General features: G+C 35.2%; 5 protein-coding genes and 1 pseudogene across 10 annotated transcripts; 3 read left to right on the top strand and 3 right to left on the bottom strand.

Moving 5' to 3' along the window:
* Window positions 1-4,638: 4,638 nt before the first annotated feature.
* Window positions 4,639-8,022, bottom strand: LOC127788209 (probable mediator of RNA polymerase II transcription subunit 26a). The gene is made up of 9 exons (XM_052316320.1): window positions 7,456-8,022; window positions 7,279-7,347; window positions 6,636-6,718; window positions 6,220-6,275; window positions 6,003-6,127; window positions 5,859-5,886; window positions 5,633-5,814; window positions 5,452-5,527; window positions 4,639-4,763 (listed from the first exon to the last, which is right to left on the bottom strand). The coding sequence occupies exons 1-9, from the start codon at window positions 8,020-8,022 to the stop codon at window positions 4,639-4,641; spliced, it is 1,311 nt and encodes a 436-aa protein (XP_052172280.1).
* Window positions 8,023-33,913: 25,891 nt separating this feature from the next.
* LOC127788208 (uncharacterized) lies at window positions 33,914-34,306 on the top strand. Its single transcript, XM_052316319.1, has one exon. The coding sequence runs from the start codon at window positions 33,914-33,916 to the stop codon at window positions 34,304-34,306; it is 393 nt and encodes a 130-aa protein (XP_052172279.1).
* Window positions 34,307-48,243: 13,937 nt separating this feature from the next.
* LOC127789021 (alpha-glucan phosphorylase, H isozyme-like) lies at window positions 48,244-51,284 on the top strand. Of its 2 annotated transcripts, none has more exons than XM_052317759.1 (3): window positions 48,244-48,566; window positions 48,858-49,112; window positions 50,642-51,284. In XM_052317759.1, exons 2-3 carry the CDS (start codon window positions 48,882-48,884, stop codon window positions 50,750-50,752), a joined length of 342 nt encoding a protein of 113 aa, XP_052173719.1. In that variant the 5' UTR covers window positions 48,244-48,566; window positions 48,858-48,881; the 3' UTR covers window positions 50,753-51,284. The 2 variants fall into 2 exon arrangements, with proteins under 2 accessions (XP_052173719.1, XP_052173718.1); XM_052317758.1 differs by having other exon boundaries at window positions 48,244-48,590.
* A 10,033-nt stretch (window positions 51,285-61,317) lies between these two features.
* On the bottom strand, window positions 61,318-83,602 carry LOC127788822 (putative SWI/SNF-related matrix-associated actin-dependent regulator of chromatin subfamily A member 3-like 1). 4 transcript variants are annotated; one of them, XM_052317452.1, is made up of 4 exons: window positions 81,847-83,602; window positions 80,808-81,099; window positions 79,211-80,009; window positions 61,318-63,230 (listed from the first exon to the last, which is right to left on the bottom strand). In XM_052317452.1, exons 1-4 carry the CDS (start codon window positions 83,434-83,436, stop codon window positions 63,200-63,202), a joined length of 2,712 nt encoding a protein of 903 aa, XP_052173412.1. In that variant the 5' UTR covers window positions 83,437-83,602; the 3' UTR covers window positions 61,318-63,199. The 4 variants fall into 4 exon arrangements, with proteins under 4 accessions (XP_052173412.1, XP_052173413.1, XP_052173415.1 ...); XM_052317453.1 differs by lacking the exon at window positions 61,318-63,230 and adding an exon at window positions 65,527-66,136; XM_052317455.1 differs by lacking the exon at window positions 61,318-63,230 and adding an exon at window positions 78,163-78,699.
* A 5,732-nt stretch (window positions 83,603-89,334) lies between these two features.
* Window positions 89,335-128,381, bottom strand: LOC127788288 (putative SWI/SNF-related matrix-associated actin-dependent regulator of chromatin subfamily A member 3-like 1; annotated as a pseudogene).
* LOC127788289 (serine carboxypeptidase-like 45) lies at window positions 111,153-123,670 on the top strand. Of its 2 annotated transcripts, none has more exons than XM_052316412.1 (10): window positions 111,153-111,494; window positions 111,581-111,682; window positions 111,820-111,915; window positions 115,522-115,614; window positions 115,725-115,795; window positions 115,883-116,167; window positions 117,156-117,280; window positions 117,423-117,515; window positions 117,599-117,716; window positions 123,274-123,670. In XM_052316412.1, the coding sequence occupies exons 1-10, from the start codon at window positions 111,248-111,250 to the stop codon at window positions 123,454-123,456; spliced, it is 1,413 nt and encodes a 470-aa protein (XP_052172372.1). In that variant the 5' UTR covers window positions 111,153-111,247; the 3' UTR covers window positions 123,457-123,670. The 2 variants fall into 2 exon arrangements, with proteins under 2 accessions (XP_052172372.1, XP_052172373.1); XM_052316413.1 differs by having other exon boundaries at window positions 111,154-111,494; window positions 123,280-123,670.
* Window positions 128,382-144,179: the final 15,798 nt, after the last annotated feature.

Raw genomic sequence — 144,179 nt, 5'->3', positions numbered from 1 at the left:
GAAACACTCATTGACATATGTGGACATATATATATTATATACATTAGCAAAATTATATTTTATATATTTTAAAAACAAATATATAAAAGAATAGTAGAATAAATTAAAAATTGATTTTTAATTTATTAAAAATCTATATTAAAATTTCATAATTCTGAAAATAAGTTTCTAACAACTAATTTTATATTTATTAAAATAAGTTTATTTAAATTTCAGAATTATATTTTAGAATTATATTTATAAATAGATTTTTAACATTTAATAAGTTTATTTATAAATAAATTTCAGAATTATATTTATATTCATTGATTTTAGAATATAGATTTTTATATTTTAGAATATAGATTTTTATATTCATTGATTGACACTTGGTAAAATACTTTATTTGACTATCATATTTTAATATTATATAAATATATATAGAATAAAGATATAAAAATAATATTTTAAATAAATGAATAATTTTCTATGACTTAATTAATAGTTTAAGTTGTCTATTAATATTTCTCATAAAACTCATGCAAATTTAATACAAAACAACTAGCATTGAAAAACTCGTATATTTAAAATTTATTATTAATTTTACAATAATTAGTACGTATTATTTCAAAACAATTGAAAGATTTAAATTATTAATACAAATTACAAAATGTAAATTATTAATGCAATAAGTAGTAAACGCAAATCATTAATGCAAGTTTTGAGGGAAAATTTTATTACTAATTATTTCAAAGTAATTGAAAATTTTAAATTATTAATGCAAATTACAAAATATAAATTATTAATACAATAAGTATTAATTACAAATCATTGATTAATGCAAGTTTTGGGAGGAAATTTCTTTTTTCAAGACTATCCTACTTTTATATATATAAAGATGTAAATTACAAAATGTAAATTATTAATGCAACAAGTACTAAATGTAAATCATTAATGCAAGTTTTGGGAGAAAATTTTATTACTACTTATTACTTCAAAGCAATTGAAAATTTTAAATTATTAATGCAAATTACAAAATGTAAATTATTAATACAATAAGTATTAATTGCAAATCATTAATTAATGCAAGTTTTAGGAGAAAATTTCTTTTTTCAAGACTATCCTACTTTTATATATATAAAGATGCAAATTATAAAATATAAATTATTAATGCAATAAGTACTAAATGTAAATCATTAATGCAAGTTTTGGGAGAAAATTTTATTACTACTTATTACTTCAAAGCAATTGAAAATTTTAAATTATTAATGCAAATTATAAAATGTAAATTATTAATATAATAAGTATTAATTGCAAATCAATAATTAATGCAAGTTTTAGGAGGAAATTTCTTTTTTCAAGACTATCCTAGTTTTATATATATAAAGATGCAAATTACAAAATATAAATTATTAATGCAATAAGTACTAAATGTAAATCATTAATGCAAGTTTTGGGAGAAAATTTTATTACTACTTATTACTTCAAAGCAATTGAAAATTTTAAATTATTAATGCAAATTACAAAATGTAAATTATTAATATAATAAGTATTAATTGCAAATCAATAATTAATGCAAGTTTTAAGAGGAAATTTCTTTTTTCAAGACTATTCTACTTTTATATATATAAAGATGCAAATTACAAAATATAAATTATTAATACAATAAATACTAAATGCAAATCATTAATGCAAGTTTTGGGAGAAAATTTTATTACTACTTATTACTTCAAAGAAATTGAAAATTTTAAATTATTAATGCAAATTACAAAATATAAATTATTAATACAATAAGTATTAATTGCAAATCATTAATTAATGCAAATTTTAGGAGGAAATTTCTTTTTTCTAGACTATCCTACTTTTATATATATAAAGATTTTTTAATTAATTTAAATTAAAATTTTAATTTCTTTTTAAGATTTTATATTTCTTTTTATTAATTTAATTCAATTTAATTTTAATTTTAAATTATTTAATTATTTTTAAATTTAGCTTCGGTTAAAAACCGCCGGTAAATTAAAATTTTTAATGAATTTTGTGGTGGTTTTTAAAAACCGTCGTTAAATTAAATTATTTAATGAATTTATAATTTAATTTTAATTTTAAATTATTTAATTATTTTTGAATTTAGCGACGATTTTTAAAAATCGTCGTTAAATTAAATTATTTAATAAATTTATAATTTAATTTTAATTTTAAATTATTTAATTATTTTTGAATTTAGCGGCGATTTTTCAAAATCGCTGCTAAATTAAAATTTTTAATGAATTTTGCCGCAGTTTTTAAAAATCGTCGTTAAATTAAATTATTTAATGAATTTATAATTTAATTTTAATTTTAAATTATTTAATTATTTTTAAATTTAGCGGTGGTTTCTCAAAAACCGCCGCTAAATTAAATTTTTTAATGAATTTTGCCACGGTTTTGAAAATCGCCGCAAATATTAATTTAATTTTAAATTTTAAATTATTTAATTATTTTTAATTTAGCGACGGTTTCTCAAAAACAGCTGCTAAATTTTATTTTATTTTTTAATTATTTAATTATTTTCTAAATTTAGCGGCAGTTTTTTAAAAATCGCCGCAAAATTGAATGTTTTAATGAATTTTGCGACGGTTTTTCAAAACTGCCGCGAAATGTTAAAAAAACCACTGCTAAAATAGTATTTTGCGGCGGTTTACAAACCGCCACAAAATTTCATTTTTTGCGACAGTTTTAGAAACTGTCGCAAAAAAATCGCCGCTAAAAATCAATTTTTTTGTAGTGGGCCCTTTTCCCATTGAGGCTAACTTAGGTAAGGTGGCATATTGATCACTTGCGGCTATTGGAGAATTCCCATATTCATCGGGTATTCCATGCGTCGCTATTGAAGAGAAGCATTAGAGAACAATAGGTGAGTGCAAGTCTGCATTAGGGTACAAGCAGTAGTATGCCTCAAGAAGAACCCGCAGTTGTTCTACATAGAAGTGTCATTTATAGGCATGGAGCCCCCATAACCCAGGTGCTGGTGAAGTGGTCTCATCTTCATAAGAACCACAACACATGGGAATATCTCCCTGATTTGCTCAAACACTTCCCTAGGGTAGCTAGTCTACTTTGTATTTCTTGAGGACAAGAAATGTTTCATATATGGGGTGGGTAAACTGTCATGTGCTTACTAAATAAAGAGAGGCAGGAAGGTAGTAGTAGCTGCAGCACATGGTAGTTAGCGGTTATATAGAATTGTGGCAGGAACTATTTAAATTATCCGCTTGATTGTCCACTTGGCTGGTGAGATCAGTATAAATTCAAATTGATCTCACTCGAAGAGGATATGAAAGAATTGAAACTTGAATTTCCCTCTTAATTCTATCTCTCTCTCTCTCTCTCTCTCTCTCTCTTCTTCTTCTTCTTCTTCTTCTTCTTCTCTCTCTTTACTATCAAGTCTTTTCTACACAACTCTCCAGAATTCCTTGCGAAATTCTTGAGATATACTTGTTATCAGATCCATTGGACTTGAGAGCAAATTGCACTCTAAAGCGGTCCTCAGTCGTGAGATCAGCATGCATAGGATGCATACTTACTAAAATGGCAATACCCTATTCATTCCATCCTTTGAAAGGAATATTAAATAATTTAACCCATATAGGAAAAGATGAATGGGCTTCCTTGGACAAATCCATACCCACCTCCCAAATTTTTAACAACAACGAACGCATCACGAAATGCCAAGGCCCACCATCAAAGACTTTCAACATGTTCGATCATCTCATTATCAAAACAAAATAAAAAACACCTAGAATTTTTAGATAATACCTCAATCAAGCCAAATCGTTGCCACATTCTCCTAGCAATTGCTTGTACCACTTGGAATAGAAGACACTTTTCCACGAAGTATCCAATTAAAGTATACTGCCAATACTTCAATCCTCATTAATGACCTCCTTAGAAAACTTCACTATATGACCCTTTACTGAGGAATTAAGTACCAATCTTTCAAAAGCATCTTATGGACAATGTCACAAAAGCCATCTTATGTCGTCGTGCCCAAATTTTTGTGGGTTAGGCCAACACAACCCATATTGAACTCTCCTAGACAAACCTTCACAAGCTAATCTACTAGGCTAGCATTTTTATATTATTTTTTATTTAAAAATGAAAATTGAAAAATTATGACCTTATAGTTTTGAATATGCAAAGATCCAAATAATGCACTAAAGTAATGTTTATATATACTAACAAGTTGTCATTACCAATTTATACTTTTACGTAAATTAGACTTTTATTGAACAAAAAAAAAAGAGGAAACAACAGCTATGCTAGGGCATGTCTTGAACAACACAAGGCGAAAAAAATCTACCAACATGAAGAGACTACAATAGAAACTAAGGCATACCCCGAGCCTCGCAAAGAAAAATAAGCTTAAACACAAAACACCATGAAACAAGCAACAAAAACAAAGGGAGATATTTCTCACAACATTATCAATTCATAGTTAAGGCCAGCTAATGACATTGTTCATCCTTTAATAGGAAATGAAAATTAGATTTATACCCACTACCATGCTATTCTTAGGGTGAAGCTACGGAGTAAGCAAGAAGAAAATTATCAATGTTCTTCCATGGCTTTCTTGATCTCTAAAATGAAGAAACTGGAGATGTTAGCATCTTTGGCACATCAATGATTTGTGGAGGGCCTCTGGCGCTTTTTGAGTTTTATATCTGTATTTCCACGTGCATGGCCAAGCTCCTGCTTGGGAAGATCACGCGCGTCCACAACTTGGATGGATCTTCGCCTCATGGCTGTCAAATAAATTTTAGATAAATTAAAACCCCAAAACTAAAGTTATCAACTATAGGCTCATTTGTTTTCAATGTAATGATAATGTTTAGTCTAAAGTGGGAGGCTGAAATTATGAGTCGAACAACTGAAATTCCCACAATGCCCAATGCTTCGACCCACCATTTTTGCCTCCAATTTAGGATTTATATCGTTGTTCTTGTTTTTGAAGCTTACTAGTTCCAACATATAAGTTGAATCTTGGTTGAGAAAAAGTTTTTTTTTTTAAATAAAAACAAAGAAAAGTTTAAAAAAAAGTAGAATATAATAGATGAAATCCTACTAGATTTTTTCGGTGCATTACAATTAAGCCCAACTCAAAACTATAAAAAAAAAAAAATAAGAAGATTTAGGACAAATTGTATACTGAAACCCATCCTCTAGGTTTTAAAAATATCTTTTAAAATATTTGTGAAGAGATGATCCTCTAGGGTTTAAAATATCTGTTAAAATACCCATGGTTTGCCTTTTTCTAATTAAACAAAAGAAAAAGATACTTTTAAACCGCTTGGAGTCTATAAATGCAAAATAAATTATGTATATAACCATGGTTTGCCCGAACCACAGATGATGATATATAAAAGCAATTAAAATAAATTATGAAAGACATAAACTAAGCAAGTAGTTTGAAGCACGAATGATGTATATTACCATTTTGTTTATAACCCGCGCGGACCGTCCTCCTTGCAATTTCAAGTTTTCCACTTTCATCTAAGCACTTGAGCTTCTAATTGAACCAAAAACAGAAAAAGAGTTAAACAACACAAAGTTCAGATAAATAGAAGAATATCATAAGCAAGCTAAGCAGTGATGAGCAGGAAGAAATATTCACATCTTGTCGAGCAGCCTGCAGTGGTTTCTTTTGTATTTCGGCGGCATCTGATTTCTCCTGGAATATCGTATCATTGCCACCATTTACTGCCATTTTGTTCATTATAATTTCTTGTTTATGTGTTTCCTCTTCCTTTCTGTCCAAAAGGTCTGCAACAAAATCCTTATTAAAATTATGTATCTCTGAGAAATAGGCCATTCAAATATAGATGTTGAGTTCAACTTACTTTCAACTTCATCCATGCCATCAAAGAACTTCAGCAAGTGCAGTTAAAAGAAAAGAAAATTGTCAATCTCTGATCATAGAAAAAAGATAAGAAAAGCCCACAACACAAATAAAAACTTATATATATATATATATATGCACACACATTGGACAGGTCTACTGGAGCAGTTTGAAAAGTAAAGAAAGCTTCTTCTTCCAATGGAGGTACGGGCAGCCCTTCATCTTCATATGGTGCAATAGGTTTATCAGATTCTGGTGCAACTTTTGAATCTGATGAGTAAAATATAAAAATTAGAACTCAAGTTCATATATATCCATCAACAACTGAGTCTCAAAACTAAAACAAGAAACGAAAACCCTGCCTGCGATAACCATTTTAATACTATCGAACCACTCATCCATCATATCCTTCCAAAGTCTGCAATCCAGAGAATTTGAATTAGGGTTGTGCCGATTCAAATTGGTAGCAAATGCTAGATGACTAGGAGCTTAATTATGAACAAGAAGATTCTGATAGCGACATGGTTTCAACTAAATGGAAGGATGAACAAATCAGTCGGATCAGGCAACAATCATCATCAACAGCATCATCAAAGCTATAGAAATCAGCAATCTTGACTGGAAATAAAAGAAGATCTGATTGAGTTAAACACAGTGACTATCTTGGCATGCAATTATTCCATTACCAAGCAATTGAAACGCGGAAGAAATTAAGCAGCCATATGAAAACATTAACACACATCAATACTTCAGCCTAGCTAGAGGTAAGACTGCATACACTATCATCTGGCCTGCCAGTTCACTAATATTCTTCGCCCCGTGTTCTGTGAGAGCCTTAACAGACTTCCCAATATCTGTAGCCTGCAGTATAAAGACTTGTCTGAGTTGCCACACTTGGCGAAGTTTTAAGCATAAGGGGGTGTTTAATTACTACATGGAAAACAGTCTCAGTTTCTTAAAAAATTACTTCATAGAAAGTGAAAAAAATACAAAAAAAATACGAAACCTTAAAATAAAAAATGGTCATTTGGAAAGCTTGGTTTTCTAAAATTGAACTAAACTTGTAAAACGCGGGAAATAAACTTTTTGAAAATTATTTATTAATTTTGAGGTTTGAAAGACATGATTTTTAAAATTTGTTGACAAATTATCTCCCTCTTCTTCTCTAACACAAGTTATAAAAAAAATTAAAAAAGGTAAAATATTTCTCCCTTTTCTGAGCATATTTTCTAATATTTTAGATCAGAAATTAATTTTCTGTACTTCAAATGCTTGAACAGTTGCCTCACTTTTTTATGAAAATGAAAACTAAAAACTTTATAAAAAAAAAATCATTTTCCACGACTAAACAACCCCAACATTTCCGATTGCACAAAACACTTATGCACTGATGACTAATACATAGAAGAGAGTAGTCATACCTTCAAAATATCCACAGACAAATGCATCAGTTGGAGTTTCCTTAATGATGCAAATAATTCTGAATTAGACTGCAACAAATAATGAATGATTTGTAGTGAACTCAATGATTTGATCAAGAACCGTAAGCATAGAAGCTGGAAATGTCACAAAATGTGAACCCAATTATGGGGATATACCTGATCCTGGCTGTTGTCAAGGATCTGTTTAATCCTCAAGACTTCGTCTACAGTTAGAAGCTCGCCTTCAATCTCCTTAGCCAGTAACTCATCTGCGTCATGGTTATCAATTCCCAGTTGGTTCGAGTTCATCTCCAACTGTTCATTTCTACTCCTGTTCATGATCTTGTTCTCGTTAATACCACAGGCACCTCTGTGAAATCCAGAACTCTTGCAGCATTTTTCCTTTTCGCGTTGGTTCAAGTTCATCTCCAACTGTTCATCTCCTCTGCCGTTCATGATCTGGTTCTCATTAATACCACAGGCATCTTTGTGAAATCCAGTACTCTTGCAGCCTCCTTCCTCGTCGCCATGGGCCACCCCCAACTCAACACTATCGCACCCTTTACACTGAACAAATTTGCAAGAAAATAAGGTCTGGGCAATTTGATCCCTCCTTGATATGAACTCCTGGGGCGAATCAGAGGCCGCCACCATGATAGCATACTGAATGACATCGAAGATGTCAAAGTTGGAGCGCCGAAAATAGTTCCTCCATTCATCCAAAGTTCCAGAGTTGCCAGACATGGCTCGAAATTCCAAAAAACCTACATGAAAAAAATCAGGTCCAGCCAATATATATCCAGAAACCAGAATTTGGCTACTATCTGATTTACATATGAAAGCTTGAATTTGATACACAAGATAAGCAAGAAATAAGGCTTGAGAACTTTAGTTCTTACCAGTTTTGGTACTCTTAAGAGCCAATCGGTTTCGAAAATCCAATACTGAAGATCAGTGTGGGAAGTCTTATGCCTTGCAGACGCGAGGGAAACCGAAAGATTTTCCCAAAAGATCGATTAAATTTTGTTTGCAGACTTTTTGTGGTGGTGTTTCCAAGAATATCGATTGTCTGAAGTGTAACCTCAATATGAAGGAATTATGGTAACCTCAACCAGGCAGGCGAGAGGCACAAAGAACTGGGTTCAACTAAAGAGGGGTTCTTAAAAGCCAAACGATAGAGATATAATTTACTGCAAGATTAATTGTATCAATCTGATATAAAAGATCAAAATCAATGAATGATGATTTTCTTCAAGTTGTTCAAGATTATGTTGCCATCTTTAGAGAGATTTTTCTGGGGAAAAAGTTGAGTAACGCATTGGGGGCATGTCTACATTTAAAAGTCTCAACCATAAAGATTCTCTGTTTACAAGGTGATAAGATTTTCTTTTATTCCCACATATGTCTAACTTTTATTGATCTTATACATTAATATATATCCCATCTCCTAACACATATGTGAAAAATAATGAAACAAATATAATAAATATGCATAAATCAATAAAATAGTTGTGTTTTCCTCTATTGCTATTCTGTTAAAATATATAGTTGTTAGAATTGCGTTTTATATAAGAAATTCTCATATATAAAATTATTTACATAATTTGCTAAAACGGTTATTCGTACTTAAAACCGTAAACAACCAACGATCAAACTTGTCTACTAATACTTTTGTAAGGATGTACGACGAAATTTTATTTATGTAAAATGTTGCGAAATGATCTACCAAATACGTCAAAATTGTTACTTGTACGAGACAAGAGAATATGATTGAACTTGTCGTTTTTACTCAAATAAAGACAAAACAACAAGATTTTATTTATTATTAAATTACATACTCTTCCTACATATGTTTTAAAACAAGAAACATGACAAAAAAAAAAAAGGTGAACTGTCAAATAAGACGTTTTGTTTTGTCTTAGGGTCCAATAGATTATTATATTTTGAAAAAAGTCAAATAAAAGAATTGTTGTTGCTGAGATACAATAATGCATTTATTTAATCGGAAACATTGTCATTAAGCTATCTAAGCCTGTAAGGAAGAAAATAGTTAGAGGATGTAGGGAGGTCCCCATGCAAATACTCCAATACTTAAGTCAGATGATGAAGATCGTATTAAAACCAGTATTAGAAATGTATCTTTTCTGGAATGAGTGCCTACCTATTTATAAAGGGATATAGAGTAATCCTAAATAGTCCAAGATTAGCGTTCTTGTAAATAACGTCTATTTTGATGTTTCCTAACTTTACTAAGATTGGGATTCTTACATATAACATCTATCTCTTATAGATGACATTTATCTTCCCAGTAAAATTTTTGGATGTTAAAGTTATCTATTTTGTGTATTGCATGGGACCCTCATTCGCTTATAGGAAAATTTACACCTTTTAGCCCAAAAAGTTATTTTGGGCTTTTTTGGTTTTTTAATGAGCTTTTGCCCATGACATAACAAATATTATGATTAATGTCATTTTATTGCCACGAATGGAGTTTTGATTTCATTAATGATGTCAAATCCTTCCCTAAACAAACTGTGATTTGAAAAGTAGACCTAAAATCAAATTCCATACACATTGGACATGAGAGTGATATTTTACTCATGTTTTTGGTTTTGATGATGAAAAACATTGGTTTTATATATATATCCTAAACCCAATTATAAAATGTTTTTGGTCTCAAATGAAAAATCAATTTCAACATTTCTTTAAATTCAAATCATTTCTTGATGAAGATTGGAAAAACAAAGTTTTTTTATTCAAAAGAATCTCCTAATATGTGTTTCAAAATCAGATTTAAAATACTATTAGAGAAAATGGAGCAAAATGTTTTAAAAAGAAAATGAATAACTGTCGACATGTTCTAAGGAACTGTCGACTGCTTTTATCCTTGTTGTCAATCGGCTTCTATAGCCTGTTGATAGGTTAAAATTTGGTTCTCGGCCTTGAGCGGTCAATAACCACTGCATCAAGACTGGTCGACTATTTTTCAAGAATGTCGACCTTTTTTTTGCTCCAATGTCGATCGTTTTTCAAATTTTTTAACTAACCAGTCGACTGATTCTGTAAATCTGTCGACCATTTTTGTCACAGAAATCTCCAACAGCTAGTTCAGGCTAGTCATTAAATGTTCTAACTACCCACCAACGTCTAAATTTTCAAATGGCTTGTCTTGCTTTATAAATTCAAACTTGATGGAGCATTTATGGGGTTAGAAAATTAATTGCAAGCTTTAAGTGTTCCAAGTGCTCTTAAGTGCTCAAGTGTTGTAAAAATTTTCTCAAAGGCTTTGATCCTCATTTGTATTTACTCATTCAAGTCTTGTATTTATTTGTTTGAGAGATCTTGTAACTAAGAGATTAATCTCTTAGACTCTCTCTTTAGTAAAATCTTTTGTAATTTCTAGCAAAATTGCTAAAGGGTCTACATTGTTTGTAAGATGTTGTAATTCTTAGTCTTAGGGAGCAGAGGGCCTACTTGTGATCAAGTACGAGACTATAGTAAAGTGTTTAAAATCATTAGTGATGAGTTAAGTAGACTAGGCCATTTGGCTGAACTACTATAAATCTCGTGTGTTATTCTATTGCCTTTATTCTTTATTTCATTTATTGTGCAAAGAAATTCCCCAATCACCCTTATTTGCATTAAATTCTCATTTTTTAGCAAAAAGATTTCAAAATCAATCAATTTTTTAAAATAAGCCAAATCATTTTTTAAACAATTATATCAATTGGTATCAGAGTCAAATTCTAACTCTTTTCAAAGGTCTAACAACCTAGGGTTGGTTAAAGATCCTCAATGTCACACATTTTTCGTCTCAAATTCCCTCTCAAAATCCATTTCAAATTAAAAGTGGACAATTTTCGTCTCCAAATCTGTCTCAAAATTCGTCTCAAACTGAAATCTATCCCAAAATCCATCTCAAAACGCTTGTTTTCTCATAGTGAAGTAGGTAAGAATTTTTTTCAATTCATACAAACGTCTAACTTTTAGTAATTTTATACATTAATATATATATTACATCTCATAACACATTAAAAATAATGGAACTAATATAATATATATATGTATGTGTGTGTGTGCATGACTCATAAAAATATATATAGTTGTTAATACTACAAAATATACATATAAGAACATGTCATCTTCCTAATAACTTCAAGAATTTATTTACATAATTTGTTATAACAATTATTGCTATTCCATGAAAGAGTAAACGACCAAAGATCTAACTTATCAACTACTATTTCTGTAAGGATATAGGACAAAATCTTATTAACGTAATGATGTCATGAAATTATCTTACTGAATACAATAAAATTGTTATTTGTGTTGAGAATAAACAACTTTGGGAGAAAAAACTAGAGGGAGGACACAAGAGATTTCTCCAAATGATACTTTATTTCTTTGCTTGGCTTGCCCAAATTACTCAAGCACAAGGCTTTTTATAGGTGCAAGAGAATCCCACTATATTGTGCAAATTCAAAACAATTCAAAGAACTAATTAATAATACCACCTACATACTATATAAATAATAATTAAGATGCAATTAACTATGTAGGTACTTGAACCATGTAAATGTATGATTTCAAAATAAATATTTAATGTATCACACTTAAGGTTTCAATGTATCAAGTTTAATCTTTCAACACCCCTCCTTAAACTTGATTACCTCGAGTGACTCCAATCCAAGCACGCAATCTTGCAAAATCTTCAAACTTCAATGTCTTATTTAAGTTCAGAATTAAAGTTAATAAAATATTATTTACATTGAGAAAATTTAAGTAATTTTGCTATATTGTCAATTGAAAAAGATTTTCTTTCTAAACTTGAATACAAAAATTTAATTAGTGATTTTACATTTCAAAAAGAAAGAAAAATATTTTTTAAATAATTTTTATTATTTATTTATATTAGTAAAGGACCACTAAAATAATTGTCGCCTAGGGCCCCACCTAGTCTAAAGCCAGCCCTGGTCCTTCGGAGGAGCTACCATGAGGGGTAAGAGAATGAGGCGAAGTAGCAACATCTTGCCTTGCTTTTTGGCTAGATTCATTTTCTTACAAAGGAAAAACAACATATTCTTCACATTGAGGGACTTTCCAATCCCATGAGTTTCCTTCATCAAACTATACATCTCTACTTATGACAATTTTTCCATTGGAGGGATTGTAGAACTTGTATCATTTGGAGCTTGAATCATAGCCAACGAAGATAACTTATTACTTTCATCGTCAAGCTTCGATCTCTTCTCATCTAGAACATGAATATAAGCAATACTCCCAAATATACGTAAGTAAGAAACACTAGGTTTCTTATCTCCACACTTCTTGTGGTGTCATATCATGAACACTCCTTGAGGAAGAAAGATTAGACAAATACATGGCACATGTAATTGCTTTCACCCAAAACTCTTTTGGCATACTTTTGTTCTTAAGCATGCTTTGAACTATGTTGAGAATGGTTTTATTCTTCTACTCCACAACACTATTCTGTCGTGGGGACCTTGGAATAATAAGGAAACGACGAATTCCATTAGCCTCACAAAAAGTTTCAAACTCTTTGGAAATGCATTCTCCACCTTAATCAGACATCAAAGCTGTGTTGGAATAGCCACTTTTCTTATCAACAAGTGCTTTAAATTTTTGAAATGCTCCAAAAACTTCACTTTTTGCCTTTAAAAAATAAACCCAAGTCTTTTGAGAAAAATCAATAAATAACAAGAAATAATTAGCTTTTTCCATCATTATTGGTGGAGTTTCTACACTAAGAAGAATAGTGGCCATATTTATAACAATTATAACATTGAATATTGGATTTGTTATACCTTCTTCCACCATCTCTCTTGGAGCCATAATTTCCATACCCTGTTGATTGATTGTTTGATACTTCATTGTAGGAATTTAGTCTTCCTTCATTTCTACCATGACCTCAACCAAAATTTCCTTCATGATGACAACCATGGCCACAACATTGACCTCTTCCTTGAGATTGTCCTTGGACTTTCTCTTAATCTCTCAAAGAGACCTCGATTTGAGAACTCGGGCCACGAGTTCTCCCTTTCTCTTTATCTTTCTTCATATGCTTGCAAAGACCCCATAAAGTGATCAAGATGTTGGAAATGTATGCCCTAAAGACACGTTTTGTTTAATTTATGGTAATGATGTTTCTTTTATTCAGTTTATGGCACATATATTATTTGCATTTAATTGTTGGAAAGGTGTCCATGCTATTAAGTAAGTGATTCATGTGATGGGTCGTTCTTCACAGTTAGGCATGAATCATGGGTACTTAATAAGCAAGAAAATATTACTCTTGATCTTTTGATAGAACTGGGCATTCTATCATGATAAGATCATTGTGCAATATATCCTAATGGAGGATGGCTTGCCTTAGCCAGTAAACAGTCCGTTTACTCTAATTGTACAAGCGCATTTGAAATGCGTAGAGTGGACCTGTGATAGAAGCTAATGACAAAGTACTAATTATCATGGAGCTAGTCTATCACTGCTACTACGTGGACGAGTACTCTAATACTTGAGTATTAGTTGGTGGTCTAGTGAACCTAGAGCTATATTCTTAGATTCATTGTAGGTGAGGTCTATCAAAGATCAATATCCTTTTGAGTTGGGAGTATGGTTTCTAATTAGCTAAGACAGACTAATACAAGATAGTTTCTGTGATTCACCCCCTTGTGATTGTCCAAGAATAATCAAATAATCCAGGGCCCTGGGAATGTGACTTAAGAGTGTGTGCTTCTGGGTAGCTCCCAGTGATAAGCAAGTACATTCGAGTAGTCACGGATTATTGGACTAGTGATCTAAGGATGGTAGAAATCATTTAGAAAGGTGTTAGTACATTATTCCTTTCTAAATGATGGGTGTTACGCAGAGGGGTATTTTCGTCATTACACTAGTAGGTCAAAGACATGGCATATGCAAAATTATTCGTGGGGTCAGTGTTACCATATGGTGATAGTTGGAACATTTAGAATGACAAAATATAGCTACTAGGTAGCAGGGATATTTTGGTCATTTTAGTAGCCGTGAATATTTTGTCTTTTGGTCCCCGGGGTAGCTCGATGTAACTCATGTATTTTTTAATACATTTGGCTTGTTGGATGAATTACATTGAGAGAGAATTATTTTATTCAGAATGGTCCATAATTAATTGGGCTAGAATAAAATAATAGTTCATTAGGGTTTTTAATTAATTAATTAGGCTAACCCAATTAGAAAATTAATTAAATGATCTTGGCCCATTAGGGTTTGGCCCACTAGGGTTTTAACCCTAGGGTTCTCTCTATATATTCTCTCTATATATTCTCTCATTATTTGTTTTTTCATCCAAGTCGTTTTTCATTCTTCTTCACCGAAGAGAGGCCACGAGTTCGAGTCATATTTCGGAAGATCGAAAGAGAGCCTCAAAGCTCTGATGCGAAGGAGCCGAAGGATAACAGGACAGCCGTCGTCTCCACCACGCGAAGAAGCTACCGCGCATCCTGCCCCTATCGCCCCATTCCGACCGGTAATCCGCCGTAAAAGTAAGTCTCTTAGATTCTAATCAATACAAGGATCGTTTTTTGATTAAAATGCTTCCGTTGCATGCTTTTGTATCCTCGTTTTTTATCCTTCACAAGAGTCATGAAATCCAAGTCTTTTAACTCTTATTAGATGGTAACACTAACAAATTCCAGCTTTAAGTAAACTGATATGAGAATATTTTCTTTAAAATGAACATATTCAATCTTCTGACTATACTGCTTCATTTGATTGGCAATGGAGGACACTCTAGTAAAGTATTCGAAAATAGATTCATATTCCTTCATGTGAAAAGACTCAAACTCATTGTGAAGAGTTTGAAGACGAACCTTGTAACACCTCGCTTTCCAAAATACACAACAATGCAAAATATAAAATGGCATCACCTAGGGCGTTATGGAAACCCTTAATCAATGAAAGCATTAGATCGAACCTGAAAGCTTAATCAAAGCTAAACAAAGGGGTTTCCACTAGATTTCCTTTATATGTACAGAAAATGCTCACAACTTCCAATAAACCCAAAAGACGCAACTCACTACTTGTAGTTACAACTGCAACACATGCCCAAGCTAACGAATAAACCCTAAGTACAACTATAGGACACTCACATACTTATTACAAGCTGAAACATCCTAACTACTATTACAATACATCACTCGGATTACATGGGTACATAATGAAATAAAAATCCAGAGCTATCCAAGTACCACCTCTTTACCCTTACTCGCACTAGAACCTGTATCACCTGGTACATCTCATATATTTGAAATGGTGAATGTTCCAGGGGTATAAAACACCCGGGTTAGATAATAATATCTAAGTAAGTGATACAAGAAAGGAAACAGTGAATGTAGGTGCAATATATAGATATGCCACGAAATCTTCCCAACGGTAGCCATGCTAGGGTGCTACCATAAACCTCTTGGCCCACTTACACGAGCACGAGATAGACATGCTAGAACGTAGCCATGGTCAACTCACTCGGCTCTCTTACACAAGCACGAGATAGTCTCCTATGATAGCAGATGCCAGGGTGTTGCCATGTCTGAACCTCTCAGCCCTCTTACACAAGCACGAGATAACCCTATTACCCGAGCCCACATGGTAAGCCCTCTTACACGGTTCCCCGTGGTAGTTCACATATGATAGACTACCAATAAGCCACAGTCATCAAACAACATGATGTAAGACAAAGTAGAAGGAATATGCATAAACCAAGGGGAAAATGATATGCATGCCACGACCTAGTCCTATTGCACGGACACGATTTCCCACGATGACCCATCAACAAACCACAAACACAAACTTCGTGATGTGTGCAAAAATAGGGAAGATATGCTTGAAACAAAGGAAACATGAGACGTAACCCACAACCCATCCACAAATGAAACCGAGAATGATCAAGAGGAAGCATGCATAAGAACCACTCACCTTGACTATTTACCCAAGAAAACACTATTTATAACAAGGGGGAATGGTTTTCTCATGGTTTTCTTATTGATTTGTTAGACTGGGAAGTGCTATGGCACACACCAAGAGGGGGAGTGAATTGGATGATTTAAAAACTTAAATGAACTTGAAAAACTTTTTTTATACAAATTGAGGTTTTAGTGATTTAAAAACGTAAAGCATATAAAATTACAAATATAAGTTTGCAAAGATAAATAAGTGAACTAAGTGAGGAATAATAAAATGCTTGGAAAGATAAATAAACAAAGGGTGCAAGCGAGAGATGGACACAAGGATTTATAGTGGTTCGGCTTAACCCAAGCCTAATCCACTATCTTAGCTCCTCACTAAGGATTTTGCAAACAATCCACTAAAACCTCCTATCACTTCGGATAGGCCCTCTAGCACCAAGCTAGGAAATACAACCTCTTGCTTTCAAGCAAGCCCTCTAGCAATACAAGCTAGGAAAAACAATCTCTTGCTTTCAAGCAAGCACTCTAGCAATACAAGCTAGGAAAAACAAGAAAGATACAAAAAAGAGTTTCTAAGAGTATATCCTATTAGTTATAATGACTCTCAATAAATATACAAGGCTTGAATCAAATGAAACAAATTTAGTACAAAGCCTTTTGAGAGAAAAGTTGAAGCACAAATGTAAATTGAGAAGTATGAAATAATTCTTAAGCTCACTTCACTTCATTCCCATCCATTAGCCTCTTCTTGGTCATCAAAGAGTTGTATATATAGGCATCCCACAAGATCTAAAAGAAAACTAGCCATTTGTAACCATTGGGTTTTGAAAAACTAGCCGTTGTGCTTTCTGCGAAAGAAACTTAGTCGACAGATGAAAATGGTTTGTCGACAGAATCAAGCAAAAATAACAAGCTTAGTCAACAAAGAAAATAGGTTGGTTGACCAAGTCATAAAGACAACAAGGCACTTAGTCGACCAAGACAAAAATAGGCATGGCAGTTAATTGACCAAGGGTACCCATCTGTTGACAAACTCAAAGAGTTAGTCGACCAAGTCATATCAAAAGCACTATTAGTCGACCAAGACCATAACATATATACTGTTAGTCGACCAATGCTTATAGTTAGTCGACCAAGGCACAAATAAACACACTGTTAGTCGACAGATCCCATAGCTTTAGTCGATCAAGCAAGAGCAAATTCAATCCAATAAATGTAAAAATATTTTACATTTCTTTAGTTTAAGTAAATGTCCTCATTTTCCTTAATTTATATTTTACCTTCTATTTACTTTAATACATAAATGTAAATAACAAAGTACCCCCCATTTGGATTCAGTAAAAATATCTAAAAAATCAAAATCTATAAGAATAAGAAAGTAGAATTTGGGTTTTAGTACAAACTTAGGATTTTGCGATTTTACCACCTCCAAGATATACACTTTCTATTTCTTGAAAAATTCATTAAAAATAGTTTTAACAAGAATGAATACTATATATCAAAATATCAGGAGATAGTTTTCTAAAAAGAAAACATTTTCTTATAGGTCTCCTTATAAGGTGCTAACCTTCTAGACTTAGAAAAAATATGACTTTGAAATCTCGATACTTGAAATTCATTTGGTTTTCATTCTCTCAAAGTAATACTTGATATTGAAATTGATTTATGTTGAAAACCACAACCTTGACTCATGACTTAGGGATTAAACAAAACATGTTTTTCATCATCAAAACTAATATACAAAAAGTACAACAACATGATTGGCATGAACTTCGAGAAAGACTCAAAAACTCCGTCGAGGCTCATTCTCCCTCGATTCTCCCACGATTTTCTCCCTTCTTTTTGGCAGCATTTCCTTCTCTCAAACTCTCTTCCTTTTTCTCCTTACTTGGTGCCCAAAATCAATAACCCCAAAGCTCTTATTTATAGGAAACTCCAGAGAACCAAATTGCACTACGTGTCGCTTCATCGTTCCATCCATGAGCATCCAATCAAAATGTGCCACATGTCCCTAGAAATTTGTGCCTCCACATGTTTAATTAGATTTTCAACATTCCCATCATTACATCCCACATGGTTAATTGAATTTTCTACATTTCCCATCATAAGACTTCAAATCCTATCTCTAAGTGGATAATGAATGCTTGCCACATGTCTTTAAGGATAAGGTTTGGAGACTTTAGCAAACTTAGAGGCTAAGTAAGCTTTTCTTGGCCAATCACGCGATGCCACCTCAGGGGGTCATTATGAGCCATCATGTGACTTTATCTTATCTTCCAAGTGGCTAATGGTTGATTGCCATGTGTCTTTGAGGATAAGGTTTGGAGATTTTTGGAGGCTAAGTCTTGGATTTCAAAATGATCCAATGATGGATTAAATGTTATTTGAGATCCGCAATTATGACTTAACTATATTAGAATAAGTTTGGAATCCGCAATCATTACTCCCAAATGGTTTAGTTGGCCTAGTTCATTATTCCAATGATCTAGCTATAGGTTTCAAGAACTACACCTTGGCCGGAACTTTTTGAATAATTTGCACTTAGCCCTTGCAACTTGGTCCCCGGGCCATTTTTAATTGCACTTTTTGGTCCCAAAAAATTGATAAATTATGCTAATACCCCAAGATTTTAGGTAAATTATACTTTTACCCGAACATCAATATTAACAATTTTGCCACTGGGTCAGAAACTGAACCTTTGTCTCAAGGTTTCTATAATCCCTTGAAAGGACCTATTTCCTCAAGTATTAGAACCTAATAACCTCAGGTATTACATCATATCTGATTTTGAAAATCTGGGATGTTACAAACCTTCTTTACTTTGTCAATTCATTTGAAAATGTTCTCGAGAATCTCCCAACCTTCCTTAGCCTTTGTTGCAAAAGCAATTTTCTAGAACATGGCTTCATCCAAGCCCATGTGAGTAATTGAAAGGGCAACTTGATCTAACTTGCAAGGCATTCTTCTAATTTTGACTCAAGGCTTCTTCATTCTCTAGTTCATCATAGCCTTTCTCTACAACCTCCCATGCTTCTTGTAAGCCAAGCGATGTCCTAATGTGAATGCACCAATGCCCATAGTTCTCATTCGTAAGTTTGGGAACAATAGAGGGGAAATAACTATTCATCTATAAAAATGGCTTTAATACCACTTTGTTGAGGATAAACAAACTTCGAGAGAAAAAAACTAGAGAGGTAACACGAGATTTCTCCAAATGGCACTTTATTTCTTGGCTTGGATTGCCCAAATGACTCAAGTATTAGAGCCATTTGGGATGCTCCATGGTTTTTTCCCTAGTGGTCGGGGCCTTAGGCAAGGGGGATCCTCTTTCCCCTTATCTCTTTGTCATAATCATGCAAGTTCTCCATGGTATTGTCACCTATCACACACACAGATGATTTCCATTTCCATTGGAAGTGTGATGAGTTAGACATTGCCATGCTCATGTTTGTTGATGACCTCATGATTTTTTCCAATGGTGACCTGGCTTCTGTCCGCATCCTTAAGCAATGCCTTGATCGCTTTGCTATGATGTCTGGGTTAGAGGCGAATCCTACTAAAAGTGATTACTTTGTTTGTTGTGTTGACCTTGATCTTTGTGCTTATCTAGTGCAGGAATCAGGTTTTAGGCAAGGCTCTCTTCCTATTTGTTATCTTGGGATTCCCTATATCTCGAAGCAGCTTACTTATAATGACTGTCGTCCTATCTTGGACCATGTTTGTTCCAAAGTTGCTTCTTGGAGGGGTCGCCTCCTTTCTTTTACGGGTCGCCTCCAGCTTGTCCAATCAGTCTTATCTACCATTCATGTTTTTTAGGCATCGATTTTTGTGCTCCCCAAGAAGGTTCTTAAGGAAGTGGAGAAAGTCATTTGAGCTTTCTTATGGGATGGTCTGGACTTTTCTCCTTATAAAGCTAAGGTTGCTTGGTCTGATATTTGATTCCCGAAAGATCAGGGAGGCCTTGGTTTGCGACCCTTTATATCTGGAACCAAGCTCTTGTAACCAAATTGATTCGGCGCTTGCATGTTTCTTCTGAATCCCTTCGAATTCGATGGATCCACTCGTACCATATTAAGGACTCTTGTTTCTGGCTTCTTACGCCTCCTTACTCTTGTCCATGGTATTGGCGTAGGATCCTTAACCTTAGGGACGTTGTTCGTCCGCTTCTTAGTTGGAAAATTGGCAATGGTCATCGTGTTTTTCTCTAGCATGACCAATGGCATCCCTTCGGTGTGCTGGTCAATTACTTCTCCCGTTCCCTGCCTAGGAGGACGGGTTTCTCTTCTATAGCTAAGGTCTTCTCCATTATCTCTCAGGGAACCTGGTCGTGGCCCCTTGTGGAGTTCTTGAGGGAAGCTTAGTTGATTGTGGAGTTGTTGTTGAGTCCTCCTCATATTCTTGCCCTTGACCTCCCTTGGTGGATTCCTGCGCCTGATGGTTGTTTCTCGGTCCTCTTTGCTATGAGTATGTTAAGATGTAGGAGAGCTCGGGTCCCTTGGTTTCATTTGGTCTAGCACTTCTCTAGGGTCCCAGCCTATGTTTTTATCCTTTGGCTTGCCATTAAGGAGCATCTTTCTACTTTGGATTGATTAAACCTATATTTGGCTTTTCCTAACAGGTGTTTCTTGTGCAGGTGTGCAATGGAGAGCCATAGCCACTTATTGTTTAACTATGTTTATTCTATACAGGTTTTGCAGCACCTTAGACGTTGTAATATCCCAAAAATAATAGGGATAAAATAATAATAAAATAATAATTTAAATTAATTTAAATTAATTAAATTAATGTTTTAAATTTGAGGCGGTGTGCGTGTGTTGGAAAATAACTATCAAAATATATATATATTTGTCTCTCATTGAAGCTTCTTGAAGCTTCTGGCGAAATAGAGAAACAGAGAGCTCGAGTTGGAGAGCTTAAGGCCGAGAGCTCATGTGAAGGAGAGAGAGATAGGGAGATGGAGAGATCGGGTGAGGGAGAGAGCTCAGCCGCGAGAGAGAGAGAGAGAAAGAGAAGGCCAATCGGCCATGGCAGCCGCTGCCATGGCCGACGAAGAGCAGCTGCGGCTTGAAGAAGCCGCGGCCATGGTTGATGCTGGAGCAAGGCGAGGTTGCGGCGAACGGCCATGGGCGATGCGAAGAAGCAGCGGCGGCGACGGCCCAAAGCGTTGGTGATGCGATGATCAGCGGCGGCGGTGGCCGCTGGTTCGGGCGAGGAAGAAGGTGCAGGGGAGGCAGCGCGGGGAAGAAGAAGAAGGAGAGGAAGAAAGGAAGAAGAAGAAGAAGAAGAAGAAGAAGAAGAAGAAGAAGAAGAAGAAGAGAAAGGAAGAAGAGAAGCAGCGCGCAAGAGCAGGGGCGCGGGAAGGAGAAGAAGAAGAAGAAGAAGAAGAGGAGGAGGAAGAAGAAAAGGAGAAGAAAAAAAAGAAGAAATGGAAGAAAAGGAAAATAAGGAAAAATAATAGGATTTTGGGATTTTTCGGCATAGGAAGTGATCAGGTACGTGAGTAAAAATTAATAGGAGCATGTTATGTTTAAATTATAAATTTTATGCGATTAAAATTAATTAATTTGAGTCCCGATTGTGTTATTTTCTAGGAAATGATTTAATTTGCCTCGGGAGCTCGAGTGAGGTCAGAATCAGCTAATTTCAGGCAAGTTCCTAATACTTTCCTCGTATTCTTTAATTCCCGTGAGAAACCCTGTGATTTCTCGTATTTTATACCCTTCCTTCGTCTGTTTCGATTCGTTTATTAATAATGGAAATTTTGAGTCGTTTGATTTAACTGTAATTTAGTAAGCTGGCTTCGAGGATTTTATTAGCATGATTTAATTTAAAATAAATATGAGGCTCGTTGAGATTTTATTTGCGGTGTGCTTATGTGGGATTTTAGACGGCTAAATTAATTATATTACACGGTAGATTTATTTAATTAAAGTCGCGATTTTATTTATTGTCAGCGAACGTTTTACTTCGTAGCGGGTGTGCAAGAAAAGCAAGGAACGGCCGTGTAAAGGCAAGCTCCTAACCCTCTCCTCGTGCTTTTCAATTCCCGTGAAAGACCCCGTGATTTCTCGTATTTAGTCTTCTCCCTTACTTTATTTTGGCACTTAGCCTTATTTGTTGAATTATTATTCATTTGTTTTAATTTAAATTAAATCCAAGACTTCTAGCATTTTATTTGTTGTGAGCCTATGGGGGTTTGTACCGCCCCCACTCCTTTTGGGAATGATGTCGGACCCAGCTTGGGAACTAGGTTCCTAGACGGGCGAGTTTATTTATGATTTTATCGGGCTTATTTACAGTTTTTCTCGGATTTATTTATGGTTCGGTTAGAGCTATCGAGCAGTGGGGCAAGGGTTGGTTGTTGGTGACGTTGGGGTAGACTATGGTACGGCCCTGAAGTGGATCGTCGGGTGGACACCCCTAGTCACTGGTCATTGACCGGTGCCGGGCATTGCTGACTAGCTCTGCCGGTATGTGATTTACTGCATGATTAGATACCTTGTATTACTGTTCATGATTTGATATGCACATGGGTACGGGATGCATATTGGGATATCCATTTATTGAGTATGCTTGGACACGGACATTCTAGTTTGGTTAGGTTGCATCCAGCGCGAGCATATGCATGGCGTGTGGTTTACTATGTGGCCGGAGCATGGCCTGATGCCTGGATGTATGGGCGCCTTGTATCACGTTGATGCTCACTATGCTATTGCATTTCTATGTGCATTGCATGGATACTGGTAGTATTTAGTTCTCGGACGGGAGTACTGTTCCGAGGGCACCTATGGCTCGGTTGTCGGGAGTACCGACGGATACGGGTGATGGGCGTACCAACCCGGGATCGCGCGCACAGGTTTGTGGAGATATTTCTTGCCTTTCAGGGTAGCGGCAGGTTGGTATGGGACTTGGGTGCCATGTGTCTTATGTGGGCCCCAAGGACCGGTATGTGTTTTTATTATGCTCTACTATTGTATTGTAGCGTCTCATGACTTGTGTGTACCTGGGGGTTTATTTTGGGGAGAGTTTTCTAGTTATGTTCAGCCTTCAGCCTTTCTTTTCTTTATGCTTGCTGAGTCTCTAGACTCACTTTGCTTTCCATCATTCCAGGTAGTCGCAGCGTGGGCCATGACAAGAGAGTCAGCTTTAGCGGCAGAGTCAGTGTGGTGTACAGGCAGTCCCATCAATCCTTGTCAACTCTGATGTCTGAGTAAGGTTTACTCTATCATTTCATACTGTGCCAAGTCTTTCCTCGAGTCTCATGTATGCCGGCACAGGAGTTTGAGTTTATTTATTTATCTTGTGACCACTGTGTTAGCGGGGTACCCGTAGTGCATGCATGTCTTGAGCTTTGCTTCCACTGTTCTTATTTTTTTGTGTATGCATGCCGGGGTGGTCTTTGTCTCGTGTTTCATTCTCTCTCCTCCCGTAGGCTCTCCCGTTCGGGTAGTCCGGGTGGTTGGGGATATCCGGGCGGGGGTGCTTACAGACGTCATGTGAAATTTGCTTGGCCTTGGAGGAGTTGGGAGCACGGTGTTTATTGGGCAGCTCATCGGTTGCGAGGTAAATCTCCGTGGATGGTGGCTCACCATCTTACTCTTTAGGTGGCAATCTATTTTATTTGGAGTGAGCGTAACAAGTGATGCTTTCGAGATAGTAAACGGCCTTCGACCCAGCTTGCGTACCGAATCTAGCAGGTGGTTTGGGTGAGGTTGGCCTCTATGCAGTTTCTCGATCCTTGCAGAGCAGTGCCCTAGTTCATTTCTGGCATCTCCCTCATACCTGCTTCCGCTCATGTCCAGGTGCTTGATTTTTCTCATTTAGAGGTCTCGTTATAGGTCTTCAGTTGCTTTGATGGTTCACTTGTCTATAGCTTTACACAAATTAAAAAAAAAAACTTTAATAAATAAAATATTAGTAGTCATTATTATAAATTAAATGGTAATTAATTATTATTAGCTATGAATTAATAAGGTAATTGTTTTTAATAATTTAATTTTGAAGTTAATATAATAGTCAAAAATTATTTATTTAGTTATTACTCATTAGAGCATTATGTAATGGTCTCATTAGTAGTATCACCATTAATTACAGTAAATTTAAGTTATATTTTTGAAATTATATTTAAAATAAAATCTTTCTTTATGTGTAAATGAAATTCATTATAAGACATTTAGTTGTATAAAATTAAATTTCTAATCATAGAAAAATATTTTATATTTCCTAAAATTTTAACATCAAAAATTCTTTTCATGTATTTTACATAAGATATAATATAATATAATTGTATTATTAATATATTATAAGATATAATATGTATTATATATATTTTCATTTATTATGTGTAATTTAATCAAATACAAAACCTTTTTAAAATAAGAAATGGAGATTTGGAAAGCTTGGTTGTCTAAAATTGAACTAAACTTGTAAAACTCTGGAAATGAGCTTTTTGGAATTTTGTTATTAATTTTGAGGTTTGGAAAACATGATTTTAAATATTTTTTTTTGACAAATTATCTCCCTCTTCTCTAACACAAGTTATAAAAAAAATAAAAAAAAAAGGTAAAACATCTCCCTTTTCGAGCATATTTTCTAATATTTTAGATCATAAATTAATTTTCTCTACTTCCAATGCTTGAACACGTTGTCTAATTTTTTTTATGAAAATGAAAACTAAAACCCTATTCTCTTTACTGTTTTCAGCCCGTTTTGAGTTTTCAATTTTTCAAAATACTAAAAACGTGTTTACTATTTTCAAAAACGTGTTTTCGAAAATAAGAAAAAAATTTGTAAACAAATCCAAAACAACATTTGTTGTTTTGGGTATTTTCAGCCAAAACTAATTGAAAACAAAAAACGCAGAAAACACCACCCCCACCCCCAAACCCAATCTTGCAGAACCCATTCTCTCTCTCTCTCTCTCTCTCTCTCATTTCACATATGTTCTCACTGTCGTTGACCTCACCTACCACCGTCGCTGCCAGCTCCTCTTCTTTTCTCCTTCATCCTCCATCGTCGGCGGCCACATGAAGCCAATGACGATGGCTTGATGATTGTTGACCAGCCAAGCAATATCCAAATGACGGCTGACGACCATGAAACCATCGGCCAAGGTGGCCGATGGCGACTGACTACATTTTTTAGGTTTGAACAAAATTTAAAAATCAGATCTATCAAAATTTAGCCGTTAAATTTGCCCCATTTTTGTGTATGTTAACCCTCTTGGCTTAGCTTTTTTAATGGTAGGCTCTGATAGTGTGAATCTCCGATTGGTGGTGGTTGTCGAGAATGGAGAAGAAGCAAGCGATGGAGAGAATAAAAAAAGAAAAAGAAAAAAAAGAAAATGAGAAAAAGAAAAGAATAAAAAAATATTCTTAAATTTAGAAAATAAAAGTATATATTTATTTAAAATTTTAAAAATGTAGTATATATATTATAATTAAAAGTATATATTCAGTATAGTATATTATTAAGTGTATTACACATATTATGTACAATAATATTTAATATAAAATGTTATATTAAAAATAGTTAATTTTATTATTTAATAATCAAATTTCTTAAATAAAATATCATAAAATAATTTTTTTCAAAATTTCAAAGTAAACGCGCTTTCCAATTTTCTGTTTTAAGAAATAATTTTTCAAAATGACAAAAAGAATGGATATTTAAAAATCTCAAAATAGGTACTCAAAATAAAAAACTAAAAATGAATTCAAAACTGAAAACTAAAACAAATTTGCAATAAAATAAGGCCTGGGCAATTTGATCCCTCCTTGATATGAACTCCTTGGGCAAATCAGGGGCCACCACCATGATAGCATACTGGATGACATCAAAGATGTCAAAGTTGGAGTGTTGAAAATAGTTCCTCCATTCATCCAAAGTTCCAGAGTTGTTAGACATGGTTTGAAATTCCAAAAAACCTACATGAAAAAAATTAGGTCCAGTCAATATACATCCAAAAACCAGAATTTGTCTACTATCTGATTTACTATGAAAGCTTGAATTTGATACACAAGATAAGCAAGAAATAAAGCTTGAGAACTTTAGTTCTTACCAATTTTGGTACTCTTAACAGCCAATTGATTACTACAATCCAACATTGAAGATCAGTGTGGTAAGTCTTTTGCCTTGCAGACGTGAGGGAAACCAAAGATTTTCCCAAAAGATCGATTAAATTTTGTTTGCAAACTTTTTGTGGTGGTGTTTCCAAGAATATAGATTGTCTGAAGTGTAACCTCAATATGAAGGAGTCATCGTAACCTCAACCAGGCAAGCGAGGGGCATAAAGAACTAGGTTCAACTAAAGAGGGGTTCTTAAAAGCCAAACATAGAGATATAATTTACTACAGGATTAATTGTATCAATCTGATATAAAAGATCAAAATCAATGAATGATGATATTCTTCTAGTTCAAGATTATGTTGCCATCTTTAGAGAGATTTTTCTGGGATAAATGTTGAGTAACGAATTGGAGGCAAGTCTACATTTAAGAGTCTCAACCATAAAGATTCTTTGTTTACAAGGTGATAAGATTTTCTTTTACTCCCACATATATCTAACTTTTATTGATCTTATACATTAATATATATCCCATCTCCTAACACATATATGAAAAATAATGAAACAAATATAATAAATATGCATAAATCATGAAAGTAGTTGTGTTTTCTTCTATTGCTATTCTATTAAAATATAAGAAATTCTCATATATAAAATTATTTACATAATTTGCTAAAACGGTTATTTATACTTAAAACTGTAAATGACCAATGATCAAACTTGTCGATTACTACTTTTGTAAGGATGTATGATGAAATTTGATTTATGTAAAATGTTGCGAAATGATCTTCCAAATATGTTACAATTGTTATTTGTATGAGAAAAGAGAATATGATCAAACTTGTCTCTTTTACTCAAATAACGACAAACAACAAGATTTTATTTATTTTTAAATTGCATACTCTTCATACATATGCTTTAAGACAAGAAACATGACCCAAAAAAATGGGTGAAATGTTAAATAAGACATTTTCATTTGTCTTAGGGCCCAATTGACTTATATTTTGGAGAAAGTCAAATAAACTTTTGTAACTTTCATACTTGAAACCAAAATAATATTGTTATTGTTGAGATACAATAATAAATTTATTTGATTGGAAACGTCGTCATCAAATCGCCTAAGCTTGCAAGGAAGAAAATAGTCAGAGGGCATAGAAAGGTTCACACACAAACACTCCAATACTTAAGGTAAACACTGAAGATGATGAAGATCGTATTAAAACCAATATTAGAGATGTATCTTTTCTTGAATGAGTGTCTACATGGAGTAATCCTAAATAGTCTAGAATTAGCATTCTTACAAATAACATTTATCTTGACTTTTCCTAACTTTGTTAAGATTAGAATTGTTACAGATAACATTTATCTCTTATAAATGACGTTTATCTTCCCTAAACATTTTCGAATGTTGGAGTTATCTAGTTTGCGTGGGACCCCCCTCCCCCGCTTACAAGGAAATTTACACCTTTTAGCCCAAAAAAGTTATTTTGGGCTTTTGGTGTTTTTTCTTTTTTTTTTTTAATGAGTTTTTACCTTTAACACAACAAATATTATGATAGATGTCATTTTAATGCCACAAATGGTGTTTTGATTTCATTAACGATGTCAACTCCTTCCCTAAACAAACTTTGATCTGAAAAGTAGGCCAAAAATCAAATTCCAAATGCATTGGACATGAAAGTGTTCATGATTGCGATATAGGGTTCTTAAACTGTGAGGCGTTGAGCAAGGCTAGTGTTTTTACAATAAATTTCTAGCCAACCTTCATGCAAGAGATCTTTTCTTAACATGAAGTATGTTGGTATTAGGTATAAATAAATGATAACTCTAACAATTTCTTTATTTTCAATGCCTTCTCATTTTTAGGAATTAGTCACTTCAACAGCCTTATATGGTTATATAGGTATTCAAAATACGAATGAGATAGATTTTTGTTGTCCCAACCATTCTTCTTAGTCTTGAGTCAATAAGAAAAGGGATAATTTAATATGTAGGGATCTTCAAATCTAAATTTGGGCATTTGCAACTATTCTTCAAATTATGATCTTGCAATTGAGGTTAATGAAATTAGAATGTCATTGATGTTAAAACTACATCTACTATAATGAATAATAATTGAATGTGACCCTAGTTCCAAAAGTATAATGTCTTAATTGACATTTTTAAAAAAAAAATACAATTGCTTATATAGCCATTTAAAAATAGAGCAACTTATTTGACAATTCATCCATAAAAAAATTGTCATTTTGAAGTGTAAGGGAATGAATCATAGGTGAGATTATTTGAATTGTATAAAAAATCTACAAAGAACTCTTTAACCCATATTAAAATCATGCCAATAAATACATGAAGGAATTATGTTGGCCTCAATTAAACAAGCAAGGAGCATAAAGAACCAAGTTTTGGAAAAAAGATAAATAATGTACTATAGAACTATATCAATCTAATATAAAAAGATAAAAATCAATGTACGATGGTTTTTTTCTTTATTCAAATAAACAAGTGCATTTTATGCTCCATTTCGTTCATATTCCCCTTATTTATTTAAACCTTATTTAGGACTAGAAGTACAGGGAACAATCTCAAGAATGGTACGTACAACATTCACCACTCATGCCAATCACATCATCCACAAAAATTTTTAAGACATATGTACTTCAATGTTACCATGATACAAATGTACATAATCCAATTTAATGAGATATTGCTCAACTTTAACTCAAGAATCACGTTGAAAGATAAATCACACAAGAGTTCATCATGTTTCCATAAAAACAACAAAATTGAACGTACCAAATTTGCATACTCACTCTCAAACTCGGTCAACCATGATAAAATCTGCTTATGCAACAAGTTATCTCAACTAAAACATGCTTGAATCCTCATTCTTAATCAATCACAACTTATAGAAAATATGACCTCCAAAATTCTCAGGAGAAAGAATTATCCAAGACACACAAAACACACTAAAAATGATACATGAAAATTAAAAGGAACACCCATGAAAACAAAACCTAAGTCTCCCCCCCCCCCCCCCCCCCACACACACACACACACCAAAACCTTACATTGTCCCCAATGTAAGCATGTCATGCAAAGAAGCAAAGAAGAGTAAATTAAACACACATGGGTTAAAAACACACAAAAAAGAAAGGAAAAAGATAGAGAACAAATTTGATCATGGTTCTTAAACCACACTTGGGTTGCCTCCTAAGAAGCACATTTAGTTAACGTCGGTTGCTTGACATCCAGCCACTTTAATCCATGTAAACTATGTCAGTCAATACCACCACCTCCACGTCCTAAACCTGGAATGACTCATAATAGTGCTTAAGTCGATGGCCATTCACCTTGAACGCTATATTTTTCTTGAGGCTCTTTATCTCCACTACACCATGAGGAAACACATTAGTAACAAGAAAAGGTCCTATCCAACTAGAACGCAACTTACCCGGCATTAATTTGAGTCTCGAATTGTAAAGTAAAACTTTTCGTCCAAACACAAATTGCTTTCTAACAATCATTCTGTCTTAAAATGCCTTTGTCTTGTCCTTTTCCTTATCCTTTGTCTTTACCTTTGTCTTGCCCTCATGTCTCAATTAAAAAATTGCTTATGCAAAAACATTAACCATATCAATAGAAAATACATATTGAATATCATTAGGGTACCTCGCGTCCTCAAATATATTAAATTTCACAATCTCCCCATCAAACTCCATAGTAAGGGTACCATTATGAACGTCAATCTTTGTCCTTGTTGTTTTTAGAAAGGGTCTTCTTAATAACATTGGTGCTAGATTAGATGAGTCATCTTCTTCCATGTTAAGCACATAAAAATCAGCAGGAAAAACCAATTCATTAACTTGCACTAAAACATCCTCAAAAACTCCCTTAAGATACACATTAGATCTATCAGCAAGTTGAATAATCACACCCGTTTCTTTCAATGGACTGATATTCAAAGATGAATAAACAGAAAGAGGCATGACATTTATTGAAGCTCCTAGATCTAACATTGCTTTCTCGATCTTGACATTACCTACTTTGTAAAGGATAATGAGCATACCTAGGTCCTTGCATTTGGGAGGTAATTTCTTTTAAAGGACGGTTGAAACATTATCTCCCATACTTACCTTCTCATTACCTTTTAACTTTGTCTTGTTGGTGGTGCACAATTCCTTCAGAAACTTAGCATATCGAGGCACTTGTTTAATTGCATCAAGTAATGGAATATTTACCTCAATTTTGCGAAAGGTTTCTAGGATTTCCTTCTCCTCCTCCTATTTCTTGGATTTATTTAATCTAGTAGGAAAAGAGGATTTTTCACCAACGCCTTGGGTTGTTAACTATTAAGTCCTTTAGGCTTGTCAATTTGAGGTTGAGAAACAACTTCTTTTTCAGCTTCTTCTCCTAAAATTCTTTGCTTCATCTTGCTAGGTTCTTCCAACTCCTTCCCACTCCTCAAGGTGATTGCACTAGCATTTTGTTTTAGGTTAACAACGGTTTGTGAAGGCAATTTACCTTGATATTCCAACTTGCTCATTAAAGATGCCGGTTGACTTATTTGATTCTCCAATTACTTGATGCTTGTTCTTGTCTCCTGTTGAAATTGCCGTGTGTTAGTTGCAAGTGATTTAACAATTTTTTTCTAAAGGCATACCTAAACTTGAAGAAGGCTATTATTGTGGAATATGTGGTCGAGGCTGATAATGTTGGGATGATTCCTCCACCCTGGATTGTAGGTATTTGAATAAAGATCGTACTTCCTTTATGGTGGGTCTAGGAATCCTCCAACTACATTGGCATGCTCTAAAGAATCTTCTTGAAGTGTAGGACACATATCCGTTGGATGTCCAATAGCAGCACAAATACCACAAGCTTTCACTTGTTGCAATTTTCCTACAGCCAATTATTCAACAAGAGAAGTTAGATTGGAGATTTGATTTTCAAGGGAAGATATACTTACCTCATTCACCCTTCTCAAAGGGGTGTCTTATCTGAATCCAAATTGCTGTGAGTTAGCAGCCATGATGGAGATCAAATCTCTAGCGACACTAGGGGTTTTATTCACTATAGCACCTCCACTAGCTGCATCCATCATTTTCCTCTCTCCATAGGTAGTAGCCCTTCATAGAAATACTGAATGAGGAGTTGTTCAAAAACTCCATGTTAAGGACAACTGGCACATAATTGTTCAAATCTTTCCCAATACTCGTGAAGGGTTTATGTATCTTTCTACTTTATTCCTCATATCTCCCTTCTGATGCTAGCAACTCATGAAGCAGGGAAAAACTTATCAAGAAACAATCTGACCATCCCTGTCTATGTAGTTACAGAACCTAGAGGTAAGTAAAATAGCCAATCCTTTGCTATATTGGCTAGCGAAAATGGAAAAACAAGCAATTTGATCTGTTTTTCAATCATTCCTTGTGGTTTCAGGCTTGAACACACCACATGAAATTCCTTCAAATGCTTGTGGGGATCTTCATTCTCACGGCTATGGAATTTAGGGAGCAAATGGATTAAGCCAGATTTTAATTCAAAATCCACCGCTAAAGCTGGATACTAAATGTAGAATGGCTATTAGTTTTCATTTGGTGTAGCTAATTCCCTTAAGATTCTTTCTTCGTTGGCCATCTTTTGTTTTGTTTTAGTATCGCTGGATGAATCAATCGAGTCCCCTACTAAATCCAATCTGGGGGATGAAGATGAAGATACTTGTTTGCACAATTTAGCTTCCTTCCTCAACCTTTGAGCTTTCTTCTCAACGTTAGGATCATATTGGAGTTCACCTGTACGAGAAGAACGAGGCATAAAATAAAATAAAAAGAATAAAAAGAATAAATCTAATTTACACCAATCCCTGGCAACGACGCCAAAAATTTGATGGGTGTTGAATCCAACAAATAATAAATTCTTGCTCTTAAAAATGTAAATTGTGATATTGATAAGCAAGGTCATATCCACAAGGATTTGTTAGATCTATTCCTTTGAAAAATTAAAATAAATAGAAGAAACGATTGGGGGGTTTAGAACGTAGATTTAAACATCTAAAAATAAAATATTATTCTAAATTAATAAGGCAAATCAGAATGTAAGAAGATTAAAGTAATCAATATAAACGCTTCTGGTAGAAGGGATTTATCTACCAATGGTTATGACACTGATCATTGATACCAAAGTCACTAATTTTTCTTGAATACTTGGCCTCAGAAAGAACAGCAAGCTTTGTTCATTCAATGTTTCCCTTACTTCTAAGTTAATTAAAACAAGCTCTTCAATTAACCCTTACCTTCAAACAACCCTAAAATAAGCTTTCTAGAATTTAATTCAAATGCAGCATTAAACTTTATGGAAACAAGACCAAATCTAAATAATAAATACACAAGTTCAATTTATTTAATTCAGCGTATGTACTCCCTAGGAATTGAACAAAAAGTTGTCCATAATCATCAACCCTAGTTGCTACTTATGAAAGAAAGACCAAATAATAACAGATTTGGTATTCAAGCTAGCAATTGATCATGCGTCAAGAATTGAATGGCAGTCGTCTAAGCAATCAAAACACACAATCATAAACATTAAAATCATAAGATATATGAATATTCAAGAGAAAATCATATTACAAATAAACTTAAAAAGGTCTCACAGTGTTCTTCACCATGGCTTCAAAATATCATTTTACCTAAAAACTAAAGTTTAGCCACACATAATGAGAGAAAGAACATAAAAAGAAAGGAAACTATGAAAATGATGCTTCTTCTTCCTCTTGGATGTGCTTCTTTGCCTCTTTTTCTTCTTGGACATTCTCTTTTCTCGAGCTTGGATGAAGACCGTAAATAGCCCCCAACAAAGAATCCAAATCAGGAAATGAATTAGGGCTTCCTAAACTCCCATAAATTATGAGCCCATTTTGGGTTATAAAATAAGCTTTTTGGGCTTCCTCCTCGTCTTACGAATTGTATTTCAGAATGTGTAAATGAATTTAGGCTTTTTAATCACTCGATTTGGACATCAGAAGCTCAAGTTATGTCCTTTTAAAGATTCAGTGTTTATGCAAAATTCTAATCTGATTAGGATTTGGTCAAGCTTTTCGACCCTAATGTTGAAGCAATGTTTGGAGGTCCAAATGAACTTGGATTTTAACAAATAATACCATTCTGGAAAGCCCAAGAAGTCATCTACAAAATCTCTAAAGACCTCATTCATGTTCTTGAAATCTAACATGGTTAAAAATCTGCAAGAAGCCTAAAAGGTCAAAATATTAAAAAGCTAAAATTTTCTAAGTAAAAGCCCAAATTATTCTAATCTATCAACAATTGCCTTAACCATAAAAATAAGCATAAATCAACACAATAAGTCACAAAGCTCACCCAGGAGACCATATCTAAGGGAAATAAATATATGAAATTATGCACTCATCACCTATATGTTGGGAAGAGGCAGAAGATAGAGCATTATAGGGTCTAGAGATAATTGAGAAAATTTCAGAGAAAATTAAGACTATTAAGGCACTAATGAAAGCAGCCCAAGATCGAAAAAAAGAGTTACACAGACAAGAGAAGGCGTGACTTAGAGTTTTTTGTAGGAGATCATGTTAACTGAGAGTAATGCCTATGAAGGGTGTGCACCAATTTGAGATTTTAGGGAAACTCAGTCTCAGGTATGTTGGGCCTTTTGAGATTCTAAAGCGAGTTGGCTCTTTGGCATACAAGTTGGCCTTGCCACCTCAGTTAGCCGGCGTTCATAACGTCTTCCATGTATCCATGTTGAGGAAGTACGTGTCAGATCCCCAACACATCATCAATTATCAAACCATTGGGATAGGCGAGGATGTTGCTTGTGAGGAGTTTCCAGTTAGCATTTTGGAGCAAAAAGAAAAAGTGTTGAGGAACCAGACGATTCCTTTTGTGAAGGTCCAGTGGCAGCGTCACCCTCCGGATGAAGCTATTTGGGACCATGAGGATGAGATGCAGCATCTCTTCCCCCAACTATTTGCTTAACCAGGTATGAATTTGGAGGAGCAAATTCTTTTAAGGGGGGAGAAACTGTAATACCCGGTATTACATGGTATTGAAAATAAATAATTTTTGATTATTTTAAAAGGATCTCGGGTGATCTGGGAAGCCCAAGAGTTGGTTTTGAGAAATTAATTAATAAAATTACCGAATTGACGGCAGGGAATGCCCTGGGACTTGGATGTCCAGGGAAGAGTGCAAGATATTGGTGAGCGTCTCGAGATCAGGATAATGATGCTAGAAGTAGTCTGAGCGGGAATAATTTTTGGAATAAATTTTGTATAAGCCCGAATGGGTGCCAGTACCGAATGGTCGCAGGGGACCTCCGGGAAGCTGAGGGGACCCTAGGGGTAGCCCGATTTTGCAAATAAAGCAACCCTTAAGTATTTTTGGATAGAATAAAGGTCCCATGCAGGCGCAAGGATGAAATCGTCATTTTCAAGTAAAAGTCAATTATTAATTTTGGAGAATTAAGGTTTGGGTGGCTTGTGGGAAATTAATTAAAATCTTGGGAGGGTCCAAGCATAATTATTAGAATCCCCAAATGCAATTAATGTTTTCTTAAGTGAAATTATGAGAAAATAGGTTTGGGTGGCGTGAGGAAGCTCAGTCTCCCCTCTGATAAGTCTCCCCTCTGATATTTTGAAATGAGAGAGTAGAGCCGAGAGAGAGAGCTCAGGAAGCAGAGGATAGTGAGACCGAGCAAGGAAGAGAAAACGCGAGGGAGAGAGAGAGAGAGCTTGGAGCGGTTGATGGCTGGCCAGATGTGCTAACCGAAGGCAGCAGCCATGGCTACCGTTTGATGGCCGAATCAGAGAAGAGAGAGGCAGAGCTGGGCCGAGGCATTGCGAGAGAGATGGAGCGAGATCGTGAGCGAGAGATGGCCGGTTGGAAGCGACCTGAGGCGGTGGCATTGTTGGCCAATTGCAGTGGCGTCAATGGAGACAGCAGCGAGCCGAGCCGAGCGGCTATGGCTATAGCTTCGCTGCTATTGCAGCAACTAGGCAACGGTAGGGAATGCACACAGGAAGATGACAGCAGGCGTAGTGGCGTGAGGAACTATCGGAGATGGTCGGGGGCGCGGCCATGGTAACTGTGAAGCTGCCGTTGCAGCAGCCAAGGGCGGCCATGGCTACGCGCAACAACTGCAACAGCGAAGCGGGCGATGGGCAGCAGTTGCTCGGTGGCCGGATGAGACGAGCTAGCAGGTGGCGGCCGGTGGTCCAAGCAGTGGAGGTGGCTGGCGGTCGGCGGGGGCTGCGCGCGATGAAGAAGAAGGAGGAATAGTGCCGCGCGGGAAGAAGAAAACAGGGAAGAAGAAGAAGTGAAGGAAAATAAAGAAAAAAAAGAAAAAATAAAAGAAAAGGAAATAAAGGAGAAAATAGGGAAAAATTATTAAAAATTCTGGAAAAATAGGGGAAAGTTTTGGAAATTAAATTGGGGCTTGAGGAGCATGTCAGAAGCTCGAAAATGAGATTTTTGGCGCAAATGGCAGCTCGGGAGGCAACATCGGTGTGGACGTTTTTCAAATTTTTCTCCAGATGAGTCGAGGTAGATTAATTTTTTATTCCCAAATTATTTTCATGAAGCAAGTTAATGTAGAATAATTATTTGTTGGATTAAACCCTATGTCGGGGTTGTTTGGAAAGTTGTTGATGGCTGGTTTATGCCGTGGTTGGTGTTGTTTTTGTTGAGTTGTTGATGGATGGTTCTGATGGTGTGTGGCGAAATTGAGGGCATTGGTTTAATGCCGGATGCTAATAGAGTTGGGTTTGTGTGTTTGCATCTAGGTTCGACCAGGGAGGCGGTAATCCTAGAAGAGCTTGAGGTTCAGGCTGGAGTACGTGCCGAGGCAGAGATGAGGCTTCAAGCCAGGTAAGGGATGGCCCCACGTGGAGGTGGCCTTGCAAGTTGGTAAATATGTTTGATAATATTTTTATGAAGCATTTTCATGTAGTGGTTATCTTGCGTGATGTGAGATCTAGTGAACCTATGGCCATATGGAGGACTAATGTTGTAGGGGCTGATAGGTTGATGCCTCAAACCTCAATGGGTTGTGAGAATGAAGGGGCCTAGCCTTATTTGCATGCATTTGGCATACGTAAACATGGTTAAATTCATATTTACATGCATTGCACCCTTACTGAGTCTTTATGACTCATGAGGTTTTACCTTATGTTGTAGATGATGCAAGACCAAAAGCAAGCAGGGATGGTGCCGGGAGACTGTTATGGCAACTAGCATCGTTGCCCGAGATGTGTGGATGTGCATTCTCCTGTATTTTCTTATATGTATTCATGTGTTTGAATGTAAACGTTATTGAGCCCTAGAGGTATCTAGTTGTTATAATCATAACAGTGTGATAAATGATTGTGAGTCTGCGTGATTTATATATGGCTTGAGTTGTTGGAGCCAAGTTTGGACCAAGTAAAGATCAACGAGGTATGTTCTCATAAATCTCCAATACTCAGCGAAGTGTTTGTTATGCTAGCTTTGTGTCTGGGTGATCGAGGCTGTCGAACCGACCAGATTAGTGTGTGTATGTATTAGGACTGGTTTGCAACTAGGATGCTCCCCAGGTCGTCTCCCAACGAACTCCCAACGAACTATCAAAACAAGATTAAACGAGAGGGGGTTGTGATGAAAATCGAACTTAAAAACGCTCAAGAATGAAACAAATATGAATTCTCGACCAACTAAAACGTAACCCGCTATAAACCCTACCTTCTCACCACGATAATCCCCGTCTCACTTATGAAAATAATCTGTTTGGTTTGATTTTATTCTTCTACAACCGTAAAAGATTAAATCAAAACGAGCAATCGCTCATACAATTTATAATATACTGTTTCTTTCTAATCAAAGCCTCAACCGAGCACGTCAATTAAACTCATCCAAATATCATGCATGCATTCACACAACCGCGTAAAAGAAACATACATAAACTTAGAGAAGGAAAAGAAATGAAATCATCAATAAAAACATGAGAATCGAGTTCCAAACCGGATTCGACTACATGAACGAGACTCAAATCGGGCAAGGGGTACGGGAATGTAGCAGATTACAAGCGAATTAGCCTTTCATAGCTTCTAGGTTGAAAACGTGAGAATCCTCCCAAAATCGGCCACCCTTAATGCCTCTTTGCTAGCTTTTATTTATAGGGTTTTGGAAAAGAAAAACCTAGGTTAAATGGGCTTAGGGTTTTTAATACAAATGGCCCATAATTTAATTAATTAAAAAGGGCCCAATGGATTCTAAATTTTCCCATAACCCATAATGAAGTATGGTTGCCTCTTGCAAACTCGATGTCCATCCACCTTGCGAAGCCCACTTGCGCCTCTATCGAAATAGCTCAAATCTGCAGCCCAAATCTGCCAAATAAGAATAAAAATAGTGTGAAGCCCAATAAAATAAAATAAACACAAGACAAATGAAATAACATAAATAGAGTGCAATGAAGATGGAATAAGATGGATAAATAATATAAAATATGCGCGCCATCACTGGGTCACCTTTGGCTTGCTATGAGGCGAGCTGAAGAGAGGTGAAGCTCACTCGGGTTTCGAGTTTCGGGTCTCGATCTGTTGAGTTTTCTTGTTGAGTTGGGACCAATTCCTGAGTGGAGCGAAGGGAAGGACGAAGCCTAGTTCCCACCTAGGGCGTCCCTGTTGAAACATAGTCCAATCCTTCAGTTGTGGTTCGTCGGGTGAGTAATCCAGTCGATTATTTACCAGTGGCGCCCGTAAGTGGGAGCGAGTCGTTACAGAAACTATAACGACTCATTTAATGGGTCTTAGATGATAATTATATTTTTTAGTGTAGTGCATTTCATGTGGGCCTTAATTGTTAGATGCTAAGAATAATCTATGGGTGATTAAGAGGTTAAATGGTGCAAAATATTTCCTTGTGGTTAAAAGGTAATTAATTAAAAATAATATCTTTGGGAAAAATTTACTTGAAAGTAAATTAATGTGTGTGTGTAATATTTAAGGCATGAATGGTGTTATAAAGTAAACTTGGGCCAAGTGCTTAAAACCCAATGAAAGTGGTGGGATAAATAATTCCATGGGCCTAATATGAAATGGACTTTTGAATGGGCTTAGGCCATAAGTAAAAGTGGGTCTTGGCAAATAAATTATATATGTATATTGTGTGCATAATTATTGATTAAAGAGAGATAAGAAAATAAAAATGAAGCCAAAAGACCAAAAGAAAGTAAGTGTTGTGTGTGTGTGTAAGGGGCAAATGTGGAAAAACGGGGCAAGGTTGGTGGGTTAGGTGGCTGGCGAGAGGGGCATGCCATGCCCTCTTGCTTCTTCTCCAATTCTCATTCTTTTTCTTCTCTCTCTCTCTCTTTCCCTTAGTTCTCTCGACAGCCCCCCCCCCTTCTTCTTCTTCTTCTTCTTCTTCTTCTTCTTCTTCTTTTTCTTCATCATCATCTATTCTCCTCTTCTCTTGGTGAAGAATCAAGCTTTAAGTGGTGGGTCTTCAACCTTGGGCAAGTTCTTCATCTTCTTGGTCTCTCCATTTAAAGGCAAGCATCCATATTAATTTCTCCTATCTATTAATGCAATTTAAATCCTTATGTTTAATCAAAGTTCATATTTCCCATACCTTCAATGGTGTTTTGAAAGCTTGAGTTAGATGAGTTATTCTTCATGTTTCCTAAGAATTGTGGGTCTCCTTCAATGGCTTCATTGAGTCTTGTTTTTGGTTTCTATGGGGCTTGTTTTTCGCCATCTTTTCTTCAAGGAATGGCAACTTGGGGGTTAGGGGTTTAGCCATGGGTGATTTTGGGTGATATGTGTCCATTTCGTGCATTTTTGCTACGTCGAGTCGATTTGTAGTGGGTTAAGTCAACTTGATAGAGGCCAGTTTTTTTGGCCATTTCTCCCTATTCTCAGCCAAGTCGACTCGTTCAAGAGCTCAAGTCGACTTGCCCTAAGTCAACTTGGTTTCTGGTAAATCGACTTAACAGCTCTTGACAACACTGCGTATGCTGCATTGTTTTAGCCATAATTTTTTATGTAGAAGTCCAAATTGAGATCTGTTTTTTTTTTTTTTTTTTTTTTGTTATAACCCTAACTCGATAAGCTTCGATTTGGTATATTATGGGAAAAATTTGGATAATATTTGACCCTATTAGTGTCTTGTGAACATGTCTCGATTATTGTAATAGGATGTTAAATTCCTAAACAAGCCATATATTGATGTGAATGAAGTCATATGCATGATCATGATGTAGTGTGGCCTAGAATCCTAGTGGGTGAGTGTAGGCATGTTGTGAAGTTGTGAAGATGCTTGAATGTGTGTGCATATGTATATATATATATATATATTGCCTTAACACACCTATTATTTTGCATGGAAGAAAGTAAGTAGATATCCCAGGGCATGCTATGACAAAAATGGCGGTTTGTCCACAAAGAAAGAAATGACAAAAAGGGCAATTCGTCCGCAAGAAAGAAAGAAGGAAAGAAATGGGGATATCCTACCAAGATCGCTCGTCCGCATTTTCTTTTGCATGTGTATCATGTATTTTCTTATGTTATATATGTTAATAAAGTGAATTGCACCATGGTATCAAGTGTGTGAATGTTATCTTCCATGGTGAAGTTTCTGAATTGTTAATAAGGAAATCATGATATATTGACACATTGTTTAATGAAGAAGGCATGATCTAAAGTGACTCTATATGTTGGGTAGAGGCTCTTCTCTTGACTCTTATATTATGCATGCCTTCATATAGTGATCATATCATTATTTCCTCTTGCGATTCATATGCTTGCCGAGCCTTGTGGCTCACTTGTTGCTTTTTGTCATTCCAGGTAAGGGAAAATCTATAGCAGAAAGGGAGCCTAGTGGGGCTTGAAGTTGAGTTTAGGCGTGTATAAAGATCTCCCCCGACCTAAAGATTTTGGGATTTGTGTGGAGGGCCGGTGTCAATGGTTATTTCTTTTTGTATGTTATTAGCGCCTTTTGTTTATTTTGAGAAGTGTATGGCTTTTAAAGCCTAAAGAAATGATGTAAGAATGATTATCGCTCCTATTAGAAATGAGCCCATCTATTATATGAAGTTTTTGTTATGTTTGTTCTTGTATCCCATTTGGAAAGACCTTCTTTCGGATGTTCCTATGCTAGCGGGCATATCCGAAAGTGGGCCCTGACACCATAAATCTACATTTATATTCTTTGTTAATACTACAAAATATATAAGAACATGTCATCTTCCTAATGACTTCAAAAATTTATTTACATAATTTGTTATAACAATTATTGTTCTTCCATGAAAGAGTAAAAGACCAAAGATTAAACTTATCAACTACTATTTCTATAAGGATATAGGACAAAATCTTGTTAATGTAATGATGTCACGAAATTATCTTACTGAATACCATCAAATCGTTATTTGTGTTGAGACCAAATGAGAGAAAAAACTAGAGGGAGGACACAAGAGATTTCTCCAAATGATACTTTATTAATTTCTTAGCTTGGCTTGCTCAAATGACTCAAGCACAAGGCTTTTTATATGTGCAAGAGAATCTCACTATATTATGCAAATTTAAAACAATTCAAAGAACTAATTAATAATATTACCTACATACTATATAAATAATAAGATGCAATTAACTATGTGGGTACACGAACCATGTAAATGTATGATTTCAAAATAAATGTTTAATGTATCACACTTAATCTTCCAATGTATCAAGTTTAATCTTCCAACACCCCTCCTTAAACTTGATTACCTCGGGTGACTCCAATCCAATCATGCAATCTTGTAAAATCTTCAAACTTTAGTGTCTTAGTGAAACTATCTGCAACTTGATTATGGGTCTTTACATAAGTAAGCTCCAAGACCTCCTTTTCAATGCACTCTTTTATAAAGTGAAACTTGGTGTCTATATGCTTGCTTCACTCATGGAATATTGGATTCTTTCCCAATGCAATAGATGACTTGTTATCGATATAAATTGTTGAAGCTTTATCATGTGGCATGTGAAACATCTCCAACAACCTCCTTAGCCAAATTGGATCACAAACACATGATGTAGTTAAAACATACTTATAGTCACAAATAGAAAGAGTCATAATAGGCTACTTCTTTAAACACCAAGTAAATGCGGTATTACTTGTGAAAAATAGAAAACTAGTGGTTTTTTTTAATCATCGACATCACCAGCCCAATCATTATTGTTATAGCCATAAAGTTTGAAATTTGTACAAGAAGAATAAGGTAAGTTATAATCAGGAATACCTTTGATGTACTAAAGTATATCCTCTTGGCCATCTTCATATGTGTTAAAGTAGGTGTCTCAATATAATAGCTAACAAGACCAATACCATAGAGAATATCAAGTACAAGTCAAATATCTCAAACTTCAAATAAGACTCCTATAAAGTGATGGTTCCATCTTCGTACTTTCATAAAACTTTGACAATATTACTCAACATTCAATGAGGGTGATTACAAGTTTACAACTTTCCATCTTGAACTTTTCAAGAATTTTTTTTGCATAAGCTTCTTGAGAAATGAAAACGCCACCTTCACTTTGCTTCACTTCAATTCCAAGATAATAGGACATGAGCCCAATGCCATTCATCTCAAACTCTTGAGCCATCGCCTTCTTAAATTCTTCAAACATTTTTGCATTGTTATCGGTGATGATCAAGTCATCAATGCACAAGCATAAAACCTCTATCTTTATCCTCCTTGAAATAAAGAGCATAGGAAATACTTGTCAAAGTGACTATACCAAACCTCGATGCTTACTTTAAGCAATACAACACGTTCTTCAACTTCAAGACTTTATCCCCATGCCCCTTCACAACATATCCAAAAGGTTGTTGAATATACTTTTTTTTCTTCAAGATAGTCATTTAATAAAGCAAAATTAACGTCCATTTAATAAATCTTCTACGTATTTTGAGTTGTCACGGACATAATCAACTAAATAGTTCCAAGTAGTGTGCAACAAGAGCAAAGACCTCATCATAGTCAATGCCTTGTTTTTAGCTATAAGCTTTTGTGATAAGCCTCACCTTGTATATCTCTACTTCTTCTTAATCATTTTTCTTCACTTTATATGCCCATTTCACTCCAATTGCTTTTTGCTTTATAGAAAGGTTCACTAGCTCCCATGTTCCATTCTTTTCAATTGCTTGAATCTCCTCTTCCATTGCATCAAGAAATTTGGATTAGTGTTAGCAAAGAGAAAAAATAAATTTGGATTATCAACCTCCTCTATTTCTTCATATATTTCATTAAGATGATGTTCCTATGCCTTCTTGTCATCATAGCTTATTGACTGCTACGCTACCCTGCACATTTATTTATCAAAACAACAACCAAATTTATCAAACATTAATCCTTTTGTCAAAGCAGGTATAGGGCGATTATACTCACCAGTGTGCGAGTGTGCGTGTAGTACAATTTTAAATTTATAATTCGGTGAGTCCGAGTCGGTTCACAAGGAGATTATTTTGGATGAAAACAGAAATCACTGAATATTTGATTTTAAGAGGTGATTAAGATAATCTAAAGGAAATGATTAAAACTAAATTAACAATGAGTTTAAGTAGCTTGGGTCAAGACAATTTCAGTGTCAAAACCAATTAATTCCCAACTTAATAGAAAAGATCAATAATATTCATCTGAATTAAGTTTTGCAGATCTATGAGTAATTTTAGTTCAAGATAATGATAATTCTTGTTTAAGCAATCTCCATACATGGCATGGAAATTCTAAGTCAAGCAATTATCATAAATTGAATTATATCCCACAGATAGAATTTATAGGTACAGATTAATCATTTGGGCTTGGGTATGAAAACATTTCCAGGTCTAGCAATCTCCATACGTGGCATGGAAACTCTAAGTTAGGCTTATGCTCCAATCCAAACTCAAAGATACACTATACGCACACTGCTCAAATTAAATCAGATTAATATTACACAATTGAAGCGCAGCTTTCTTTGGGAATCATTGGCGTTGGACACTGTCCTTGCCTTAACCCAAGATCGGATTTAGCTACTCATCTTCATTTTTAAAATAAATTGGCAGGAATTTAAATGACGGGAATTAAAAGACAATATTTAAAAGACTATTTTTTAACCGACCATATAGGCGGTATATAATGAAAAGACAAGAATTGAAAGACTATTTTTTAACCGACCATATAGGCGGTTTATAATGAAAAGACAAGAATTGAAAGACTATTTTTTTAACCGACCATATAGGCGGTTTATAATGAAAAGACAATATTTAAAGACAATATTCAACCGACCATATAGGCCGTATATAATAAAAAGATAATATGAATAACATAATACAACTATATGGAAACAAAGGTTGAAGATTTAAGAGAGAAATTCTAAGAACGAAATCATATTGAAACTAAAGTGAAAATTTTGAGAGAGAAATCTCAAGAACATAACTATACTTTCATTATAGGAAAATTGAATGGTTACAAATGCACCCTAAGTGCTCTATTTATAGGGTAAAAGATGCAATAGAGACCACTCAATTATATAATTTAATAATACAAAATATCTAAAGAAAAATAAAATAACTAATTTAAAAATACAAAGATAAATAAAATATCTAACACATGATGTAAGCGATGATGTCATTCCAACTCATGATGTAAGCAATGATGTCACTCCAACCCATGATGTAAGCGATGATGTCATCAATTTGTGGGACTTGGGCTTTTCATATTTTTGGGCTTGGGCCTTCCTTGTGTTGGGCTTGGGCCTTCCTTGTTTTGGGCTTGGGCTTGGGCCTTCCTTGTGTTGGGCTTGGGCTTGGGCCTTCCTTGTGTTGGGCTTGGGCCTGGGCTTTCCATGTGTTGGGCTTGGGCCTGGGCTTTCCATATTTATATTATTATATATATATTATATTATTATATATATTATATTTAATTTTTTTATATTTTATATATTTTTATATTAATATTTTTAAATATGCACAAAATTACAAAATGCATAATAATATTCAATTTAAACCATTTTAAGATCAAAATAAGGGTGAAATTATAATAAAATTTTTACAAAATTGATCACTAATCACTTATAAAAATCCTAGCTTCCCTAGATTAAGAATATAAGGAGACCAGGTTTTCTCAAACATAAGAGTGTAAGGCATGCTCACATATGGAGAGTCAAGCATTTGTAAAATTGTGCTATTGTAAATGACTTGCTATAAAGCATACCTCAAACCATGGTTGGTGAGGAGTTTGTACAATTTTTATCTGTACCGTGAACCAAGAAGTGGCAAGGATTTTGTAATAGCTTGCATCTCAACTCAAATGATGAAGACCTTGGTGTTGTGTCAAAGTAAATGAAAACTAGGGCAAGAGCTGATGCCTAAGCCATTTGCCAAGTCTTATTCTTAGATCTAATCACCACGTGAGATTCGAGTGAGACACCCTGATTCCCTGATTAATGAAGAGCTTGGTTAACTAGAGCAAGGTGGTGGTGTTTTTCCTTGGAATTAATTCTCGAGGTCTTTGTTACCTCAAAATGAGTCTTCCAGGTCATGGTTGCCTCTAAATGATTCGTTGAGGTTGTTTGAGAATAAATTGTGAAGTGAGGTTACTCAGTGGAGGTAGGCACACACAAGATCACTTTGAGGTGAGTGAAAGTGAGATTTGGACCAAGCGAATGAGCGTTATGCCATGCGACTCCTCAATATGGTGTAAGCTTGGTCATTTGCTAGTTTTCCATGTCGCGTTGCCTTACTACAAAACAAAGTGAGTAAGCAGAGCATACATATGTACAACGAAAAGCAATAAATACTCATTAATAACATGCGTGTAAAAGGTATTGGCAATGAGAAACATGTCGTTAAACACCCAAGATTCTATGTCATGTTATCCCAATAGCAATTGCTTGAGAGAGTACCAAATTTTTATTTGTGCGGTTCGAGCTTTACCTACATCTGTGGGGATAGTATAAGGATTATGTTTGTGCAGTTTGAGCTTTGCCTTCATTCGTGAGGATAGTTTAAGAAAAAATTTTAATCAGTTCGGGATTTGCCTATTTCCACGAAAGAGAAGGGTTAGGGGGGAGGGGGTGCATCGAGGTGGGTAGACCATCACTAGGAAGAGAGCCTATTTTATTTAATGCACAATCACGTGTAGTCCACATATCCCCATGGAGGCATGTTGTAATGACCCAATTATCTATGATTTAATGGGTATTTGAGGATTTGAGCAATTTAAGGATTTGAAGAGTTATGGGAAGATATTAAATCTATTATATTCCCTTAAAATGGGCAAGTGATTGGAATGTGCGGTATTTTTAAGGAAGGAGGTGATTTACTGAAGGTTGGTGGCTTTAAGAAATTTAATGGGAGGAAATTAGAATTTATAGTACTTGTGTTGAGGAGGTAATTGTTAATTTTTGGAAGAATTTGGGGTCTAAGCTTAATTTCTGAACTAGTAGCCAGATCATCTTAAAAATAAAATATGCACAATATTAAGTAAGGGAGTTGGTAGAGCGGGTGGCGTGTGCGTGCAAGGGTGTGGCAGTGGTCATGAGTTTAAGCCTAGGGGCACGTAGGAGGGAATTTTTGTCGGAATTATTTCTAGCCAACAGACGCTAAAAAAACATCATTTCGAAGGCACGCCATACACTCAGTCTGCGCTACCAACATTACAAGAATTTGGAGGTTTTACCCATACATATTAGATGTGGGTATTTACCCACACATAATGGTAATATGTGTGGGTGATTAAATTAGACAAACTCATTACATTATCTACATTTATTATGTGTGGGTAAATTGATATACCCACACTTAATTTGGCAGAAAAAATTCTCTCCATTTTTAGAGGTTGGTGTGATAGTTTTCGATAAAATTTTAGTTGATGTGGCATTTATTTTGAATCATATTACCCACACATATTAATAAATGTTAGGCATGTGTGGGTAATTGTTTATAAATTTACCCACACATATTAATAAATGTTAGGCATGTGTGGGTAATTGTTTATAAATTTACCCACAAATAATTACAAATGATATATATGTGTGGGTATCCACGTATGAGCTGATGTGGCAGTTTTTTGGATTATATTGCCCACACATATTAATAAATGTTACGTATGTGTAGATAATTATTTATAAACTTGCCCACACATAATGATAATATGTGTGGGTGATTAAATTAGACAAATTCATTACATTATCCATATTTATTATGTGTGTGTAACTTGATAAACCCACACTTATTTTAGCGAAAAAAAATTACCTCTACTTTCAAAGATTGGTGGGAAATAATAATTATTATTAACAAATAATAATCTGTTGCTAAAATTAAAAATAAAAAAATAATTTTAATATTTATTTAAATAAAAAATAAATATAAATATATTTTGATTATTCATTTTACTTAATTAATTTTTAAATATTTAAACTTGAGATGAATATTTAAATATTTAAATTTTATAAAAAATTAAATATATTAATGTATAAATATATTTATAATATATTTAAAAAATTAAATATACATTTAAACATGAGATGAATATAAAAAATTTAACTTATAAAATCTAAAATTTTTAATTTAAATAAATATATTAAGTTATGATGAATTGAAAATGTTAATTTATAAATATTTATATTTTTATTTAGAAATATATAAAATAAATATATTTATTTAAATTCTAAATATATCAATTAATATATTTCATGTGCATAAAATAAAAAATATATTAAATGTATAATATAATTAACTATTGGTAATATTTATTAAATGTGTACAAAATGTAAACAAACACTACATTTGAAAAATAAATAAAAAGTTTAAAAACCATAATATTTTTTAAAAAAATGTATTATTTTAAATTTTATAAATTAAAAAAATAAAACAATATCGAAAAATTGTATTATTATAGAAAGGAGACTAAGATAGGAGAACTTTCCATTGAGATAAGATATTCGCGCAATCTTAGTGAAACTATAATTTCACTTCAAATACAAGACTGACTCATGGTTCAAAAGATTTGCAGGTGATCTCATTCGCATCCTAAACTTATTTTTTTCTTTGCAAGCCTCTTGGAGACACTAATAGACACTTTGTTGCATCTTGATCGATACATTCTCTTGCATAAAAAAAATTCATTATTACATCTTAACAATAATGGTGTAAATTCAACATATAATAATGGTTCTTAAAACTTAACTCAAACATTAAATTTTTATTAGAAAGAAATTATTTTTAAAATAATTTACGAAATGTCTCTTTATTTCTAAACTCTCTCAATGCTCGTCTTCGTGTGTCGAGCTCTTCGTTGTTTTGTTGATCATTGTTTGACCTCTTTGTATGACAGTCGTATATCGTTAGTTTTGAAAATTTATTCTCTTTTCAGTATTTAGCTTTACTTTTATTGTTTACAAGTTTTGCCTTATTATGTTTTTGTAAGACTCGAGACCTATCCTGGTAATATGTAGATAATCTGCGATTTTTGTTTAATGTAATTATTATTTATAGAAAAAAATTAATTATTTGAGATATCAAACTAATAAAAAATAATCCAATACATCAAATTAATTTATTATATTTATTAAATTTATAATATAGTTAAATTTTTAAATAAATATTAATTTAAAATACAACAATTTAAATTATTTTATTATCACATTTTAAATGATTACAATAAATTATTATTTAAAATATTTAATAATTATCATAATTTAAATTATTTTTTCATCCATCATAATATTAAATTATATTATTTTTATTAATTAAATAATTATTAATATTATTTTTATGAATGATATATTTTTTATTTAATTATTAAATATTTTAAAAAATAGAATTAAAGAGGCGGGAATCTCCCCGCCTCTTTTGCTGGCCAAATCTCCCTCCCCCAACCCAAATCCCAAATCCCCCCCCCCCCCCCCCCCAGTCCCTAAATCCCTCTCACCTATTGCTCTGCCTTCTCCTTCCCTGCCTTCTCCAGCCCATTGCCTCCGCCGCCTCAACGCCTCAACATCGTTGGTTTTTATCTCTTTTGGAAACATCTGCACAAATATCTCCATCAACTTTGTAACATATCTTCTCAATTCACTCTATGTAGTCTAATATCTTAGCTCAGCAAATTTCCTGCAACTTGATTTATTCACGTGGTTCTCTTCAATTTTCGCTTGGCTTTTCTACAAGAATCCTCATCAGGGGGAGCTTGAGGAGTTTGCCTCTAAGATCGCGTCTTCAAAGAAGTTTGGATTACATCTCTGTGGTCAGATTCCTACCAAAGTTTGAAGTGAGAGAATTCATTTTGTTGTATACTTCTTCAATTCAGAATAATTTATTTTGAATTACTCTTTGACCTTGCATGAAACTGTTTGCCTTATTTGATTAAGTTTTAGCGAAAATCTGGCAATTTGTAGAACAGTTTGGACGCTTAGTTTAATTTCATTCCATTTGGTTTTATGATTGTGATCCTGTGTTGATGTTATGGCTTTCGTAAGATTTAATTAATTACTCTTGTTGCTTCGAATTGATTTTGTCGTTTGTGGACTACTTGTAGAAGCTATACTAAAAATTGCTAGGCATGGGGACTGTAGAAGAAGTCAGTGGAAATACTAAGTCTGGACTTTCTGTTAAATCTGGTGTACTAGCCAAAATTCCGGCTGTTGCGCATCCACTGGCCAAAGAACCAGCCGAGATTGCATCCAGCATCAATTACCATGCCCAATACAATCCTCATTTTTCCCTTTTCAAATTTGAGCGAGAGCAAGCATTCTATGCAACAGCAGAGAGTGTCTGCAATCGTCCGATTCAAGTAAGACTTATTTATTTGTCATCGGAGAAGGTTTTGGATTTGAAGTTACTGCGCCTAGAAATTTATCAGTTCCTTATAGATTTATAAACTCAATTTTTCCATAAGGTTGAAACAAAAAATGGTGTTATTTGTGTTATGCCTGTTGCATCTATTTGTTGAATGCCAACTTCTTGTCAAAAGTAATTTACCTAGCTGGTACCACAAATCACCTCTACTAAACTTGAGCTGGACTAGGAAAGTCTCATTTGGTATCCACTGGATTTTATTATTTCTTACTGTGCAAAAGTAAGCTCAAATAGAAGTTCTTTGGTAGCTTGGTCTAAAATACAAAACGAGACAACTTTTTGTGATAAAAAAAATTTAATAATCAGGCAGAACCACGGAAGTTAAACATTTTATTGGATCGCATCTTCAAATAGAATATGCTTAACACTGCTCAAAGTCTCACTTGCCAGATTCAATTGTGGTAGACAATTTCTTTTGGAGAATTTTCCATGATACATATGATACATGCTTAATATCATGAATTATGTCATTTTACACGTAAATGCATGTGATTTGGTGTTGTCTAATAAATCTACTTAAGAAAAAATATGAATAGAGATTTTAATGCATTTATAAAAAACAATAATGATGGAGATAATGTGGCCTTGAAAAACTGGCATTACATAATTAATTATATTTAAAAAAATAAAAATATGTATATTTTAGTGACGCCACTAAAAATATAATTTTTTAATTAGCTAAAATATTTTTTTAAAATTTTTTAATAAACTATTTTTTAATTTTTATTTTTTTAATATGTTACCCAATCTATTAAATTTTTTTTTGAGTCTTACTGCTGTACATGTTGCATAATGTCTGAACCATTTCACTAACACCAATCTCTCTATGCCTTCAATACTGATTGCTTCTTCACTTTTATTTTGGTTTGCACTAAAACATTTTACATATTTATTCTTAACCCTTTTACTTTTGTAGCTACTCTCCAATAATTAAGCAATAGCAGTAGATTCTGGAAAAGAAGTTGAGTTCTGGAAATAAAATTAGATGTTCTCAATATTATTATGCTTGTTGTTCATGATTATTCAAATTTCTTAAAAAATGATTAAAGTTGTCACCTATAGTTGGATCTTATTGCTTTTTATGATTTTCTATTGTGCAAATTTTACTGCCTTAAAAATTAAATTGATATTCTATTATAGTTACATTGTGACAATGAATTTTACTCTATTTTTCCCAAATGGTATCGTGCTCTAATCTTAGGTATTCTTGTAATGTATCACATGAGTCAAGTTGTAAACTCTTATTTTCAGTTATAGATTGTCTCCATTTCTTCTTTTTCTTTTCTTCCCACAATTAAACATAGTAGAATAACATCATCTACCTTTCTTTTGGTGATTATTAGAACACTGCTTGTGGAAAATCATGGTTGATTTTGATGATTCAACTACTTTATATTGCCATAATTGAGACTATATTTTTAATTTAAAAACAATTGATTAAGAATATGTTGCATCTTTTTACAGGAACAAATGATACAGTTGAGGCGAGATAATCTTTCAGATAAAATAACTGATAAGGATATCTTAGAGAAGGTTCTTGGACGACAATTTGTCCGCTTGTTTGGTTGGAGGTGATCTCCTAGTACTTACGGGACAACATGCACTAGTGAGGAGTCTAGTCGTCCAACTTACAATCAATTGGTTGAAGATTTGAACCAGTACAAGTCTCTTTTTCGAGAGCTTTAGGGAGATGTAAATATGCCGCAACAAGTGTTGATTGAGAAAAATATTAGGTCTCATTCGTCTACTCCACATGTACCATCGGATCATAGTTTAAGACAATCTCGCCTCAGCCCTTCCTCCCATTCTAATGAACAAGAGTTTGGTGAGGAGATTTAATAATTTATTTTATGCTTTTTTTTTTCATATATGCTTGAACTTTTTAAGTGACTATGATTTTATGTTTATTTTGTGACTTTATGACTTTTTTGGTGCATATATGTTTGAATCATATTGTAATAGATGTTGCAACAATTGAAATTTTAAATATAAAATTTTAGTTGTCCACACATAATATGTTTTTTAGCCACACATGGAAATTATTCTCTCATATAAAAATTATTTTTTATATTATTGTCCACATATAATATGTTTATTACTCACATTATATTTTGTTTACCCACACATATTCAAAAAAATAAATAAATTATTATCCACACATAATATTTTTTTTATCTACACATAATATTTTTATTCACACATATAAAAATTATTTTTATATTATTACTCACACATAATCTTAACTTTACCTACACATAAACAAATACACGTGTCATGCCACATCATCATCCAATTAAAGTGACGTCATCAGCCACGTCATAATTACAACTTCTTGACATAAAAATACTTACACATACAGAAATATTTACGTACACATATGTGTGGGTAATATATTAAGCTTTACCCACACATAAATATATGTGTGGGTAAAAGTTATTTTTTAATCCCCTTTTACCCACACATCTTGACATTTGTATTATGTGTAAAGAAAAATTATAGTTGACACATAAGGTAATTTTTACCCACATTTATGTGTGTGAGTAAAACCCTCAAATTCTTGTAGTGTTCGCTCCACGCGGCCCTTTCCGGCCGCCACTTGTCATTGCCAGCTGATGCCACATGTCTTAGCCACCACTTTGCCATTTTTTCACCTTCCTTGCACTTTCTCCCTTATATAAAACCCCCCGAGGCTTCAAATGGGCTATGGAATGACTTGAGGAATTGGAAAGCAAGAAGGGAAGGTAGCCAGCTTAAGTGGGAAATAGCAATAGCACAGTTAAGCTTAATTTTATTAAGGAAGGGTTTGAGCTGAGCCGTCGACAACCCTAGTACTGTGAGAGGTTTAAAAGCGAAAATCTAAGGCAAGTTCTTATCACCCTCTTTCCATTTGGCCAGTTTTTTATTTCTTTATGCAAGTTATCCTCTTTTCCATGCAAGGTCTTATACTCTCTGATTGTTCAGTCAATTGGTTCCTAGTCAGTCTATGATTTACGCTTAAAAATCCTTATTCTTGGACACTTGCTTAATTTTATAGGGTTTGGATCGCCTTATAATTATTTTGTGGAATGATGCCTAACCATGAGGGAATAGGTTCCAAAATGGTGTTGGGGTGTTGTATCTATGCTTTATAGCTTTATTTTATCGTTGCATGGTTATGGGTGGTTGGCATTCGGGGGTTTATGTATTGAATATGCAAAGGCATGAGCATGCTAGTGTGTCATGTGTATGCGTTTAGAAAGCATTTGCATGGCATTTGTATTCCTATGTAGGCGTAGCATGGCTTGATGCGTGGCTTATGAGAGTTATGGATCATCATCAATGCTATAATAGCCTTACATCCTTATATGTTGTGTTGCATGGTTATTATTACGCGTAACAGATTTATCCACAAGATGTACATCCACAGGCTTGGGTGACGGGAGGACCATCCCGAGGAAGCTTCGGCTCGGTTGTTGTGGGAGTTTTAAGCTTGGGAGCATTTGGCTCGGAATATGCTAGCCAGTTCATGGCTGCATGCAGGTTTGTATGGAACCTTAGGTGTCAATTTGTGTCTTATGTGTGGGCCCTCGGTTCATTATTTGTGCATTATTGCATGTGTTATCATTGTAGTTCATGGCACGGTTTGTGTGTGGAAAGCGAGCAAGGTAATCTCTAGCCTTGTAGCCTTTTTGTTTCCTTATGTTTGTTGAGTCTTGTGATTCATTCTTGCTCTCCATCATTCCAAATAGGGGGAAAAGCGAAGGTCGGGGGCAATGTCTGATCCGATAGGGTAGAGTGTGTACAAGGCAATCCCAGCCAAAGACCCTTGGGAGAGTGGTTGTTGTTCTTGGGTGTGGGAGGATGTCGTTTTGTTCTTTTTGTCGTTGTGTATGGTAGTACCCTAGCGATTGGCTAGTGGTTCTTGTTGTGTATAGTCTCCTCTGTACTTGACAACTTGTCTATGTATATTATGATTCCACCTTTTCTCTTCTCTAGGGACCCCACCTCAGCTTCCCTAGCTTAAGGGTTGTCGGGTTGGGGATCCTTACACATACACTCTTAATTTCCACAACTCATGGGGACTTACCCATAAAGAGTTTTTGTTTATGCTTTTGGTTTCACAGTTGGATACGCGGGGCATCATCGAGAAGAGTGTATCATCTTCGATGAGAAAGAGGCTAGAAATGGTATTGCTTTTGGTTTCACAGTTGGATCAACGGGGCATCATTGAGGAGAGTGTTGTCATCTTCAATGAGCGAGAGCTTGATAATGAGAATAATATAGGAATTTTGTTTAAGCAGTTCGGGTAGAGTTTGTATCCGCGATATCAAAATTCCAAAATACTAGTATTTTGTTTATGTAATTCGGTGTATTTTGCCTACATCTTAATGGAAATACCTTGATAAGAGCACTATGAAAGTGTCGTATATTGATGCTCAATATGATATCTACACGCATGTGCTTTGACATAATAGGCTTGTGGGAAGATAACCACAAATAGACATATATGCTCAAAAAGAATACCCATATACAAACACTTTTGTTGACTCCATGATAGGAATACCCATATACAAGTGCTTAGGAGGATAATCATACACAAGTGCTTTTGTTGACATGGTTTGGGTTCATCCTCCCTACATCTGCGATGAAAATACCATAATATGAATGTCACAAATTTGTTTATGCAATTCGGGCATGCCTACCTCCGCAATGAGAATTTCGTGAATAGGATGCAACTAGGGTACCATATATGAATGCCTAAGAAATTGCTTGTATTATAGTATCTGGAGAGATAACTACATGGCCACTGCGTGGAAGAGAGATAGATAGCTAAGTGCAATTGCTTCAAAAGACGTTTGAGAGATTATATAGGCGCTTCAGTTAGCATAATCTGAATCCCCGTTTTTAAGAGAGGATAATCCATAAATAAAATTTTTGTTAACATGGTTCAGCAAGTCTCAATAACATCAAGAAAGATGATAACAAAGGTAGTAATGAGACCAATGATAATATTTTTATAATTTGCCTACATCTACGAATGTTCATGTAATAGATGGATATTTTATTTACACGATTCAGTACATCTCATCTTAGGTTTTGGATCGGCTTGATCGATCAACGATGAACTAATCAAGCTTGCCATTACAACCCAAAAATTCTAACTAATTCATTAGGTTGCCACATCCCTCAATTGAGTGACTCGAGCATTTATGGAACTCGCAAAAAGAGTTCGGGTCTTTTCCTCAAGACTTCTTGGAGGGAAAATGGAAGTGAGTCAACCATTTGGCCCCTATAGCAGACAGTATGGTCATGAGGAATTTTGAGAAAGGTGTGAAAGTTTTGAAATGTGCCCTGATTACATCAATCTTTCAACCCCTTGCTTTAAGTGAGCCGGGATGGACTTCGGTTAGCCTCTCTATCGCCCCTTTCCTCTTTGCTTGAAGAGCTACACTTCTCAAGTATCTCTGCTTGCACTATGAACTTGTTGGCATGTAGTAAGAGGTCAGCCAATGATGCAGGCTGGTTGATTGCCAAAGATTCCATCAGGGGGATGAAACTAGTCCCTTACATGAGTGTTGTGACCACCATGTCAACATGTATTTCGCATACCTCCAAAATAGCGTCCCTAAAGCGATCTAGTAATTGGTTCAGTGCTTCATTTTGCTCCTAACGGATGCTGAGTAGATAGAGGGGATCTCTCCTCATAAAATGCTCTTGCTTACACTGATCATGTACAGCAATAAACCAAGTGTGGCTCATTATAGCATCATCCCATTGAAGAGGCGTGAGGGATCCTGAATGCTGCTTGCAATAAATGGACACTCGCCTCCTAGATTAAGCGGGCAGTTTCATAGGCCCATATTTTGAAGAAGCACAAAATTCACCAAGTTGGCCTTGGATTGGTGTCCCCTCTTGGTGAGTTCTATTATTAGCATGGACGATTATTTCCCACTCAAGAATTTCCTTGACAATCTTCCTAACTTGGGACCTTAGAGGGGTTTGTGAGGCACAATCTTGTCCATGTGAGGCACCATCTTGTCCCTATAAGGTACCTTCTTATTGGTCCACAACCCCTCCAGCATTTCTTCGACTCATCGTGTATCTATCTTTAAAGGGAATCAGGCGAGGAAGCGGCCTTTGGTAGGTTTGGGACGACCTATCTCTTCATGAGGCCAAATGCCTTATTGAGAGAGGTAACTCAGCAGTGGGAAAGAGATCTTGTAAGAAGCCTAGCATGTCCTCAAGCACTTTTGAATTTTCCTTCTGTCTCTACTTCATAGTGTCATAATTCCTTCTAAGCTCTTCGTATTTCATAGAGGAGAAGGATTGCCTAAGAGGTCCTTTTCGTCGACTAGACAACCAAAGAACTTGCTCAGGGAAGTTGTCGCCTAGAAAAACCCATGGATATTTTTTGAGGTGTCGAAGCACCTCCTTAGAGAAAAATGGAATCTAGTAGAAAATAGGTTGCCCCGAGGAAATGGCATAGAAGAATTCTTTCGGGAAATATCTCTAGGCTTCGGGAGAACGTCTTCTGTCTTCGAGGGCTAGCTACAAGGGCCCCCTAGCTCGAGTGCACCTTGCATTCACCATTAAGTTTGACCTTTTGCCCATTTTCCACATATGACGCCAAATTGTTATTGTTGGACTATAACAATAAAATTTGTTTGTTTTGGGGAAGCTCACCAAGAAGTCGGTAGGGTCAGGCAAGGAATGCAAGGTTTGTTTGGGAGAAGCCAACACAACCCCAAGGGTGCTAAATCCGTTGTCCGGAAAAGCAGGAGAGCTCATAAGTCGCCCGTAATGGTGCTCATAAGTTGCCTAAAGTAATTGCTCTGAAGGAGTGGTCTACAAGGAAAAAAATAATTGGAAGGCACGTAAAAATCTCTCACACGAGCCCTCCGATGCTTAAGTCAGACAATGTCACGACGAAGTCTAGAATGTAGTACGTAATACGGACGAAATATGCAATTAGTGTAAAAGAGTTTGTAGTTAGTTGTGTGAAAATGCAAGGGTTTCCTTGAACGACAGCGCGAAAGAGTCAACTGGGAGAGCTAAAAGGTTGAGAAGCTAAAAAAAGATCCCCTTATACGGAGGGTTGAGGGGTATTTATAGGCATTAAATGGTAACTATGACACATGGCATGCATGTACAATTTTTTCAGGTACACACAGTTGTCCTTTGGTGAGAACAACACCCCCCTACCCCCCACCCGCGTGTGTTTCCTCAAGGGAATAGTCCCCTAAAGGAATGCGCCCCCGCCCCCAGGCGTGTTTCCTCAAGGGAATAGTCCCCTAAAAGAATGCGGCCCAAAGAAGGGCATGCCAAGTTGTGTGGAACAAAATAGGGTAAAGCAATATAAGAGAAAAGTCTCCCTAAAGACTTGCTTGAAAAATTGCTTGTCCAAGTATGCATGTAGAACATGTCTTTGAGGGATGGACCTTGAAGACGTCTTCCATGAGAAGGCCTCCCTAGAGTGATTTGTCTTTCTAAGATCGATAGCATTAATTCTCAAAATATTTAAAGCCATCTTTCATATTTTCCAAATCATAATATAAAGTTGGAAAATTATGCAGGACCTTAAATTTTTTTTTCTCAAAATTAAAACCTTACATTTTTTTCTATTATTTCTATTTTTATCTTCAAATATTTGAAAAAAAAAAATAGAAACTTAAGATGTTAACATTCATTGCAAGAAAACGTGAAAACAACATTTTGATATTTTCTAATTCATAGTATAAATTTAAAAAAACATAAAAATAAGTTGTTTTAATACTAAAAGTAATTTCCAATATTCCATTATATCTCTAATTTTTATTTTCTATAAAAAGTTTGAAAAACACATTCAAATTTAAGAAATACATAAGCTAATTCGTAATTTAAAAATTTATAACATATCTTAAAAAAGAAAATATGTTTTATTTTTTTTGTATAACTTATGTTAAAAAAAAAGAAATAAAGATAATTTGTAAAAGAATTTGAAAAATGACGTTTTTATCTCTAAATTGATAAAAAAAATAAAAATAAAAACTCATTTCAGGATCAAAGTGTAGTTCAATTTTAAAAAACTCCATTTCTAAATCTACATTTTCCATTTGAAAACCTTTGGAGACAATATTTGTTATTTTTTAACTTTAATTTTATAACTACAAGCGCCCTAACATCTCATCTCATCTTTTAAAAAATTATGACATTCTTTTTAAAAAAAAAAAAATAGAGAACATCAAAAATAAAAAATTTTAATTCATAATATAAAGTTAAAAAAATTAAAAATTATTCAATAAAATTTAAAATTAAAAAAAATATATATTTTCTATAACCAAATAACCCTACATTTTTTAACAAATTTTCTAATTTTTTCCTTTCTTTGGAGTAATTTTCTAAATAAAAAATTAAGATAATTTTCCACAAATAAACAACCTCTAAGCTTTATGTTTTGTAATTGAAAATTTAATCCAGTAAAAAAATTAAAATTAAAAAATATTTCTAATAACTGCAAAGCTACTAATCCTACCCATTTCATTGTCTTGGTCTGCATAACTTTGATAGCTGAAGTGGCGGCCACATTGCTATCAGCTTGCAAGCTTGTCTGCAACGATAATAAACAGCTAAAAGGCCATTTTTGTAGGATCTTACTCTTGAATTATTGGTACCCTATGCTCATGTCCTTATTAATTTTACGAGAAAAAATAAACCAAGGTTTGAACTTATACCTCTGAGATGACACCAGAATATTATGACCCATTCTTTGCCATCCGATCTATGCCTCAAGAGCTTGTACAATCTTACCCTTGTTTTACAACAAAATTGTTTCCGAATTCATGACTTTTCAATCACAAAAAGAATTTATTATAGTTGCTACCATACCAAAAGCTCCTAGTGATAAAAATGACACAATATTTATGTAAAAGTATGATTGAATCCCAACAGTGTTAAAAGACAGGCATCCAAGTAGTCCAGACCAATGAAATACACGACTGAGTGACCAATAGAGATGTTACATTTACTGAGCAAAACAAGAAGCTTCAGAAAAAATCAGTTCCATGATGTTGGAATATTAATTTATGCTTACAAAATAACAACTCCTCAACAAACAAGGCCATTAGCGAACCTCAAAAACTCAAGATTTTAAAAATCCAAAAACCTTTGGCTTCAAACTTCCCATAATGGATTCACCTCTTCCAACCCAACCACAGGAAGAATTTATTCTAAACTTAAAAACAAGCACTGTTAATAATAAAACTAAAAATAATAATAAACACTCACACGCACCAAGAGGATCCTTCCTGAAGTAGCAAAAACCAAAAAAAAAAAAAAAACAGTGCAGAATAATATAACTGAGGTTAGCAAAACCATTTCTCATGGTAGAAGCAAAAGGCCAAGGCTTTAATCTCAATGTAAACTGGAGGTACTGCTATATTAATTACTCTACATTCAGAAGCTTCGAATGGAACTGTCAAATAGATCATGGTGGTCAAGAGCCCATGATAGGACTAAATTCTTGTGCTGGTGAAACTTCCTTCTACCAAATGCCCAGGGGATGATTGATCTTATTAGCAAGTAACTCCATTTTGGTCTTCCTCAACTCTAGTTTGCTTCTTTTTATTAGCAAAGTTGGCCACATATCATGGAGGTGGTTCATTTTGAGGGGTGCCAATAACCCATCAAAACTTCCTTGAAGAAAGGGAAAACATCATTTATTGCTCTCATGAATCAGAATCTGAGTTATCTTTGAAGACTAAGCATGACACTCACCAGAAAATAAAGCGTGGGCTTTTCCACTAACATGACACCCCACCAAACAACCAAAATTATGTAACCATTAATTTACAAGTTAGACATTAACTAAATTTTCCACCAAAATACACCGTTCACTAGCTCAACTAACAGTTGAAGAGATGGAAACAAAAGGAGTATACTAACAATATACAAACCACAGGACCTGTACAATTAAATAAATCATTACCAATATTCATCCAACATCCAAGAGGAACTACATCTTTAAACAGTAATGACCATCAATGGGCAAACACGCAATTGAAATTGTGTTTGTCTTGTCATGATACATAATCAAGCTTGCTGCGCTTGAAATGGCCACCTATGTTAACTTCGTCAGTTTGTAAGACGTACACAAATTTAATGCATTCTCACGAAAATCACCAGACATACTCCACCTTGTTGGTTTACTAAAACTTATGATGAACGAGGGTTTTGTAATAACAAGTGGTTTGGACAAAAGTAAAACTCAGAATACTTATCAAGGGTGATTGCTATCCTTTGATACATAGCAGCCAATTTTTTCTCCCAAAGGCAACTAAGAAAGCCAAGTGTAAATTACTAATCAAGAGCAGCAGCACGGTTCCAATAAAGAATTAGGAAGACTAAACAAGGTAAAGTATAAGTGAACTGGAGTATAGTAGTGCTTTCGTGCCATTCAACTCTTACAGCATCAAGATGCTCGTTTTGATGTTCTATGTAAAACTTTTGTAGCTACGTTATAGAAAGCATAAATTAAGTATCGGGAACGATGTAGAAAGTTAATTTATGAATCATTGTCCAGGATGGTATGCCAGAGTCAAGACACCTCACAATGTTGAATGACTGGCATGTAAGAGAAATTTACATAGTCCACAGGAAAAATGCATAAACTTCGTATTAACAATGCTGTATTATGCCGCCTGTTAGGGCTGTCAATCCTATCTCAACCTATTAGAGACAACTGTCCCCACTATCCACTTCAAAACATTGAAGGTCTGAATTCTCCAGTTGCACCTGCTCAGTCTAGGATAACTGATTTTAGATTTAGTGCCTTGGTCAATGTTTGAACCCACATAAAGTCCAATAATATATTACACAGTAGCAATACCGGGAAAAAATTCAAAAATTTCCCCATACACACCATTTTGCACATTAAACAGTACAACACACAAAAATAAAAGGGGCCTTGGGATACCTTCAACCTAAAATGCTATAACACCACAAACTCAAGTTGGGTTATTTCATACTGTAAACAGACCTTGAAGCCCAAACCCATTTTCTTGGGGCATGGAGGTGACCCCTATTTTTGTATGTCATAAATGACCACAACAGATGAACGTGAGGCACCCTAAAAATTGAATTATGCACCATATGCTAGGATTGACGGTTAAGGAAATGCAGACGCAGATACTTTTCTAATACAAAAATCAGCATTCAATATTTCAATACATACTAGGCTACTAAAAGGTTATCACTCCTAGAACTTACTCCATTCTATTACTTGTTCAAGAAAATCAAGTCAAATTGGCAAAAGTCTTGTTGATCAAATTAGTTGGAGACAGATTCAGTAATAAAGTGCAAGTGCTATTTGGTAAACTACATCTTATATTCTGATGATTATGGATTTTCACTATAGAAGCTAGGTTCAATTTGCACATGATAAATCCATTTAATTTGAAAGGAATTAATGAATTAAACTTGAAGATTTAATTGAAAAGGCAAATATGTGACTTGTAAAATTTTCAAGTTTGTTCACAAAAGTCAATTTAGCAGTTGCAATTTATTTTGACATATAATTGTCTGTGGTATTTAACTGGTGTACCAATAGTAAAATTTGAAGGTACAGAAGGTAGCATCCTATTTCTTAGGGACTCTGCCAGCTAAATTAATGTAATAAATATGGGCTAAACAGGGAACCAAGGGCCTGGTAGAAAGAGAAAGTTAAGGAAGCAGGGAACAAGTCAAATTTGTACACCCTCCTAATTCTCATCTTCCTTTCGAAGGTTGGTTTTTCAGCTCAACTTGTGGGATCAAAGTTAGCCTAGGGGAATATTCTAATCTTGAACCAAAACTATAGCTTCTCTCATTTTCTAAATTTAATAAAATGTCTTGAGTTCATTTCAATTGTAGTGATAGGCTCTTTATCTCATTGGTTTTGTCAGTTTGTTGGCTACATGGACCAAGAAACATACTTGGCAGTCACTTAAAGCATCAACCCACCCACCCCCAACCCCTGGGGCAATAAAGGGGGAAAAAAAAAAAGTGATGTAGTGAGAGATAAAGAAGCAGTAAAATGTCACGGACCTAGGGTTTACCAAGGGTTTGGATGGGAAATTGAAAGAATCCGAGGGAGAATTAGACAGAAATGAGGGGAGAACAGAGGAGATTGAGAGAGAGATAACAAAGAACTGAGAGAGAAATTAGGTAGAACCGAGAGAAAGAGAGAATTTGAGAGAGGCAATTCAGATTATCATTCAACTATATGACTAATTCTCCAGGATTAAGCCTATTTATAGGCTTTACAATTTAAAGGTACAAGCAAGCAAAGCTATAAGGTATAACACTAACTAATACATGTGATATACTAGGCCTAATATACGCTTGGGGTTGTGACAATCCCCCCCTCCTTGAGAGGTTTCTTGTTCCCAAGAAATTACAACAATCGTGCTGCCGTTTTTTTATTCAATTCCAATTTTCACTATCTGATTTATCCTTCTTCATTTTCTCCTTCCGTTCCTTCTTCGTCTTATATTTGCATTTCCTGCAAATATAAAATGTAAACCTCGACAATCTCCATGTCACAGCTCTCTTCTCCACTTGATAGGTAAGTTCCAGAAATTTCCTTAACCTCTGCTAAGACCAGCACCAGTGGTAATATAATGAATTTTGCTTCCTCAGTCAGTCCATCCAATAATTCCTCATTCTTCTCCTGCAACCTCTCAGTAGGCACATCTTGATTTATTAGCACTTCTTCTGGATTCTTAATGACTGTAACCGAATTCATTTCAACAGATTTCTCCTTCATTGGAGCCTCAACAACTTCTCCGGCCTGAACTCTACCTGCAGCTGCAGTGAAAATTTCCAATTAGGCAAACTGTCGTCCTTTGCAGCATCAGCTGTCAATCTATCTCCAACAATATCGCCTCCAGCATCTGAATCAACCATCACCTGATAAATACTGCTGATTGCAGGTAATTCATCAACTTCCTGCAAATCGGATGTCATAGGTAGGTAGGAGCCCGTGCTTTTTGTATATTGCTTCTAAAGCAAGCTCGTGTAACCTTGTTTTCTCAGCAGCCTGCTTAACGGTGGCAGGCTGCATCATCTTGACAGTTGACCGTAGTTCATCTTTAAGCCCACTGATGAAATTGGAAATGAAGTACCGCTCCGTTAAAGCAGGTTGCAAAGTCAACATCAAGGACCTTAATTCTTCAAACCAGTCCTGATACTCCATCACTGATCCAACCTGTTTTAGTTTATGAAATTATGCAATCACATCAGTCCTTGCTTTCTCTCCAGACTGGTCACATCTATCCTCCATAAACTTAGTCCAATTAACCTCAGTTTCAGTCGGAATTGCCTGAAACTTCTTGGCGATCATATTCATTAAATTGTCCAGTTTTTGGCCGATCAAAACTTTCTCTGTATGCATCAAATTCTGTCTGCATCGTGTGGTTGCCTTCCGCCATTTCCTCAATTTACCTTAAAAATCAGCTCTGCTGCTTTGAATTGTTAAAATTACAGTCGGGACACAGCCTACATCTGAATTACAGCAATCTGGATTCCACCTGTCACAGTCGGAATTGAGAAATCAACAGCCTGAGAATCGCCTCTAGCTCAGCTTCCTGAATCACCTCCTGTGACTCAATCAGTTCCGTTTCAGCCGAGAATTGCTTGCTCCGCTTCGCCTTCAAAGGATCAGTTACTCTGCTTAGTTACAATCAGTTTCTGATGTCTTCAAAATCGGATCAGAACAACTGCTAGTAATCGCCTATTAACAACTGAGACCAATCGTCAGGTCTGGATTCTTCTTTGATCAGCTCTGTTGCAGCAAATAGAAGTTGCCTGGATCATCGGAAATCACTGTTTCACTGAATCTGTTTCGTCTTCAACTTCGACCCTGGATTGCTTGACTCCACCACTTTCCGGACTTCATCAGCTCTGTACAGCCTCTTGATAATTGCCTGAATTACAGCGTCTATGAAACCGTTTCTAGAATTTGCCTTTGCCTTCCTGAATCGCAGCAGCTGAGGAACGCCAGTCTGGATCAACAGCCAGAATTCTCCTTCAAAAATCCAAACCAACTGCTACAAGTTTGCTGGAATCATAGCCGAGGATTAATCAGCTCTAATACCAAATGTCATGAACCTAGGGTTTGGATGGGAAATTGGAAGAATTCGAGGGAGAATTAGACAGAAATGAAGGGAGAACAGAGGAGATCGAGAGAGAGAGAACAGAGAACTGAGGGAGAAATTAGGGAGAACCAAGAGAGAGAAATTTGAGAGAGAGAATTCAGATTATCATTCAACTATATGAATAATTCTCTAGGATTAAGCCTATTTATAGGCTTTACAACTAAAAGGTACAAGTGAGCAAAGCTGTAAGGTATAACACTAACTAATACATGTGATATACTAATGCCTAATATACCCTTGGGGTCGTGACGTAAAACAAGGGCAGAACATGGGCTAAAACAGGGTAAGATCAAAGTTGGAATGATAAAATCAGATCCAGAGTTTAACAAAACCTAAAACAGTGAATCAGAGTACAAAGGCTGCCTACAAAGTGTCTTAAAGGGCTATTTATACTAGGCTTACAACAGTAATAAACCCCAGCCATTGATCACAAACAAACCTTCTAATCTCAGCCATCCATCTATATTAAAAGTCACATGATGGTCATATGTAATAATATAAATACTAACCGAAAACTAAACAAATAAGAAAATAAAAACAGTAATAAATCAAAGAATATACCCCTGCATAAAAAACTAGGCTCAGAAGTAAGATACATTTCATATTCAATCACTGCCCTTAAACATAAGTACACATTGTCATATGAAATGCCTAAGCATTCACCATACGAGGTCATTACACATTCTCACACTTGCATGCCCAAACCTTTTCTATACTACGATGCTGTGAGGTTTTAATTATATACTGAGATATCAAGCAAAAAATGACCATCCATTGAGTTCATATCCAACACCTAGGATACCTACTACTTTCCAAACAATGGCAAAAATAGTTCTAAGAAAGTCAAAATAAAAAGCTCCAAACCAAAAAGAGTCCCAGTGGTAAATGAACAGGTTCAAGAAAAAATCAAAACCAAGAGAACTTGCTATAACATCCACGCAATAAACACAAACAAAAAAAAGTGATTAGGTATATGTTGGCAAAAAAGAAACAAAAAACACAGACAGTGAAGCAAAGTCAAAAGCTTATGAAAACCTATACCAATGACTTGATAAAAAAGTTGGGGAAAGAGATATGTAAACGAACTAAAGTAAGAGACAGAAAAACAAGGGATTTGAGCCAATTGAAATGCATAAAAGATAAAAAAACGAAAAGCAGAACATGAGGGGGGGCAAGGAGAGATGGAAGGAGTATTTCTCGAAAGTATTCGATGGAAGTGTAGAACAGGTGTTTTGTAGGGACATCTTAGAAACTTAGAAGAAAATAGAAATTAAATATTCTATAAGTAAATCTGTCCAAACAAAATAAAAGAAGCATACAAAAAGATGAATAATAGTAAAGCAATTGGACCAAATAACATCCCAATATAAGTATGAAAATGAATGGGAGAAGAGAACACTTTTTTCTGGTTAACAAATTTATTTAATGAAATAAAATGAGTGGAGAATGAGCACTTTAGTGCCTATTTATAAGAATAGAGGAGATGCTTAAGGTTGTGAACCACACTATAAATCTATGGGAAATAGTAATTGAGTAAAGTTTAAGGAAGGAAACTAAGGTCTCCTAGGAGCAATTTAATTTTGTGCCTGGCAATTCAACAATGGTAACTATCTACTTACTAAGATACTTAATGGAAAGGGGAGGGGTCTGGAGATTAAAAAAATAAAAAGAATAAGAAAAAAGTTGCATATGATATTATAAACATGGAAAAAGCTTGTGATGAGGTCCAAGAGAAGTCTTGAGAAGGGTGTTGGAGAAAAAAAGTCAATAGCCTATATACAAGCTTAAAAGGACACGTATTACCAAGAAAAAAAACATGTGCTAGGAATTGTTGAGGATATACTAAGACTTCTCAATTGCAATTGAATTACATTAAGACCCTGTATTCAGTCCTTATCTCTTTACCCTTGTGATGGATTAACTCACAAAAGCACATCCAAGAAGTGTCTTGGAGTCGTTACTTGCAAAAAATATTAGCTTAATGGGTGAGAGGGAATAAGGCATGAATGATACATTTAAATTATGGAAAACACCTTAGAATCCAAAAAATTTAGAATAAGTAGGTTGAAAACTGAGTATGTAGAATGTAAGTTTAGTAAAAATTCAAGTGTGGATATCCATCAAAAAAATACTAGTGTGGATGTTGTTATTGTGAAACTTGAATATCAAGTTACCCCCAAAAAAAGATCAATTTCATTACCTTGAATCAATTCAAAAAGAATAGGAGATATTGGAGGATGTTACTCACAAAATCAACTCAAGATGGTAAGTGAAGTACATTCATATCTAGTACTTTATGTGATCATAAAATCCCTTTAAAGCTAAAAGGAAAGTTTTATCTGATGATTACAAGACCATTGTTGTTGTATGGTTCAAATGTTGGCCAGTTAAACACCAACACATGCAAACTCAGTGTTGTTGAGATAAGAATGTTGCAATGAATGTGTGGTTATACAAGAAAAGACAAAAAAAGAATGTGATAAGGTTGGAGTAAAGCCTATTGAAGATAAGATGTAAGAGTCACAATTAAGATTATTTAAACATGTGAAAAAGAGACTGACAGAAGTAACTGTGAGTCAAGTGGATACAATAAATGAGATCTAGAGAGAGAGTACAAAGAACTTGGTAGGAAACCCTTAGACATGACATAAAATATAACAGCCTTAGAGAGGATATGGTGAAGCATAAATATGCATAAGCATAAATATGCATAAAGGTCTAGAATTCAAGTAGCAAACCACACCTACTCAAATTAAGGCACGTGATTCTTGTTGCTGTGTGTTTGAAGCCTCCATTACATTAGTTGTCCCTGCCAAGTAGCTTCCAAGTTTTCAGAAGGGGTTTTTAATAAATTGCAAGGCAAAGAAGCCTGACAAAACAAGTACTCTACAAATTGAAATCTTCATCATTGCATTACTTGTCCTAGCCAGCTAGCTTCCAAATTCTCAGAAAGGGTATTCAAATAAATGCATCATAGAGAAGCTTGACTAAACAAGCCAACTGTAAATGTATAATAGTAATAAATAGCTTATGTGAACTATCATATCACTAATGTCATTTTTTTCTCAATGCAAGGTCACCATGGCCATTAAAGTTAAATTTAACTCATTCATTAAATTAATTCATTCTCTTACTTAAAATCCAAGCGAACTCTCATATAACTAATGAGATGAAATTTTTTTTTCTAGCAAGGTGACTATCCCCATTAAAATTAAATTCTAAGGGGTCATTTGAAAATGGTGTTAGTTTTTTTGTGTTTATTATCAATGTTGAATTTCATATTTTCATGTTGTGTCCGATTCAATGGGAAAATGGAAATGAAACTTGTTCCATTTTGCAGTTAGCTGTCATAAAAGGAAAACTGAAACTAAAAACTGCATTTGATTTTTGGGTTTCTTTTCAATTTTTAATATAATTATATTATTATGATTAATTATAATAATACAATATAATATATTATAGTTTGTTATTATGATTAATCATAATAACAAAATATAATATATTATAAATTATGTTTATTATTGTAGAGAAAAATAATACTTCTCCTTTGTTAATAAAAACCAATATACACGAACAAGGTCCTCTTATCGTGGATAGGAACGACCCAGAAAGAAACTATACAAAGCTATAAACATTCCATCTACAAGCACTACCAAAAAAACATATATACATTTTTATGAAAGCTATAGCATTAAGAAAATTTCTGTCACAACCCTAGGGTTAGTTAGGGTTGTGATAGGAATTGGGAGAAGAAATCAGAATTATAGGAGGGGAAAAATCAGTAGAAGGAGGAAGAGATATTGAGAGAAAGGGGGAGAACTTGAAGGAGATTGGAGAGAGTCTTAGAGAGAAATGAGAACTAAGAATTCATTCAAATCAAGCATGCCCACTCTCTTACAGCAATGGCTTATTTATAGCCTCCAGCCATCATCCGCTCATGTGCAATACAACTATAAGCCTAACAATTACTATATCCTTATTACAATATTGCCCTTATACTACTATTAGGGACATAACAATTCCCTCCGCCTTGAAACATTTCTTGTCCCCAAGAAATGCCAAACCTCCACAGCTTTCCATATCCTTTTTCCTTCTCTTCCACAGCTTGGATGGAGAAGTTTTGAAAAAATTCTGTATGCATAACAGATTTGCAGTGGTTCTCATGTCCTTTAATTCTTCATCCTTTTTCGCAACAATATCCGCAAACGTCTTAAAATGCAGCAATGTAGAAATGTCGAGTCTAGGAGTTGCTGCAACATTAATTTCGGTCATCTCTCCATCTGTCATTGCAATAGGCAAAAATGCAGCAATGCACAAAGCCGCAGCAGCTTTGTTCTCCATGGTCAAGCTTTTGACTGCTGCATCTATCTTCCTTAGCTTTCCTCCCGTTACAGCCATTTGCCAAGATTACTCACAACTTTGAATTTGTTGCTGAAGAGGGAAATGCCTAATAGGGTCATAACTCATAGGAGATTTCCCTTGGCTGGAAGAAAAATTATCTGAAACACCTGTCTTGTTTACCTCTCTTCCCTCCAACATAAAAAACTGGTTTGCACCTTTTGAATTTTGGTTTACATCTTTGGAAATGACAGCAACATGGTGACACCATTTAAGATCTGCAAAACTTCCTCCTGCTAGTGCTGTCTTCACCCTCTCATCAGCTAAGGAATTCTCAGCATTATCCGAAACCATAGACAATGGCATAGTATCCTTAGGAGCTCCACCATTAGTTCCATTTCTATTGGAATTCTAATTCGGAACACCATCCGATCCTTCCGTCCCTACTCTAATCACAAGAGGTAACGGATTGGCTTTGGCTTCCTCGATCAGTTCCTCAAATGCTGCCCTTGTTTCCTCTCTTAGCCTTTCGGTAGTTGCATCTTGAGGTAGTAGTTCTACTTTTAACTTCTCAATCAATTAACTTCTCAATCAATGCAGCAGAGTTCCCTTCAACATTGTGGGTTGTGGACGTTGATTGAGCATGTGTGTTATTTAGAACTAGACCAATTTTAGATTCTAAAGATTCAGAGATGTTTATCTCCAATTCCAAAAATCTCTTGTTGCCTCCTCCTCCTATTGCTCTCTGATTGGCCGCATCAATCATTTCTTATTGTGGGCTTCCGTGATTGTCATCTAGTCCATCTTCACCAAGAATTTCTTTTCCAAAGGAATCAGAACCTGTTGTCCCAACCACCGGATTGTTACAGCTTCCCTCTATGTAATGTTGTTCACCACCAAAACTACTCTCTACTTTGCAATCATCCTTCTTGTCATTGCTGCCTAAATCTGAATATTTCTTTTTCTGCCCAGAATCTAAAGCAAGCAGTGACTTGGCCTCCCACAAGCTTGACTTCTCCTTAGGCGACTTCATTTTCAGAAACTCATGAGGAGAATAAAGATTACTCATAGGATATGGAAGCTTCTCTATAATAATTGGATCAGAGTATTCCCTGGAAAGTAGACAAGTAGGTAATCTAACCTGATTTTGTCTCGCACACATTATCATGTATTGGTCCATCATCCATCTTCTGAAGTCATCCCAAATTTCACGAGTGCGACTGAACTCCTCATGCAACATATCGGCAATAGTGTCTAGCTTCTTATCCACCATCGATTCTATAGGTCTAATATGTTTTGACCTCTCTGTCATTGTTGCCGACACTTGCTGCCATTAAGATTCCATTTGCTTCATTCCCATGTCATTTTCCATTAGAATTCAGATCAAAGGTGGATAATCGATCGCCTCAAGGATCGATAGCTGAGAAACCACCTCTGCTGGAATCAGGGAAACTGAATTCGCCTGAATTCAGTTCACTCCACCTACAGCTTGCACCACCTGCAATTGATCGACTCAGTTGTTCGATCAATCCTACAACTGCTTCCTGAAACTCCTACTGCGACTTGATCAGCCTCCTCTAAACTGCCATTACTATCTTCTTTGATCTGCAATTGACAGTCGATCAAGACTAACAACAGTTGCAATCTCAACGATTTCCCAATCCAAACAGATCACTGGAAATCACTACACCCGATCGCTATGGATCAACTACCGTTCAAGATCTACTTCACTGTGGATCAACGAGTGTGGTTAGCGTCTAAACTTAATAGCTTTGGACGTCAAATCTGAGATTCAACCAAAGATCGCCTGGTTGCTTCTCGATCTCGAATGCTGGAAAATCACCGAAAGTCGGAATTGCTTGGCCCAATCACCTTCAAATTCCGAACTGAAATTACAGCCAATTAATCGATCGGCATTCTCCTACCAGAATCGCCTGGGTTGCTTGCTTCAATGATCGGTTAAGCCCCGCACCTTCTTCAATCGGCTCTATTACTCAGTTGGCGCCACTGTAACACGTTAATTGACTCTAGCACAACCATCGCTTGCTGAATTTCGCCTTCTCACAGCCTACTACAATCACCTAGGGTTACAGAATCTCCTGAACTTGCTTCGCCTTCCTTAATCGACTGAAAGAATGTTTGGAATCTCCGTCAAACCACTACAATTCCAAGCTGAGAGTTGCTTCTACCTTTCGATTAGGATCAGTCCTTGATTTCAATAGTTGAGATCAATCGAATTTGTTGGAATGCTTGAATTCATCGGCTCACCTGAATTTGCTGCTTAACCAATTTCACCGAGAGTGTTGGACTTCCAATTAGAGTTGCCTGGCCTGCTCGTCTGCTAATTCTAATCAGCTGAAATTGCTCCAGCAGTTGTCGGAAGCACCGTCGGAATGGCTTGGCCAGGTCGTTTTCACACGTCTTCACAATCTGGACCTTAATCCAAATCCTCAGCCTAGAATTCCTCCAACGGAATCACTAAAGTTGATTTAACCGACAAAAACTTGAACACATACTGCTAGAATTCACAACTTGAATGGACGGCTCTCTTCAAATCGAATCAAATCACAGCCAAGGATTGGTGCTCTGATACCAATTGTCACAACCCTAGGGTTAGTTAGGGTTGTGATAGGAATTGGGAGAAGAAATCAGAATTATAGGAGGGGGGAAATCAGTAGAAGGAGGAAGAGATATTGAGAGAAAGGGGGAGAACTTGAGGGAGGTTGGAGAGAGTCTTAGAGAGAAATGAGAACTAAGAATTCATTCAAATCAAGCATGCCCACTCTCTTACAGCAATGGTTATTTATAGCCTCCAACCATCATCCGCCCATGTGCAATACAACTATAAGCCTAACAATTACTATATCCTTATTACAATATTGCCCTTATACTACTATTAGGGACATGACAGTTTCCTAAGTTAAACTTAGGAAACTTCTTAATAACTCCTTAATCTATCAAGGAAGTGGTCTCCTTGATTGATCTGCTGCTACTTGACTAGCCTGCCGTCAACCGGATTGATATGGTAAGCTACTCTCATGCACACGCATACATAGATCCCCATATATCACAAACATACCCCAGCTCATATAATTTCACTATTCACAACAATTATATATATATATAGAGAGAGAGAGAGAGAAGAAATGGAATGAACTCAACACGGGAAAAGGGTTTTGGGCATTTCCTTTCTTGCTTTTTGTTTTTACTTGGGTTTTCATTTTTTTTAACACCACAAACAAAATCAAACATGGTTTTCAATTTTAATTTTGGAAATTTTGGAAATTAACAGAAAATTTTAGAAATTGATAAAAGTTCAATAAACCCAAAATTAATACATTCCCTTACATAAAATCCAAGCTTGTTTCTTAAATTCTCAATGAAACCTTAAGCAAGTAGAAAAACAAAAAGTCTTCACCCAACAAACGAAAAAAAGGAAAAACAAAAATAATAATTCTTCTCTATCTTTACCTGATGATAAAACAATAAAAATGAAGTAATAAAGTAAGCCCTCCCCTCCCTCGCACAAGCACACTAGCATGCACAATACCAAGAAATGGAATTGAGATATTAAAAGAGAAAGCATCATACTGCACTTTATCCTAACCAAGTTTTAGGGATGATGGATGGCAACCATTATGTCAATTGATATCTAAACGTCACATTGACAATACAAATCCACGCAAAAGAGCAATGTCTCAAAATTTTACATTGGATGCCTTCATCTTGACACAACCAATTAGTGTGGGAATGTAAAATAGAAATATGCATGTGCGTGCAAGATCAATCTTCAACCTTCATCTTGTAAATCATGAAACAAATGAATGTTATCAAAATGTATTGTGCCACCTAACAAGTAAGGTTTTGGGCATTTCCTTTTTTGCCTTTTTATCACTTGTGTTTTCAATTTTTCTTTAAAACACCACACACAAAATCAAACATGATTTTCATTTTTCATTTTGAAAATTTTGGAAATCAACAAAAAAATTTATAAATTAATCAAAGTTCAAAGAGAACCTAAATTAATGCATTCCCTTGCATACAATTCAAGCTTGTTTCTAAAATTCTCAATGAAACCTTAAGTAGAATAAACAAAAAGTCTTCACCAAACAAAAAATAAAATAAAATAAAAAACAAAAGTCTTCTCTATCTTTACCTTACGTTAAAACAATAGTAAATGAAGTAAGAAAATAAACCCTTCCTCCCTCGCACAAGCACACATGCATGCAAAATACCAAGAAATGGAATTAAGATACTAAAAGATGCAAAATATCAATATCAATTGCACCTTATCCTAAGCAAGTTAGGGTCAATGGCCACAACATTCATAATGTCAATTGACTTATAAAAGTCACATTGATAATACAAATTCATACAAAAGAACAATGTCTCAAAATTTTAGGTCAAATGCCTTCTCGACACAACCCTTTAGTGAGGGAATGTAAAAGAGAAATATACATGTGTGTGTGAGATCAATCTTTAACATTCATCTTGAATATAAATCATAAAACATGTTAATGTTATCAAATGCATTGTGCCACCTGATAAGTAATGGAATTACCTTGCAAGAATTGAAAATCTAATCCAACACCAATGGTCACAAAATGATAAAACTTGGCACCAAAGTCCATAATGAGGTTTTATGGTAAGAGTTGAGGATGTAAACCAAAACTTCTTGTTGTTACAAATGAAAAAAAAAAAATTGGCGTCAAATGCCATTAAGTTCTTTACTAGCACGAGCAAGTATTGCTGCAACAAAATTGCAACTAACAAAGTTGAAGGAGAAATAGTGCATTGCAGAACAAGAGTGGGATTAGATCAAATCAACTTGCCCTGAAACCATATTAAAACAATAAACACAAATAACATGAAATGAAGAATAGATGGAGAGAAGCGATAAAAATATGTTTGTGTCATCCATCAGGCCTACCTATGCAAGAGGACAAAATAACACTTTCACTTAGCTCACTCAACTAGATACTAAGACACAACCGAAAATAAAGAACTTTAAAGATAGACATAAAATTTTATCTTTTCCTTAAATCTATTGATTACTTCTATCATCTATCTCTTAAATTAATCTCTAATATCTACCAATCCTTGGAGTAAAATTGTAGAACAAGCAAAAGAAAAAAATCTAGAAATAGGGGCAACATAAATTAGTGTATGGGCCGTACTTCTTTCATCACCTACTAATACCTGAAATGGAATTGGGAACCATATAAGTAAAATAAAAGAAAATGTCAATTTATCAAGCTGAAATAAAAATAAGCAAATATGCTTTTGGCTAAATGCACCAGATTCCAACTGTCCTACCATGTAAGGTAGTTAAGACAATCTAAGCAAACAAATGAAAAGAAATGATAAAAGGGAAGACATCGACCAAACTGCTACTCTTACAATTTCAGTGACAGATAGGTCTTCTCAATCTTATCCCCACATTTTTATTGGCTAACTTGCAGTGGAGATACATACCAGTGGGATAAAGCCCTCAAAAGAACAAAAAGTAGGATTTACACTAGGTTCACATACACAAGCAAATTTCTGAGAAGTCTAGCCTACACAACCAAGTCAAACTGGTTGAGAATCACTTGGTTTAGTTGAAACTCTCCCACTCTTGCACCAACACCCCTAATTTGAGCAAGTAACCTAACTCCACACCACAGCTCACAACACCTTGATTTGATAGGATGCATTTGGGATAAAACCTAGACGAGGTTGAACAGTTTCAACCTAATTACTTGTTTATGCATCAGAAATTTCTTGATCAGACACCACATCAATCTCTCTTTGTCATTATAATTCAAGAAGGATGAGAATCTTAACCAAGCATTAACTCTTTGCCACCATCATGCATTTTTAGGGACTTGATAGTCATCATCACGTACCTTGGCACCAGCAATGTGGACCCCCAGGCCCTGCCTCAACCTAGGCTAAATTAGGTGCCCTGTGGATATAACTAGGATGCGGTAAAGAGGCACTGACCTAAAGGGGTTAGCCAAGGATGTCATTTGGCTTTATTGCCAACTTTTATATGCCTAACTACCCCTGAGCATAATCTAGATTTAGATGTGGAACTTGGCACCTTATCCTAACCAAGTTAGGAGATAAATAGTCCCATTTTTCTGGAGATGTTCTGTGTTGTAATGTGTGTAAATACATCTCATTATCACAGAAATAGATCAGAGCTTCTTTCCATCGAGTCATCCCTCTTTGATACTTGAATAAGCTCAGTTTTTCATTTGTCCAGACAGGAATTTAGAAGAAATTGGGGGAGAGGGGATAGAAAGGGAGGGAGAAATCAGAAGAATGGAGAGAGAATTCAGAGAGAGAATAGAGAGGCATAGTGAATTTGAGAGGGAAGAAATCAGATATCATTCCACAATGCAATTCTCTCCCTACTCTAGCCTATATATAGGCTGTCTAAGCTTTTAGTTATTAGAACAACTGAAAGGTACAAATAGGTAAAGAAGAAAAGTACATCACCTAGCTATTACATGTAAAATATACTATGACTAATATGCCCTTGGGGTCATGACATAATGTCATGTACCTAGGGTTTGGATGGGAAATTGGAAGAATCCAAGGGAGAATTAGAATAGAAATGAAGGGGGAAATAGACAAAAATGAGGGAGGATTCAGACAAAACAAAGATAGGGAGAAAATCAAAGGGAATCGGGAGAGAGAACATAAAAGTTGAGAGAGAAACAAAATTCATTTATCATTCAACTATGTCATTCTCTAATTGATCTAACTTATTTATAGGCTACTCTATCCTTTCAGTTACAATACAACTAAAAGGTACAACTGCTACAACAGCAATGTACAACCAAAAGAGAAATATATATAATACATAATTACTATTATATCCTAGGGGATCCTTGGGGTTGTGACAATTCCCCCCTCCTTGAAAGAGTTTTTGTCCCGAAGAACTTATAGTGATTGGCCATGTTCTTCATCCAATCTCTATCTGGTTTACCCTTCTCTTTTTCCTTTCTTTCTTTCTCCTTCTAAGCCTTTCTTCTTTTCTCTTACGCTCCTTTTCTTTTGCTTTTCTTGCAAACCTAAAATGTAGACCTCGAAGATCTCCACGTCAAAGCTGGCTTCTCCCATTGATCTATAAATTTCAATAATTTCCTTGACCTTTGCTAAGACCAAGTCAACTGCCAAGACATCTACAATATCCCACAAATGCAACAATTGAGAAGCATAGACTCGCTTCACTAGTTCCATCTCTAATAAAACCAACACCGGAAACTGATCCTTTTTGATGTATGCTTTAACCAAAGCTATGGACTTTGCTTCCTCTAGCAATCCATCAAGTAATTCCTCATTTTTCTCCTGCAACCTCTCAATAGGCAGTTAGGCACAACTTGATTTATTAACTCTTCCTCTGGTCTCTTGAAAACTGTAACCAAATTCATCTCAACAGATTTCTCCTCCAGTGGAGCCTCAATAACTTCTCCAGTAACTGCCATTCCTTTCTTGTAATCCTGAATTGTTTGATCCAATTCAGGTCTTTCCTCACTTCCTGCAACTACCACGCCTAATCTTAGGACCCCAACAGCATTAGAAGTACCTTCAATCTACTAGCTGCGCATAGTATAACTTTTAGGTTGTAGCTTATGCTTTCTATAAATGGCTTCTAACACCACTTCTTACAACCTAGCCTTCTCAACTGCTTGTTTTATCGTGACAGGATTCATCATTTTCACAATAGACCTCAGCTCATCGCTTAGACCACTGATGAATATCGTTACAAAATAAGACTTTTTCAAGATTGGATGGGAATTAAGCATCAGTGATTTCAATTCCTCAAATCTGACCTGGTAATCCAGAACAAAGCCTGTTTGTTTAAGTTTATTGAACTCTTCATTGCAACTCTCATCTCCAACCTGATTTATAGCTGGCATATCCAGTGCTAATTCATCCGCTTTCTGCAAACTGGCAACATTAGGTAGGCTTCCAGTGCTTGCTCGAATTGGTTCTATAGTAGATCTTGAAAAACATTCCACTGGTATACTAACCTGAAATCTCTTTGAAATTAGAATCAAAATTCCGCCCAGCATTTGATGAATTTTAGTGCATTCCGTCTCGAATCCTGTATCCATCTCCATAGTTCAAATTCTTTGAAGTCACTCTGTTCACCTTCAATGAGAATCACCTTAATCCACAACCTGTAACTCAATTGGCTCTAAACAACCTCTTGATAATTGCCTCTAAATCAGTGTCACGAAATCAATGCTAAAATGCGCTTGATTGTTAGCCAAAAATTGATTTGCTCTACTTCGCCTTCAAAGGATCAGCTACTCTACGCGATTACGATTTGTCTTTGATGTCTTCAAGTCGGATTGGACTTACTATTTACTACTAAGAATCACCTATCAACAGCCACGAATCAAACAATTCTGCTGCTCCGAATTGCCTAGATCAACAGCCAATAATAACGGCCTCCTTAGATTCGAGTGGCTCAATTATAGCTTCCTGAGAATCAATTGGATCTGCTTCGCTAAGACCACTTATGATCAGCAATGGCCGTTGTTCAACAATCGCTTGACTTCCACTTCTGAGATCGACTTCTTGAATCCCACAATGCAGTAGCTGAGGACTGTCAGTCTGGATCAACAACCAGAAATCACCTGGATCTGCTTCAATTAACAGCCGATACTTGTCCACATCACAGCCAAGAACCATTGGTTTTGATACCAAATGTCATGCACCTAGGGTTTGGATGGGAAATTGGAAAAATCTGGGGGAAAATTAAAACAGAAATGGAGGGAGAAACAGCCAGAAATGGGGGAGGATCCAAATAGAACAGAGAGAACCAGAGGGAATCAGGAGAGAGATCAGAGAAGTTGAGAGAGAAACAAAATTCAATTATTATTCAACTATGTCATTCTTTAATTGATCTAACCTATTTATAGGCTACTCTATCCTTTCAGTTACAAATATAACTGAAAGGTATAACTACTACAACAGCAATGTACAACCAAAAGAGAAATATATATAATACATTATTACTATTATATTCTAGGGAATCCTTGGGGTCGTGACAAGAAGACTAGAAAGAATTACAATCTTACAGATTCTTCCAACACGAAGAATTGAAATATCACATGGTCTAGTTGGCATTGTGCTAATAATGGGCAGCGTAAGATTGAATATATAGTACCATCAATTGCATGGAGAAACATATGGATAGAAGTGAATTGACTAGTTAAGAAGCAAAGCGATGATTAGGATTGAACTGAAAAGGGTATGTTGAAGTTTTGCATTGAGTACATTTTAGAAGATCAGGAAGAATCAGAAGAAACCGGTTAGTTAGATTGGAGATATAACCAGCAATTGAGTTAGTTAGGTTATTTCTAATTAAATTGGTTATGTAAGGGTAGTATAGACTTTGTGTTAGTTTATTAACCACCCTTGTATTTACCGCCCAAATCCTTTATAAATAGAGGGCATGGGAAGTCTTGAGACATCATCATTCATCTTATTCTCTAATACAGGATTGTACTCGTGAGCAGTTAGTTCTTTGTAATCTCCATAGAGGATTGTACTCGTGAGCAAGATAGAGAGGGTTTCTTGTGTATTGATTCTTGATTGGATTTCTAGCAGAATTGCTCTCGGACCGAGGCTGGATGTAGGGCTGTTTCCGCAGCCTGAACCAAGATAAACCCTTGTCTCTTTTGTGGTTTGGTTGTTTCTTTCCCTTATTCTCTTACTGATTTATATACTGATTTTCATTTCTGTTGTTGTGTTTGATATCGAGTGAGAGTGTGTGAGATTGGCATTGAATTGAGAGAATCCTAATGCTCCTAATCCTAAGAAGGTACCTTCAGCAGTACTAAATCTGGGGGAAAAAAAAGTAGTTTTCAAAAGGAATTATAGACTAATTCAAAGACCATGATTGAATTGTTGACCGTTAACTGGTTGCCAATACCCCTTATCCCCTGCCCCAAAAAATACAAACACGCACACATGTATATGTATGAAAAAGGAAAAAAAAAACAAATCAATAAATAGGATGAAATCCAAGTGGTAAACAAAACGGATAAAAAAAATAAAGGTAATTTTTTATACATAGAAAGATTAACCAATCACTGCAAGTGTTAAACAATGGTTAAGCCAAGTTTCCTTCACTTCTATCATGATGGCATGGCATGGGACAGTTAGACAAATACATTCCAACCACCAGGGGGGGGAATGCAGCCAAATATCTGCTTTTCAGAATTTTAATCCATTTATGCCAACAAAAGAAATCCTGACTTGCCATTTGATTGGAAGTAAACCCCATTGATCATTATATGTGCCACACATTCAGCTGTTCAAGACAGCAATAAGTTAATCCCCGTATATAAACAACAAAACTCAGATCTGACAGGGAAATTCTCTGCTAATTGAGAGAATTTAGGGCAGAAATTAGGGGGAAATTGGAGAGAAAATCAGAGGAGAAAGAACAGAAATCGGCAAGAAAGAAGCAAGATCAAGAGAGAGAAAAGAGAGAATATATTTGAAAATGTTTCTCTTTATCATTCAGCTGAATTAGTTTATGTACTAATCCAGCATAGGTGGTAGTTAATGAATTGGCGCCGTTGAGGATGCCATTTCAAATGTACAATCTATCGTAGCTTGCTATCAATACAACTACTATAACTATAAAGCCAAAAGTACCAAATAGCCCTCATACAAGGATTACGTTCCTGACATAAATAGGATGAAATCCAGGTGGTAAACAAAACAAATAAAAAAATAAGGTTAATTTTTTATACATAGAAAGATTAACCAATCTCTGCAAGTGTTAAACAATGATTAAGCCAAGTTTCCTTCACTTCTATCATGATGGCATGGCATCGGACAGTTAGACAAATGCATTCCACCCAGGGGGGTTTGATTATATTGGGGGGGCACGGGGAGGATGCAGCCAACTGTATGCTTTTCAGAATTTTAATCCACTTATGCCAACGAAAGAAATCCTGACTTGCCATTTGATTGGAAGTAAACCCCATTGATCATTATATGTGCCACACATTTCAGCTGTTCAAGACAGCAATAAGTTAATCCCCATACATGAACAGCAAAAAGACATGGATCACAAATAAATGCAATATATACAAACAGAATGAGAACCTGACAAAGCAATATTCTGTAAAGATTCCATAATAGGTCATAATAGAATAAGAGATGATGTTGACAATAAGGAGCCGACCCCCATCCCCAAAAAGAAAATTGAATGACCATAGAACCATTCACCACAAAAATATACTTCATGCTTTTCCATTTCTAATATCTACTTACACCAAATTTAAGACAAAAATATAAGAATTTGAGATTCATTTCTGACACTCTTTCCCTTAGATGATCGGGAATACATGGAAAGTCAGATCCTACCATGCATACGTGCTTTGTATTTGTATGTTTTGGCAGATGTGCACACACATGCCAGAAAAGTACAAAAGCTTCATGTGAAATGGAAAGTTTGATTATTTACACATATAAGCAAATATAACATGCAGGTCAACTACTGCAAGATTCAAGAGTAACTCACAAGGACATCAGGGTTTGGAGATCATCAATGTTTATATCCCTCCTATCCTTTAGGCCCCTCCTACCAAAAGCTTCTCTAGCCAGCTTCTTCTTTTTCTCTTGCAATTCCAATATCCTCTCTTCAATGCTATTTCGAGCAATCATCCTCACAATCTTCACATCCTCCTTCTGTCCAATCCGGTAGACCCGATCCATGGCTTGCTCCTCAACAGCTGGGTTCCACCATGGCTCCAACAAGTACACCCTAGAAGCAGCTGTAAGATTTATACCAGCACATGAAGCTTTCAGGCTTGCAAGTAAAACTGTAGGTCCATCTGGTGCTGGGAGCTCAAATTCTTGGATTATGTGAGCTCTCCTTTTTGCATTCATTGTTCCATCTAAGCGCAGCACCTTAAAACCAGCTGCTTTTAGTGGCTCTTCAAGCAAAATCAACATTTTACGGAATTGAGAGAAAACAACTGATTTAGTTGTAGGGTTTTGATCCCTTGATGCTGAAAGGAGTTTTAAGAGAGAGAACACTTTTGAAGATGTAGAAGAACGGGTAACTTTGGAGTTGTCTGTGTCAGAGGAATCCGGTAGGGAAGAGAAGAGATCAGTCTCTGACAGTGGACGACGACATAACGGGCAGCATGGTTTAGTACGTTTGAGGGTTTTTAAGATGCAGGACCGACAAAAGATGTGAGCACAACATGTAATAACAACATCATTTGGAGGACAAATACAAATTGGACAATCTAAGTCCTCTCCATCTTGCAGCAATGAAACCATCTTTCTCAGCAATTCTGGATTGTTGGATACATCTGGTATGATGGAATTGAGAAGTCATCAGAACTCAATATGTGTACATTGCATGAGATGAACAAAAGCAGCAAAGAAAATCTCCAGTCTTCTAGATAGTGCATGGAGAGAAATAAGACAAAAATTTCCCTGTTTTCTATTGACATTGAGACAATGGTCTTTCTTTTCCATTCTTGCCCTCACTCATGCATGCAAAGTCAGAAGACCTTCTATAGAAAGAACAAAACAGATTACACATGCTTTTTCCTATTTCTCACCTTTCCTATTTTGATATTCACAGCACATTATGCCCCACTAGAAGCAAGCCAAACTCTCAATAGAAGTATATGTACCACAAAAAATAAATAAATAAAACAGCTAAAACATCAGCTATGACAGCCACAAAATGACACGTTTTAACTTTTCACTTGCGTGCTCATTTTGTTCAAGCATAATATGGTATCTTCTCCTTACAGTAGAGAACTTTAACAATTCATTAATCAACAGAAGAAAAGGAACAAGACTATATGGAAAAACAAGAATGGTACCTGGTTGAGAACAATTAGATGGTAAAAACACCTCAAACAAGAAAAATTGGGCATCAACTGACTAAGAGAAACTCAGAAGGCCAAAAACATGAAAGAAAGAAACAAACAAAAATGATACAATAATATGGGTAAGCAACAAGAAGTGTAACAATAAACAAACAACTGAATTCTCTGCCATCCATAATACAGAATCAATGAGATATTTGAACAACAGCATAACTAGTAAACAGCAAAAACCGAAAAAAGAAAAGTGAAGAGTATCAAGTTAAATACCTCCAATATTGTTGGATGGAAGAAATGATTTCAGATCTGAAGGACACAAGGCCATATCTGTACAAATTTGGCGTAGCCGTAAAATTATACCTAGCACAGTTGAGTAATTGCTTGTAACACTACCAGCATGGATATAGTTCCGAACAACACCCTTTGCCTCATTTTCCATCAGATCATACAGCTCACGCTCTTCAGCTGAAAGTTCCACGAAACAGGTTTCCATAGTTTTAGGTGGCAACCCAATTAAAGCCTTGTCTTTTGTTCTCCTCAGTGAAATGGTTGCCATTAGAACCTAATTCACATTAAGCACAATGAATGAGAAGCATTATCAGGTGAAAAATACCCAAGCAATCAAAATCTAAAAAAAAAAAATAATAAAGCAAGAGAAAATTAAAAGCACGTGTAGCACAAATTGAACTGACCATACAATTCCAAGAAGTCCATTGAAGACTATGTTATAGAAGCTTTAGATGACTAAGCAATCTTTGTCATCTTTAATCCTGCTCCAAGAGACTATAATTTTGTTTTTCCCAATATAATACCTATCATTTCCTTTTCAGATAGCATTCTGATTAACTCCTAAAGTTATATAAAAGAATTGAAAAGTTTTATTACATATCTGTTTGCTTTTTATTTCTTGATGTAACATGATCTATCCCAGCAGCATAGCTAGAATCACATAATCTGCCATCCCTATCAATTCAATCCATAAACTGATGGACTGCATGACTGCTAATCAACATGCCAAGAGGAATATCCCCACCCCAAACTGAGAAGCCTCCAGTGGTTATGTGGAAATGCAAAACCCTGGTTGCTGGACCAATTAAATTTATTCAACTGTAGTAACTAATGTTAAGAAGTTGAATATTCATAGCATGGAAGATTCATCCACAAAGCAGAGAAACGTCCAACATAATAGCAGGAAGACATTTCCCAAGTTAACAGAAAAAAAATCTCACAACATCTAATGTGCCAATTCTAAATTCAACAAGGCAGGCAACAGCTTCAGGGTTAAGAAACAAATAGAATGTGTTATTACCTGCAAGCGCGAAAGCCCTTTCTCATTTCCGTGAGAAAGTGGCCTCTGAACCAAGCTATTCCAGTAGCTTTTAATTGAGAAAGGTTCAAACCTCAAGAATGCCATGAGAGAGAATAAATCCAATGAGCCATTTTGTATTGGTGTCCCTGTCACAACCCACCTCCGCTCAGCATTCAGGCTAGTAACAGCACGGCTTTGTTGGGAATTTGCATTCTTAATCACATGTGCCTCATCCAGAATGACTCGCCACCACTTTATCTTCTTCATAGGTAATCCATCCCCGGGTTCTTCACAGGCTAGAGTGCTATAGGTTGTTAAAACAATGTCATACTTCTGAAGCTCCTGTACATCTTTTGTCCGTTCCCCATAATACATATACACCTTAAACTTTCCCGGTCTAGTGTGTTCTTCCAACTGTGTCACCCATGTCGAAAACACAGAGGGAGGACACACAATTAGTGTTGGTTTTAAAGTTGAAGCATCAGCACAACTATCTAATCCACCAACAGATTTTCCTTTCGCTATTTTATCAAAATGGGTAGCTTCAGTCTTTTTTGTCTTCCGTGAACTACTATCATTTTTACTTACCCTCCCCCTCTTCAACTTCTTGCTACCCAAAACAACCAATTTATCATCCTTCCCATCTGTTCCCTCACTTTGTTCTGCAATTTCTCTACTGCTATTAACTGAAAAGGGACTTGCACAACCACATTTATCAATGGCAATCAAAGAAAGCAATGTGAGAGTTTTACCCAACCCCATGTCATCCGCAAAAATTCCACCCCGTAGAGGTTCAGGCCGGGTACGGGTCTGATAGTTAGTCAACACATTGACATAAGCACCATCTTTCTCCTCCCAGAATGGAGGCAACTCGCAAGAATTCTCCCTGTGAACCATCCACCCCAAGCCTTCCTTCTGGTGCAAGAAAAGCTCCGATTTGATAACTTCTTTGGGTGGCTCCAGCGCCTCCATTGCGGATTTATTACTGACATTCTCGTCCACCAGTTTAAATATCTCATCCACGCTCCTGCCGTCCTGGCTGGCCTTCCTCTCCTTAACCACAACCGCCTGCGACAAGGTAAAAGACGCGTCGTTGCTCGAAATCAACTGCAAGCCACCTCGCGAAATCGCAGACTTGACCCTGGAAAATGACTCCCTGAAGGCAAATATATGGATTTGAACCGGAATCCTGTAGCGGCTACCCCTCGCCGGAGTGTTGGGAACAATGCCTTCGACGGTGATCAAATTCTGGTCCATCAACGGCGCGAGAACCATCGCTGCATAGCGCTCCACGTGGCCAACCTGAACCGTCCTGGTGTTGAGCACCTTAATCGCGTTCGGGTCGTAGGGATTCAAGGGCTCGCGGACCAGGCACACCATTTCCCGGCCGCTGATCGTGCCGGTGTAGTACTGCAAGCCAACGATGTTCACTATGACGAAACCGAGCAAGTAGGTCTCCGACGACTGCGACGCCGGACCCATATCATCTCCGCCGCCGCCGCCGCCGCCGTCATCACAGTCCATGTCTCCAGGCCACCGCTCGAGACTCATGAAAAACCCTACCGGATCGCTTTCGACGTCCGATCCCATCCGATGCCCCAGAATTTGGATTGAGGGTCAGAAGTTTCACTAGGGTTTTGCTGGCCGACCGTTTCTCCACCGTTCTCCGTACGGTGCTTGAAGAGTGCTCTGTTTTTTGAAAAGGGAAAGGCGGTTTTGGGGATAGAAATTGCGACCGATAGTACAATTGTACAAACATGCGAATGCCCCAGAGTTATTATAATTAGTAACGGACGTATGCCTCTATTTCTCATTGATCATGCTGTTTGTGCATAATTTATTAATTTATATATATTTTAAACTACGTAATACATATAAAGAACATAAATATCTTTCATGCCTCATTTTCGGGTCTCACCGCTTTGGATTAGAGATATTTTAATCATACGTCTCACTGTCTCATAGCGCCTCATTGCCTTCAGTGAGGGATATTTTAAATATTAATATATTATTGTATAGTCCAAAATATATAATGATATATCAATAATATTTTTTTTATAATAATCATGTTGGTGTATGTGTATATCCATGTCATCATAATGCTACAGACTATTTGGTTCTTTCTACAGTTTTAATTTGAAGGAATTGATTCACGAGAACCCAGTTATAGTATGGTTGGTTGGTTCACAAGCAAAATTCTCCTTAACTCGCCTATAAATATATATATATATATGGTAACAATGTGTTACGTTATGTTATTAATAATGTTCTCACTTTACGTTGAATTTAGAATTGGCATAGAATAAATTCCAATAATCCACACTCAATGGTTAAAACAAATATGTAAATGCTGCTTAGTGAGTGGTCCCAATTTCCCCTTTAAATTAAAATAACTATAAATAATAAAATACATGCATATAATTTATTTAAATAAGTATGTAAATAGGTAATTACCGACCAATCGAAATCCTTAATCCTACCACGTTCTCCTAAAATTAAGCCCAATTCATTTTCCTTGCCAATTTAGGCCCAGTACGGTTTTCTTCTATTTACAAAACATTTCGGCCCATTAAAATTTACTAAGCCCATGTATCTTTGAAGCTCAACCCTCTCACATCATGATAACCATACTATATAGGGTAAAAATTCATTTTAAAAAATTCAAATTGTATTTTGTTCTTTCAATTTTAGAATATGATTATATTCAATTAAATTTCATCATTAAATGAAGATGTGATTTACAACATGAGCTTACAATTTGATCAAATTAAGCATACTTTATCTCTCTCCTCTCAATCACTACCTCTTTATCTATTTTTTTTCTATTTATCTTCTTCGACAATAAAAGAGCTCAATTCTCTCTCTCCTTTCTCTCTAGTCACCTTCTTTGACAACCTATCCCGCATAGCTTAGAAGCTCTGCTAATTATTGATTTAAACATGAAAAAGTTCATATTAGAGAGGCCTCAAAGCAAATCCTTACTTGTTTAAAAGGCTTACCAAAAATTCTTTCATGTTACTAGGGACATAAAGTAATATTACTTGTCAACTTAGTATTATTTGCTAGGTTCCATATTGGTTCTACTCATTAATTCTTAAGAGTGTGCCATTGTGTATCGTCAAGTCAACAAATCACACATTATAGGTAAGAACATAAAAATTTATATGCAAACTCGTAAGAACATAAAAATTTATATGCAAACTCTCTTGAATCTTAATTATAGAAAAGGTCCTTGTAGGCTTTAATCACTAGGCTACTCTTAGAAGTAGGGATCGCAATTGCAACCAAAATCGTGGAGAACCGAATTGAACCAAAACCGAATCGATCAATGCGGTTAAAAATCGTTTGACTGGATAATAGTTTGGTTTGGAAAAAAATCAAACACTATTTCAATGGGTATGGTTTATTTATGGTTTTCACTAAATTCAAACCAAAACTCGAACCAAATGTGTGGGTAATCGAACCAAATATACATATATATAATATATATTTATTTATTTAATATATTATATATACTCATAATATAATATTGACTAATGCATTTTTTTATAAGTATTTTAATTAATGCATTACAAATATATAAAATATGTAATATTTATAAAGTAATTAACAAATAAAAATAAAACATAATCTTAAATTATTTTATTTTTATCAATCAAATAATTATATCTAAAAAATTTGAAGCTAATTTGTAACTTTATGTAAGAAGAAGATAACTTTATTAGAGTTTGTTTTTGTTTGTTATGGAGTTATCAAAATTTTTTATGAATGCTATTTGCAAAAGTTTGTCTTTATTTGTTGGTATGGATTGAACTAAACAATGGCGGAGTCAAGAAAAAATTTTAGTCCGAGCCAAAGTATAATTTTAGTCCAAGCCAAATTATAAAAATTATAATTATTCATACTAATATATATAAAAAAATCAAAAAAATAAAAAAGCAAGCTGGGGCCAAGGCCCCAGCTGGCCACAACGTGGCTCCGCCACTAGAACTAAAAAACCATGGTTAAAATCGAAACTGAATAGTTTGATTATAGTTTTTAATTTTTAAAACTAATGGGTAATAGTTTGGTTTTGATTTTAATAGTTTAAGTTTGGTTTAATTATAGTTTTGACAAAAATTGAAACCAAACTAAATTATTGTCAACCCTACTTAGAAGTCACATACGATTACTTTTATTGTCACATGAGAAGAATAAGGGTAGCAATTTACTATATAAAAAAAAATTATACCTAAGAATGCTAATGATTCTTAAAATTAAATTTTTGAATAAATTGATAATGAAAAATCTCCTTTGTTAAGTTTGGATTTGGTATTTGTTCCGTGTCTTCGTTCTCACATCTCATCTTTTCCCTTCACATGAGTTGGGTAATTCCATTTAGTTCTTCATCTATCCTTATTAACTAACAGGTAACCATCAAATAATCGTTACCTAATCAATTTATATAAAATTTTAAAAATAGTTCATCCTTAAAAGTTGGTTTTTAAACTTAACTATATATTTTCCCACCATATTAACTTCTTATGTATAAAATTAGGGCTAAAATTAAAAAAAAAATAAAGCAAAAAACACATGATAAACGAAGTAATTTGAAGATTTGAAAACAAATATATTTTTTAGACAATAAAGTATTGTTGTTATCTAGAGACAACAATATAATTTATATGTTAAGAAATCATCTTCAAGTCGACAGATTCTTGTAAGGAAGAACACTGTCATATGCTTAAGTTAGATTCTTGAAAATGCTTAAAGAAGTAGTAGAACTCTTAAATTAGTATTAATGGTTTATCTTTTTTTGAATAAAGGTCTTTCTATTTATAGAGAAATTTGGAATTTGATAATAAGTATCCATAATATTTCAAGATCGATTAAGATTTGGACTTCTTATGGATAAGACTTATCCATTACGAGTTTTTTAAATGGACTTTTAGCATTATGTTCATGTATTAGTTGGGACTTCTTCGCGAGAGGGGAAAGTCTCTAAGACCTCTTAGTCTCCTAGAGCCTTGCTTGTTGGCTTTCTTTCCAAGATTATCATAAATCTTTTGGGAGATTTCAGTCTAACAAAACTATTAACAGTCTTGCAAAACTATTGATAGTTTTCAAGACAGTCTCCTAAAAATCATTAGGAACTACAAACAGTTTTCGGGAGACTATCAACAATCTCTAGGAGGTTGAGCAATTCTTGGGCTTTCTAGTGTCTTCCGCTTTACAGGCTTTAGCCTTTATCTTTTTTGGGCCTTCACTCTTACGGGCCTTGACTTATGACAAATCAATTACTTCTTATTCTTTAATTTGAGTTTTTCGGAGGGAAAAGTAAACTATGTACTCCTGATCATCTAGAAAAAAAAATACTAGTTTTGACAAGGAGTATACACGAAATCCGAACAGCAAGGTAAAGGTTAATGAAGTTGGAATCATGATGATTAGCGAGGGCTCTAAGAATGAAAGTAAGCATATGCTTGAGGAAGATGACCTATTGGACGAGGAGCTTAACTTCTGTGACATTCCAGCACTATCGACTGGTGTTTTCAGAAGAAGCGATCTAGAAGAGCCGTCTTCATCCTTGATGGTTGGTCGGGATTCCAGATCTTCACCGCCAGGTGCTTCGTCACCAGTATGAGCGTCGTCTCGAGTAGTAGACGAGGTTGGCATGCAGATCTTACATGGTGGGGTGGATTAGTCTGATGGAAAGAATTTTAATGGCAGTGACAATGGGAACGAGACCGTGGAGGACATGAACCAGAAGGAAGCTTGGACTCCCCCTCTTCATTCAGGGACTCAGAACCCCAACGATAGTCCAATTGGGAGTCTAGAAAGGCATAAGGCAGTGGTGCCGACGGTGGCAGATGCTTATTTAGAAAGGCACCAAGTAGTGGCGCTGACGGTGGCAGAAGCTTCTTGTCGGTTTGAGCAAAACGATGATGTGAAGGATGTCGAACTTGGCGAGGCAGAACCTGTTGACTTGGGCAACCAAGGAAACACTTACCATTTCCAGCATAAGCCCATGCTTCAAAGTTCTGAGTAGCCGCTTCATGATCGGCGGATTTCCAAAATCTTCATGTGATGGTAGGGAGAAAGAGGCCATTGGAGGCTGAAACAGGTGGACTGAGTTCTGAAGGTGATAGGCTTCACCTGCGTGTGGGCTCTGGTCTTGATTTAGGTGGGTGGGCTCCAGAATATGGCCCGCATCAATTAAATGGTAAAGCTTGGTTAGCCCAGCACGTTAATGAGCCAAAGCAGCAAGCCCATGGGTCTTTTATTAGTAAATAATAGCCATCATTTTTTAATAAGCCCAGGCCCACTCATTTGGTTGCATCAATACAGCCCAATAAAATCATGAGAGGCTATAATCAAAGATCGGGCTCACCATGCTCCCACGTGCCTTGATTATTTCCCACCTCCAAGTACGCTTTTAGATATTCTTCTTGTTCAGTTACCATAATTAAAGAATGCTTTGAATTTTGGAAGAATACTCTTGTAGGATATTTTATAGAAAAGAAGCTTCATTTTTCGGTCATTCAAAATATTGTAAAAAAAATGTGGCAACGCCATGGTCTCATTGAAGTACTCTTTAATAATTGTGATTTTTTCTTTTTTTCGCTTTGATTCTTTAGAAAACATGCTTAAATTAATTATGCGGGTCCTTATCACTTTGCGGGTCATCCTGTCGTTTTAAAATGTTGGGAGCCGAGCATGAATATCTCTAGATAGTCCCACACATTAGTTTTGATATGGATTAAAATCCATAATCCTCCTCTTGAAGGATGGTCTCTTAAAGGTATTTCTGTTATTGCTAGTTCTATAGGTTGACCCTTATATGCTGATCTTATGACCAAGGAAAGAATTGGGGTTTGCTAGAGTGTGTGTCGAGGTGAGTGTCAATTCCAGCTTCCATAAATTTATTGATGTTCAACAACGTAGGGATGATCTCACAGTTGAACCTAGGATATCTTGTCTACCTATTGAATATCAATGGATGCCATCTGTGTGTTCCCACTATAAGGTTTTTGGTCACCCTATTTCTCGATGTTTGAATCAGCCTCAGCTAAAAGGGAGTGAAGCTAGAGTTGTGTATTTAAAGAAGAATGATCAGAATCCCAAAAACATTGAAAATACCTAGAATGTACGTTAAGGTGAAGGTTTTATTATGGTTCGTGGAAAGAAAGGAAAAGCCAATGAAAGAAAGGATAAGGCTATTGTTAGGGAGGAAGAGGTAGGGTCATCTTCTAGACCCTTTGAACCTGATTACTCCTCTATGAATACGGTAGATTGCCTTAAGTATCATGTTAGAATGGGAGGTATTATGGCACACACCAAGAGAGAGGTGAATTGGATATTTTAAAACTCTTGATAGAACTTGAAAACTTTTTGACCCAATTGAGGTTTTAGTGATTTAAAACATAGAACATATGAAATGACAAATGTAAAGCAACAAGAATAAATGACACAAAAGATTTATAGTGGTTCGGCTTAAACCAAGCCTAATCTACTACCTTAGCTCCTACTAAGGATTTTGAACCAATTCACTAAAACCTCATACTTACACAAGTAGGCCCTCTAGCTACACAAGTTAGGAAATACAAGAAGTGTACAATTGGAGAGGATCTAAGAGATGAATCTCTTAGTTACAATGTCTCTCAAAAATGATACAAGGCTTGAATGAAATAATACAAGTTAAAATCAAAGTCTTGAAGAGAGAAAATTAAAGCACAAACAATATAAATACAAATGTGTATACGATGTAAGCTCAACTCATTTCTTTTTCATCCATTAGTCTTCTCTTGATCATCCACGACTTGTATTTATAAGCTTCCCAAGAGATTGAAGAGAAATGTAGCTGTTTGTGACCGTTGAAGTTTGAAAAACTAGCCGTTGAAAACTTTCTGCAAAAGATATAGTCGACAGAAGAAAATGCATAGTCAACTATTTCATCAAATAAAGCTGAGCATAGTCGACAGACAGAAAATAATAGTCGACTATTTCTAATACAAAAATCCCATAGTCGACAGATACATAAACATAGTCGACAAATGTAAAAATATGAAGAGGATTTTAAATTCTAAGAACAAAAATAGTCGACAGATGCAAAAATAGTCGACAGAAACCTTAAATAGTCGACAGATCAAACCAATATAGTCGACTATTTTCAGACATAGTCGACAGCACTAAACCACATAGTCGACTATCCACAAACATAGTCAACAGAACATAAACACATTGTCGACTGTTCTTTTTATAAAAATTGAAACGATAAATGATAGCATGAAAAAAAATATTTTGAATCATAAAATTCTTTAACATTGAAATCTCATAACTTTATTTCATCATCAAAATACAATTGTTTTTCATCATCAAAATTATATCAAATGCAAAACATCATATCATACTGTAACGATTCCTTATGACCCTAAGGATATAGATGATCAAATAAAGAAAAATAATAAATATTGTGTTTTAGCTGGCTGCACTCTCACCTTACAATTAAAACACAAAACAAAACACAATAAAAATTTTATATATTTTTTTTCTTTATTTAGGTGAGAGGTTTATACTCGTCAGTGTACGAGTACAGTTGTAGTGCAAATTTAAATTTATATTTTCTAGATGAGTCCAGGTCGTTCACTGAGAGATTTATTTATGGCAAAATAAAAATAATGTCACATACACGCACACGCATTTAGATAGATTGATAACAAGATTTTTTTATGATTTTTTTTAATAACAGATACTAGAAAATAAAGCAAGGTAAAAGTTGAAATAAATGCTTAATGTGATGATATTAAATTGGATAGTACTTGAGTTAAGACAATTTTAGCACCAACCCGTTGATTCCCAAATTTTAACACACAATGTTAGTAATATTAATTTAATTTCAGATATGAGGGTTTATTACTAAGTGCAATTAGAGATGATGATAGTTCTAGTTTAAGCAATCCTCATACATGATATGTGGGATTCTAATTTAAGCAACTACCATAAATCCAATTACAATTAATATACAAAATAACTAAATTAATCATCCGGGTTTGGGTATGATAGCGTTTCCAGTTCTAATAACTCCCATGCGTGACATGAAAGCTCTAAGTTAGGCTTACGCTCCAATCTAAACCTAGTAATTTCCTAATAATTAAAACTCACTCATACTGAAATTTAAATTAATGTTACTCATTTAAAGCGCAGCTTTCTTTGGAAATCATTAGCGTTGGACACTGTTCTTGCCTTAACCCAAGATTAGATTTAGCTACTCATTTCCATTTAAAAGTTAATTGACAAGAATTTAAATAACAAGAATTAAATAGTAGAAACTAACCGGCCATTTAGGCAGTGGATAATTAAAAGACAAGAATTAAAATTACATAAATTTAAAGGCAAAAATTAACCGGCCATTTAGGCGGTGGATAATAAAGTAACAATAAATGACATAAGAATTTAAAAGAAGAAAGAAAGGAAGTAAGATTATAAGAGAAAACAAGAGAGAGAATAAGAGCAATTCTCTAAGAGAAACTCTAAGAACAAAACTAAACTTTGATTAAAGTAAATAATAACTTTTTAACAAATGCATCCAAGTGAGCTATTTATAGCCCACAAGATGCAATACAAACTACACAATTATTCAACTAAACATAATTATATCTAATGGGCACTCACAAAACATTCACCTAACTAATGGAAGAAAATTAGGTAAAAGACAAAAAATACAAAAGACTTTAGGTGGTGGAATACTCATAAGAATACAAAAGACTTTAGGTGGTAAATCACTCATAAAAAAAATACAAAACAAAGAAAAGTCTTCTACAAATTGGGCTTTGTTGGGCTTTTGATTGGTCTTGGGCCTTTGGTTGGTTTTGGGCCTTTCTTATGTTGGATTTTATTTGATAGTTGGGCCAAATGCACTTGAAACATCCTCTAGACTCCATAGTTGGTCCATGAATTTGAACAACAATAATGGGTAATCCAACGTCTTCGATTTATGCCCCTTAATTAATTGTAGAAGTCAACTTCCTTGCTTCATCTTGTAATAATATGTAATGCAAATAATTATTTATTTTAAGCATAATTATAAATCCAAAATGGGGATATAATTCATTAAAATTTAGGAAATATTAACCCCTTAGCATTAGCTGAAAATGATAAGGACGTCCCTTCCCCCACAGAATCTCAGGGAGATGCTATTGAGAGGGACGACTCGAGGGACTCTAGTGTTAGAGAGGTTCAGGGTGACGACGACTCGGAGTCTGATAGGGTGACGAGTTCAAGCTCACAGGGAGTGGACCGAGAACAGGAGCTCAAGTAAAAAGGGAAAGGAAGAAGAACAGAGAGCGGGGTAGGAAGCATGCATCAAGGGTCCAAGAGCCCGAACCCAACCCTTTAAGAGTGTTAAGATACAGATTAATGCATGGAATGTGAGGGGTCTGAATCTATCCCCCAAGCAGTGGGAGGTTCGTTCTCTTATCTCTCAATATAAGTTGTCTTTAGCTTCCATCTTAGAGTCTAGGGTGCGGCCGTGCGGGAAAGGCAAGTTGGGGAAATCTCTTGAGCTATTATGCCCACCTAAAAATGGATTTTCAATTATGACATGAATAATGGAGGTTGGATTTGGATTGGTTATGATCTGTCAACCATTAATTTAGTTGTTTTGAGTAGGTCAGACCAGTTCATTCACGTCAGGGTGACTGGTCCTGATATTATCACCCCATTCTCCCTGTCTTATATTTATGCTCGGAATGAAGAGGTGGACCAAGCTCACTTATGGAACTCTTTAAGAGATGTGGGGTTGTCGGTGGTTAACGACCTTTGGATCCTCTTTTGTGATTTTAACGTCTGTCGTAATAGTTCTGAGATGAGAGGCGAAAACATCTCTCTGTCTTTGGGTATGCGTAGATTTAATGAGTTTCTTTTCTCAGTTTCACTTCAGGATCTGGCCTTTAGTGGTCCAAAGCTGACGTGGAACAATAAAAGATTTGGTGTGGAGTGCATTTTTTGAAAGTTGGACAGAGTCCTAGTGAATGATGGGTGGTTTGCTAGTTACCCAGAAAGCGAGGCTCTTTTCCTTCATAAGACTGTCGCAAAATTCATTAAAAAATTAAATTTAGCAGTGGTTTTCGAAAATCGTCGTTAAATTAAAAAAAAAAAAATTTTAAATTAAAATTAAATTAATATTTGCGACAGTTTTCAAAAACAGCCGCAAAATTAATTAAAAAATTAAATTTAGCGACGGTTTAAAATCACCGCTAAATTAAAAAAATAATTTAAAATTAAAATTAAATTAACATTTGCAGCAGTTTACAAAAATCGCTGCAAAATTTATTAAAAAATTAAATTTAGCGACGATTTTCTAAAACCACCGCTAAATTCAAAATTAAAATTAAATTAACATTTGCGACGATTTTTGAAAACCGTCGCAAAATTCATTAAAAAATTAAATTTAGAGGCAATTTTTGAAAAATTGGCACTAAATTAAAAAAAATTCAAAACTAAAATTAAATTAACATTTGTGCCGCCACAAAATTCATTAAAAAAATTAAATTTTGCTTAAGAAAATAATTAAAAATTAAATTAATAAACATAAAAATAAAATCTTAAAAATAAATTTAAAATTGCATTTAAATTAATAGCAAAATTCATTAAAAAATTAATTTTAAAAAATAAAAATAAATTTAACAAAATTTTAATATATAAAATTTTAATAATTTTTAAAAAATATATAAAATCTTCTTTTTTATTTTAATCAATTAATTTATTTAATTTAACTCAATTAATTTATTTTTAATTTATTTCATTATTCTTTTAAAAAATAATCAACCAATAAATGTTTTTAATATATATTAAAAAATATAAAATATAATTCTGAAAATTAGTTGTTAGATTAGTATATAATATATATATGTGCATATATGTCAAGGGGTGCTTCGTAGATCAGGCGATTCGTGCGTGCGCGTGCATTGGAGGTCCAGGCGCTGGGATTTAATTTTCAGCATTGCCACGTGGCGCGCGCTTGGCTGGGCGGGCCGGGCTGGCTGGCTGGCGCTGGCAATTAAAAAATTAAAATTTTAATTTTAACAGCGGTTTTGAAATCGCAGCTAAAATTAAAAATTTAATTTTTTTATTAATTTTTGCGACAGTTTTGAAACTGCCGCTAAAATTAAAATTTTAATTTTTTTTATTAATTTTTGCGGCAGTTTTGAAACCACCGCTAAAATTAAAAATTTAATTTTTTTTAAATTTTTTGTGGCAATTTCAAAACCACCGTTAAAGATTATAGAAACCGCCGCTAAATCACTTATTTTGCGGCAGTTTTTTAAACCGCCGCAAAAAATATAATTAGCAGTGGTTATTCTGGCGGTTGCTAAACATCGCTGCTAAACGCTTCGCGACGGCTAACTTAGCGGCAGTTTTTAACTGTCGCTAAATGCCGATTTTTTTTGTAAAGCCTTCAGTTAGCTCAGTCTGTTCTTTCCACTATCGGTGTACTGGGCCTCTATGTTTATTTTGTCGAACTGGGTGGTCCATGAGATTGAGAAATCAAATCGTAATTTCTTATGGAGTGGTGATGACGCTAACCCCCATAAAGCAAAAGTGGCTTGGCGGGAAATTTGTTACCCCAAGGTGCAAGGGTTTGGGTTTCTAACTGCCAAGCTTATTTGGCGCTTGCTCTCAGGTAATGGGGAGTCATTCTAGGTGAAGTGGGTGCATACCTATCGAGTTAAGGGGGGTGTGCTTCTGGCTCCTTAAAGTGTTATACGCTTGTCCACGGTATTGGAGGAAGTTGCTCTCCCTCAAGGGAGTTGTGCGATCTAGAGTAGGGTGGAAAATTGGGGATGGTCGTAGCTGTTAGACCGAGGGTGCTATGGCACACACCAAGAAGGGGGGGTGAATTGGCTATTTAAAAAAAAAAACCTTGATAGAAAATCTTGAAATCCTTTTGATTGAAAATAAAAATTCAATGCAAGTGAGGATAATGAAATGCTAGCAATGATAAACAAATCAAATAACACAAGCAATAAAAGAACACAAAGGATTTATAGTGGTTCGGCTTAATCCAAACCTAATCCACTACCTTAGCTCCTCACTAAGGATTTTCAAAACAATCCACTATCAACCCCCTACTCAACCCAAGTAGGTCCTCTAGTTCTCGACTAGGAAATTTACAAACCTCCCAATTAAATGGGCCATCTAGCTACACAAGCTATGAAATACAAGAAATGTATAATTAGAGAGAATCTAAGAGAAGAATTTGTTAGTTACAATGTCTCTCAAGATTAAACAAGGTTTAAATGAATGTATACAGATTTATATCAAAGCCTTGAAAAGAGAAAAATACAACAGTGAAAGCACAAATTTTATAAGCTCAAGTAAAAATAATTTGAACTCTTTAGATCAACTCGTTCCCATCCATTAGCTAATTCTTGATCATCCATGAGTTGTATATATAGGCATCCCAAAAGATTGAAGAGAAATGTAGCCATTTGTGACCGTTGGGATTTGAAAAACTAACCATTATATGTTTTTGTGAAACACATAGTCGACAGATCAAATAGGTTAGTCGACTATTTCTTCAAATAAAACTAAGGCATAGTCGACAGACAAGAAAGTATAGTCGACTATTTCTTCAAATAAAACTAAGGCATAGTCGACAGACAAGAAAGTATAGTCGACTATTTTATAACAAAAACTACCCATAATCGACAAACCATTCTCATAGTCGACAGATGAAAAATTATGAAGAGAATTTCAAATATTATGCACAAACATAGTCGACAGAATAAATAGTATAGTCGACTATCCTTACACAATAATCGACAGAATGAAATATAGTCGACATAGGCCATATATAGTCGATAGATTAAACAAGCATAATCGACTATCCTAGGGCATAGTCGACAACACAGAACCACATAGTCGACTATCCATTATGAAAAATTGAAAACTCAACTAATAACATGTAGAAGCACACTTGATTGATACAAAACATCACCACATATTTACATTTCTTTAGTTTAAGTAAATGTCCTCATTTTGTTTAATTTATATTTTACCTTCAATTTACTTTAATACATAAATGTAAATAAGAAAGTACCCCCCATTTGGATTCAAAAAAAATATCTAAAAAATCAAAATCCATAAGAATAAAAAAGTAGAATTTGGGTTTTAGTAGGAACTTAGGATTTTGTGATTTTACCACCTCTAAGATATACACTTTCTATTTCTTGAAAAATTCGTTAAAAATCATTTTATCACTAATGAATGTTAGCTATTGAATTACCAGGAGTTAGTTTTCTAAAAAGAAAATATTTTCATATATGTCTCCTTATAAGGTACTAACCTTTCAAACTTAGAAAAATATGACTTTGAAATCTCGATACTTGAACTTTATTTGGTTTTCATTCTCACAAAGTAATACTTGATTTTGAAATTGATTTATATTGAAAACCACAACCTTGATTCATGACTTAGGGATTAGATAAAACATTGTTTTTCATCATCAAAACTAAGTATACAAAAGTAAAACAACATTTTTCCCCTTTTTGAGGATGACAAAACTTAAAATCAATTTCAACAAATCTTTCCCCATTTTTTTGTCATAAATCAAAAAGGTAAGGCTTTTAAAAAAAAGACTCCTCCTAAAACCAAAAGATAATCTCTCTCCCCCTTTTTAACTCTCCCCCAATGATAGTTTGAAAAACTTCATTTTTAAATAAAAACATTTCAAATTATTTCACAAATCTCAAGACTTTTTCAATGTTTCTTTTTTAAAAAAAAAAAAACTAGAGATAGCTCCCTTTTAAGATGGCATAATTAACATCATAGAAGATTTTTGAGCACATACCATATATAGAAATCTTATTCATGAGATTCCAAAATTGAAAAAATTTCATACCATATTGCATACTCATGATCATATTAGAGTCGATCTATATCTTTTCAATTAATCACTCATATTTAAACAATCAAAGCACTAGATCAATTGCATAGCTATTCATCATATAAGAGGCATATACATTAAATGATCAATATAAAAGTGAAATATATTATTTCAAGCAAATAGAAAGACTTTCTTTGAAAAACTCCCCCTTAAACTTACATGGGAGATTTTAGCCATAGAGACATTTTTCATATAAAAAATAGTAATTGTCTCAATTCAAAAGATTTTCACAAAAATAAAATATGACAATGATCATAAATTTGAGGAATGAACCACAAATATATATATATATATATTCAAAGAATAAGTGGTCATCCAAAAACATAAATCTAAACAAGTTATGATAGATTTAATGTAAAAGACATTAAAGATAGGCTTTAAGAACATACGTTCAATTTTTGATAATCATAGCCATACTTGTAATCATAAAACAATAATAAAATATTTCATTTTTAATTTACAGTACCCAAAAATATGACATCCAATATATTTAATGCCTTTATAAGAGATCAAGCCATAGGTACCATATCCTAAACTTAGGATTATAACATAGGATCATTTTATATAGAGATCTATAATAACCAAGATGATCATTTAATTTTTAAAGACAAAGCATGTATTAGAATAATTTCTTACTCAAGCAATACACAAGAGTAAATACTAATTAGCCCAATAAGTATACATGCATGTCTTATTATAGCCAAAATGCAAAAACAAGTTTGGCTTTTGACAATTTAGATCATAAATCACAAGATTTTTGTATATTTTCAAGGGATATAAGATTTTGCATATCACACACAATTTAAAGATGAATCATTAAGAAGTTTGGAAGGATGGATTGAAATTCTATGAGCATTTCCCAGTTAATCTACTTTGGAACCAATGATTGAGATAAAAAGCATGCCATATGGAAGACATCTTTTGTTTGAAGTGAATGCTCCAATCATTTAAAAAAAATAGAATTGTAAACAATATCTCCTTCTATAGATAGAAAACAATTAAAGATGTTAAGGGCATTTCAATATAAAGATCTAATGGCATCTTCATAAATGATTCTATAGAGTGTCAGAAAGTGTTTCCAACCAATATTTTCTAGATTAATTGTATATGGAAAATCTATAAAATCTAAGAAAATTATATGTAAGAGCTCTTCCTAATAAATGTTTTACAGTACATCAAGATGCAATCATCCCTAGTTCACTTATCTTAGGATTGGATTGTAATCTAGCATATAAGTATATAATAAACATGATATTCATCCTACTAGCTATCAAATATAGCAATGGTCCAATCATATTTCTATATAGCTTATTTTCCACCATTTGGCATATCCCATATTTGTTTAGGGTTGATGTACTATTCTTTTGAGAGGCAACTTTTCAAAAATGTTAAATTTCTTAAGAAGATGTAATTTTTTTGCTTAGACATAAGGATCCCTTCATCTTCTTTATCCTATACTTATCTCAAGTTCCATTTGCATTAGATTGGCAACTTTGATTCCATAGGGATTTATAGATGTTACATAAATCACTTGTAGATTCATAAGATATCCTTGTTATGAGGTTTAGAGACAATGATATATCTTTTTGACCTCTTTTAAATTTTTCCTCCAATCTAAACTTGCTAAGACTTTCATACCATGACTTAGGGGCTTGTTTTAAATCACATACTTCTTTTATAAATTTGAACATATGACCCTTTCATTGAGAATTCTCAAAAACAAGAGTTTGGTCCACATATCCATTCAAAAGACACTTTTAACATTCATTTGAAGTAGCTTAAGGTTCTTGTGGCATGCAAATGCCAACAAAATTCATAAGACTTCCAATCTTACTGTAGGGGCATAGATTTCATTATAGACAATCCATTTTTCTTGACTGCACCCTTGATATATTAATCTAGCTTTGTTTTTAACAACCATTCCACTATCATCTATTTTGTTCCTAAACACCCATTTGATTACTATGGTTGGGTGATCCTTAGGTCTTGAAACCAATTGCCACATTTTATTTATTTCAAATTGATTTAGCTCTTCATGGCAATGATCCAATTTTCATCATTCAAGACTTCCTTAATGCTTTTTGACTCTATTTGAGATATAAAGCAGCACATTGACATTGATTCTAAATAGATAATCTAGTCCTTATTTCTTTAGAATGATCTTCAATGGTCGTAGCATGTTCCTTTGGCATGATCAATGGCACTCTTTGGATATGCTTATTAATCGTTTCTCTCGCCAATTGGCTCGGTAGTTAGGCATCCATACCTTGGCCAAGGTCTCCGATTTCATTGAGAATAACTCTTGGAATTATCCTGACCTTTTCCCCTGTCCGGCTTACGATCTTATTAGGAATCACCTTCTTAGCCTTCCTTGCGTTCAACGCCGAGATAAGAATTTTTTGCTCCCAGCTACGAACAGTGTTTTTTTGGTTAGGGTTGCACTTAAGGATTTCCAGGAACAGCGTTCCCAGGTTCATTGGCATAGGCTCGTGTGGTCGTCGGAGTGTATTCCAGCTCATTCTTTTATTTTATGGTTAGCGATTCGGGAGTGTCTTTCTATACTTGATCGTATTAACCTTTTTCTGTCTTTTCCAAATAGATGTTTCCTTTGTAGGATGAATGCGGAGGGACAACACATTAAGCTAAAAATATTCACAACACAAGTGTTGTTTGTGAAAGTTGGTTAAAATTAACTTTCCAATCACATTTACTTGGTTACATAAAAATCTTTAGAAGATAAAATATATTTTAAAGCACATGGCTTTGACAATAAGTTGAAAACAATATATGATTCTCAACTAAAAATGTCGACGTTCAGAATTAACCGACCATGATTCGTAGGCCCGCAATGAGAAAATGAGCCTAAATGCAATAAGGAGAAATAAAATAGAACGTACACAGGAAGTTTTTTACGTGGTTTGACCAGAATAATGCCTACTCTACGACTGCTCTCTGGGTATTTCGGCAAAGCAACAATATATTATTCTTCTTGTTCCTTTTGTATAATGGTTTTCAACCCCTATTTATAGTAAGTGGTGTTTACAATTGCGTAAAATCCAAAAGTGGAAGAATGATATTGTTGTTGTACTTTTTGTATATTAGTTTTGATGATGAAAAACATATATTGGCTTAATCCCTATATCATGAGTCAAGGCTATCGTTTTCAACATATATCAATTTCAATATCAAGTATTATTTTGTTTAAATGAAAACCAAATTAAGTTCATTCTTATACATATGGAGATTTGCAAAAATAAGTATTAAGATTTAAAAGAATCTCCTAAAGTGATTTTCAAAATTAGACTTGAAATCATTGGTCTAAATATTCTAAGGCAAAAGACTAACTAGAACATGTTTTTGAAAATGTGTTCGTTTTGAAAAACTATCTCCCAGTATTTTGATGTCTAACATTCATTGGTGATAAAACGATTTTTAATGCTTTTTCATTAAATAGAAAATATATATTTTAGAGGTAGTAAAATCGTAAAATCCTAAGTTTGTACTAAACCCAAATTCTACTTTCTTATTCTTATGGATTTTGATTTTTTTGATATTTTTATTGAATTCAAATGGGAGGTAATTTCTTATTTACATTTTTGTATTAAAGTAAATGTCCTCATTTTCTATAATCTATATTTACTTAAACTAAAAAAATATAAATATGTTGTAATGTATTGGATTGATGTTGCTCTTCATTGGTTGACTAACAGTATGCTCATTTATTTTCAAAGCTTGTCTTGGTCGACTAAGTTATAGGCTTTGTTGACTAACAGTATGCTTGTTTTAGTCTTGGTTGACTAACAGTGTGCTTGTTTTTGTCTTGGTCGACTAATCTTAAGCCTTAGTCGACTAACAGTGCATTTGTTATGTCTTGGTCGACTAAGTGTCATGCCTTATTTTATCTTGGTCGACTAAATATTTTATTGCTTTTATGACTTGGTCAATTAATCTATTTTCTCTGTCGACTAAGTTTGTTATTTTGCTTGATTCTATCGACTAACCATTTTCATCTGTCAACTAAAATTCTTTCGTAGAAAGCACAATGGCTAGTTTTTCAAATCCCAACAATCACAAACGGCTAGTTTCCTCTTTAATATTTTAAGATGCCTATATATATAACTCAAGGATGATCAAGAAGAGGTTAATGGATGGGAATGAAGTGAAGTGAGCTTAAGAATTATTTCATACTTCTCGATTTGCATTTGTGCTTCAATTTTTCTCTCAAAAGGCTTTGTACTAAATTTGTTTCATTTGATTCAAGCCTTATATCTTTATTGAGAGTCATTGTAACTAAGAGTGTATACTCTTAGAAACTCTCTTTTGTATCTTTCTTATTTTTCCTAACTTGTATTGCTAGAGGATTTGCTTAAAAGTAAGAGGTTGTTTTTTCCTAACTTGTATTGCTAGAGGGCTTGTTTGAAAGCAAGAGGTTGTATTTCCTAACTTGGTGCTAGAGGGCCTATCCAAAGTGATATGAGGTTTTAGTGGATTGTTTGCAAAATCCTTAGTGAGGAACTAAGGTAATGGATTAGGTTTGAGTTAAGCTGAACCACTATAAATCCTTGTGTCCATCTCTTACTTGTGCTATTTGTTTATTTATCTTTCCAAACAATTTCATTATTCCTCACTTAGTTCACATATTTATTTTTGCAAACTTATATTTGTCATTTTATATGCTTTATGTTTTTAAATCACTAAAACCTCAATTTGTATCAAAAAGTTTTTCAAATTCAATTAAGTTTTTTTTTTTTTTAAATTACCCAATTCACTCCCATTTTGGTGTATGCCATAGCATTTCAAACCTAACAGATATCATGGAGACAAGATATCCTTATCAATTCCATAAAATCTGGAGCGGGTTTCGCAATACCAGGGATCTAGTTTGCTTTAGATAAAGTAGGTGGGTCATTGCCACTAGTTATTCAGTAGCAATGTTGTTGTGCGAACTGAATAGTTAGACCAGCAAGCTAAAAGCATCGCTGAGAGCTCGCTTGGTTCCGCGATTTGAGCTCGGGTCTCAGCAATGTGTGATCTTGTTCTGACGAGCTCAGCTTTGGGCTTATTGGGCTTCTGGCGATTGGGCCGATCTGCTGGGTCGTGTCTAGCCCATAAGAAGCGGTGCGAGAAATACCCATAACAATAAATATTTCCTTCTTGATCAAAGAAAGATTATTCTACCAAGCACTCAAAATGACATACTCCATAGAAATACAATTTGCTCAAATATCTATTCATTCATATTATTAAATACTTCACACACATAAAACATTCATAAGTCAAGTGACTCACTTTTACTTGACTGAAATAAAACACATAAAACATTACAAATATGTTGAACACACTATATATTATTCAACATCAAAACAAGAATACATATAAGCTTAACAAAGCATATATGACTTTTATTCTATAAGCTCTAAGCCATTATATATACTATTAATACATACTTTGAGTAATTCTTTAAAAATAGAAATTTTAGAATTCTATTACTCAAATGCATTGAACCTAAACATGAGCAACACTAGGAAGTATTGCTTGAAAAATATACAATATTTAAATTCCCTCAAGCAACATACATTCAACTTAATAAGTTCTTTAAGAAATCCTTCTAAGATTTTGATAACTTTTGGGATTTATGCTCTGGAACTTTGGAACACTTGTCTAAGTATATATACATTTTTTTCAAGAGCAAAGATGATTAAAATTAAATAAAACACATTACTCCTAGATTTAAGAAATGCTTCCACATAATTTAAGTAATTAAGATATTTCTCAATCTTAAGCTTACTCTAAGTGTTATGAGGATATATGACATTTATCCATGACACTAGCTAATCCATTAGGATACTTAAGATATCTCTTGAGATCCTAAAGCAATCCATATAAAAAACTCATAAATAAGAGCAAGATTAACCACAAACAAAATATAGTAAGGTTATTATCACAACCTTAACATGAAGGATAAGGCAACATGATCAAAACTCAAATACCATCACTTAAGTATATAATCATTTACCCAAGAATTTTGATGTTTAATACTTAAACATCATATATGAAATACAAAACACATTACTTTTAAACATTAAGTAATACTATCACATAAAACACTTAACATATCATGAGCTTCACAAACCACTCATCCACTATCTTTAGGATGACCCCAAAGAGAGACACATTAAAAAATATATCAATAAAGCATATGACTAAAATAAATTTAGCACATATGAGAACATTAATAGATAAATCATACAAAAAGATAAACCTATCAAATTTCCTTGACCTTATATATTCTCAAGGAAAACCTCAACATATATTCTATCCATATATGCTTAAGATATCCTTAAAGTAATATATTAATGCAAAACATATTAATAAGCCTATGAGAACATAACATAAGAGAACACTAAAGTTTTGGTATAATGTAGTCATCATCAAAACATTTAAAACATAAAACTCAACATTTTTAAAGGAAAAAGAAATCCAACATCAATCCACTTGTCAAAATACTCCTAAACAAAATGGAATTGACGAACAAAAAAACAAGCATTTACTTGAAGTTGCTTGTGCTATTACGTTTTCAACAAATGTTCCAAAATTCTTATGGGGTTATTTTGATAGCATCTTGCTTGATTAATGGAATGCTTACTCGAATATTGAAATACACTACACCATATTGTATTGCTTTAAAAACTCCTTTCAAGAATCTAGAATACAGACGAGTCTCCCATTTAAGGTATTTAAATACATAGTTTTTGTACACATGCTTGCTAAATTCAACTACAAACTAGACCCTAGGGCAGAAAAATGTATTTTTACCAGATATGTACCAAATTAAAAAGGGTACAAATGCTACAATCCAAAAAAAATGCATGTTAGTATGGATGTGACCTTTATTGAAAATGAACCATTTTTTAAAAATTCTCTTTAGGGGGAGAAAGACAAAGAGAGGAAGATAATGTTTGGAATAGTGTGTCTCTACCCAACACAATTCTAGAACAAACTTCAACGAATTTGATTTTAGATAATGAAAAACAAGGTAATCCTAATCCAACTTTGCTGAGCATAATTGAAAAACGAGGTAATCCAAATCCAACTTTGCTGAGCATAATTGATTCACATTCAGGGGGAGAAACACTATAACAAAGTAATTTGAATTCTAAGCTTCAAGTTTATACTAGAAAAAAAAAATCATAGAAAAGAAAAGAACCTACCTATCACACTAGCATAAGGACAATCTAAATCTTAGAGTGATGGGCACAGGAATCTTCCAAGTAATTTCTCAATTCCAACGCTTGGATCTTCAATTTCTAATTCCACTCCTAATGAGCCTTTAGATCTTGATATCTCGATAGTCTTAAAAAAAGATATTCATTCTTGTACCAATTATCCCATTTCAAAATACTTATCTTATGAAAATCTATATAATAACTATAGAGCCTTTACCTCTAAGATCTCTCACTTGTTTGTTCCAAGAAGCATATAGGAAACTCTAGATGATCAGAATTGGAAATATGTAGTTTTAGAATATATGAATGCTCTAAGGAAAAATGGTACTTGGGAGATAGTTAACTTGCTTAGGGACAAGAAAATTGTGGGAATAAAATGGGTTTTTACTATAAAGTGCAATCTAGATGAGAGCATAAAAAAATACAAGGCAAGACTAGTGGCCAAGGGTTTTACACAAACTTATGAAATTGATTATCAAGAGATTTTTACCCCCATTGCAAAATTAAATTCAATCTGAGTCTTGCTTTCTCTAGTTTTGAATTTCAACTAGTCCCTACATTAGTTGGACATTAGAAATGCCTTCTTGAATGGAGACTTAGATGAGGAAGTCTTTATGAGTTTACCTCCTGGATTTGAAGAGAGATTTTGCAGTGGGAAGGTATGTTGGTTAAGAAAGTCCTTATATGGCCTCAAACAATCACCCAGAGCATGGTTCAAATGCTTTGGAAAGGCTTTAAAAAGTCAAAGTTATTGCCAAAGTCAAGCGGACCATACCGTATTCTATGAGCATTCAAATGAAGGTAAAATTGCTATCTTAATTGGTTATGTGGACAATGTAATTTTGACTAATAATAATGAAGTTGAATTGGAAAAGTTGAAGAAAAAACTTGTTGGTGACTTTGAAATCAAGGATTTGGGTAGGTTAAAGTACTTTTAATAGAGTTCACTAGATCAAAACAAGGTATTTTTGTTTTTAATGCAAATACATCCTTGATTTACTTGGTGAGATAGATTTACTAGGTTACAAAGCAACCAAAACTCCAATTGAAGCCAATATCAATTTACAACCAACCAAGGCTAAAAAGGTGGTTAACAGGGAAAAATATCAATGCCTAGTTGGAAGGCTAATTTACTTGTCACTTATACGACCCAACATTTATTGTAACCGTATAATAATGGCATCGTAACTCAAGAGGGGGGGTGAATTGGGTGTTTGAGAAATTTAAAACTTTTTGGGAGGTTTTGAACAATAAGCACAATCAAAATAAATGCAAAAGAAACACAATAATATATAGTAGTTCGGCTAAATCAAACATAATCCACTTGGTATAAAAATTGATTGAACTTGAAGAAATCTGTGCTTAAAAATGAGTTTTTAAAACCAATGCTTGAAAGACGATTAAGAAATACTCGGCACAATAAATGAATCTAAGAATAAACGCAATAAAGGGATATAAGCGATTTATAGTAGTTCGACTTAAGTCAAGGCTAATCTACTCCATTAGCTCCTTACTAAGGATTTTTAAGCAATCTACTAAAAACCTCCTACCACACTCGGTAGGCCCTCTAGCAACCTTGCTAGGAATTCCAACCTCCTACTTTACAAGTAAGCCCTCTAGCACACAAGCTAGGAAATACAAATGTCTTACAAACAATGTAAGGCCTCTAGCTATATAAGCTAAGAAAACTAAAAATGATAAAAAAAAAAAAAAAGATCTAAGAGTAACACTCTTCGTTACAAGATCTCTCAAAGATAAATATAAGACTTGAACAAAATTATATAAATGATAATCAAAACCTTTAGAGAGAAAAATGAAAACAAATGAGTATATGAAAAAATGAGCACTTGAAAGCTTGTAATGAAGTCTCTTAACTTCTTGAATGAATCTCCATCCCTCTATTTATAGAGCTTCACAAGAGCTTTCAAAAGTATAGCCATTGGAGCTTGCAAAACTTGTCATTGGAAGTCTCTGCCAAAAAAATGGTCGATAGGTTAGTTCAAATTTACAACATCGGTTGACACTTGATGAAGAATGGTCAGCAGTTCATGATGTAGAGGCAATCGACAACAAACAACCGAGAGCTTGTATAAAAACAGTTGATATTATTAAAACAAATGGTTGACAGTTTGCCAAAGGCACAAATAAAAAAATATTGTAGCAAACGGTCAAAAGTCACTGTAGCAATGATCAAAAAAATTTGAAAAAATATTTTTATATAAAATTTTTGTGATCAAATAAAAAACATAATACTCCAAATTTCATTAAGAAATTTATCATAGGATTTTTGGCATTAAATTGCATGATGAAATTAATTTTTATTTTGGTGCTTAATAGAACATATAAAAGTAATTTGGATCACCAAATTAATAACCATTAACAAAATAATTTCATCATCAAAATATAATTTTTTTTCATCATCAAAACCATATCAAAGGCAAAACATTAACATCACATTTGTTGTGAACATGGTGAGCTAATTTATGTATTCGTCAGGTGTAGAGCACTTTGAAATTATGTATAGGATCTTGAGGTACTTGAAAGGGACTCCTAGAAGAATGATGTTGCTCAAAAAACACAGACATCTATAGATTGAAGTCTACACGGATGCTGATTAGGCTAGTAGTATTACAGATAGAAGATATACTTTGAGTTATTGTGCTTTGATCGAAAGAAATCTTGTTACTTAGTGAAGTAAAAAGCATAATATGGTAGTAAGAGGTAGTGCAGAAGTTGAGTTCAAGATAGTTGCTCATGGAATTTGTGAGGGTATGTGGATCAAAAGGTTGTTGGAAGAATTGAAAGTATTTGACTCCACTCATATGAAAATATATTGTGACAATAAAGTTGCAATCTCCATTGCCCACAACCTGGTTCTTCACAAAACACACACACACACACATTGAAGTAGACAAAAAAGCTTAGCAATAAGCTAATTTGTATACCCTACATCCCAACTAGCAATCAAATCAATAACGTGCTTACAAAGGATCTGCATAAAAGGCAATTCAACAAACTAATAAGCAAGCTAGCCATGGAAGATTCAACTATCAATATTACTGAATCCTTAACTGTCTTATTTTCTTTTATTTTTTGATACTAAATATAACTTAATCAACCTTTGTATTATAGAAAATAGAATATGCATAACTATATAAAGTTATTAGATTTCTTATTTCTCTTGTTTCCTTATCTACTTTTTGTATTCTTCATAAGAGACCACCTGTGTGTATTATAAAAAAGAGTCTTCTCATTTTTGTATAGTTTCTAAAACAATTTACATATTAACGAAGTGTTTCTTTACTTTCTTGGCAAATACTGAGTAAGTATGTAGCATCTTTTTTTTATGGCAATTAATGATGCCTTAGTGAACACTTTCCTTAATTGATCGAAGAAGGAGATAGAATTTTCTATTAAGCTATTGAACCATGTACGAGCATGACCTTTTAAAATTAAGGAGAAGGCTTGGCACATAATAGCGTTTTCCTAGCCATGCAACATCATTATAGACTCATAGTTTTGTATATAGTCAGAAGGGTCTCATTTTCTTGAGTAAGAGTTGATTTGAGACACTTTGAACTTGGGGAAAAGAGGTTTATCCATGATTTATATAAAGTGAAGGGAATTTTTCTTCTATGTGGGTCTTCCTCCACAATGATTAGTTTCCTCCATTCTAAGACTTGTTCAATTATTCTTCTCATATCTCTAGCTTCCCAAGTAATGAGATTATATTGAGGACCAAGTGTGATTCAAGCTACGATACTTTCGCCTTCATGGGATTTTTCCATAGGGGTTGGAACAATACCTTCTTTTTAAATGGGAGCTACCCGAGGCTACTTTGGTTGGTCTCACAAAGTAGTCTCCAGAAACTATCGACAATTTTCTAGAAACTGTCAACGGTTTATTGGAGGGATAATCTTCCGGAGCCCTATTTTACTTGAGGTTTTCAAGAGACATGCCTAGCCTTTTAGGAAGGTCTTTGGGAGACCTCTTTCTAAGGGAGTTCTTTGAATAGTTTATCGCTAAACTCTTCCAATAACTACTTCCCATAAAGATTCTCAGGCAATCTCCCAGAAAGGTTCTTGCCGGTGTGATGGCAATGCATAAGCTTATAGAATTGGAGGAAGCAGAGTATATGAAAGAGCATTCTAAAGGATGGTGGTCATATCCCAAAGAGCTTTAGTGCTTTCCTCATGACATTTTTTCAAGGCTTCATATCCGTTGAGAGAGACAGCTTGAAAATCTCCCTAGATCATGGATCAAGAAGGCTGTCAACATCAAGATCCTCTTTTCCGTGATGATCGTTAGGAACTTTCAACAGTCTCTCAGAAACTATTAACAATCTCTCATAAATTGTTAACAGTCTATAGAAGGTTGAACAATTCCTGGTTTTGTGGGGTTTTCTTTTTCATAAGCTTTAGACTTTGTCTTTTTAGGCATTCACTCTTACGGGACTTAACTTATGACACATCAATAAAGTATTATGAGGTCAAATTTAAAATAAGAATAAGCTGATGTAAATATTAAAAAAGATCAATGGGATGGTGGCCAACGGGCCTTGAGGAAGTTATCAGCTAAAGACTTGGACATTCTCTATAATATATATATATATATTAGAAAAATCCTATCTCTAAATAACAAATTATATATATACAATAATTAAAAAACTATTCAAGAATTTATAAGTAGATGGACTGTCTGGGCCTAATCTTGGCCCTCTTCTTAGGCCCAATCTCGGCCCAACCTTGGTCCTCTCTCTAGACCTAGTCTTGGCCTAGCGCCAGCTTGCCACGACATCATTGTGACTTCTACTGGGTATCCGCGCGACCGCCTCAGATCCTATCCTCATTAATGTCGGATCACATCCACATTAATGAGGTCCCGTCGCCACCATGTTACCACATGAAAATCTCCACCAATGCCAGATAGTCAGTCTCATCACCTGCAAACGCACGATGCATGTATGCAGGAGGACATTTCCTCCTCCTATATCAACCATCTTTTCTCAGAGCCAAGGTATGTTCTGATCTTTGACTTACTGATACATTGTCTCTCTTTACTCTCTTACTCACTCGACTATCGGAGTGCTTATAGGTGCTAGCCACCCCCGTATGGACCCGTCGTCGGAGCTCGTGCCTCGTCTCCGATCGTCCTCTTTTGGTTAGGAAGGAACAGTATAGATGTCAAATGGATTGAGGTAGGCAAGCTTGGTTCCAAAATTATTTGTGCCATGCCATGCTGTAACACTATATGAAGGGGCCATGTCTAACCACATTTCCCAAATTTGTGTTTTGAGTATGGTTATTACTTAATTGAGACAGATTGGAGAACCCATAGCCTCATCTTCTGGCCACCTTTGAGGGGAGAATTTTTCTTAATCTATACTCTTCTGAAAGTGTTTTTTTAATCATAACCAACTGATTGATTTTTCTTTAGAATCATCAATAATAAGAAAAATGAGATGGGCCATCAAACCATAGAAGGAGGTAGCAATCCCATTTTGACAAAGACACCCACACCTACTCCCTTTTAATTTAAGTTTAGATTATGTAATGGTGAATATATAATTAACTAATTAAGAGAAGTTTAAAGGTTAAAATATTCACAGAGAATACTAATTTAGAAATCTCAAATGATCAATTATTCAATGGCACTCACATAATTAAGATATGATGGTTCAAAGTGAAGCTGTGTTTAAGCATTAACTCATGCACAAATTAGTTTAAGAAATGATGAAATTAAGATGTTTGGTGTACAAATTTACCTAATAAACAGAACTTAAATAATTGATTAATTATTAATTTAAAATGATCCACATTTTATTGTATTTATATATAATTATATATCAATTTTTTATTTTTTTTAATATTGGAACTAGACTTTTAATTTATATCATATTAAAAAAAATTGTTAATTGTTGTCATGTCATTCTAAACTATTATACGTTATTCTCGCATCACCCCGTATGGGCTAGGCTCAGTCCAATGGGTCGGCCCAATCACCCAGAGCACGGAAAATCCCGGTGACTTTGTCAAAAGAAATTCGTACACCACCGAAACCCGAAACCCGTAAAGCAAGCATCTTGCGAGCTCCTGGTAAAACCCCCTAACGAGCTCTCAACGATCAACTAACGGGCTCGCTATAAAACCCTCAGTTCGCTGGACCGCCCAAGTCGCTGGCCTAAAACCGTCAGCTCGCATAAGTGACAAAGTTGTTAAGAAGTCAGAGGTAGAGTCCAGTTACTTTACCTGCAAACAGCCCATGCTCCTCATAATGAGGATCCCACTCCCGATTTTATGTAAACGATAAGGGCAGTTTGTCCCCCATTATGTAATCATTGTATTTCTATATATTATCTAAATTGTAAAAACCTCTCAGTATAAATCATATATATCATGAGGGGTAAAGACAGGAAGAATAATCAGACACCGCCATTTTGAAAGAATAATCACAATGCGGTCGTGGAGTAAGCATCGTTCTGACCGAACCACATAAAAAATTCTGGTGTCGATTCACGTCCAAGATCTTTGTTTTCTTCTTCTAGGCACTTTGGACTTACTCACCGTAGCCCAAGACGAATCGAAATCGACTAAAATTGAACGTCGACATAAACTAAATGATATGACCTTAATAAAAGATATGGATTGAATTAGACACTAGATAATGTCAATTTAAGAATATAATACCTTCTATAAAGTAAATATGCACACATCTATTATACACGAAAATATTTTATACAATTCTTTTTGTTTCTATTTTATACTTTTCTTAAAAATACTATTTTCTTGTTTTCGTTTTATATTATATTCATTTTTCAATTCCATTTTCATACAATCTAAGTACACACCAATCAAGATTAATTGTTGATTTATTAAGATACATTAACAATTAATGAGGTATTTTAATTTTTAAAAGAACAAGGGCATATAAATTTAAAATAAATTAAAAATTTGATCATCATAATATTAAGAAAAGTAAGTGCATAATTAAAAACACCAAAAAAGTTAATTTTATTTTTAGAAATTAGCACTAAATACTTTTGAGAGATAAATTAAAAAAATAAAAAAAAACAATTTTTTGTTTGTCTTGCTTGCTCGCTCCCAGACAAAGTCCATCAACGTGACCAACTTACCATACAAAATCCTTAAAATAATTAGAAAGCAGCAAAGTCCATCAACGCGACCGACACTCAAATCATTCGTTGAATTGGACCTCGTCGTCAAGCTCCATCTCTGTCTCACTCTGAACCATGTTAACTCAAGCATGGCCTTTCATGGCGGCGACGATGATGTTCTTTCTGCACATGTGTTTACCAGTGGAGTCCGTCGCCGAAGCTGATCGAATCCTGCGGCTGCCAGGCCAACCACGAGTCAGTTTCCGGCAATTCTCAGGCTACATCACTGTCGACGACAAACAAGACCGAGCTCTCTTCTACTACTTCGTTGAAGCCAAAACCAACCCCGCTTCAAAGCCTCTTGTTCTTTGGTTAACTGGAGGTTAGATGGGTTTAACAGTGAGCTCGAGATTTTAAGTGTTCCGTCAGTAGTGCGTTTCAAGTGGTATAATGGGTTTGATTTTTCAGGGCCTGGTTGTTCCTCCGTTGGAGCCGGAGCTTTCTGCGAGCATGGACCTTTTAAGCCAGCCGGAGACATTCTGGTCAAACATGACTACAGTTGGAATAAGGGTTTCCCTTTTTTTATGTGAATTTGCAGATTTTCTTTTGCTTTCGTGATTCACGAGCTCACAGTATTAAACCTTTTCCTAAAGCTGTTTTCCGATTCTGAAAACAACTGATCGAAAAAGATTTTCTTCTCCTAACAGCGGCGAACATGCTGTACCTGGAGTCGCCGGCCGGAGTTGGGTTCTCTTATTCGGCCAACAAATCCTTCTACTCATCAGTGAACGATGCCATCACGGGTAATTTTCTCCAACTCTTTCTTCAAACATTTTGTAAGTTGACTTATATCATACTGATTTAACAGAAAAAAACTAGGGTTCGAATTCAAACCCGATATATCGGGCTCGGCAGAAAATTACTCCTGATGCATTCACTGATCTACAGAGTCAGATCTTTGATCTACAGAGTCAGATCTATACGTGAGCTGTCCCAGGCTAGAGTCCAAGATAGCCCACAATTAAAATTAATTTTTAATAACAAATTAGTTCAAAAAAAATTACAACCTATCCCAAAATCTGAGATGTACATTTCTACATCTAAATATATATATATATATATACTTCAACCTCCCCTTACATAAATTTTTACATTCGCTCTTGAATAATTAAGACCGGGCTCAAAGCCAACTCGATCATGCCAAAATAATAGCGCCAAAACAGTATTTTAATATTTCATAAATTTTAAGATTCTATTTGATTTAGAATTATATTTCATGTTTGATTACGATTTATTTCTATTAGAATTCTAACTAAATTTTACTTAGAATTTATTTATATTAGTATTCTAATTGAATTTTATTTATAAATGTTAGATGAATTTGGATTAGCCAAACACTATAAATATGCCTAAAATATAGAGTTTATAATCAAGTTTTTTTAATATAAATTTCAGCAATCTATTTAAATTTTTTTTATCAAAACAATCTTGTTTTTATGTTTTCTTAAAAATCAAGCTTTGGCCATTACAATTTGTTCTTTCAAGAGTTTATTTTGATATATTTTTTTTCACACGCGCTACACGCTGCATCAACTCCGATGGTTTCTTAAATCTGAACTCCATCCATCTTGCATGTATGTGTTTATCCCGTTGAGATTACCTAACCAACTACCAACTACTTGTTAGTTAATGTTAATTTTGTTGCTTTATTTCTATTATTTAGTTAGTTTGTTTTCTGTTCCTAGCATTCCTCTTGCCCTCAATATAAAAGTTGAAGGTCCTGTAATACCTGGTAGATTAAATGAGACTTCGGTTCTTTTCTTCTCCATTGATTTTTTTTTTTCTTCAAGCAATGAGTTCTCCAAAGGTTTCTCCATGGTATCAAAGCAGAATGTCGATGCCTTGATTCCGCTCCCTCCTGTGAGTTGATCTCCCTTTGCATGGACAGTCGCATCCTCATGCTTCGTTTATTTTTCTTCTTGTTGACAAGTAATGGTTGCTGCTGTTAGGATGAATGATAACGCGGAGAGGTTTGAAGGTATTGTTGACAACAGAGGTACAACTCCGGTTATAGGAGACGCAATGCACTTACATAGTGGTGATCATCTCGGTATAGTGCTCATCTCCTTTCCTCTCAATGGCACAAATTACACATATTGGTCTAGGGCAATGAGGATAACTCTAGGAGCAAAACATAAGCTCAAGTTTATCAATGGTCGAGTTCGAGTTCCTAAAAAAGGATCATAATTGTTTGAAGTCTGGCAATGCTATGATTATATGGTGCAGTCTTGGATCCTGAACAACATTTCGAAAGATTTAGTCGAGGCTTTCCTATATACTACCACCTCAAAAGAGCTTTGGGATGAAATTGCAGAACACTTCGGAGAAAGCAATGCCCTCTAGCTTATCAAATCCAACGACAGATATCTTCCACTACATAAGACAACTCATTTGTTTCAGTCTATTACACTCAACTCAATAAACTGTGGGATGAGCTTGCAGCCCTAGAGCCACTGCCATCCTGCACTTGTGGGGTAGCACATACCATGGCAGAATTAACCAATCGAAGTAAGTTGATGCAGTTCCTAATAAGGCTAGACGATGGATGCAATAAGATACGAAATCAGATCCTCCTATTTGATCCATTGCCTAGTGTCAATAAGGCCTATTCTATAGTCTTACGGGTGGAATCACAAAGGCACGTCACCTCCTCCTTTGTTGAAAAGAGGGATGCTTCTGCATTACTTGTTACTTGCTAAGAACTCTACCTCTAACACTTATACCTCTTCACAATAAGATAAAAGGACCTCACTAAAAATCCTTTTGCCCTTATTCATGTGGACGTATAGGGACCTTACTCTATTGTATCTATAAGCAGGGCACGGTATTTCCTAACCATTGTAGATGATTTTTCACGGACTACTTGGACCTTTATGATGCAGTAAAAATCCCAAACCAATTCAATCCTAATTCATTTCCTTATCGTGGTCCCAATTTCAATCCAAAGTTCAAATTATCTGGACTAATAATGGCAGTGAGTTTATCAACCATACATGTAATCAGTTGTTTAAAGCTTCTTGTATCATGCACCAACGTACCTATGCTTACACTCCATAACAAAATAGAGTTGTTGAGAGTAAGCACATGCATCTCCTTGATATTGCACGGGCACTATTACATCAGTCATGTGTCCTTAAGGACTTTTGGTCATAATGTATCCTCACTGCCACAAACATCATCAACCAGTTGCCCCCATCGATACTACAATGGAAATCCCCATATCAATTACTATACAACAGAGCCCCAGACTATTCTTACATGCGAGTGTTTGGATGTCTTTGTTTTGCCACTAACACACCAAAGAAAGACAAGTTTGCATCTATATCCTTATTGTCCTTCTTCTTTGAAACCACTTTTCCTTTCCTTCATCTTAATAGGTGAGGTTGACGGGGATTGCTCATGAACTGACTCAAGTGCTGAACTGCATAACTGATATTAGGTCTGGTCAAATTGAAGTACAAGAGCTTACCAAGTAGGTGACGATATTGGTCTGGAGCTGAAAGTAGAGCCCTTTCATTTCTCAGTGTACATTCAAGTTGTTAAGTATCTGCATGAGACATCCTCTACAGGCCTATACTATCCTATTTTTAATAGTCTTATCTCTCAGGGCCTATAGCGATGCCAATTGGGCCTCTTGTGCCTTTTCCCACAGATCTCTTACCGGGTATTGTATTTTGATTGGCGATGCACTGGTGTCTTGAAAAAGAAAAAAAGCAGTCTACTATCTTGCACTCCTCTGCTAAAGCAGAGTATTGGTGTATGGGCTCGACAATTTGTGAGCTTCTCTGGATTTCTTATTTGCTTTAGGAATTCAACATTGCAATATCTAGTCTTATTCCACTCCATTGTGACAACTAGGCAGCCATTCACATCATAGAGAATCTCGTGTTTCATGAACGCACCAAGCACTTGGATATCGATTGCCATTTTGTACGTGATCAGTGCAAGCAAGGCTTCATTTCCCCTATGCACATTTCTTCCTCTGAATAGCTCGAGATGTCTTCACCAAGCCACTAAGCTCAGCTCAACACTGCTGCCTTATTTCCAAGTTGGGTTTGTTGTCCTTGACAATCTCCAACTTGCGCCCGGTGGTATCCAACCACATGTTAGTTAGAAGTTAGTTGATGTTGTTAATTTTGTTGCTTTATTTCTGTTATTCAGTTAGTTTATTTTCTGTTCCTAGCATTCCTCGTGACCTCAATATAAAAGTTGAAGGTCTTGTACATACCTGGTAGATTAAATGAGACTTTTCTTTTCTTCTCCATCGAAGTTTTTTTCTTCTTCAAGCAATGACTTCTCTGAAGGTTTCTTCATATCCCAGTTAGTTTTGTGTCTTCCTGTTTGTGTAGCACGCGACAGCCTCGTCTTTCTCGAGCACTGGTTCAGCCAATTCCCAGAGTACAAGAACAGAGAGTTCTTTATAACAGGGGAGAGTTATGGGGGTACGTAGAAATTATGGTCAGCTTCTACCAGCCCTAACTATTTAAATCGTTAGATGATGAGACGGTAATTAACAATTTAACTATACAGTGAAAGCTCTATTTCTTGATAGGACACTACGTGCCACAGCTGGCGGAGCTCATAATCCGATCCAAAGCACCTTTCAATCTGAAGGGCATAGCAGTGAGTAACACAAAAACTGTCCCTCTGAGTACAGCGTTTGGCCCGCCAGATCATTTTTAACTTTAAGAAACGCTTCTGTGAGTGCAGATAGGGAACCCGCTGTTGGAATTCAACACAGATTTGAACTCGAGGGCGGAGTACTTGTGGTCGCACGGACTGATATCGGATGCGACGTACGAGCTGTGCAACAGCGTCTGCAACTTCTCGCAGATTACAATACAGCAGCAGGCTGGGGGGGCTCTCAGCCCGCCCTGCTCTCGAGTGTGGACCGAAGCTTCAAGAGAGATCAGCACATTCGTCAACACCCACGATGTTATATTGGATGTCTGCTTGTCATCCAACGATTCCCAATCTCAGCTTCTTCATCCACTGGTAAGTAAGGAGTACTTTTCAGGCCATAATCACCAGAAATTCTTGTCGGATAATGAGGAAAATTAATGTGTTATTCTTTTTGTGTTTCAGTTTTAAGTGTTGAGATTTAAATTTATTTTTAATTTTGTGTTTTAAATCTCTATTTTGAGATTACTGAAAACTCATTCTTTTTGTTAACACTTTTTTGCATTTTAAAAATTTTAAACATATTTGTGATAAAAATAGGCAAAATGATTTTTTATTATTTTAATTTTATTTATAAATTTTTTTCTTATTTTAAAAAATACGTTTTCAAAAATATAAAAATAAACACGTTTTTACTGTTTTAAAAAATTAAAAACTAAAAACGATCCGAAAACAATAAAGAGAATAAGACCTAAGTTTCTAAAAAGGAAAACCTCAACTATTTCTGAGTTTTGCATAATTACATCATATTAATTAAAAGGTCCATTAGTAAATGACAATTCTTTCAATGTTTTTTATTACTAGATGACGTGGATTTGGGATATTAAAATTTTTTCTAAGTCCATTTGAGGTGCTTTTCAACAAATAGTGTTATTTTTTTAGAATGGATACACAACTCTTTTGTGTGTTTTTGAAGAAAAGTGTTGGGAGACATTAAATAATTAAAGATTTGTTGGGATATTAAAAGGAATTAAATAATACACCTCATACAAAACCTATTTAAAACACCCCAAAAATTATTTGAGACTTAGATCTATTTCAACATTTTAATGTTACTTTCTTCAAGTTTGAATTAAATATCTATGGTTTGTTTATCCTATGGCTCGGTACATAAATTTTAAACCTCTAATTGACTCTATTTATTACCACATCCTTTATAAACCCATTATGTCTTGTTAGGTGTTTCTGTCTTTCTTTTGTTGCTATCTTTCCCATTTCATTTACTTACCTCTTGGGCGAACCAATAGGTCTTCTCTCTTACTCATCCTTCAACTATATTTATCAAAATTGAATACATTGTCAGGGGGATGCTACAAAGATAGATGTATGTGTGATAGATGAAACTATTTCCTACTTGAATCGAAAAGATGTACAAAAGGCCTTCCATGCCCGACTTGTTGGAGTCGAGCAATGGACCATGTGCAGCAAGTAAGAATCCTCATCCAAAAAACATTCTCTTTTGGATAGAGATAATGGGTCAAATTTCACGAGTCGTCAAAATAAGACGTCAAATGAGAAAAATTTTCATTTTTCCCTTACTTTAACAATCTGAAACAATCTTGTACAACAGGGTGCAGAGGTATGAGGTGCAAAGCCTAGAGATACCCACAATTGGATTACTGGGTTCCCTCGTGAAGTCTGGAATTAGAGTCTTGGTTTACAGGTGGGCAAGCACGAATACCTAAACAAATTATTAATAGAAATAATTTCAAAAATTATGTGAACAATTATTGCCCTCTTTTGCAGTGGGGATCAAGACTCATTGATCCCATTAACAGGGACTCGCAAGCTGGTGAATGGTTTGGCCAAGGAGTTGGGCTTAGACACTAGTGTTCCCTACAGAGCCTGGTTTGAAGGCAGACAGGTTTCCCATTTTCTATTCACTTTAAATATAATTTAATTTCTTCATTATTATATGTTGATGCACACAAAGAAATATGTGTGTGGTGATATGTGTGCCTGTGGTGGTCAAAGAAGGTAGGTTTCTTTCCTTATGTGTAGATATGTACTCTTTCCTTATGTTGTATTTATTGTAGAAGGTAGGTTTCTTTATGTGATTTCTCTACTCTTCTATAAGGGGATTCCATTATGTACATTTCGATTAAGTGAGAAATTATTCCACTCATTGCTTATTTAGTTTCCTATGTGATATCAGAGCTAAGGATACTCGCTTGATCCGCCTAGAACCCTAGTGTGCCTTCATTGCAAAGTTTTTCCTCTATTTCCTCTAAGCCTTCATTGCTTCTTTCTTGTTCAACCAATCAATCTGGTGAACATGTCAGAACTTTCAGAAATTGCTCCCACCTTGACAACTGGAGAATCAACTTCGGTTGAATAGCCCACCAAAACTGGAGATTTGTCGAGTGTGCATCAATCCTACCATCTAGACGATAGGAACTACTTGCAGTGGGCTCAACTCATCAGGACCTTTATCAAAGGCTGTGGAAGATCAGCCAATTGACTGCACCTCCTCCAAAAGACTCATATCCTACTTTTATAGCATGAGATGTTGAGGACTCTCTCATCATGTCTTGGTTGTAGAATGCAATATAGTTTAAAGTTAGTAAGAATTTCATGTTTTTAAGTTCCGCAAAGGAGATCTAGGAAACGGTGAGCTAGACCTACCCAAAGGTTCAAGATGCCTCAGTGATATTTGAGATTAAGACAAAGATTGGCTCTACTAGCCCTCATAGAAATGGTGTGCAGTGCGGATGCTACCACCCTCAATCGAATTTTCGAAAGAGATATGATTGTTGAATTTCCGACAGGCCTAAATCCAGAGTTTGATCTAGTAAGAATTCAGGTTTTTGGTAGAGATAAACTCCCTACTCTCAATGTAGTGTTTGCCATTGTTAGAAGTGAGGAAAATCGAAGAGGTTCCATGCTCAATGAGCATAGCCCTGAAAGTTCTACCTTGATGACTAGCAACAAAGAGGGAGCAAGGTTTAAAGAGGGGAAGTCAGAAGCTCAAACCAATAACTCAGGTTGTGAAGGGCAGTGGTGCACCTACTGCAAAAAACCTAGCCACACTAGGGATTCCTGCTTCAAGCTTCATGGCAAGGAGATTGTTTTGAGCAAGATAGGTGGATTCAAAAATTTAAAGCACCAGGTCTATCTTATACAAGCAAGGAGCAAGAAGAAGTAATTGATAAGACAAAATCCTCTGGAACTGATCTTTATCAATTGAATGCAGAGGAGATTAACAAGCTGAAATCCTTTCTAAGGACAATCTAGGATGGAGCATTATGTTCTCTTGCACTACAAGGTAACTACCTAAACTTTGGTTCTTTTTCAACCTCTAAAATTGGCAGGAATAACATATGGATCCTTAATTCAAGAGCCACTAATCACATGACCCCTAACCTCCACATTTTTCAAACATATGAGCCTCTCGAAACCACCAAACAGATAATCATTGCCGATGGAACTTCAGTTCCCATCACAAGCTAGGGCTAAGTCAATCTTAGTCCTAATTTATCTATTAACCAGGTACTTCATGTACCTAATTTGGCTACCAACCTTATTTCTATTCATCAGCTTACTAAAGAACTAAATTATCATGTTTTCTTCTCTCCTCACATGTATAAATTTTAGGTCAAGGATATAGGGAAGATGATTGTTGTGGTTGAGAAACAAAATGGACTATATGTCTTACAAGGGGAGAGTGATTGTCCTAAAAGGAGACAATTAAGGCTTGCTTGTTTATCCCAATCAACTTTAGATCTCTCCACCATTTGGATCCATCACTTTAGAGTAGGCCATCCCCTATTTGTTTTGTTAAAAGACATGTTTCCCACCTTGTTTAAGACCCTAGACCCTAATAGTTTTCAATGTGATGTGTGTAATGGCTAAACACCATCGAGTGTCATATTCAATCAGCAATAAACCGTTATCTAAGCCATTTTCTTTAGTCCATTCTAATGTTTGAGGGCCATCCAAGATACCAAATTATTCTGGGACAAAACGGCTTATTTCCCTTATAGATAACTGCACTCGCATGTGTTGAATTTTTTTGTTAAAAGATAAGGCTAACATTGGGACTGTCTTGCCCTATTTTTGCAAAATGATTTCCACTCAATTTGGCATATCCATCCAAAAATTTCATACTGATAATGCAAAGGATTATTTCAATAATCACTTACATTAGTTTTCTCAACAAGAGGGGATAGTTCATGAATCTTCCTGCATAAATACTCCACAACAAAATAGAGTAACTGAACGGAAGATGAGACATCTCCTCAATGTGACCAGAACTCTTCTTCACCATCACCATGTCCCTAAACAATTTGGGAGGGAAACTGTTCTAACAACAGCTTATGTGATTAATAGGGTTCCATCTAGGGTCCTAAACAACCAAAGTCCTTTCCAATGTCTAGCATCTTTTTTCCCAAATCTGAGTTTGCATTCCCCTTTACCTCTTAGAGTGGTCGGTTGTGCATGTCTTGTTCACATTCCTAAAGCCAATCGAGACAAACTTGATTCTAGAGCTCATAGATGTGTCTTCCTTGGGTATTCTTCCACCCAAAAAGGCTACAAATGTTACAACTCTACCTCATGAAAGTTCTATGTCTCCAAAGATGTCACATTTGTTGAGTCTCAGCCATTTTTTGGTTCTCCTCAAGTTAGTCCTCAGGGCGAGATTGTAGGCGATGAGGATCAAGACCCTAGGAATTTCTTCCCTAACCTTGAATCAGCAACACCAAGCTCTAGTGAGCTTTGATGGTACCCATCAGCCTCCTAATCTCATTCCTTATTCCTCTCCTCAGCATACTTCTTTACCTAATTCCTCCCATCAAAATGCAAACTACAATGAACAAGTAGTCCGATAGCTGCCTAGTTAGGTTTAACGACTCTCCTTGTGTATTCAAAAGAAGACAATCCCTTAATGATCCTCAGCCTACATCAGCATCAGATCCTAACCCAAGTATGGAATTCACACCTCAGACAATTTCCATTCCATCCCTATCTAATCCTGAACCTAATGATTTGGATCTTCTCAAAGCCATAAAAGCTTCCTAACATCCTTGAATGCTATTGTTATTCCAAAGTCAATAGGGAAGGCTCTAAAAGATCAGAAATGGAAAGAAACAATGTTGGAGGAGATGAGGGCCCTAAATAAAAAACAAACATGTGAATTGGTGTCTAAACCCAAAGGAGTCAAGCCAGTGGGCTGCAGATGGATTTTCAATTTAAAATACAATACTGATGGAACCCTAAAAAGGTATAAGGTAAGGCTGGTGGCCAAAGGCTATACCAAGTCATATGGCATAGACTACCTTGAGACCTTTGCCCTCATAACAAAGATGACCACAATTAGAGTTTTCATATCTCTAGCAGCTAATTTTGGGTGGAAGCTACAACAACTAGATGTAAAAAATGTCTTATTACATGGTGATTTAGAGGAAGAGGTGTTCATGGAGTTATCTCTGAGATTTTAGCAAGAGAGTGTAGGAAACGTATGCAAACATAAGAAGGCTTTATATGGGGCTCAAATAGTCCCTACGAGCCTAGTTTGGCAGGTTTTCTAAAGCCATGAAATATATGGGGTACCATCATAGTAAAGGAAATCATACTCTCTTCATCAAGTATGTGGGTGATAAGATAACTACCTTACTAATTTATGTTGATGACATTGTGCTTACAAGAAATAATGAAGAAGACCAGTAGATTCTCAAGAAAAATTTAGTCAAGGAATTTGAAATTAAGGACCTTGGTGTTGTACAATATTTTTTAAGGATTGAAGTAACATACTCTAAGGTATGGATTTTCTTGTCTCAACGTAAGTATAAACTTAATTTGCTAGCTAAAACAGGTATGATAGGGGGAAAATAAGCCAGCATACCAGTAGATCTTAACATCAAATTGCAAGAGAATCCTAATGGAAAGGCAGTGGATAAGGGCAAGTTCCAACAGTTAGTGGGTAGGCTGATATATCTCTCTCACACTAGGCCTGGCAAACCATTTGCTATCAGCCTAATGAGTCAATTCATACACAACCCAACCGAGAAACACATGCATCTAGTAAGGAGGATCTTGAACTACCTAAAGGCCACACTGGGCAAAGGTATTCTATTTGCACCAGGGGCTGATTTAAATATCAAAGGATTTATAAATGCAAATTATGGAGGATCTCTAGTTAACAGGAGATCTAAAACTAGATATTGTATGTTCTTAGGAGGCAATTTGGTGTCATGGAGAAGTAAGAAGCAAGAAGTTGTGACAAGATCAAGTGCTGAGGTAGAATTCAAGGCTATGACCCTTGGTTTGTATGAGTTGTTATGGTTGCAAATTATCCTAGAGAATTTGAAGGTCAAGGTGTAAGGTCCCATTAAACTTTTGTGTGATAATCAATTAGTTATTAGTATTGTTCATAATCCTATTCAACATGACACGACAAAACATATAAAAATAAATCAACACTTCATTAAGAAAAAATTGGATTTTGGCCTATTTTTGATTCCCTACGTGTCATCAGAAAATTAAGTGGCGAATGTTCTTACTAAAAGGCTGATTGTCAAAAGATTTGAAAACTTAATAGGCAAGCTGGGAATGACAGACATTTGCCCAGTGTCAAAGAATGTAGTAGATCTTTAGATGCCTTCCTAATTTGGAATAGGAAATTTCCTAAGGAAAGATTCCTAATAATGTAGATATGTATTATTTCCTTATGTTGTATTTATTGTAGAAGGTAGGTTTCTTTATGTGATTTCTCCACTCCTCTATAAGAGGATCCCATTATGTACATTCCCATTATGTGAGAAATTATTCCACTCATTGCTTATTCAGTTTCCTGCATTATATGATCATATTAAGTCTATTACATTACATCAATTGCATAAATTTTAAGTCTCTAATTATTTTATCCTTACCATACATATACTCAGATTTATGCTTAAGTATTTCTTACCAAGCTCGTTTTGTGAGACTTGTTTCCATTCTATACCCTGTTTTACATATATTATGTCAATTTTTTCTTCACGAGTTTGAATTATTTTAATTTTATCTCACATATTTTATCTTTCAACGAACACTATTATAACTTCATTTGTTTAATTTAAGATTTATTTTTGTTTTTTATTGCATAGCTATACCCACTCCCGTATTCCCACATGTTAATACATATTGATTCCCCGATAAATTAATCCAAGTAATAAAAGCACGTGGTCTCGTAGTCATCCAACATAACTTTTCTTCATCTAGAGATACTTCTCCACTAACCAATAGTCATCCCACCTTATAAATTCAATAAATAAAATTTAAAAACATCATTCACACTTCTTGTTTGGTATGGTAACAAACTTACAACCCATTTACCTTGCGTCCTTGCAAATTATCGCATTATTTATGGCATCTGATCCATACAGAAATCTAGAAACAAGACGGGTAGCTAATTTGGGTGAAATTGTGGGTTAATTTGCAAGCTGCAGGTTGCTGGATGGACACAGGTTTATGGGGATATACTGACGTTTGCGACGGTGAGAGGAGGGGCTCATGAAGCGCCATTTTCGCAGCCAGAGAGGTCGCTTGCTCTCTTCTATGCTTTCTTGGCTGCAAAGCCACTCCCTGTGGCTGTGCCATCCACTACCACTAAGCCTATTCACTAGAAAAATCTATGGATGCATCTTATAACTTGATCTCTTCCTTTTGTTCAATTATTAGCAAGAGCTCTAAGACTTGCTCTCTCCGTATTGTCTTGAAGCACAATAAGCAAATACACAAGATATATACAGGACAGAGAGTTGCTTAGTTTTAACAATAATGAGTGTATCGATAAGAATTTCTAGTAGAGTTTCTAATATGAAACAAAACCAAATCTCATTCAAGCTTCAAAATAAGTTTACCCTCTTCTTACAAAATACATCATAGGGTTTAAATAACATCTTGAGTTTCGATTTAATATATTTAATAATACTAAAAATACTAAATTGATTCTAATCTCTCGAAAAACAAAAGACGTGTATAAAATCGACCCTCAATGATCATTAGCAAGGGATTAATACACCCTTTATAATGTCCCTACTAGGTCTTCAATTACCCCTTAAACTAATTTCCCTTTCAATCGTCAAATTTATTGTTTCTAATTCGTTTGAGGCCTTTAAGTTAGATTTGTAAGTAGCTATCCCATGAGACTTATCGTCCATGGGGTAAGACAAGATAGGGACAATGTCTCACAAAAATACATAATTTTGGAATAACCGTTCTTGTGTGACTCTTAGTGCTCGTGCACTCAATTACACTAGGGAAAATAAATCGCAGTTAGGCCTTTAGCCTTTGCGCATGGCGAAAATCGAACTTACAACCCACTGAAATGACATCAACATATTACTCATCTGACCACTCGATTTATACGCTAAAAGCACAAAAATACGTAATCTTGTGAGATGTTTTGATGGTAAAATATTAAAATCATAATCATATTAAGTCATCGTTCAACTAGAAACTATCTTCATTCCCCCATCAGTTTGATTCAATTAATTTCATGGGCATCAATAATCATGTTATCCAACATATTATTCTAAATTTTATATTTTTAACATTATAAATTTATATTTTTTTTATTTATATGTGGTATCAAATGAAAAATGATAACTTAGTGTGCTGGCCCACCAAGGATTGGTGGGCTAGACCTGCAAGAGCTAGCGAGGGCTTTGATGTCTTTTTCTCTCTTTTTATGATATTGACACCTTTAATTCTACCTACAAAAAAAGTTTAAAGTTTCTGGTTTTAAAAACAAGAAAAAGGGAAAAAAAAAAAGAAAAAAATAAAACATAATTTGGGGTGCCATTGGGGTTGAACTGTAACAGGATCTATCCCAGCAACCAAACTCTCAATAGAAGTATATGTACCCCCCCCCAAAAAAAGCTAAAACATCAACTATGACAGCTACAAAATGACACATTTAGGGCATCTTCTCTTTATTATTTTTAAGTAGTTTTTAATTTTTAATTTTTTAAAAAAATGAAAACGTGTTTACTTTCATATTTTCAAAAACGTATTTTCACAAATAAGAAAAAATTTTGTAAGGAAAACTCAAAACAAGAAAAAGTCATTTTAACTATTTTCATCACAAACATGTTCAAAATTTTCAAAAGGCAAAAAATGCTACAAACAAAAAGAACGTATTTTTAGTAATCTTAAAATAGACACTTAAAATATAAAATTGAAAATAAATTTAAAATTAAAAATAAAAAACTGACAGACGGAGATAATAGTATCTTCTCCTTCTAGTAGAAAACTTTAACAATTCATTAATCAACAGAAGCCAAGGAACAAGACTATATGGCAAAACAAGAATGGTATCTGGTCAAGAACAATTAGATGGTAAAAACACCTCAAACAAGAAAAATTGGGCATCAACTGACTAAGAGAAACTCAGAAGGCCAAAAACATGAAAGATAGAAACAAAAATGGCACAATAATAAGGGTAAGCAACAAGAAATGTAACAATAAACAAACAACTGAATTCTCTGCCATGCATAATAAAGAATCAATGAGATATTGGAACAACAGCATAACTAATAAACAGAAAAAACCGAAAAAAGGAAAGTGAAAAGTATCAAGTTAAATACCTCCAATATTGTTGGATAGAAGAAATGATTTGAGATCTGAAGGACACAAGGCCATGTCTGTACAAATTTGGCGTAGCCGTAAAATTATACCTAGCACAGTTGAGTAATCGCTTGTAACACTACAAGCGTGGATATGGTACCGAACAACACCCTTGGCCTCATTTTCCATCAGATCATACAGCTCCCACTCTTCAGCTGAAAGTTCCACTAAACAGGTTTCCATAGTTTTAGGTGGCAACCCAATTAAAGCCTTGTCTTTTGTTCTCCACAGTGAAATGGTTGCCATTAGAACCTAATTCACATTAAGCGCAATGAATGAGAAGCGTTATCGGGTGAAAAAATACCCAAGCAATTAAAATCTAAAACAAAAGAAAGCAAAAGAAAATTAAAAGCACGTGTAGCACAAATTGAACTGACTATACAATTCCAAGAAGTCCATTGAAGACTATGTTATAGAAGCTTAAGATGACTCAGCAATCTTTGTCATCTTTAATCCTGCTCCAAGAGACTATAATTTTGTTTTTTCCAATATAATACTTATCATTTCCTTTTCAGATAGCATTCTGATTAACTCCTAAAGTAGCATAAAAGAATTGAAAAGTTTTATTACACATCTCTTTGCTTTTTATTTCTTGATGTAGCATGATCTATCCCAGCAGCATAGCTGGAATCACATAATCTTCCATCCATATCAATTCAATCCATAAACTGATGGGCTGCATTACTGCTAATCACCATGCCAAGAGAAATATCCCCACCCCAAACTGAGAAGCCTCCAGTGGTCATGTGGAAATGCAAAACCTTGGTTGCTGGACCAATTAAATTTATTCAACTGTAGTAACTAATGTTAATAGAGGCTTGGCTTTTGGAATATTCATAGCATGGCAGATTGATCCACAAAGCAGAGAAATGTCCAACATAATAGCAGGAAGACATTTCCCAAGTTAACAGAAAAGAATCTCACAACATCTAATGTGCCAATTCTAAATTCAACAAGGAAGGCAACACCTATGGGATTAAGAAACAAATAGAATGTGTTATTACCTGCAAGGGCAAAAGCCCTTTCTCATTTCCGTGAGATGGTGGCCTCTGAACCAAGCTATTCCAGTTGCTTTTAATTGAGAAAGGTTCAAACCTCAAGAATGCGATGAGAGAGAATAAATCCAATGAGCCATTTTGTATTGGTGTCCCTGTCACAACCCACCTCCGCATGGCATTCAGGCTAGTAACAGCAAGGCTTTGTTGGGAATTTGCATTCTTAATCACGTGTGCCTCTTCCAGAATCACTCGCCACCACTTTATCTTCTTCATAGGTAATCCATCCCCAGGTTCTTCACAGGCAAGAGTCCTATAGGTTGTTAAAACAATGTCATACTTGTGAAGCTCCTGTACATCTTTTGTCCGTTCCCCATAACACATATACACCTTAAACTTTCCCGGTCTAGTGTGTTCTTCCAACTGTTGTCACCCATGTCGAAAACATAGAGGGAGGACACACAATTAGTGTTGGTTTTAAAGTTGAAGCATCAGCACAACCATCTAATCCACCAACAGATTTTCCTTTCACTATTTTATAAAATTGGGTATCTTCAGTCTTTTTTGTCTTCCGTGAACTACTATCATTTTTACTTACCCTCCCCCTCTTCAACTTCTTGCTACCCAAAACAACCAATTTATCATCCTTCCCATCTGACCCCTCACTTTATTCTGCATTTTATCTACTGCTATTAACTGAAAAGGGACTTGCACAACCACATTTATCAATGGCAATCAAAGAAAGCAATGTGAGAGTTTTACCCAACCCCATGTCATCCGCAAAAATTCCACCCTGTAGAGGTTCAGGCAGGGTACGGGTCTGATAGTTAGTCTAACACATTGACATAAGCACCATCTTTCTCCTCCCAGAATGGAGGCAACTCGCAAGAATTCTCCCTATGAACCATCCACCCCAAGCCTTCCTTCTGGTGCAAGAAAAGCTCCGATTTGATAACTTCTTTGGGTGGCTCCAGCGCCTCCATTGCTGATTTCTTACTGACATTCTCGTCCACCAGTTTAAATGTCTCAACCACGCTCGTTTCGTCCGGGCCGGCCTTCCTCTCCTTAAACACAACCGCCTGCGACAAGGTAAAAGACGCGTAGTTGCTCGAAATCAACTGCAAGCCACCTTGCGAAATCGCAGACTTGACTCTGGAAAAGGCCTCCCTGAAGGCAAATATATGGATTTGAACCGAAATCTTGAAGCGGTTACACCTCGCCGGAGTGTTGGGAAGAATGCCTTCGGCGGTGATCAAATTCTGGTCCACCAACGGCCCGAGAACCATCGCCGCATAGCGCTCCAATTGGCCCATCTGAACCGTCCTGGTGCTGAGCACCTTAATCGCGTTTGGGTCGTAGGGATTCAAGGGCTAGCGGACCAGACACACTATTTCCCGGCCGCTGATCTTGCCGTTGTATTACTGCAAGCCGATGATGTTCGCTATGACAAAATAGAGGAAGTAGGTCTCCGACGAATGAGACGTCGGAGCCGTTTCGCCGCCGCCGCCGCCGCCGCCGCCATCATAGTCCATGTCTCCAGGCCACCGCTCAAAACTCATGAAAAACCCTACCTGATCGCTTTTGACGTCCGATCCCATCCGATGCCTCCAGAGTTTGGATTGAGAATCAGAAGTTTCCTTAGGGTTTTGCTGGCCGGCCGTTTCTCCACCATTTTCCGTTCGGTGTTTGAAGAGAGTTGTGTTTCCGGAAAGAATAATGCTAGATGTACATCACTTTTGTACATCTTAGACTACATAAGGGGGTATTATGATCAAAATACCCCTCGCTTCACATGCGTTTCACGTACCTCTATGCGCTTCATGTGAGACTTTTTTATCATTGGTACACATTTATGTAGCTCAAGGTATACACAAATGTGTACCAATAACATTTTTCTTTCGAAAAAAGGAAAGGCGATTTTGGGGAGAGAATTTGCAAGTGATAGCACAATTGTAACGGACGAATGGGTGTATATTCTTATATTATTATTACTATTATTATAATCATTTTGTGTATGTATATATCCACGTCATCATTTTGTGACTGGTGAGTGTCAATTTTTTGCACCCCTTTAACGGGGGTGCACGTCATCCCTCTTAATTTTGTGAGGTTTTCATCTCTTTTTTTTCTGTTCTCTGCTTCCTTTTTCTCCTCTCGCCACATTCTTGCCAATGCTGCCACTACCAATGCTACTGCCTTGCCTTGCCGATCATTACTACATCCTCCCTCACCACAAAAAGGGAGGATACAATAGTGGTTAGCATACAGGCAATAAGGCGAGGCAAAGCAAGACGGCACAAATGGCAAGTGAAAGGCAAGGCAGCGATAGGGGAGGCGACGACAAAAAGAAAGGATGTAGCGGCGAGAAAGTCAACGACGAGAGCAAGAGAAGAAAAGAGAGAGAAACAACTTGGGGAGAAAGACCCCCCCTAAAAAAAAAAAAAAAAAATTTGACCAGGGGTGCACAAAATCACACTCTTAGTTGGTTGGTTCACAAGCAAAAATCTTCTTAATTGCCACCTATATGGTAACAATGCGTTGCATTAATAACGTTTTCCATCTTGTGTTGAATTTAGAATTGGCATAGAATAAATTCCTATAATGCACACTCAATAGTACACAATGTAGGCAGTATTTGTTTGTCTTTGGGGGCTTAAATGAAGCCCAATTTCTCTCTTAAAAGTATTTTGGGCTAGGTTCTTCCATGTTACTAGAGAAATTGAGTAATATTACTTATCAACTTAGCATTATACAAATTGAGTAATATTACTTATCAACTTAGCATTATACATCTTAGATGTTGCTAGGTTCCCTTATTGGTCCTACTCATTAATTCTTGGGAGTGTGCCATTGTGTATCATCAAGCCAACAAATCACGCATTTTAGGTAAGTACATAGGAATTTATGTGCAAACTCTCTTGAATCTTAATGATAGAGAAGGTCCTTATAGTCTCTAATCAATAGGCTAACCTTAGAGGTCACATACAATCACTTTCACTATCACATGAAAAGAACAAGGGTAGCAATTTTCAATAAAAAAAAAAAAATTATACATGGATAGTACTAATCTATTGGCTTGCGGGCCCACAACTTGATACCGAACCTGACCCCTTGACTAGAGCTTAGCCCAAGAAGCTCAGATAGCCTTTCCATATAAGCTGAGATCATTTTGTCAGTAATGGATCCTATCAACTCCGAACAACTCGCACATTGATCCTCATCAACCCGTAATCTTCATCAAATTTGAGATCCTCAAAGATGATCCTTATCACCACCATGTATCTTATCCCTCTATCCTCCCACGATGGTCGACGACACACAAGGCACCTTGTAACAACCCCCACTTCCCCGCGCATGCTATTATTCTCGAGATTTCTTTTTTTTCTTTTTTCACAAACTCCTCAATGTAAAATCCCCATATATAAATACACTTAGCATTTCATATGATAAGCTAAGGAATTGTAACTTAAACACTTGCGAAATCTAGAATCGAAACTTGAAGGATATCGTAATTTCATATAGACACAAACATACACTACTGTTCTCAATAAACAATAAATTACAATATTCGGTAAGTGATATAACATATAAAACTAGTTTTAAAAATAGGGAATAACATGAATTCAAATTAAATTATGCTTCAGCCACTCATTTTCCCTTTTTACTGCTCGATTCACTTGGATCATGGAATATTCCAGGAATAAAAGTCCAAATTAGAAATTGAATCTTCAAAGTGAAGGTTAAAATAAATTTCATGAATGAATGGTGCATGGACATAAATAAATCGACACCCTAGCATAGCTTTCACTAGCATTCTAGTCCTGATGCGAAACCCTAGGGAATCATCCCGACAACTGTCATTTTGGGAAAAATCTATCCCTGCCGCAAGAAACTCCTATGATTTCTGACAATTCTTACTTAAGGAAACGTAGCTACGCTACTAGGGCAACATCTCATCCCACTATGGTCAACATGGATGGTACAATTATCGATATGTCAATAATATTATGCTCAATGCATTATCACTATTATCGAGGCAATATAAATGAATATGTATATGTATAACAAAATGCACATAAATCCCATAAACTGGGCAAATCCTTTGTAAATTCCATACTCACTTAAGCAAATATACTACATGTAATATTTTTTCAAAAAATCAATCATCTTGATTTAACTTTTTAGGCTTTCTCGGTATGCATGTTCTAACCTCGAAACTCATGCCATGACAATTTCTTGGCCAAATTTTTTGAAAAATTAATAAAACTCAATTTCTTAATTTTTCAAAATTTTTTGATTTTGTTTTTCATTTTCCCTCTATTTTTCCTTTTTTCTCTTTTTTTCTTATTTTTTTTTCTATTTTTCTCTTACCTCACGCGCCAACACCCACGCACCCGAAGTCGGTCGTCTTCTTTGATGATCCTCTCGCCACCAGTGACATGGTTTGCTCTGATTCCTTTGATTTTTCTTCCCCTCCTGACTTGATTTTTCCTCTTGAACACGATGGAACCACCCTTAGCTTGAAATTCCAACCAAAGCTCCCTCAATTTTGTCGTTTAATGCTCGGCTTTGGTGACTCATGATTTTCTGGCCAAGCTTCGAAACTATCTCAAATTAACACGAAAACTCTCCAAATTCTCCAGAAATGATCTCTAACCTTCTAAGAACTAAAGCCCATTATCAAAACCTCTCGATTTTTCCCAAAACGCTTGAATTTTTCCATTGAAACTTGATGAAAACCCTCAGCCTCAACCCTGGCTATTTATAGCAGTTTTTGACCGTTTCTCCGACCAATCAGGTTGCCCCACAGCCTTAAACTCATCCTTAGGCCATTATGGCCTGGTCCCTCTTTCTTATCGGTGATTTGACATCAATGTTTGGCGATCGCACTGTGGCTGCTAATTTTTGCAGTGTTCACACTGCAATTTTGTTGTTTGGTCATTCATCTTTAATTCTTTGACACTTTGGCCCCTTGCCCTCAAGTTCCAAAAAATTATAATTAGTCCCTATGACTTTGAAAAATTATACTTTTACCTCAATAACTTTAAAAAATTATACTTTTACCCCAATAACTTTGAAAAATTACACTTCTGGCCCAATAAAAATTACACTTAAGCCCATAAAATTTTTTAAGTATTACACATGTTCATCTCTACATAAATCAGTCTGATCATAGGCCAAGGTATGTTTTTTCCAAGTCTTACCCTCACTCTGTTATTTTGAACCTTCACTGACTTGAGCATTAGAGTGTTTGTAGATGCCAGTCATCCTCGCTTGACCGCGACATTTCGTCGCCATTGCAGCCAATCTTGCCAACCCCATTGGGCTAGAATGAACAATATATCAGAATTTATGTCTAGAAAATCGCCTTCAAGCTGACATATTCCTACGAGGAAGAACATCGTTAGATGCTTAAGTTAAATTCTTGAAAATGCTTAAAGAAGTTGCAGAACTCTTGAATCAGTATTAGTGTTGTACCTTTTTTTGAATGAAGGCCTTTCTATTTATAGAGAAACTTAGAGTTTGAGAATAAGTATCCATAATGTTCTAAGATCGATTAAGATTTGGACTTCTTATGGATAAGATTTATCCGTTATGAGTTTTCCAAATAGACTTTTGGCAACATGTTCGCGCATTAATTGGGCCTTATTCACGAGAGAGGAAAGTCTCCTAGAGACCTTTTAGTCTCCTAAAGCCTTGCTAGTTGGCTTTCTTCCCAAGACTATTATAAATCTTTTAGCAGAATTTAGTCTAACGAAACTGTTGAGACTGTCAACAGTTTTCAAGATAATATCCTAAAAATCGTGGGGAACTACCAAATGGTCTTCGAGAGACTGTTGACAATCTCTGGGAGGTTGAACAATTCATGGGCTTTGTGGTGTCTTTCTCTTTATAGGCTTTGGCCTTTGTCTTTTTTGGGCCTTCACTCTTATGAGCCTTAACCTATGACACATTAATTGCTCCTTACTCTTTCATTTAGGTTTCTCGAAGGGAAAAGTAAACTATGTCATGCCCTACCCTATCAAGGCATCTTCATTATTACTCATATTTCTAGGTTACCTCTGATCATTTTCGCGTTTTTTGCGTTTCACTTTTAATCCGTTCTCACATTTTTGTGATTTTGATGCTAAGTTGTCCTTTTAGAATTCATGAGACTTTTTTGCACCTCTGATGCTAGTTTTTATGCTTTCATTTTGCTTTTTTCTCATGAGAAGGGTGTTATGTTTGTTCCATAATCTTTTGTGAATGATGGATTCTAGATCATTCTCACACTTTTGGTTTTTCTATATCATTCTTATGCATTTTATCATTTTTGATTATTGGTTATCCTAGATAGTTCTAGCTCTTTTGTTTTTTCGATATTCAATTCAGTCTTACGCATTTTGCACTTCTAATGCTAGTTTTTTCCTCTATCATTCTCACTATTTTTTTTGTTTTGTTTTGTTTCTGATACTAGTTTTATCCTAGATCATTCTCACACTTTATAGTTTCTACATTTCTAATTTTAGATCACTCTCACACTTTCTGCATTTCTGATTTTAGATCATTCTCACACTTCTTTCCATTTCTAATACTAGTTTTTTTTATTTGTTGAGGATTTTTGCCTTTTTTCATAAGCATTCATTATCCTACGAGACAAAATACACAAAAGACACTATAATAGGGTAAAAGTCATTTTATTTGAATATTGAATGACAAATATAATGACTAACTTTCTTAGTATGAACCTCTCGAGGTAGCGTAACTGGTCCTCCGTATGGGATTTGTTGCAAAAGAACTTACCAAAGCAGAGGGTTAGAACAAAATATATGTAAAACCAAAACAGATATCGAAACAACCAAGATCATAGAAGAGTAAACAAAAGAGAACTCCCTGTAAAATATCTCATCAAGGCTCAAATCTGGATTTGTCTAGTGTGTACCACCCAAGTAACTCTAAAAAATAGGGACACCAAGCCTCACGGAAGCACACAAGAACCAAGCCACAAAAACCCCCAAATCAAAGCCCGAACCCTCTCGGCCAGAACACCAAATCTTCTCCCCACAACCACACAGGTTACGTTCACAGCAAGATCCACCAAGGAACAAGAACAATCACGAAGATATGGGATGAAGAGCAGTATCAGAAAGCTTACCTCTAAGGGATCTTCTAAACCGAATAAATAATAGCTACTCACCGATCGACTAAGGGCTTCCAAAGGAAAGGAAGACCACTGCCATGGAAAGGGAGATCTGGCTGAAAAGGGAAGAACCGACTCACGGAGATCGGCCATCAAAAGGAAAATATTGGGAGAGCAAAGAGAGAGAGGGAGAGTTCAGTCATCAAATAAGGGCAAGAGAAAGCAAAAAATGGGCCTTTTATACGACGGTGCTAGGGCACGGCTGGGGAACCATTTGGCTCGGGCTCGGGCTCGGGCTTGGGCTTAGGCTTGGTCTTCCTTAAGCCTTGAGCAAATGGGCTTAGTCCATTTCTCCTCCAAAGACTTAATTAAGGGCTTATGGCCCGACTTTTTAATGGGCTGCCAATGGGTGGTATATTTGGACTATACTTCAATCTCAGGCCGAAGCCTATGAAAATAAACCCAAATCTTCGTCATAGCCTTGGGCCTCATTGGGAAACAAAAAACAACAAGATTCGGGTGCTAGGTATGCCAAGATTGTGTGTTCGAATCTTAGGCAGTGCAACTATGTATCAGTTGTTGCTAACCGAAAGGTTAAGGCATGGGTTTCGACCAAGACCTACATGTCCCAACCCACTTGCCCGTGTGGGTCTAGTCCATGGTTTATAGGGAAAAGGTGACAGTTCTCACCAAAAGCGTTGTATAATGGGGCTTCCTTGATTTCAACATTATAAAAAAAAAAAAAAAACTTTCTTAATCTGTCTTATGATACGTCCCTATAGCATGTATAGGTGTTTTAATTTCTTTTGCGGGATTTTGTTTTTCGAGCAATGAAACATACTTTTTGGATCCCTCTTTCATCAAATCAATAAGAACCTTTGATGTCTTCTTACTCTTCTTGCCTTGTGTTATGTCCTTTACCTCTAAGGTAATTCATTGATTTATCCCTTCGAGCTTACATGTCCTAGTATTCTCCTAGTTCCCCCTCTCTGATCAATGCCTCTATTTGATTCCTCAACTCACAACATTTTTCTATGGAGTGTCTGTGAGTGTCGTGGAACTAGCAGAAAACATCCATTTTCTTTTTTAAAGGTTTGTCACTCTTCTTAGAGAATTTAATAAATTCTAATGATTCAATGGTTGTTAATACAATGGATAAAGGGCTCTATAATTGGAGTGTAATTCTTGAATTGGAGTTGTGGAGGACCATTAGGTTTTTTGGATTTTTCCTCTCTTCCATTTATCTTTTCATCAAGATCTTTTCCTTTTTTTGTCTCTATCCTCTTGTCTACCTACTATTTGCATCATCTTAGCCTACAATATGTACTCTTTAGATCGTACGAATAAATTAACTATTGATGTTGATTGTTTTAAGGCAAGAGATTCTTGTAGAGGTACTGGCTTTGTCCTTTGAAGCATTGTTGTGACTACCACGCTTACATGTAAGTTTTTAATACCTAATGTAGCGTTTTTTGTGAAAAATCAAGAATATTCGGCTATCAATATTATCGAATACTTAGCTATCTTATTTGCTTTTAATTTTTCTTACTGAACATAGCTTAATCAATCTTTTATTATAGGAAATAAAATATCCATAGTTGTATATAGTTATTAGGTTTTTTTATTTTTCCATTTCTTGTCTTTGTATTCTTTATAAGAGATCACCTGTGTGTATTATAAAAATAAGTCTTCTCTCTTTTTTATTTGGTATCAGAGCCTCCCTAAAGAACCCTAATTGTTAATGCAAAGCCTTATCCTTTTCACTATGTCTGAAATTTCATTCGAGTCTAGTGTTCCTACTCTAGTCCCGAACCCACATAAAACTACCAAAACCTAGTCTAGTCCTACCCAAATCACTACTATCCGATTGAACGGTCATAATTTCCTACATTGGTTTCAATATGTTTGGATGTATCTATGTGGGCGTGGCAAAATTTGATACTTAATTGAAGATACAATAAAGACCTAGCCTACACTATGTGGGATGCTGAAAACTCCATGGCCATGACATGGCTTGTAAATTCAATGGAAGAAGAAATTAGCTCCAATTATGTGTTATGCAGCAACAAAGGAACTTTGGGCAACATCAACCAAATGTACTCGGATTTGGGAAATTAGTCCCAAGTATAAGAATTAACACTCAAGCTTGGTGACATTTAGCAAGGAGGAGATAGCATCACTAAGTATTTCAATTTGTTGAAGCGATTGTGGCAAGACATCGATCTATTTAACGACTATGAATGGAAGTCCCCTGATGACTATAACCACAACAAGAAGATGGTGGAGAATCATAACATTTTCAAGTTCTTGGCTAAGACTCAACATTAAGTTTAATGAAGTTAGGGGAAGGATAATCGGTATGCAATCTATTCCTTCTCTTGGTGATTTTTTTTTTTTTTTTAAGTTAAGAGGGAAGAGAGTCATAGGAATGTCATGCTCAGAAAAAAGGCTGGGAATGCGTATACTGAGACTTCGATAATGGCATGGTTAATGCTAATGTGACTAAAGTGAGCCAAGAGGAGAAACCTCGAGTTTGGTGTGATCATTACAATAAACCCCATCATACACAGGAGACTTGCTATGCTATTCAAAGAAACCAAAAAATTGGAAACCTAAGATTAATAGTAAGAAATATGGTCGTACTTATCCTATTTCTCATGAAGCCAAGACAAGTTCATTTACCAAGGAAAAGATGGATCATCTTCTAAAGTTGCTGAAATCCAATTCCTCATCTGGTAGTATTCCTAGTGTGTTAATTGCCCAAACAGGTAGTGATTATATTACTCTATGTATCTTGTATTTCAAATTCTGCCCTTTGGATCATAAGTTCAAATGCATCCGATCATATGACTAGTTCCTCCCATTTATTTGATACTTATGCTTCATGTCCTAGAAATGAAAGAATTGCTAATGAAAGTTTCTCACCAATTGTTAGAAAAGACTCGATTAAAATTTCAGAAAATATTAATCTTAAATATATTCTCCATGTGCCTAAACTTGCTTACAATATTTATCTGTGAGCAAACTATCCAAAACCTCTAACTATTGTGTTGTCTTTTACAAATCTCATTCTGAATTCCAAAACCAGAGCTCAAGGAGGACAATTGGCAATGCTAGGTTGATAAACGATCTCTACTACATTGATAACAATCTTTTTAGTAATAAAAAAGCTCTCAAGGTTTGAGTAGTGTTGGTTTTATCCCTATTTATGATCAAATAATACTTTGGCACCGTAGACTAGGACATCCCAATTTTCAATATCTTAAACACTTATTTTCAAGTTTGTTCAAAAATATGAATATTTCATCATTTCAATGTTAAAGTTGCTATTTGTTTAAAAGTCATCATACTACTTATGTAGCAAAACCATATTGTGCTTTAAAACCATTTTACTTGGTTCATAATGATGTTTGTGGACCCTTTAAAATCATCACTTTAACTAGATAAAAATGATTTGTAACATTTATTGATGATCATGCACGATTAAGTTGGATTTATTTGATGAGTAAAAAATCTGAAGTAACAGGTTAATTATTTAAAGATTTTTTGACATGATTGAAAATCAATTCCAAATAAAAATTGGGATACTTTGTTCTGATAATGGAACGAAATATTTCAGTGAAGCATTGGGAAGTTTTTAAAGGAAAAAAGAAATCCAACATATCAATCCACTTGTTGAGAAACTATGTTGCACGGAAACACCTCATAGGAGTCGTTTCCTCGTTTCTGAAACGTTTCCGAAACATTTCTTATTCCCGTTTCAGACCTTATTTATACCTATTTTTTTAGAAAAATATTCGTTTCCACGTTTCCCGTTTCCGTTTCTATGCAACATAGTCGAGAAACCCCTAAACAAAATAGAATTGTTGAACAAAAAAACTAGCATTTACTTGAAGTTGCTTATGTTATTATGCTTTGAACAAATGTTCCAAAATACTTATAGGGTTGTTTTGACAACATCTTACTTGATTAATAGAATGCCTACTCAAATCTTGAAATACACTACACCATTGGACTGCTTAAAAAACTCCTTTCAAGAATCTAGAATACAGGCGAATCTCCCACTTAAGGTATTTAGATGCACGATTTTTGTACACATACTTGCTAAATTCACTTCCAAACTAGATTCTAGGACATAAAAATGTGTTTTTACCAAATATGCACCAAATAAAAAAGGATACAAATGCTACAATCAGAAAAAAAAAAAAAAATGCATGTTAGCATGGATGTGACCTTTATTGAAAAATGATCCATTTTTTAAAAATTCTCTTTAAGGGTAGAAAGAGAAAAAGGAAGATAATAGTTGGAATGAATAGTATCTACCCAACACAATTCTAGAACAAACTTCAACAAATCCAATTTTAGATAATGAAAAACCAAGTAATCCTAGTTCAACTTTGTCGAGCATAATTGATTCACATTTAGGGGGAGAAACACTACAACAAAGTAATCTAAATTCTAAGCTTCAAGTTTATACGAGAAAAAAAAATCGTACATAAGAAAAAGACCTACCCATCACACTAGCACAAGGCCAATCTAAATCTCAGAGTGATGGGCACATGAATCTTCCAAGTAATTCCTCAATTCCAATTCCTGTTTCTTCACTTTCTAATTCCGCTCCTAATGAGCCTTTAGATCTTGATATCTCGATAGCTCTTAGAAAAGGTGTTCATTTTTGTACCAATCATCCCATTTCAAAATACTTATCCTATGAAAATCTATCTAATAATTATACAGCCTTTACCTCTAAGATCTCTCACATGTTTGTTCCAAGAAGCATATAGGAAGCTCTAGATGATCAGAATTGGAAATATGTAGTTTTAGAATAGATGAGCGTTCTAAGGAAAAATGGTACTTTGGAGATAGTTAACTTGCTAAGGGACAAGAAAACTGTGGGATGCAAATGGGTTTTTACTAAGAAGTGTAATGTAGATGGGAGGATAGAAAGATATAAGGCAAGACTAGTGGCCACGGGTTTTACAAAACTTATGGAATTGATTGTTTAAAGTCTTTTGCCCCTGTCATGAAATTAAATTCAATTCGACTCTTCCTTTCTCTAGCTTTGAATTTCAACTGGTCCCTACATCAGTTGGACATTAGAAATGTCTTCCTGAATGGAGACTTAGAGGAAGAAGTCTTTATGAGTTTACTTCTTGAATTGGAAGAGAAATTTGGAAGCAGGAAGGTTTGTCGAGTTAAGGAAGTTCTTATATGGCCTCAAACAATCACTTAGAGCATGGTCAAATGCTTTTGAAAGGCTGTAAAAAGTCACAGTTATTGCCAAAGTCAAGCAGACCATACCATATTCTATAAGCATTCAAGGGAAGGTAAAATTGTTATTTTAATTGGTTATGTGGATGATATAATTTTGACTAGTAATGATGAAGTTGAATTGGAAAAGTTGAAGAAAAAACTTGTTGGTGACTTTGAAATCAAGGATTTGGGTAGGTTAAAGTACTTTCTCGGAATGGAGTTTGCTAAATAAAAACAAGGTATTTTTGTTTTCAACGCAAATACATCCTTGACTTACATGGTGAGATAGATTTACTAGGTTACAAAGCAACCAAAACTCCAATTGAAGCCAATCTCAAGTTACAACCAACCAAGGCTGAAAAAGTGGTCAATAAGGAAAAATATTAGCGTTTAATTGGAAGGCTGATTTACTTGTCACATATGCGAACCAACATCGACTTTGTTGTGAACATGGTGAGCTAATTTATGTATTCACCAGGTGCTGGCCACTTTGAAACTATGTACAAGATCTTGAGGTACTTGGAAAAGACTCTTGGAAGAAGGTTGTTGCTCAGAAAACATGGACATCTATAGATTGAAGTTTACACGGATGCTGATTAGGCTGGTAGTATTATCGATAGAAGATCTACTTTGAGTTATTGTGCTCTTGTCGAAGAAAATTTTGTTACTTGGTAAAGTAAAAAGCATAATATGGTAGCAAGAAGTAGTGCAAAAGCTAAGTTTAGGGTAGTTACTAATGGAATGTGTGAGGGTATGTGGATCGAAAGGTTGTTGGAAAATTGAAAGTATTTAACTCCACTCCTATGAAAGTATATTGTGACAACAAAGTTGCCATCTCCATAACCCACAACCTAGTTCTTCACGACGAAACAAAACACATTCAAGTTGGCAAACACTTCATCAAAGAAAAGCTTAACAACAAGCTGATTTGTATACCCTACACCCTAATTAGCGATCAAATTGTTGGCACGCTTACTATAACACCTCGCTTTTCCCGAGCATGTCACTATGCTAGGCCTCAACATATAAATACACATTCTCTTTCTTAAATACATTTCTTAAACCTCAAGTATCGTATTTCAATGAGAAACCCCCAACATATCATTACAAATATTAAAGCAATAATCGAAACCTGATATGATACATAATCAAATTTACTTTAATCATAACATAGGAATCCGTACCATAGTTTATCATATCTTCAATACTTAAATACATGGAAACTCATTTCTCGAGATAACAACTAAACAACTTAGGTATAGTCAAATGATACTTCAATATACATTGCCATTTCTGAACTCAACTGAAACATATCCGAATCTTCATGAACAAACAAATTACAGGAACAACATGTTGAATCCATAAAACACGTCACCTCGTGTCATCATATTTCAACCACTTCCTTGCCTAAGCTGCAAATCTCAACTAGAACGTTTGAATGTTCTAGATGCATAACCCAATTAGAAGATGAATCTTCTAGTGAGGGTTTAAAAATATATACATGAATGCATGATGCAATAACATGGACAATCATATGCCCTAGCGTAACTTCCCTGACCTACCAGCCTGACACGGAACCCTAGGTAGAATCTCGTCCTGTTTTCAGGATAATCTTAACGTTGTTCCATCAATTCCCCTTGGAAAATTACAGCTACACTATCAGGGCAACATCCCAATCCCATGCACGAGTATCAATATGCCAATAATATCATGCCATGTGAAAATTACGACTTTTCATGCAATAATATATGAACAAATATGACAAAATGATCATAACTTTCATAAATATCATGCATAATATAAGCAATCATGTCATATATAAGTTCTTGGGACAAAACCACTCACATTTTGCATGAAATTCAGAATACCTCAAAAAATGCGCATCGTCTCTATTTACATACTCGATCTCAATTTTCATGCCAAGCATAAAAAATTGCACAAATCACTTAACCTCGAGCACAACGATCCTATAAATCATATTTATTCACTAAATACATTAATACCTCAATTTCTTTATATTTCCTCCTTTTTTCTCTCATTTTCCTCTCTAATATTCCAAATAAATACTTCATTTACGATTTTCTCAAATTTTTTTCCACAACAATTCATAATATTCTAAGAATTTTAAAAGAAAATTTCAAAAATTACCCCGATGCTTTGTTTACACGCATAACGAGGCTAGTCATTGCAAAAATTGAGAAATTAAAAAGGAAAACACCAAAACGTTTTGCACAACCCTCGAGATCACATTTTTCTAGAATTTTTGAGATTTTTTTCCAGATTTTTTCAGCCAGGGATGTGCCCTCACGTGCCCCCGCAAAGAGCCTCATGGGTTCTCACTCGTAAGGGCTGGCTAGCGCGTGTCTTACACGCATCAGTCGTCTTCTCTCTCCAGCTCACCGGCAGCTGCAACCTACTCTAGTTTTTTAGCTATATCTCATTCGTTCGAGCTTCGTTTCGCCTCTCGTTTGAACCTACACCTTTCTTTCTTCACCCTCTACAGGATTATAGCTTCAAATCACTCAATCAGAGACAGTTATTGACTGCTCAAACCGATTTTCCAACAAAACTTATTTTTCCGACGAAGCTTCATATCTCCCTCAACTTTCAACGAAAATTACTCAAATTCTCCAGAAATGATCATCTGGACAACGGAAAAAAAAGCCTCTTATTTGTTGCCCTCAATTTTCCTCGAACTCTCGGATCCGAGAATTTAATTTTTTGAAGACATTTGTCCATCTTTATTTATAGGCAATCCCAAGCTTCTAAACGCTCTTGGTTGCACAAACCGACCCCTCTGAGGCTTCTACCTCCCCTAGATCGACCTAGACATGTCAAAAATTGACCACAAAATACGGTTGCAGAGCTTCCAAAATTTGGCCAAAAGCTTGGTTGGAAATCTTCAAAATCCAACCATTCTCATGGTCAATCTCGACCCAGACTCGACCCTAGAGCATCCTCAACCCGTTTCCCTGAGACCCCAATGGTCGAAAGTCACTGTTCGGCAACCGACAGTGGCTAGTCGGCCATGGCAGGTTGTCCCATCTTCAACTTTTGTAAAATTGCATTTTGACCCCTATATTTTTCCATTTTGCACTTTTATCCTTTCCTTGAAGCCCCTGAGCTTCTCAATAGTTTCATTAAGACCCTCAAGTCCTAAACCTTCCATTTCATCACCGAAGATTCGGGAATAACGTCCTTTCGACCTGCATTTGGAAAATTCGAGAAATTGCACTTAGGCCCGAATGTTCATTTTGACAATAAACCCTTCCATTTCTTTCTAAAACCACTGAAGGGTTGTTCTACATAACAAATATGAACCTTCTCAAGGTTTCATTGACTTCTCGGATGTCCCCTATAATAATTCAATTTTTTAGCCTAAATCATAGTTGTATTTTAGCTGTATCGAAAATTATTTTTGATTCAATTTCTTTTGATGTCATAAATCATGCCTTGAAATGCTCGTCAATACCATATTAATTTTCTTAGACATCTCAACTCCAAGGCATTTTCTGCAGTCAATTCGGTCATTCATAACGGTAAGAAATTACCTTATAATCTCAATTTATCTACAAATTCCATCTTTGCCTCAAGATAATTTACTCTTGAGTACTTTAGAAATTCTCAGGCATTACATTTACAAAGGGGCTACATAGAAGGCAATTCAACAGATTGATAAGCAAGTTAGCCATGGAAGATCTCTTCAGGCCATCTTAAGGAAGAGTATGGAAACTTAAAAAGATTTATCTGCAATATTACCAAATCCTTAGTTGTCTTATTTTCTTTTATTTTTTGTTACTGAATATACCTTAGTCAACCTTTGTATTATAGAAAATAGAATATGCATAGCTATATATAGTTATTAGTTTTCCTATTTCTTTTGTTTCATTTTCTAGTCTTTGTATTCTCTATAAGAGATCACCTATGTGAATTATAAAAATGAGTCTTCTCTCTCTCTCTCTTTCTTTTTATAGTTTTTGAAACAATTTACATATTGACGAAGTGCTTCTTTTCTTTCTTGGTAAATACTAAATAAGTATATAACATCTTTTTTCCGATGACAATTAATGATAAATGTCTTAGTGAACACTTTCCTTAATTGATTGAAAGAAGAGATAGACTTTTCTATTAAGCTATTAAACCATGTATGAGTATGACCTATTAAAATTAAGGAGAAGGCTTGGCACATAATAATGTCTTCCCAGCCATGCAACATCATTATAGACTCATAGTTTTGTATATAGTCAAAAGGGTCTCATTTTCTTGAGTAAAAGTTGATCTGAGAGACTTTGAACTTGGTAGGAAGAGGTTTCATCATGATTTCTGCAAAGTAAAGAAATTTTTTCTTCTGTGTGGGTCTTCCTCCACAATTATTAGTTTCCTCCATTCTAAGACTTGTTCAACTATTCTTCTCATATCTCTAGCTTCCCAGGTAGTGATATTAAACTAATTTGGTTGAGGACTAAGTGTGATTTCAACTACGATACTTTCATCTTCATGGGATTTTTTCGTAAGGGGTGGAACGATACCTTCTTTCTGAATGGGAGTTACCCGGGGTTACTTTAGTTTGTCTCACAGAGTAGTCTCCAAAAATCGTTGACAATTTTCTAGAAACTATCGACAATCTATTGGAGGAACAATCTTCTAGAGCCTTATTTCACTTGAGGTTTTTGGGAGATGTACTCAACCGTCTAGGAGGGTCTTTGGTAGACCTTTTTCTAGGGGAGTTCTTTTAGTAGTCTCTCGCAAAACTCTTCCAACAACTACCTCCCAAAGAAATTCTCAGGAAATCTCCCAGAAAGGTGCTTGCCGGTGCGATGGCAATGCATAAGCTTATAGAATGGGAGCAAGCAGAGTATGTGGGAGAGCATCCCAAAGGAAGGTGGTAATCTCCCAAAGAACTTTAGTGTTTTCCTTATGATGTTTTTTCAAGACTTCATATCTGTTGAGAGAGACAATTTGAAAATCTCCTAAGATCTTGGATCAAGAAGGCTATCGACATCAAAATCCTTTTTGTCGTGATGATCATTAGGAAATGTCGACAGTCTCTCAAAAATTGTTGACAATCTCTAAGAGGTTGAACAATTCCTAATTTTGTGGTGTTTTCTTCTTTATAGGCTTTGGGCTTTGTCTGTTTTAAACCTTCACTCTTATGGGACTTGACGTATGACACATCAAGTATTATGAGGTTAAATTTAAAATAAGAATAAGTTGATGTAAATATTAAAAAAGATCAGTGAATTTATATATATACAATAATTAAGAAATTATTTAAGAATTTATAAGAACAAAGATGTCAAATGGATTGAGGTAGGCAAGCTTGGTTCCAAAATGAATTGCATCATGCCAT

This window comes from Diospyros lotus, chromosome 13 (genome assembly GCF_014633365.1).
Source record: "Diospyros lotus cultivar Yz01 chromosome 13, ASM1463336v1, whole genome shotgun sequence".
Lineage (NCBI taxonomy): Eukaryota > Viridiplantae > Streptophyta > Magnoliopsida > Ericales > Ebenaceae > Diospyros > Diospyros lotus.
The sequence above is the reverse complement of the archived record's forward strand: the minus strand, read 5'-3'. Positions and strand labels throughout refer to the sequence as shown.

Coding starts and splice junctions, on each gene's coding strand:
- LOC127788209 (XM_052316320.1), bottom strand. CDS start 8,022: ATGTCTGGCAACTCTGGAACTTTGGATGAATGGAGGAACTATTTTCGG. Junction 5,887..6,002: donor CTCCAGTAGACCTGTCCAAT/GTGTGTGCATAT, acceptor CACTTGCTGAAG/TTCTTTGATGGCATGGATGA. Junction 5,815..5,858: donor TGGCATGGATGAAGTTGAAA/GTAAGTTGAACT, acceptor CCTATTTCTCAG/AGATACATAATTTTAATAAG.
- LOC127788208 (XM_052316319.1), top strand. CDS start 33,914: ATGCCTATGAAGGGTGTGCACCAATTTGAGATTTTAGGGAAACTCAGT.
- LOC127789021 (XM_052317759.1), top strand. CDS start 48,882: ATGGGGACTGTAGAAGAAGTCAGTGGAAATACTAAGTCTGGACTTTCT. Junction 49,113..50,641: donor TCTGCAATCGTCCGATTCAA/GTAAGACTTATT, acceptor ATCTTTTTACAG/GAACAAATGATACAGTTGAG.
- LOC127788822 (XM_052317452.1), bottom strand. CDS start 83,436: ATGGGATCGGACGTCGAAAGCGATCCGGTAGGGTTTTTCATGAGTCTC. Junction 81,100..81,846: donor AAGGGCTTTCGCGCTTGCAG/GTAATAACACAT, acceptor AATGTGAATTAG/GTTCTAATGGCAACCATTTC. Junction 63,231..79,210: donor CTCCAAACCCTGATGTCCTT/GTGAGTTACTCT, acceptor CTATGATTCCAG/CAAACTTGTAGCAGTTGGTT.
- LOC127788289 (XM_052316412.1), top strand. CDS start 111,248: ATGTTAACTCAAGCATGGCCTTTCATGGCGGCGACGATGATGTTCTTT. Junction 111,916..115,521: donor AGTGAACGATGCCATCACGG/GTAATTTTCTCC, acceptor CTGTTTGTGTAG/CACGCGACAGCCTCGTCTTT. Junction 116,168..117,155: donor CTCAGCTTCTTCATCCACTG/GTAAGTAAGGAG, acceptor ATACATTGTCAG/GGGGATGCTACAAAGATAGA.